Here is a 126,775-nt window from a genome sequence, read left to right on the forward strand (position 1 = left end):
CGACCGTGTGTCCTGACCACGCGACCGTGTCAGTTCTGCAGAGTCCCAAAACCTTGTTTTTTCTTATTTTTGTGTACTTTTAAGCATACTAATGGATTCCAAACACCTAACCTTATTCAATCAATTTATAAGTAAGCTTCTAAGAGTATCATAGCTTGGGTCTAACTTGGTTTTGTTTTGGAAATGAATTGGTTTTGCAAAATGATGCCAAGAGACGAACTTCGTGATTTTTGGGAATTCTTCATGTGTGGCCGATGAAATGCTTTTGTAACCTCTACTGCACACATATGTGACTTGTGAGAATACATTGCATAGGCAATTGAACTTGTTAAATTGGTTTAGGTTCATGACTTCTTATATTTTCAAAGTTGTCAAATGTGAGATGAACTTGATGGACAATGATTTTTGGGAGCCAATTGCTTATGAATCCTTTATGAATAGATTAAAATGACTATGAAATGGTGTATGAATGGTTATTGAGTGATGAATATGATGTTTGTGATCATATGTTGTATTTGTTCCTTTATTTGGATTGTAAAGAATTATATGGAAATGTGGCACTATATGTCGATTTATGTGGAGATGATTGGTGATGTATATGTGTGTGACAACTATATGTTGCTTGTATTGTGAATGTTGTCGGTGATTGTATATATGTTATGTGGAGGTGAATTGTTGATGATTGCATATATACAAATATTGGTGATGTTGAGGTGATTATTGTTTGTGTGAACATATGCATTTGTAGTTGAGTCATATGTTCATGCATTCATGACTGATGGTGGTGGATTTTATATCCAAGACTGATGGTGGCGGATTCTATATCCAATTGAGGTGAGTATGATGTTTTTGTTGCATCGAAGGTGACGACCTTGAGGTGTTTTGGTACCACATGCATCTAGAGAAGAGTCTAGAACATTGCATGCATTTGAATAATTGATGAGTTGTGTCATAATTGAATATATGACTTGGTGAATTTGTGTATTGGTGAAATTGGTGAATGTTGTGATGATGTGGATTGGTGTATATGTACATTGGTGAATTTGTGTATTGGTGAAATTTGGTGAATGTTGTGATGATGTGGATTGGTGTATATGTACATTGGTGAATTTTGTAGATGGTTGTGAATAATTGTATTATGCTCTAATTGCATGCCTTAATTGTTTGTGCTTATACACTTGGTGAATCAATTGATGATGGTTATTTTAATAATAATGATGAGGTGAGATTTGTATATGTTTATATACATATATGATGTGGTGAGGTTCTTTGATAATGATGGTGTCTTGCTTATAACTTCGATATGATGAATTGTACTTGTTAAGATAAGCATGCTAGATGAGTAATGAAGTGAGTAATGTTTTCATTGATTGATGTTGATAAATGATGAGCTTTTGTTGATGACTTGATTAGAGGTTGAATATGCATGCTATGCTAGGATATTAATGTGATAGCTTGAAATGTAAGTGATGGGGGATAATAATGATCATGTGTGTTTTATCTTGGTTTTCGGGTGTCAAACATTGATTACGTTTGAACCTTTTTAACCGGTGATATCTTATTTTTTCTTGGGAAGGGAAAAAGTAAGCAAAACCCTTGAGAATCGAGGTCCGGGAGTTGTTTTCGCTACGGGAAGGTGTTAGGCACCCATAACGACTATAGTAACCTATAGGAACCGTCTTTAATTTCTACGCGCGCGCTTTATTTTTAAATTCTATTTTGGAAAATGATATTAAGTCTAAGAGTTTTCTAAGTGAAGAATTGGAGGGAGAAGAATGTGTTTGAATTTTTGTTTTATTTGAATTGAAGGAATTTTGTTCCTTGTCTACGTACCAGTTTAAGGGATCAAATCCACTGTAGTTCTCTTCCAAAAATGTTTTTGTTTTTGTTGGTTGATTTTAAGTTTGAAAATGGGATTTTGAAGAATAGGAAGAGGCCTCAAGGGCATGAGATTTAGAAAAGGTGAGGTGTAATTAGTTATTTGCAAAATATGGTCTAAGTATGATTAAAGTTCATTGGAATTTGATCAAGAAAACAAAAGGGAAAATTACAATGGGATTTTGATCCCAGGGTTTATTATGAAAAAGGATTTGAGTGAAGTTGGTTCATATTTTTTAGAAAATTGATTTTTCTAAGTATGGATCTTAGGCATTCATCTAAACATACAATCCTAAACATACATCTAAACATGCATATTCTAGCTATATATCTAAAGTGGTGTGTGTGCATGTGTCGGTGCTTGTGTCGGTGTACATCATTAGAGTCCATTGTCCTTTACATATGCCCTAGTTTACATGCTATGGTCTTGCAAGAATTTAAAATGGCATAAAAGTAAAGTACAAAAAATTCCTAGGTTTTACATACTATGTAGTGGCATGAATTTAAATGGCACGAAATTAAAGTGCAAGAAATGAAACTAAAATTGAGGGATGAAATATGCTCATGAAACATGAAAGGAAAAGGGTTATTAGCACAAAAATATAGAAAAGAAATAGAAACAAGTAAAGAGAATTAAAGTAACTAGAAATTAACAAAGAGATAACCAAGAACTTAATCAAAAAACATGATGAAATAGTACTTGAAAGATTACTAAAATTCTAAGGCAAAACTAAGGCCTAGAATCCTCTCATCAATGGTAACATTTCAAAAGTTTTAATTCAATCATGATGTGAGAAATCAAGGGAAATTAGTATGCAATATGATCATAGTATTTTCAAGCCTATTTGCACTTTGTTTAACACAAGAAAACCCACATTATCCACAAGATGAAGGATCCATAACAAGAACAGCAAGCACATACTAAAAAAGGAAGTAAAATCACTCCAAGTATGACACACTCAAAGCCACGTTTATATACCAAAATTCAAGAACAAAATCGCATCACAACTTTCACAAAATCATACCAAAAAGGCGCACAAACTAACGAAGCTCGAACACATATATTTTTGAGGCAATTTTCCACATGTAAAGATAAGTATCCAATACCAATAATTGATCACGGCAACTTCACAAGAAAGTTTTTAGAAATTTTCCCAAGATTTGAACAAAAATTGACACAAAGCATTAATCAAGAATCAAAATATTTTTCACATGTTGTGATCTAGATTTGGCATGTAAGATACATCAAAAATTATCAAAAAATGCGTCAAGAAACTAGTAGAATTTTTGTGGAATTTTTCGAGAGTTTTTTGAATGAACAGGGGTGTAAAAAGCATTAGGCAGCGTTTCAGGGGTGTAAACAGCAAGCAGTTAACAAACAAACACAGTTGGGCTTATGGCAAAAACGAAAATGGGTTAGGATGATGGGTCAATGGATCATGGGCATGGATAATGGTGTAACTTGATTAAAAAGAACTCATGGAAATTCTTGTTGCAAAATGCAACGTACAGCTCTCTCTCTCTATGAAATTGCTTTTTTTTTCCACCAAAAACATGTTCATGCTCAAAGTTCACACAACACATAGATCCAAACATTCAAATTCAGCACTTTTGAAAACAAATTCTTGAACGAAAATCACAACAAGGAAAGGATTAACATGGTTACCTCTTACACAAATTGGAGAATACTTCTTGCTTGCTTTGCCGGTTCTTCCTTCTTCTTCGTATGGTCCGATTCGTTCTCCTTCCCCTTTCACGTACAAGAAGCCACGCGAATTCTTTCTTCTCTTTCCGGTTCGCTTCTCTTCAAATCTGTTCGGACTTGTTGTAGTTGGTACTATTTGAATCCGACGAGTTTGAATGAACGTGGTGTGGTGTTTGTGAGAGGAAAACGAAATTGAATTTGTTGTGATTTGAGGTGTTGGAGTGTAAATCTGAGTGTTATTAATCGTTTTTGGATTAATTTGTGAATTGGTGATGAATTTGTGGAGGTTTGAGGTTGTAGAGGATGAAGGTTGTGGTGGTTTATGGTTGTTGGAGAGAGGTTGAAGATGAAGTTGAGGTGGTTATGGATGATGAGAAAGTTTGTTATGGTGGAGGAAGTGGTGGTTATTGGTGGTTATGGATGATGAGAAAGTTTGTTATGGCGGAGGAAGAAGAAGGTTGGTACGGTTAGGGAGAAGAGGGAAAAGGAAGAAATTGATTTTTTTTATGATTTTTGTGTAAATGATTGAATGTGGACTTTGACCTTGACTTGGACCCATTTATAGATGACATGGTAAGCTTTGGGCCAATTGGAGTGGGACACGTGGCACTGAACTCTAACAAACTTTTGTGGACTAATAGCATTTGGACACGTGGCACTTGGACTTAACACACCTAAAAGGGATTAAAATGCAAATAGCAAAAATGCAAGGACGAATATGAAAATTAAAACTAAAATTGAATTGAAAAAGTAAATTGAAAATTAACGTAAAGCGAGACGATTAAAAACAACAAAGCAGATTAAAATGAATCAGAAATATTATGTGAAATGACCAAAACGCCCCTAGGGACTAAAATGACTTGAAACAACTCAAATGCAATTTTAAAATGATTTTTAACAAGGGATTAAAGCAAGAGTTCATACAAGCGAATTAAAAGACTCAGAGACAATTTTTAGAATTTAAACAGGGTTTTAACACATGAAAAGACTAAAATGCCCCTAGGGGCAAAACTGACTCAAAATGACTTCAAATGTAATTTTTGAAATGGATTTTGACATAAAATTGAAATGAGGACTTATTCAAACTACTTGAAAGGACTCATACAAATTTTTAAAAGATTGAAAGAAATTTTATCATAGGAAATGACTAAAATGCCCTTTCACATGAATTTTGCAAATAATATTGAAATAAAATGCAGAGAAAGATGTAATTGATCAGAGACATATCAAATGACTTGAAAAGTAAGAAAAGAATGTAGTTAGTATTTTTAGGTCCAAAATTAGGGTATAACAATGTGATGCTAGTGTTCTAGGAGGGAGGGTTATGTATATGTGATACGTGTATGATACACTTGTTGATATGAACTTGGAATGATTGTACGGAATGGTTTGAATGGTATGAGAATCATGAATACTTGTGAATACATGTATGATTTGTTATTCTGTATTCTTGAATATATATTCTTTCATTTCCAATGTTCATGATAAATGTTTTTCGTGGATTATGATGATGTAATGCTAACCCTCAGTGGTCTGTGGTGGACCGCCTACCTTTCTGTATGGACGAGTAGACGGCGTGCAGGATGCTTAGTTGTGCTTGTTGATGCCGAGGAGTGGAGTTTCTCTTTTTCATGCAAGTGTCTAGATTAGGGCTCTGATCTAGGATAGTCTTTGCATGTTGTTTATTTGACTTTGTATTTTGGAGTTGTTGAGATATTCTGTTATTTGAGATTTGAAGGATACAGTTGTATTTAGTTTGAAGATCCAGATATGTTTATGAATTATATGTTGTTCCGCTGCTATGTTGTGTAACATGATCTTTATGCATGTATGATTTGTGGTTTATTCGAAGACGTAGCATCTATTTCTAGAATATGTTAGTATATTCGCGCGTTTTACCGCTTATTAGAAATAGGGTGTTACACATCCTCCATCCTAATTTAAGTGTTTACCCATCTACCAATATTCCTCGTAGCGTCATCCATATTATCTTTCACTTCCTATTTCCAAGTCATCTTGACATTCTTAATTTCTCATAGACTATTATCTTCGGTTCATAAGTAGGCTTGTTATTATCTTGAGGTAATCACTTTTACTTATGATCGAACTCACTCCCTCACCTATATATGTAATTTAGGGGTCCTTACATTTACTTTACACCCTAATGGATTTCTTAAAATCACTACTACTTTTATAGATGTTGAAGAGTCCACTAAAAGGATCATACTAAAATTTCATTAACAAGGCATCATGACCTAGGTGCGGTGCTTAAATCATAACCCAAGTTCTAGAGGGACTAATGGATTCCATCCAATGTTAAATGAAATCTAACACCTTTATCTACATCTTTCATGAAGAGATCCAAATCCAACTCGGTACAGAGAATGGTGGAAAGATTTGTTTTCCTGAACCTAGACAGATCGCATGGCCGTGCTGACCCCTATGTAGTATTTTGATCATAACTCAAGTTTTGGATGTCCTCTTGAGGTGAGACTTAAACCATTGGAAAGCTAACATCCATACCTACAACTTTCATGTTTACACCAAGACCCAGTTCGGAACAGAAAATGTTTAAAAAAAATAATTTTTGTTTGTTATGTTGGGTTGACAAAATCGGGGGCCGAATTCCCAAAATCGGGGCCCGGTTTTTGTCAAATCAAAACACTCAGATTTTGATCCAAAATCGGTGGCCGATTTCCCAAATCGGGGCCCAAATTTGGCTGACAGAAAATCGACCAAAATCAGTTCAAAAATGCGTTTACTTCCAATTAATCGCTTTTAACTCACTTAACTCATTCCCAACATGTAACGACCTAATTCTATTAAAGCAATAAAACATGCGAATATAGCAAATATTCAAGAATTAGACGCTACGTCTCACATAATCCAAAAACTCAACATGCATATCCAGATAGAATATCTCAACATTCACAGCGGATAAAATTCATATACAAGATCTCCGACACAAATTTGCCATGGTCAACAATATATCATCATACAAAAATTCTCCAAGTCTGACAATCAGTACATCTCAAATAAATAAAATAAGTCCAACACAACTAAAAGACACTGACTCAACTTAATCAGAGCCCTAAACTATAACTCCAAAATGATAGCGGAGGCTACCTCCAGCTATCCAAGCACTCACCGCAAGCGGACTACTCCTGCATGGCGTCTACCCATCCATACAGACAGGTAGGCGGCAAAAACCACTGGAGGTTAGCATTACATTAATCATAATCAATAATAATCAACTTGACATAAATAATTCAATTCAATTGTTTACTAATCAACATAAGCAATTAACCTCCACAATCACACAATATTACCATTTATCACAAGTATATGTATCCATCGCACATTCATCATTAACATTCTCCATACAACAACAACAATCAAGACACATGCCAAAATGATATGCACCTAGACTTGACGCATACATGCATGTGGTACCAAATCTCCTCAAGGTTGTCACCCATGATGCAACAAAAACATCATTATCAACGGCTATAGTCAACGGCAATATGGATATAACATCCGACACGACATATGATGCATGAACATATGACTCAATCCACAATGCATATGTTCACAACAATTCAACGGCTATAATCAACGGCTATCATCAACATTCAACTTTATCATAAAGTTCAACCAACTCCATTCAATACAACACATGATAACAACATCATATTCATCACCTCACAATCATTCATACACTTTCTTACAATCATATCAAACTATCCTTAGAGGATTTATAAAGCATTCGGCTCATAAAACCATTTTCATCAAAGTTCGTCTCTAACTTCACCATTTTTAAAATAATTGAAGCTTTTGAACCAAAACCAAGTAAACAAGATTCAATGCCTCAACTAAGTATACCTCTAGACCACATATAAGTGCAGTAGAGCATACAATTACGTTTCACCGGCTAAACACGACGAAATCATGAAATTCCCAAAGTTCGTCTCTCTGTCATTTTTACAAAAGAATCTCATTTTCAAAGCAAAACATGTTAAGACTTGATGAAACCAATCACAACCATTTTTAGAAATCATATAAACATTATACAACCTTAATCCTACTTCAATTTCCGAAGAAAATGAGTTTTCAGAAAATCGGCGTTCTTGGACCATTTTTCAAAAGTTTAAGTTCAACTCACAAACAAAGTCCAATTCATTTCAAATGAAGTTCCAGTAGGATTAAATGTATAAACAGAGGTTAAACAAGTCCAAAGAAACATTCTCGGATTGGTCCCCAAGTGCACGAAATGAAAAATCAAAAGTGGTTGAACCTGTGCAGGTTCGCTTAAGCGAAGTCCCTGTTCGCTTAAGCGAACTCAAGTCAGAACCAACATGTTGGTTCGCTTACGCGTTCGCTTAAGCGAACCTTCATGGTTCTGCAGCAAAAATGTTACGGGTTCAACCCCTTTTTACCCCAAAATCCCAATTTTGATCATTCCAAACCCCAAAACTTAATCCCAAAGATGTTTATAGTTCATATATGTTCCAAAACACATAAACATGCATAAGTTTTGAAATTGAAACATCAACACATCAAAAATTCATCAATTCACCAACACTTCTCAACTTTCAACAACAACAACCAATTTCATCATCAATTCACCAAATTCATGATACCCAATGCATCAATTCATCAACAACACATGTTAAAACAATAACAACAACATTTGAACATGAATTCATCATCAATCTAGCAACCACAACATTATTCATCCTCAATTTCATACAAAAACCCATCATGTTCATAACTACCCATTTTAGCATACCAATTCAACAACAACAACACAATTATCATCCAATTCATGTGCATAATCATATCATCACAATTAAGCACGCATTTCTACGACTAAATTCAAATTAACCACTTAATGAAAGAATTAGGGTAGAATCTACAACTATTAATTATGATTAAAGTCTAACCCTCTTACCTCAATTCTTCAAAATCAACACTAGGGCTTCACTTTAACTCCAATCCTTGAAGCTTGACCTCCCTCTAGCTCTCTCTCTAGCTTCCTCCTCAACCCTTCTCTCCTCTTACTCTTTCTCTCTCTACGTCTTCTCTTAATAATGAAAAATGATGGTAAACCCTATTTTCCTCTAACACTAGAGTTTATATAGGTTCTATCTATTTGGGCTCAACTCACAACACTTAATGGGCCTAACCCATTTCTATTATAACCAAAAATGTTACTACTCACTTAACGATAAAATGTAATACTAACGGTCACTTACCAGTAAAAAAAATAAATTACTACAACTCCCTAGCACTTAGTAAAATGACCACCCACACCAAGCACTAAAAATAATCCTCATCAAAATTACTAAATTACCCCTACTCATAAAATGACCAAAATACCCCTGAGTCCAAAATGACTAAAATACCCTTCTAACACCGAATTCCACAATTCCCAACCAAAATACACACAGAGGTAAATAATCAGATACAAGCACATACAAGCACACACAAAAGCAATTAAATAAATAACAAAATAAATCTAGCGGAAAATCGGGTTCTTACACAACACACCCCAGTTGTCCTTAATTATCAATCTAGGTTTACCCTACTGTTTGTGCATTAATTCCCTCTTAATCTATCCAATTTTACACTCGTTCAGAGTCATGTTCTTAACCCTAATCTCTAAACTAAGTTCCCTTAATATTACCCCTTTCAACAACAATTTTTACATTCATTCATCAGAATTTTCGGTGGGACTCTTCTTCATAACAATAATCATAACTCAAGAATTAATTAATCCCAACCATGTCCTCTTCACTCTCATAACAAAACTCATACTCTTTACAACCCCACAACAAAATATTAAACCCTAGAGATGAACAGACTCTCCCCTTACCTCGAATCCGTAGAAACCTTCGGTTTGGCTCGATGTTGTTGCACTAAGGTTCCGCTTCTCTCCCTTTGTTTTTCTTCTCCCGTTTCTCTGATCAGCAAAACTGATTTCTAATCCCTAATATTCCTATTTATATTTGGGCTCACTATTCGCTATAATTGTCTTCCTTTCATACGCACTACTTTTTACTTCTCCCCCCCACTTATTATAATCTTGCTTTCTACACCCACGACTCTTTATTTATTCTGTTAGGACACTCCTCCTCGTTCCTTTTAATTTTCTCATACCACCTCCCACTATTTCTATTTTCTCAACAATAAAATAATACTCAAGCACAAGCAGCATCAACAATAATATTAATCAAAACTCCATCTATTAAACATCATTGAATTAATTAAAATTAGAAAATTGGGTTGTCACAATACCTATGTACATGCTTTGATCAACAACAACACATTTTCGTCTTTTGTCAGCTTCAAATGAGTGGCAGCTGGAGTTCTTTTGTGGCCACCATTATCCATACCAAATTTCTTCACAATATTCTTGGCATATTTACTTTGAGAAATGAAGATTGTGTCCTCCATTTGCTTGACTTGAAGGCCAAGAAAATAAGTCAGCTCACCCACTAGACTCATTTCAAACTCAGACTGCATTTGTTGAATGAAATGTTGAACCATCTTGTTCGACATTCCACCAAAAACAATGTCATCAACATATATTTGTGCAATCATCAGTCTTCCATTATCATCTTTTACAAACAAGGTCTTGTCTGTTCCTCCTTTCCTGTACCCTTGATTTACAAGAAACTGTGTGAGTTTCTCAAACAAAGCTCTAGGTGACTGCTTTAAACCATACAAAGCTTTCTTTAATCTATAAACAAGATTGGGAAAGCTAGGATCAATAAATCCGTTTGGTTGCTCAACATAGACTTATTCATTTAAGTAACCATTTCAAAAGTACTCTTTACATCCATCTGGAATAATTTGAATTTAAGTATACAAGACACTCCTAACTGTAATCTTATAGATTCCAACCTAGAAACAGGAGTAAAAGTTTCATCAAAGTCCAGGCCTTCTACTTGAGTATAGCCTTGAGCAACTAACCTTGCCTTGTTTCTGGTCATAGTTCCATTTAGTACCAATAACATACATACCTTCGGGTCTTGGAACCAGATCCGACACTTCATTTCTCTTGAACTAATTTAATTCTTCTTGCATTGCTTCAATCCAGAATTCATCAGTGAGAGCTTCTTTGACATTTTTTAGTTCAACCTTGGACGCAAAACAATAATTGGAAATAACTCCATTTGATCTTCTCGTTGTGATCCCTTGATCAGGATTCCCAATAATGAGTTCTTGAGGATGATTCTTCTGAACTCTTAAGGAAGGACCTTTACTTGTGGATACATGATCTTGTTCAGCTTCCTCAGTTACTTCTTTCTCAAGTTCAGACTCATTCACTTGGATAGGTACATTTGTTTCCTGAAAAAGATGTTCCAACATCAGATTCAACATAGATTCCATGACAGCCTTGGTTCTGGAATTGAAAACTCTGTAAGCGCGGCTGTATGTAGTGTATATAAGAAAAATCCCTTCATCACTCTTGGGATCCATTTTCCTTCTGTGATCTCTATCTGCCAATATGTAGCCCTTACCTCCAAAAACATGAAAATATTTGACAGTAGGTTTTTTTCCTTTCCATATCTCATATAGGGTTGTTGTGGTGCCAGTCTTTAGGGTAACCCTGTTGTGTATTGTGAAGAAGATTTCCTTCTTAGACTTGGTTGGATTTTGATGATAACAAACACACATCACAAAAGAAGAAAAACCATGGAGGCTCAAGTTGAAGAATGAAGACAATGGGACTTAGGCTTCATAATTATATTTTGGTAAGTATGGTCCTAATCTTTGATTTATCATTCGTAACTTTATGGAATAACTTAGAATGCTCAGAAAATAATTACAAACATTTTTTCTAAGTTCTCATGTGAAGCAATGCCTAAAAATCTTTTGAAAATAAATCACACACTCACAATGATTTTCATATAAATGTGATTTTGCATGAAATCTTTTTTTACATAATTTATTATGAAAATTGCATGATTACTTTTACCATTAAAAATATGGCTTACATGAATCAAGTTAATTGTTTTTCATATAGTTGAAAATATTTAAACATGGATATGCCTTTTCACCTTGTATCAACGGCTATTTGGATAACTTTCTTTATATACTTTTTTCCGTTGATCAAAATTATTTACCTAATTAAATCAACATGGTGGAACGGCTAGTTCTTGGTTTAAATCTTCCAACAGGTTATTCCTCAATTATTTTGCAAAACGACTAGTTTATTTTAAAATGCATTTCATACTTTTTTTATGAATAGGTACAATTTTAAAGATATGTCTATTCATTGGTAACCATTTTTCAACAAATAGTATTGCTTCATAAATATATTTTTAGCCTCTGTAAATTCAATTGAGAATCAAAACAATTTATACACAACAACTTTCATTATCTCAATTGACATTTTCAATATCACTTGCTTTCAAACTTTCATTCAAGTTGTTTGGAAAACTTTGCTTACACTTTAACATTTATTAAAAAGTTTTCTGAGCACTAAGTCCATTTGTTAGAGTGATATTGATAAAGATATACAGCCATACATTTGTTATTCTTCAATTACTTTGTTGTAAAGTTTCTTGCCATTGTTGGTGAGAATTATTGTTTAAGATAGTGGGGTGCTATCTTGTGATTGTTGTAAAAGGTTCTTTGATTCGGAAAGATTCAAAGTCCACCAAAAGTGTTTGGTGTTTGTGTTGTAATCAAGAGAGAGGGTTTCTTTCTTGTGTTTATGTTAGAAAGATTGTTAGGGGGTCTTGGGGTGAGATTGCTTGTAACAAAGATTCTAACATAGTGAATTCCTTCGAGGGGTGTGAAGGGAGTAGACTGACCCTAAGGTTTAGAGGGGAACCACTATAAACTCTCTTGTGTCTTTTCTTCTTCCATTGCTCTTTTATTTTTCCGCATTCATAACTTCATCATTATTTATCGGAAAAATTATCAACAACGCTAATCTCTGAAAAATTAACCAATATTCCTAGAAACGTAATTCACCCCCCCTCTTAGGTTACAATCTGAACTTACATGTATATGACATGATGTGTTCATGGCTTCAGCCCATAAATGACAAGGCAGATGTTTTGCATGAAGCATAACTCTGGCTGACTCTTGTAGGGTTCTGTTCTTCCTTTCCACAACACCATTTTACTGAGGTGTTATAGGAGATGAAAATTCATCTTTAATTCCTTAACAAGAGCAGTATTCATTAAATTTGACATTCTCAAACTCAGTTCCATGATCACTTCTGATCTTCACAATGGCACTATCTTTTTCTCTTTGCAATTGAGTGCACAAATCTTTAAAAACATCAAAGGTGTCTGATTTTTCTCTAATAAAATTTACCCAAGTAAATCTTGAGAAATCATCAACTACTATGAAAGCATACCTTTTACCACCAATGCTTTCAACTTGCATAGGTCCCATCAAATCCATGTGCAGAAGTTCAAGAACTTTAGAGGTTACCTGATGTTTCAACCTTGGATGGGACATTCTAGTCTGTTTACCAATCTGGCATTCACCACATATGCTCTCTTCAACAATTTTGAGATCAGGAAGCCTTCTGATAGCTTCAGAGGAAATAGCTTTCTTCATCCTTTTCAGGTGTAACTGTCTCAGTTTTTGGTTCCGTAGCTTGACCTCTTCTTCTTTACTCATATGACAAGTGGTAAGGTGTGCTTCTTCTTGAGATACCCACAAGTAACAATTGTCTTTAGACCTGGTTCCTCTCATATGGACTTCACCTTTCTTATCAATAGTCTGACATTCAGGCTGGCTGAAATTCATTTCCAATCCTTGCTCACATAGTTGATTTATGCTAATCAAGTTGGCAGTTAATCCTTTCACTAGTAGCACATTATCAATTCTTGGCATACCATGCTACTAATACCTAGAATTTTTCCTTTAGCTCCATGACTAAAAGTAACATAGCTGCTAGCATAAGGCCTCACATATTCAAGGTATTTATCTACCTCAGTCATGTGTCTGGAACAACCACTATCAAAGTATCAGTCTTCCTTAGATGATTCTCTTAGAGAGGTGGGAGCAATTAAGCCAGTATTAACATATCTATGAATCCACTTCTTCTTGGATGGTTTCTATTGAGATTGCTTAGATTGCTCATGCAACTTGAAACAATATGGTCTAATATGACCCCTCCCCTCACAGTGATGACAAATCCAATAACTAGGTTTCTTCCTGGTCCTTGAACTCAGATGTTATTAGAATGTTCCAACATCGGCTTACTCCTTGTTAAGTCATCAATTTCTGCAGCAGCTACAGATTTATGATCATAATGTTGCTTCCTCACCATTCCACAATCTTCTAGACCATAGCCAGAGTTTATGTTTCGTTGTTTCTTGTTTAGAGCTTTATAGTCAAAACCAGCAGCTTCAGACTTCTCTTTGTTCTTGACTTCAAGAATTTCTTCTAGCACATTTGTTTATGTAGTCATCGTTCTGACTTGCTTCTTTATATGCTCCAGTTGAGAATTAAGTTGTGTAACCTCATCATTAAGTTCGGAAATTTTGGCAAGATTCTCGCTCCTTTCATCCTGCAGCTTGCTGATGATATCTTCTTGTTTCTCAAGCATCTGGCTCATATCAATATTTTTGGCAATCAGTTCATTGTAAGAGACATTTAACTCATCTTAACTCAACTATTCATGATATGACTCTGTATCTGACATAACTTTACTAGTCAATGTAGTGACATGTTTGGCAGATTCATTTTCCACTTGAACTTCTAAGTCATCTCCATCTGACCATGAAACAACCAAGCTTTTCTTTTGTCTTTTAAGAAAAGTAGCACATTTTGTTCTGATGTAGCCATACCCTTCACATTTATGACATTGAACACCTATGTATTGAGTATTCTTCTCATCAGTTCTAGCCATCTTCTCTTTATTTGGTTGATTATCAATGTTGTACCTGATGTTCTGACCATTAAATCTAGATCTTCTGTCAACTTGTTCAAAAATCTTTTTGAACTGTCTCCCAAGTAGCACTAGAGACTCTGACACATTTTCATCATCTTCATGATTTCATTGTGTCTCATCACTTTCAACATTGGACACAAAAGCAAAGCCCTTGCCTTTCTTATCAGTCTTGCTATTGATGGTTATTTCAAAGTTTTGCAGAGACCCTATCAATTCATTAACCTTCACACTTGAGATATCCTGGGCTTCCTCAATGGCAGTTACCTTCATGTCAAACCTCATAGGTAGAGATATGAGAATTTTTCTAACAAGCTTTTCATCAGAAATTTTCTCTCCAACAGATTCAAAAGCTTTGGCAATATCAAGAATATTCAAGTGATAATCCTGTATGCTCTCATACTCCATCATTCTCAGATTCTTAAATTTTGTAGTAAGAATCGATTCAAATGAGTTTGATTGAATCGATTCAAATGTTAGTGAATCGTATCATAAAACTCTTTGACTTTGATTGAATCGATTCATAAGAGTTTGAATCGTATCAATCTTCATCTAGGGATATTTGAATCGATTCAAATAGTGTCTGATGCGTATCAATCTTCATTGTTCATCTGGCTTGTCATTTAGTTGTCTGAATCGATTCACACATTATATGAATCGATTCACTCTGTTGTTTTTGGCCGAAATTTTGTACTTGCCACCCTTTTCTTTATCTACACACTTCCTCATAACACCCAAATCATTGAATCATTTGCAACTATTCTCTCTAGATCTCAAAAACTCATTGTTCATACATTCTTCAAGATTAAACACCTTTTCTTATCATCACTTTGTTCTTTGAGTCACAATGATTTGCTAGGGTGCTAGTAGGGATTGTAAGTTCTTTCTCTCAAGAAGATTGATTGGGCTTAATCAAGGCTTCAAAGTGATTTGAATAATCTCATTCCACCTCCAAAGGACTTGGGGGGTCTTTCTAACCGTTCTTGAAGTCGAAGGGGATTCGTTTGCCGGACGTAGCATCGTAGACTTGTGTGAAGAGTTCAAAGGGGTGCACGGGTATTCAAGGATTTGAAGATTCAAGGAGCACCAAATTCAAAGGTTATTTGAAGTTTGGGGGAGTGTTTTACATAAGGGTTGAAGAATTAGGTTTTAATTTCAAAGAACTCTTGTAAACACATTATATTCAACATTTGTTACTTAGTGGATGACCTTGGTGAAGGTGTACTTCATCAAAAAGAGTAGAGGTAGCTCTAGCAAGGACGAGAAAGAGCAAACTACTATAAAAATATCGGTGTTATCTCTCTTTCCCTATCCTCTTTACTTTTTACTATTGCATGTGATTAATTGAATAATTGGTAGGTTAATTGCTAGTGATGATCTAAGTTGTTATTCATCAAAATTATCTAATTCGTTGAATTAGGTTTAAATTACTTTGCTTAGATCAATTGAATCCAATATCTAATCAATTTCTCAATTTCATATACATTGTGTTTTCAATTGATAGCATAGTATTTTGTTCATATAAGTTTTGTATTTTGTTCAAGGTTGATTAAAGTTTGATTGTATATAAGATTTGTATCGTGAATCTCTCAATTCTAAGATAAAATCTTAATTCAAATAGAGTTATCTTTTTGTGTATTGTTGTGATTGTTCGCGCACGAATCAAATAGTTGATTTTGTAAAACTTGATTTTCAATAAACTTCGAAAAACTTTTCAAAAAGCTATTCACCCCCTATCTAGCTTATTAACTAATTAGCTATATAGACCAACAAGTTGCGCTCCGACTTTTTGCATGCACGGGGTGCATAACAGATGCACGGGGCGCATAGTTAGCAACCCAATGCATGACCTAAGCGCATGGGAAATGCCCTATGCGCATTTGGTTTTTCTTCTGGGCCCAATCTCTGATTTTCTGTCGTTTTTAGGTCTTCATCTTCAAATAAATTGCCTCGGTACTTTGGGAACAAAATTCCTCCCATTTGTAAGTCTTTTGAGGCCTCTTGGATCTTCATTCTTGTTTCTTGAATCTTCACAATTCTTCGGATGTTCTTGATTTGCCGATTTGCATGATTTCTTCGTGAATTACTTCAAAACCACCCTAAAATTTCTATGTTTCAGGAAAACTATAATTATAGACTCAAATATAGAAAACATTACGAAAGTCCCAAAATCATAGGCAATCGTTCTAATACTCCTCCTTTTTACTCTATTTCCTACTAAAATAAACTGAAAAACATGCTAAAAATAATGTAAGATGACTTGTCATCACAACCCCAAACTTAGATTGTTGCTTTTCCTCAAGTAACGAAAGAAAAACATAATTTATTGTTTGCATTTTTTGAGAAAAAACATACCTTTCCAGGGGTTGTGCTTGAGAATCATTCATTGCATTTATAGCAGAGCAGCAACTAACTTTCCACTATACATTCAAGCGGGTCTGGCATGGTGAAAGTAACCTATATTATCAACCATACTCTTTTCTATGATACACGTGTGTATCTCCTAAACCCAGTAAGGATGGTCACGACATTTTGCCCACTCCAGTCGTCACATGAATGTAACTTGCTATAAATTTGAAACAATTGTAAACAGAGAGTCAAGTTAAAGTTATTCACACACTAGGAGGACTTTGAGGGTTATAACTTGGCTTAGGTTAAGGGTGGGTATAATTTGGGAAAGTAGGCTAACAAAAGAACTTGAAGTTAGTTCACTAACTTAAGGTTTCCTAATAAAACATTAATGTACTGCCATCCTTCCCTCCTTGGTTCAAATAAGATGGGTAAAACAGTAGAACATTTTGTCGTTTTATTTTTATAGAAATATACTTTATTTTTTTTAAGAGATCATTTTTAGCTCTTGATGTTTTTTTTTTTTGTGTAGATCCATGGTCATCTACATTTTTTCATTTTTTTCTTTTTCTGACAAATGTGTTCTACTCTTACCCCACCCCAAACATAAGTTGTTTCTAATTCCAAAGAGCAACCCCAAACTTAGTTTTAAGGCATTTGTCTCTAATCTTCAATACGCCGATGATACTCATTGCATTGGTGAGGCGACGGTGGATAATTTATGGACTATAAAGGAGATGCTAAGGGGGATTGAAATGGTTTCCAGGTTAAATGTGAATTTCCATAAGAGTCGTCTTTTAGGAGTAAATGTTTCTCCAGAATATTTGGAGATGGCTACTAACTTCCTTTATTGTAAATTGGGTTCTTTCCATTTACATATTTAGGATTTCCCGTGGGTGCTAATGCGCAAAGGATGTCTACTTGGGAGCCTTTGTTAGATCAAATTAGGTGTAAATTGAATTCTTGGGGGAATAAGTATATTAGTTTAGGAGGTCGAATTATCCTTCTAAACTCGATATTTAATACGGTTCCAATCTTTTATTTATCTTTTTGAAGATGCCGGTGAAGGTGGTTAAGAATCTAGTAAGTATGCAAAGACTTGTTGGGTTGAGCTGAGTATGATTTGTCAACCAAAAAGTAGGGGGTTCGGGTGTGAAGGATATTAAGAATATGAATATTAGTCTTCTAGCAAAGTGGAAATGGCGTCTTTTTTATGAAGATGATTTATTTTGGAGGGTGGTCTTAGTTGGTAAATATGGTACGAGGGTGGGGCGGAGAGTGGAGTTGGAAGGGGGGGGGGGTGGCCGACATATTCTTCTCATTGGTGGAGAGAATTGATGTCATTGGAAGTGGACGGGGTGTGAGGTGGTTTGATAGGGAGTTAGCTCGAAAGGTGGAGAATGGTATGAGAACTGTTTTTTGGAAAGAAGGTTGGTTATCAAATGCGCCTCTATGTGTGACTTTTCCAAGGTTATTTTCCCTTGCGAATAACCAAGAGTGGACGGTGGGAGATATCTGAGGAGGGAGTGAAAATGAGTTTAGGTGGGGGTTTGATTGGCGTAGATAGTTGTTTGTGTGGGAAAGAGATTTGGTGCGTAATCTTAAGGGGAGGTTGGCGGGGGTGGTTGTTGGAGTTGGGCGGGATCGGTCGATGTGGAAGCCAGGGGTGGGGGGTGTAACTCCCTACTTCTATTAAAGCGATAAGACACACGAATATTACTCATATTCAAGAAATAGACGTCGCATCTTCAATAGTCCTCAAAACATGCATACTAAAATTTCTCAAAAACGTCGCAGCGGATAAATAACATACATCTCCAAATAGTCATGTCATAAGCATCATAAATACATTGTCATATAAATCTCAACCACAGAGTCAACATCAAAATAAAAGAAGACCGACATCCTAAATCAGAGCCCTAAATTAAGACTCCAAAGCAGATAAACCAGGTAGCTCCAAAGCTAGCCTCCAGCAACTCATCAAGAAAAGATAAGCTAATCTTGCACGCCGTCTACACCATATTTAAATATAGTGAGACGGTCAACCAAACAACCACTGGGGGTTAGTTCACATTTCATAAATAAACATAATCAATTGAAAAGGTTTTCATCAATTTAAACTTCCAAATGATTAAGAAAAATAATAGTTCATCTTCCATATCATTCGTCAACACATACAAACACATCATAGTCAACGGCTATAATCAACGGCTATATGGATACAAGTATCTGGTCAACGGCAATATGAATGTAATCATCCGACATGACATATGATGAATGAACATATGAGTCAATCAACCATGCATATATTCACAACAAATCAACGACTATAATCAACGGCTATATACATATATACATGCATTCATCACTAATCACATCCCATTAGCATGTATAAATTCACCACCAACAATCAACATTTAGCATGTTCTTTAATCAACATCAACAACATCAACAACAACACCTCGATTAAGTCATCATATGAAAATCATCACTACATACAACAACTTGGTCTATTTTCCCATAGTTCAAGTAAAAGAATTAAACATCATACTATGATAAACATAATGTTCAACACCTATCAATAATCAATTCGTACTCATTAAATCATGTTATCTTATTCCCAAAGAGATTTGCAAGTTATCCGATCTAAAAGTCATTTTCGACAAAGTTCGTCTATTTCTGTAAAAAATCCACATTTTTCGGTTAACTCTAAAGAAACAAGGAAACCAACTCATTTGCCTCAACTATGCATATACAGTAATCACATTTTTGTGCAGTTGCATATACATGATTGTCTCATTGGCCAATTGCGATTTAAAACGTCAATTCGACAATTTTCGGCTCAAAAGCAAAGTTAATTCAACATAAATGAAAACCAAAAGTAAACCAAGGTAGAACCAAGCTATAACACTCTTAGAGGTTTAATTATACATTGATTGAATACGGTTAGGTGTTATGAACTCATAGGCATGCTTTAAAAGTCGCAAAAACGCGAAAAATCGCATTTTCAAAAGTCAGTACAGGACGCACGGTCATGCATGTTGGCGCACGGTCGTGCTGACCAAGTGTAAACCAACCGCACGGTCCGTGCCTGTCCACGCACGGTCGTGTGCGACTGATAAGTCCATAAACTCAGTTTTTCGTCGTTTAACCATTTCGCGCGTAAAATCCAAATCGTTAATCCGTTTTCGATGTCGTTTTCTCCTACACGCTCCTGACACTTAGCTCTATCATAATCCACAGAGAAATTCAAGTTTCATCTATCCCATAATAGTTTTCCAGAACCTCACATAATCACTTATTTTCAAAAACGCTTAAACATCGACTTTTCACACAAGAACCCTGTTTTCTCCCAAACGACTCGACTAACACAACCATAACATAAAAATAGAAATCCTACCAGGTCTAACTCATCCAACAACATCAAAATCTCGGTCAACAACTTCGGATATCAAAAGTTCATTTTGGTCCTTCACATGAACAACTTAACACAACTTCACAAATTCAAACCACAACTTTACAAAATGGAATGCCCATTGTATAATTCAGCAACAACAACAACATTACAATTCATTAACAACTTCATTTAAACATGAATTCATTAACAATCAACAACATCACCACTATTTTACACCAATTTGAGCAAAAATCAACAAAGGTTCATATAACCACAATTCAAGCATGTAAATTCAACAACAACAACATGTTTAGCATCATTTTCACATACTCATGGAATAAGAACACGAAATTCACAAAATTAACCATCATGTTTAGCATCATTTTCACATACTCATGGAATAAGAACAAGAAATTCACAAAATTCACAACAACAACATGTTTAGCATCATTTTCACAAAATTCATAAGAACACGAAATTCACCATTTAAATCCACAAAAAGCACAATTCATGGAATAAACACTTATGAAATTAAGTAGAAAAAAAGTTTTTTAGCTTAAGTTATGAATGTCCACTATCCCCCTTACCTCAATTGAGCAAAATCCTTGCTTGGGCTTCACTTTTTCTCCAACCTCTTGAATCTCTACCCTTTTCTTCCTCTCCAAAGCTTTCTTATCTCTAACCCTTGTTCTTGCTCTTTTTCTCTCTAACTCCCAAAAGTTTTGTGAAATGTGTAAATGAGTGTAAGACCTAATTTCTCTTAAGTCTAGAGTTTATATAGGCTCTGCATAATTGGGCTCAACCCTCAATTGTCTTAATGGGCTTAACATTCACACTAACTTATTCACAAAGTTTCTACTCACTTAACGGATAAAAATAACGAATAGTTACTGACTAGTAACTCGGTAAAAATATTTATTCTCACCCAAAACACTAAAAAATAACTCTCGTAACTAAAAGACTACTTTACCCCTGCTCACCAAATGACCAAATTACCCTCGAGTCCGAAATGACTAAAATACCCTTCTTAAGCCAAACTCTACCAATCCCGAACAAAATACACACAAAGACAATTAATCACATATAAACATACATGATAAATAAATAAAATAAATCTAGTGAAAATCACGCTGTTACAGGGGGTGTTTTTTCCGTCAAATCATGTTACACTAGTTTACAAAATTTGGAGTTGGTGGAGGGAGTTTTTGTCTAGGGTGGAAGAGGAGATTTTTCAAGACATGTGGAAGAGTAGGGCACCGTTAAAGGCTTTGGCTTTCTCTTTGAAGTTGATTCTTGATCGTATACATAATCTTGAAAAGAGGAGGCTTTTGGCAATTGATGACTCTAAGACGTGTGTTTTTTGTTATATGTTTGATGAAACTAGTGTTCATTTTGAAGGTGAGAAAAACACAAGAAGGAGGGTTGAATTGTGTTTGTTTTTCCTTCATTTTCTCCTACTGAAATAACTGGTCAGAAGCAGATAGAGTTCAGCTTCTGAAGTGATGTTCAAATTCTAAATGTAGCGGATAAAAACAAAGAGAGAAAGTGAGAGAGAGAGGGAAGAAAGACACAAAGCAATTATACAGGTTCCTTCCACAAACCGGAAGTAGTCCTGTCCCCCTTGCACTTCCAAGGAGAGTTCACTAGAAATGTAATATCTGATTACAAATGCTCACTGCTGAAACTAGCAAGAGACTTCAAACTACTCAAGCACAACTACAAGAGATTTCCTATGCTTCTGAACACAATCAAGAGACTTCCTATGCTCAAGAACAACTGCAAGAGAGTTCTATTTAAACAGATTTACAAAGAAAATTGTTTGAGGTTGAACACTTGATATACATTCAGTGGTGTTCACAATACAAATCAGATACAAACTCTTAAGACTCTAGAATTTCTAAGATATGAACTTTGATAAGAAATTCTAAGTGAACTTTTGATGCAGCACAAATTTGGCAGAGTTTTGGCGCTTGTAAATTGTTGTATGAATCTTGACATTCTCCAAGTCTTCACTCCTTTATATAGAGGTGTGAAAGAAACGTTGTGAATTGTCAGCACATCAAAAAAAGTCGTTTGAAGCTTTGATCAATCACCAATAATTTTTTGCCTGATATGGTTATTGTCCTATGTAGGATCAATTTCAAATTCATTCCAGGTATGAAGGAACATCGTCGCAGGCAAAGCTGTTATTCTTGTCCTGTAGCAGAGACAAAAACAGAGTAGTGGAGGTAGTGGTTGTACAATTTGTACAATTGTCCTTTTTCAAAGCTCTTCAAAGAACAAGCATCCAATGCCTTTAAATCCTTTCAAAATAGTAGTTGCTTCACTCTCCTGGTCTTCTGCAATGCTAGGCGTGATTATATCCTTTGAACAACCTTTGAAGCTTTAAGTCTCTCATCTTCTGATGAACTTCAGCTTCTGGTGATATTGCTTTTGATGAGGTTGCTTCTGATGACATCATCACTTCAGGAGCATTTTGACTTCAGGAGCACTTTTCTTCAGATGCTTCAAGCTTCATTATTTTTGATTCCATTGCTCTCTTTTGTTCTTCCAGAACCTAATAACGATACCAGATTTTTGTCTATGATCATGTACACTTGAACAAATATTAGCATATCCAATTGACAATTTTTAACACCTTGTTATCATCAAAACTCTAAAGGGTAATGTTAAACACATTTTGTTCCAACAATCTCCCCCTTTTTGATGATGACAAACATTAGTATTTAAAAAAATGTTCAATTGTTGTTAATCTGATTAACAAGTTGACTTAAAGGGTATGAGGTTTGTAAGCTCCCCCTGAGTCCAATAGTACTTTAAGGTGAGGTTTATAAGCTCCCTGAGGTTTATAAGCTCCCCCTGAGTTCTATTCATGTTAAATAAATTCATCATTAAAAACGTAATAACACTCAGAATAATCTCACATTAAAAGACTAAGAGATAAGAAGAAGGTCCATTTAATTTAACTTGATTAAAATTAAATTAATGGGGCTCAGAGCCTATAAATACTATACTTCTACTCCCCCTTTTTCCATCAACAAAAAGTATATAAAGAAAAGACAAAAAGAAAGAGATGAGAAAAACAGTGAGAAGCAGAAAATTAGTTCAGAAGCCGAAAAATAGTTCAGAAGCCGAAAAGCAGTTCAGAAGCCGAAAATTAGTTCAGAAGCCGAAAAATAGTTCAAAAGCAGAAAGAGTTCAGAAGCACAAAAGTAGTTCAGAAGCAAAAAATTAGTTCAGAAGCCGAAAAATATGTAGAAGTACAAACAAAGAAAGTAAACAAGATAAATGTGTGCAACTAAGGCTTGGCTTGTTTTTGGAACATCTCCATTGTTTGTATTCTCTGCTTGCTGCTTCATCTCCTCTTTGAAAGCTTCATTGCTTCTGATCAAGTTTACTTCTCTAATCCTGGCTTCTTCTATTTTAGCTTCCGTAGTAGACTTATACTCAAGTAGTAACAATTTCTGATCTAGAAGCTCTTTCCTTTACTGCTTATTTTCTCTTTCCAATAAAGAGTTCCTTTGCACCAATTCTAACTCTATAGAGGCTGTCTTGAAATTTATCTTGTTCAACCAAGTTAGATCCAGCTCCTTAGGATGAACACAAGAAGGAATGACATCAGAAGCATCTCTGCCTGATATACACATTTGAGTCTTCACTTCTGTTCTGCTGATGCTTACTTCTTGCAAGTTGTTGACAACCCCTTTCAACCAATCCTGGAGGTTGTTCTGAGCAATGTCTTGAGCATCATCTTTGAAGTTCAGACATGACAAAATCAACTCTTTCTCTCAACCTCCTCCACTGCTTCTCATAGCTTTCTTCATGAACCAAGTTGTTTCTAGCTTGAACTAACTTGTTCAGCTCCTGAAAGATATTTTCACACACATCTGCTAATATAGTAGAATCTAGAACAAGGTGGGTGGAGAAGGGACATTTGTAAATCTAGCAGAAGTACAAGTTTGAATGGCTTGGTTTGAAGATGAAGGTAGGTCAGTGGTACTTGGTTCAGGTTCAGGAATTTGAGTGATGGTCTCAGAAGGTGAATCAGGAACAAAGTTTAAGACCATAGTAGAAGATGAGCTTGTTGATTTATTGATAAATCCAGGTTTGAACCAGGAATTAGTTTGCTCATCATTCCCATCATAATGATATGATGTGGTCATAAAGTCAGGTTCAGAGATTTGTTTAGTAAGAGTTTGAGACACATATAGTTCAGGGACAGATAGTTCAGGTAGATGAGACTCTTCTAGAGTTTGTTTAGGAGATTCTAGCCTTTGTTTAGGTTGTTGTTGTTGGGGTTCTTCTAAAACAACTTCCTCAGAAGCTATTTCAGAGTCTTTTTGTAAGTTGGGCTCAAAATCTGGTAATTCACCTGAACAGTGATTTGCCAGTTCATCTAAAACAGATGGTTCAAAAGTTTTTGTAGTTGTTTTGGGATCTGATGATGATGAATCATTGAGGTTAGCAGACTCAGGACCTACAGGTTCACTGCATCAGCAGGAACAAATTAAAGAGGTTCAATCATAGGTGGTTGGAAAGGATGATTAGCAGGAAGTCTTGCACTAACATTAACTCTAATCTGAGACATCTCACCTATGCTTTGTAGAATTTGCAGATACACAGGTACATATTCCTCACGAGCAGGATTTTTATGGAGTTTGGAAGATTGTGAGGCGGATAAAGATTTGTGTATGTTTGCATAGACTTTATTCTATGGAATATCATCTATGTCTGAAGAAGTTGAGACAGATGTTGATGGGGAGGATGAGGTTGAATTAGATTCTACTTCTATTACATTAGCAGTGTTAAGAGAATCAGTATTACCTTTTGCAGCTTCTGAAGCATCAGCTTCTGAACAAGCAGCTTTCTCCTGAACTCCTTCAGTAGACTTCACTAGCTCACCAACACTTGAAGTTTCTTCTCCTTGAATACCAGCTAACAAACTCCCAGATTTAGTTTTCACCAATTCTTGTACCTCTTCAGCAGCTTTAATCACATTCTGTGCACTTGCACCAACATCTTTCTTTACAAAGCTTGAGGCAGGAACCTCAATCTCCTTTCCTAGTTCCAAAGCCTTCGAAAGTGTAGCAGCATCTGCAGCCTTCTTCCTTTTAACCTCTTTGGTTACTAGATCAGTAGAAGCTTCTATCTGATATTCTTCTATGACACAAGGTGATTCCTTCAATTTCCTGACATGGTGTTTCCTTTTCTTCTTAGGAATTGATTGAGCAGGTTGAGGTTGTGAAGTTTCAGCTGATTTTCCACTTCTTGTTCTCTTATCCAAAACTTCAGCAAGATTAAGTCCTAAACTTCTTCTTGGACAGATGGCTCAATAGAGCCAGTTGCTTTTACTTTGGGAGCAACTTTGGCTTTCTTGGCTTTCCTCTTCTTTGGTTCCGAAGCTTCTTCATCATCATCAGCTTCTGAAAGGTATTCTTCTTTGGTTAACTTCCTTTTCTACTTAGAAGCAACATGAAGAGCACCACCATACATTGTTTCAGGAACATCTTCCATTCTGATGGTTTCTCCAGTTGTTTCATAGTGCTTAAGGATGAAGTTAACTCTTACATCCAGAGGATCTTCCATGTACATGGGAGGAAAACCTTTCAAAAGGTTGGATACAACATCTGATTCCTTCAAATCTGTGTCCAGTTTCTTGTAAGCCTCTTTATTGATCAGCTTTATCATCCTCAAGGTGCTACCATTGATGATTTTGCCAGTCACTGTGCCAAGTTGTTTATCAGTGAAGATTTTTGTCTCCCTTAGTGCCTTTAAAATCCCTCCTTGATGAAAGATTTCAAACAAGAGTCTTCCTTAGGGAATCCAGCATCTCTTGCTGACTTGACTCTCCTTCAGTGTCTTCAACATATGTTTGAAGATATACTTAGGCACATTTGCCTTCTTTTTGGTCATGAAGAAGTGCAAAAAGACCCTGTGATCCAATGAGGGTTGATCTCCACCACCTCCTTTTGATAGAAGATTCTCATTCTGGATCTTCAGAAGCAACTTATTTTCCATACTCAAGTCATAGTACTGTCCCTTCTTAGTACTGTTGAACATTGTCTCGTTCACCACATCATTCCATGGACTTGTTTTGTTGTTGTCCAAGCCACTTATAAACCTTCCTTTAGTTGCTCTCCTAATCACCCAAGCAATCACTTCTTATGAGATAAAAACAGGAATACCCATGATGCTTGATCTTATTTCTGTACAAGTGAAGGGTTCCAAACCCATTTCCTCTCTTGTTTTACCCTCTAGACTGGGGTCTATCAGAACTTTCTCTTGTTCTTCCACCTTTGCAGCCTGGCGATCGTAGATTTCAGCTCTTACCCAGAAATGTCTGACCAGATTCAAGTAGGATGGACCATTTGTAACACCCCGTTTTCCCAACATAAAAATTTCACATATAAATCAGAGTCATAACCAGGCTCTGATACCAATTGTAACACCCCGTTTTCCCAACATAAAAATTTCTTAATAAAATCAGAGTAATTCATCGTAAACAGAATGTCACATTTCATAAAAATCATAAATGAATAAATAATAATTTATCCTTTAAAAATTCAATCAACAAAGTACTTAATATCTTGCAACGGAATTATTCAACATCCAAAAATAGCCTTTAGCACATAAGGCCTCATCATAAAAGTCTCATAAATAGTCTAAAACATCGTAATCAGTTCAATCCAACAACTTCATTAAAAATCTCATAAAACAATACGTAAGGAATAGAAAACAATGTCAAAACTCCCATCCTGTTACGTATCAGAGCACCTAAAGACACACTTGTGAGGAGTCCACTCACGACCACGCCTAATCTTGATTACCTGTAAGTTACCCGTACGAAGAGCAACATTTTCAAGCAGAAAGGTTGAGATTCACAAAACAATAATATTAAGCATATAATTCAACAATTATATCTAACATCTTAAACTTCATTAACTAGTATCATTACTCTCCCTACATTAGTCATAAACATCATCACATGTCATCAATAATATCACAAACATCGTCACATATCATCGACATAATAATCATGAACATCTCCATATATCATCAAACATTAGTCATAAGCATCATCATATATCATCATCATCATCATCATAATCATAAACATCACATATCATCTTAATCATAAACATAAACATCATATATCATCGTATATCATAACCTCATATATCATCGTATATCATAACATCATATATCATCTTAATCATAACATCATATATCATCATAATCATAACATCAACAATTCATCATATAACATCGTATTTAAACATCAACAATTCATCATGCATCTTTGTAAAAACATAATAAATTATCCACAACATATTTTCATGTCAAACCAAAGCTAATGGAAAGATATCACAATTATCAAAAAATTTCATGTTTATACCGAAGACTAATTCAGAACAGAAACATGTGAAACAGACGCAAAAACATGAAACAGAGAATGTTGTCACTGTACAATTTCGCTAAGACCTCCTTGGAGTATTTTCATCATAACTCAGAAACTAAAAAGTCATTTTCACGTCAATCCAAAGCCACTGGAAAGCTAAAAAAATTATCTAAAACTTTTATGTTTACACCAAAGGCCAATTATGTACCGATCAATACCAGTTTTCGTTTTAAATTAGGAACAGTTGTGCAGAAAGTCCATAAAAATTCACTGTGACCTACATGCAGTAATTTGACCATAACTAAAGTTCTATAAATAATTTTGACACCATACCAACAGAATTAGAAAACTAACATCCATACCTACAACTTTTGTGTTTACACCTAAACCCAGTTCGGAACTTAAACTTGTCAAACTGAGACAATAAAAACGCATTTTGCACACTGACAGCAAAATCGCAGTTCAACTGCGATTTCGCCTTGGTGAAATCTTTTCGACTCCGTTTTCGATCCAATACTCTCCAAACTTGACACTAATCATTACCCTATGATTACCCTATCATTAGAACACTAATTATTCATCAACCTACTGTATGCAAATTCAAAGGGTTCTCAAATCTATTAACAACCTATTACAATTCTTAAACCCTATTTCTTAAACTCACCGACATCTCATCCAATTCCATGGTTCTAACCTCAAAACTACATCCAATAATCATCCTATGGATTATCTAAGGTCTGTACACAGTTTCTACATCAATCTAATAACTTTTCATCGGTTAATCCTCAATTCTTCACTTAAAACCCTAATTCCTAAATCCTCACAAACTCTTCCTACAACTCGTTAAATCTAATCATTATAATCATACACATAATAGTATTGAATGCCATTCTCACCCTCACCTTAACAATCGATGCAACCTCTTCTCTCTTCTCTTTGTCTTCTCTTCTCTCCTTGTTCTCCTCTTTTCCAAAAAGCGGTTTAACGTAAAAACTCCTTCTAACCTAAGCTTCCTTGTTTATAATACTAAATACTCTTCCTAAATCTGTTTAGGCCCAATAACTCTTTCTTCTTTCTATTCTAACCCCCAAATCTACTTACTCTAATAATTCTCATATTCTAATAAATAATAGAATAAAGCCACTTAATAAAATACCAACACCTCACATATTTAAAATAAATCACATAAATAGACTCTAACTTAATAAGAATAATTAAATATCAAAGTGGGCATTACAACTCTCCCCAACTTAAAAGAATTTCGTACTCGAAATTCAGAGCATAAGAGAAAATGAATTTAATTTGGCTTCAGCATCTTAAACCATATATGTCAAAATAGAACTTCAAACAATACACAAAAATCACAACAAAGTTAGTCAGTTAGACATGATCACATAATAAAACATAACTACTAACTAGAAAACATGACGACGCGACACAACGACTCATCTACTCGGCCGGACGGACCGACCTGCTCTGATACCAATTGTAACACCTTTCACATGTTTCTGTTCTGAATTAGTCTTTGGTATAAACATGAAAGGTGTTACATCATTCAGCATGGTGAAGTAGTCATCAAGATTCTGAGCGTGATAGTATCCTCTGAGCTCGCAACCATGATGAGCAAAAGAGATGAAATCAACAGGATTTTCAACTTGAACATTCAGTTCCCATTCTTCTAAGGACTTAGTTCTCCCTTTGATTTGATACGCAGGTGTTTCTTGCATGGAGGTTTCTGGAACTGAACTTGAGGATGCCATTGATTGAAATGAAGATTTTAGGGTTCTAAGTGTAACACCCCGTTTTCCCAACATAAAAATTTCATTTAAAATCAGAGTATTTAATTCATAACGGAATGCTACACACTACTTTAACATCTCAAAACAGATAATAATAATTATCCTTCAAATTCAACATCATGAAAAATCTTAAACTGTTGCAGCGGAAAATAGTTCAACATTTTAAAGTCTTGGCACGCAGGCCTTATTGGAAAATCTCATAAATTAGTTCATAAAAGAGACACGTAAGGAATAGCAGTAAAAGCAAGCCCCCATCCCGTTACGTATCAGAGCACCTAGACACCAAGTGAGGAGTCCACTCACGAACGCCTCTAATCTTTATTACCTGCACATTGCCCACGGTCGAGGCAACATATACGCAGAAGGGGTGAGATTTCGTAATCAATACATTAAGCATATAATCTAATAAAATGCATTTAACAACTTAAACATTAATAACATATCAACAATTAGCATATTTTTCATTTCATAACAAATACAATCATCAAATACCATTACTAATTTTCATCACAAATCATAATCAACTTAACACTTAACTTGACGACACAACTCATCTTTGACCATGCAACTCTATCAACTCAACAACAACTTAACAACACAACTCCTCTTTGACCATGCAACTCTATCAACTCAACAACAACTTGACAACTTAAACATCATGAACTTCTTGATATTCAAATGCATGTGGTACCAATCAACAACAAAATGAGCATAATGGCTCTTCAACGTGTGAGCACAAAGGCTGCCGGGCCTAAAGCCCCCAACTTTAATGAGCACAAAGGTTGCCGGGCCTAAAGCCCCCAACTTTAATGAGCACAAAGGCTGCCGGGCCTAAAGCCCCCAACTTTAATGAGTATGCAATGAACTCAACTTCCAACAACTTAGACAACAACATAAACAACTCATACGACTCATAATCATCGACCACTCCTTGGATTCTACAACATAGACCGACTCATGCAACTTCAAGACACTAACAGTCAAAAGTAGGGAACAGCAGCAAGATACAACATTTAATAACATTTGAATGCGTTAACATCATCTAAGGTATGAATTACATCAACATAAATACCATAAAGCATCATTATAACATTCATGCAACCACACTTCTAATCTCAGTCACCTGAACAGACTGCAGGGTCTATAAAAACATCCTAAACCGCTCTCTTACTTAATTCTAAGGTCAACTCAAGACTACACGTGCGAAGGGATCGCATCGGGACAATTTTGGGCAACTAACAGCCTAACTCGCACTGGCGAGTAACTCTGCTCGCAATGGCGAGCAAAGCGTGCATTCTGGGTTCCTAAGTCCTTACTTGCAGTGGCGAGTTATTCTGCTCGCAGTTGCGAGCTTACAGGTCACTCGCAGTTGCGAGTTGCATTGCTCGCAGATGCGAGCTCTGGGTTCTAGCTCGCCGTTGCGAGTGTTCTTGCTCGCAGATGCGAGCGATGAATGTCAGTACGGCCAGAAACCTAAAAATCACAACTTTTCACCTATATTCATGATTCCTTCATCCAAATAGCATCTAATTATCATCTTAAGTCATATCTAAGGTCTGTACACTAATTTTGCATCAATCTAACATCTGTTCTTGATTCATTCATCAAAATTGATCCTAAACCTAATTCTCAATTCTCACCAAAACTTAACCTAATCATGCTAAATTCATCCTATAGAATTATACCCTTAATAATATTGAAAATTAGTCTCACCCTTACCTGATAATAGCAGAATCGCAGCCCTCCTTTGGTTCTTCTCTCTTTCTGACTTTTCTCCCTTTTTCTCCAAAAACGTACGTACTACTTTTCCTAACTTATGTCTGCCCTATTTATCTTTTCATATTACTCTTCTCACTACTAAATTGCTCATCTCACAACACAACCCACTTTTATTATTTTTATTTTATTTCTCATAACTTATTTTATTTAATAATAAAATAAGTCACACCAATCATAACAACTTCACAACATCAATATACTTCACATCAATCTATAAAATCACATAATTTATCTATAAATCATGCAAACTATTTAAATTCTTAAATCATATAAATATATATATATATATATATAAATATATAAATCCTCATTAAATTAAGTAAATAATTAAGACGGGCGTTACAACTCTCACCAACTTATAGAATTTTCGTCCTCGAAAATTTACCTCAAGCAAACAATTCTGGGTAAGACTCCATCATCTTACTCTCCAGCTCCCACGTCAAGCTTTCGCCAGTAGTGCCGCTCCAAACAACTCTCACTAGAGGTATTTCTTTGCCTCTCAACGTCTTCATTTTGCGATCATCAATCCTCAAGGGTAAGGTCTCCACCGTAAGGTTGTCTCTAACTTGCACATCATCACTCTGAATCACATGGGACGGGTCTGGGACATACTTCCTCAACTGCGACACATGAAATACATCATGCAAATTTGATAAATGCGGTGGTAAGCCAACTCTATAAGCCACCGTGCCAATTCTCTCAGATATCTGATAAGGACCAATAAACTTCGGAGTCAACTTCTTAGACTTCAATGCACGACCAACACCGGTCATCGGAGTAACTCTCAAGAACACGTGGTCCCCTTCTTGAAACTCAAGGTCTTTCTTACGCTTATCATGGTAACTCTTTTGTCGACTCTGCGACGCTTTCATATTTTCTTGAATCATTTTCACTTTCTCAGTAGTCTGCTGAACAATTTCTGGTCCTAAAACTACACTTTCACCTGTTTCAAACCAACACAACGGAGTCCTACACCTCCGACCATACAAAGCCTCGAAAGGTGCCATCCCAATACTTGAATGATAGCTGTTATTATAAGTGAACTCTATCAACGGAAGATGACTATCCCAAGTTCCACCTTGCTCAAGTACACAAACTCTCAACAAGTCTTCGAGTGACTGAATTGTTCTTTCCGACTGACCATCTGTCTGAGGATGATAAGCCGAACTCAATCTCAACTTAGAGCCTAAAGCCTCTTGCAAACTCTTCCAAAATCTAGAAGTAAATCGTGGATCTCTATCTGACACGATGCTTGAAGGAACACCATGCAGCTTCACAATGTCTCGAATATAAATATCTGCCAACTGAGCCACAGGAAAACTAATATTAATTGGAAGGAAGTGTGCCGACTTCGTCAATCTGTCAACAATCACCCAGATTGCGTCATTCCCTTTAGGAGTATTTGGCAAACTCGTCACAAAATCCATGGATATACTATCCCATTTCCATTCTGGTACATCTAACGGTGTCATTAACCCCGCAGGTTTCTGATGTTCTACTTTCGACTTCTGACAAATCAAACAAGAATACACAAATTGTGCAACATCACGTTTCAATCCTGACCACCAAAACAACTTCTTCAAGTCATGATACATCTTTGTAGCTCCCGGATGAATACTTAAGCTACTCCTATGACTCTCTTCAAGAATCATCTTCTTTATCTCATCATTGTCTGGAATACAAATCCTACCTCGAAACCTCAACACACCCTGATCATCGACCTTAAAGTCACTATCTTCAGTTTGATTACTAGCGACCAACAAGTCCACGAACTTAACATCAGCTTTCTGCGCATCCTTGATATCTTTTAAGAAATCATTATCAATTTTCAGCATTCCTAACTTAACTCTCCGAGACGACATTTCACAAACTAAGCTCATATCTCTAAATTGTTCAAGCAATTCAAATTCCTTCACCATCATAGCAGACATATGTAAACTCTTCCTACTTAAGGCATCCGCAACAACATTAGCTTTACCCGGATGGTAATTCAAACTAAAGTCATAATCCTTCAACAATTCGAGCCACCGCCGCTGTCGCATATTCAATTCTTTCTGATCAAACAAGTACTTCAAGCTCTTGTGATCACTAAACACCTCAAATCTCGAACCATACAAGTAATGTCTCCAGATCTTAAGGACAAATACGACTGCAGCTAATTCAAGGTCATGAGTAGGATAATTTCGTTCATGAGTTCTCAACTGTCTTGATGCATAAGCAACAACTTTACCATCTTGCATCAGCACACCGCCTAAGCCCAATTTGGACGCATCACAATACACCGCAAAAGGTTCATCAGGTTTTGGCAAAATCAAAACTGGAGCCGTCGTCAAACGCTTCTTCAATTCATTAAAACTGTTCTCACAATGAACATCCCACACAAAGGTTTTACCTTTACACGTCAACTGTGTTAACAGAAGTGCTAACTTAGAAAATCCTTCTATAAATCTTCGGTAGTATCTTGCCAAACCCAAAAAGCTTCTAATCTCTGTAACTGACTTAGGAGTCTCCCATTGTGATACTGCTTCAACTTTAGATGGATCGACTGCAATACCATTACCAGAAATAACATGGCCAAGAAAACTTACCTCATTCAACCAGAATTCACACTTAGACAATTTAGCGTACAACTTCTTCTCTTTCAGCACTTGCAAGACAATCTTCAAATGTTCCGCATGTTCTTCTTCTGTCTTAGAGTAAATCAAAATATCATCGATGAACACAACCACAAAGCGATCCAAAAATGCATGAAAAATGCGATTCATATACTCCATAAACACGCCAGGCGCATTACTCACACCAAAAGGCATCACCTTATATTCATAATGTCCATATCGCGTCCTAAAGGCCGTCTTCTGCATATCTTCATCTCTTACTTTAATCTGGTGATAACCCGACCTCAAGTCAATCTTGCTGAACACACGTGCACCCACTAACTGATCCATCAAGTCATCAATTCTAGGAAGTGGATATCTATTCTTTATAGTTACTTTGTTCAGTTGTCGATAATCAATGCACAACCTCATACTTCCATCTTTCTTCTTAACCAACAATACCGGCGCTCCCCAAGGTGAAACACTCGGTCTTATGAACTTCTTATCTAGCAAATCTTCCAACTGTTTCTTCAACTCAGCCAACTCAGAAGCTGACATACGGTAAGGTGTCATAGACACAGGCTTCGTTCCCGGAACAAGATCAATAGAAAATTCAACCTCTCTCTCCGGTGGTACATCAGGAATTTCATCAGGGAAAATTTCAGGAAAATCACACACCACTTGCAACCTATCAATCACTGCTTGGTTCTCCAAAGATAAGGATGCCATCAAGGAAAACATCAAGATCCCATCACGTTCTAATTGCTTCAGCTGCTTAGTAGACAAAAATTCTGCTCCACTTTCCTCTTCAGCAGAAGAGAAACGCACCGACTTACTAAAACAATTAATGAGAACATGGTTGTACTCTAACCAGTTCATACCAAGAATTACATCCATTCCACTCAGAGGCAGACAAACTAAATCAATCTCAAAATCACGATCAAACATAGACAAAGGACATCGTAAACAAACAAGAGAAGTAGTCACCGAACCCTTAGCTGGAGTTTCGACGACCATTTCTCCACTCATATCAGACACAGCAAGACCCAACTTAGAAGCACAATCAAAAGCAACAAAATAATGTGTAGCACCAGTATCAATAATAGCAACTAAAGGAGTATTGTTAATATAACAAGTACCTCTGATCAAACGATCCTCATTTTCAGTCTGAGTACCAGTCAAAGCAAACACTTTCCCTCTAGTCTGAGTCTTCTTCGGATTCGTACACTGAGACCCAATATGACCCTCTTCTTTGCAGTTAAAACACACAATGTCCGCATGCTTACACTCTGCAAGTGTATGTCCTTTACTGCCACAACGAAAGCACCGTTTAATATCCTTAGTGCAAGCATTACTCTTATGGCCTTTCTCGCCACAAGTGTAACAAGCAACCTCAGCACCAGCATCCTTCTTATTTGACCTCCTCTCATCATTAGCTCTTCCTTTTCCTTTGTCAGCAGGAGCACTGTAAGGCTTTGGGCGACTTTGTTGGCCCTTACCCCTCTTCTCACTCATAATCTTATAATGAGCTTTGCTGTCATCTTCATAGATTCTGCATCTGCTCACCAAAGCAGAAAAGTCACGGATCTGTTGGTAACCAATGGCTCGCTTAATATCAGCACGCAAACCATTCTCGAACTTGATACACTTAGAGAACTCAGCATTGTCCCCAGTGTAGTGTGGATAGAACTGAGCCAGCTCCACAAACTTTGCTGCATACTCTGTCACCGACATGTTTCCTTGCTTCAGCTCAAGGAACTCGATCTCTTTTCTTCCGCGAACATCCTCAGGAAAATATCTGTTGAGGAACTCTCTCTTAAACACAGCCCAAGTAATAACTGCATCATCCTGCTCTAGGGTAGGTTGGAGGCTCACCCACCAGTCATCAGCTTCCTCAGCCAGCATATGCGTTCCAAAACGCACCTTCTGATCATCAGTACATTGCATAACTCTGAAAATTCTCTCAACCTCCTTGAGCCACGTCTGTGCTCCATCAGGGTCGTACCTTCCTTTGAAGGTAGGAGGATGATTTCTCAGAAAGGTCTCCAACATTCTCACATCAGCATTCGCACCAGCACCAGCATTTGGATGTTGTCCCACAGCTTGGGCTACAGCTTCCAAAGCAGCAGCAATCGCGGCATCATTTCTTCCAGCCATTCTAGTCCTCTTATAGCAAATAAGATTCGCAGCCTCCAGGTCTCTTCTCTGCACAACACACAACATTTAGAATATCATAATAGTGGTATTCCAACTCCTAAAGACACAACTCGACTCACTACTTGGCCGGACGGACCGACCTGCTCTGATACCAATTGTAACACCCCGTTTTCCCAACATAAAAATTTCATTTAAAATCAGAGTATTTAATTCATAACGGAATGCTACACACTACTTTAACATCTCAAAACAGATAATAATAATTATCCTTCAAATTCAACATCATGAAAAATCTTAAACTGTTGCAGCGGAAAATAGTTCAACATTTTAAAGTCTTGGCACGCAGGCCTTATTGGAAAATCTCATAAATTAGTTCATAAAAGAGACACGTAAGGAATAACAGTAAAAGCAAGCCCCCATCCCGTTACGTATCAGAGCACCTAGACACCAAGTGAGGAGTCCACTCACGAACGCCTCTAATCTTTATTACCTGCACATTACCCACGGTCGAGGCAACATATACGCAGAAGGGGTGAGATTTCATAATCAATACATTAAGCATATAATCTAATAAAATGCATTTAACAACTTAAACATTAATAACATATCAACAATTAGCATATTTTTCATTTCATAACAAATACAATCATCAAATACCATTACTAATTTTCATCACAAATCATAATCAACTTAACACTTAACTTGACGACACAACTCATCTTTGACCATGCAACTCTATCAACTCAACAACAACTTAACAACACAACTCTTCTTTGACCATGCAACTCTATCAACTCAACAACAACTTGACAACTTAAACATCATGAACTTCTTGATATGCAAATGCATGTGGTACCAATCAACAACAAAATGAGCATAATGGCTCTTCAACGTGTGAGCACAAAGGCTGCCGGGCCTAAAGCCCCCAACTTTAATGAGCACAAAGGCTGCCGGGCCTAAAGCCCCCAACTTTAATGAGCACAAAGGCTGTCGGGCCTAAAGCCCCCAACTTTAATGAGTATGCAATGAACTCGACTTCCAACAACTTAGACAACAACATAAACAACTCATACGACTCATAATCATGGACCACTCCTTGGATTCTACAACATAGACCGACTCATGCAACTTCAAGACACTAACAGTCAAAAGTAGGGAACAGCAGCAAGATACAACATTTAATAACATTTGAATGCGTTAACATCATCTAAGGTATGAATTACATCAACATAAATACCATAAAGCATCATTATAACATTCATGCAACCACACTTCTAATCTCAGTCACCTGAACAGACTGCAGGGTCTATAAAAACATCCTAAACCGCTCTCTTACTTAATTCTAAGGTCAACTCAAGACTACACGTGCGAAGGGATCGCATCGGGACAATTTTGGGCAACTAACAGCCTAACTCGCAGTGGCGAGTAACTCTGCTCGCAATGGCGAGCAAAGCGTGCATTCTGGGTTCCTAAGTCCTTACCCGCAGTGGCGAGTTATTCTGCTCGCAGTTGCGAGCTTACAGGTCACTTGCAGTTGCGAGTTGCATTGCTCGCAGATGTGAGCTCTGGGTTCTAGCTCGCCGTTGCGAGTGTTCTTGCTCGCAGATGCGAGCGATGAATGTCAGTACGGCCAGAAACCTAAAAATCACAACTTTTCACCTATATTCATGATTCCTTCATCCAAATAGCATCTAATTATCATCTTAAGTCATATCTAAGGTCTGTACACTAATTTTGCATCAATCTAACATCTGTTCTTGATTCATTCATCAAAATTGATCCTAAACCTAATTCTCAATTCTCACCAAAACTTAACCTAATCATGCTAAATTCATCCTATAAAATCACATAATTTATCTATAAATCATGCAAACTATTTAAATTCTTAAATCATATAAATATATATATATAAATATATAAATCCTCATTAAATTAAGTAAATAATTAAGACGGGCGTTACACTAAGCTTTTGATTGAAGAAGATGAATTTTTCGCAGAGAAACAATGAAAAATAGCAAGTGTAGGTTGTGAAGTGAGTAGTGTGTGATTTTGTCTAAGTGTTTTTAGTTAAACGTTTGCAATTTAGAAGGGGACAAACAAACACATCATTAATGACATAGGGGGCGCGAGATAGTACATTCAAAGCTTAAAATCATCATTGCCCTCTTACGTTATACACCAATACAGTTAAGCCATGTTGGACTACTTCAGATGAACTGCCAAGTTAGTGGGACAGGTGTTACCAAAAGGTAACTTTCAACGTTTCCACTAACTCTGCTATTCAGGAGCAAAGAGTCCAGCTTCTGAAGTTAAGGTGCTGACGTCATCTTCAGAAGCACATTTTCCTCAGAATCTCAGTTAAGAGCTTCTGATGGACTATAGCTTCTGAACAACTTCAGAACCTAACTTCTTATTCAAAATCAAGCAAATTTAATCAGACACAAAGTGCATGTTCAAATTTTTCTTTATAAAATCAAATATTTCCACAGTTAAAGGCTTAGTAAATATATCAGCCCATTGATGTTCAGTATCAATGAATTGTAGATCTAAAATTCCTTTTTGAACATAGTCTCTAATAAAGTGGTGTTTGATTTCAATATGCTTTGCTCTTGAATATAGAATAGGTTTCTTTGGCAAACAAATAACAGCAATATTATCACAATAAATGGGAATACTGTTAGCATTAATCTGATAGTCTTCCAACTGATGTTTCATCCAGAGCAATTGTGTACAACAACTTGCAGCTGAGATGTATTCTGCTTCTGCTGTAGACATAGCAATAGTTGCTTGTCTTTTACTAGCCCAAGATATCAGATTCTCTCCTAGGAACTGACAGTTTCCGCTGGTTGATTTTCTTTCAATCCTATCACCAGCATAATCAGCATCACAAAAACCAACCAACTGATAATCTAAGGATTTCCTATAGAGGAGTCTAAGATTAGTTGTTCCTTTCAAATACCCGAAGATTCTCTTAACAACAGTTAAATGAGATTCTCTAGGATCTGACAGAAATCTTGCACACAAGCATACACTGAATAAAATATCTGGCCTAGATGCAGTAAGGTATAACAAAGAGCCAATCATACCTCTATACATCTTCTGGTCAACTTTTGTTCCAGTATCTTCTTTGCTTAAGGTGCAGGTTGGATGCATTGAAGTGTTCATCACTTTACAATCTTCCAGCTTGAACTTCTTCAGAAGCTCCTTTGTATACTTTGTTTGATGAACATATACTCCATCTTTGCATTGATTGATTTGAATTCCAAGGAAGAACTTTAACTCTCCCATCATACTCATTTCAAATTCATCCTGCATTAACTTAGAAAATTCCTTTAAAAGAGATGCATTAGTAGAACCAAATATTATATTATCAACATATATCTGCACAACAAGAATTTCTTTCTTAGGGATCCCCCTGAAGAGTGTTGTGTCAACCTGACCTCTTTTAAAATCATTTTTAATCAATAAATTACTTAGTCTATCACACCAAGCTCTGGGAGCTTGTTTAAGACCATATAGTGATTTCTTAAGTTTGTAAACATGGTCAGGATGCTTAAGATCCTCAAAACCAGGAGGTTGTTTGACAAACACTTCTTCTGATATCACATCATTGAGAAATGCACTTTTTACATCCATTTGATATAATATAATTCCATGATTTACTGCATAGGATAGAAGTAACCTGATTGCTTCCAATCTTGCAACTGGAGCAAATATTTCAGTATAGTCAATGCCTTCTTGTTAACAGTAACCTTGAGCAACAAGTCTTGCTTTGTTTCTGACTACTTCACCTTGTTCATTCAACTTGTTTCTGAATACCCATTTTGTTCCAATAATGTTCTCCTGAGGTTTGGGTACCAGATCCCACACATCATTTCTTTGAAACTGATTGAGCTCTGCTTGCATAGCTAGTATCCATCCATCATCTGAGAGTGCTTCATTAACTGTAGCAGGTACAATCACTGATAACAGTCCTATCATAGATTCTTCTTGTCTGAAGTATGATCTTGTTCTTCAAGGACATTCTTTGTTCCCAATGATTTGATCCTCAGGATGTGAAGACTTATACTTGAATGTATTCTTGGATTGATTATCTTGCTGAGAGCCATCTTGACCTTCATCAGAAGCTACTTCATCTTGAGCTTTTGGAGTGGGTTCAGCTTCTGGACTATCTTCAGATTTAGGAGTCTGATCAGGTTCTGAAGAGTCTTCAGGCACCCGTATATCTACAAAACTTTCACCTTGCTATGGGGTTTCACTTACAGGCTCTTTGTCATCAAATTTAACGTGCATTGATTCTTCAACACAGAGTGTCTCTGAATTACACAATATGTATGCCTTTGACCTTTCAGAGTAACCTAAAAAGATTCCTCTTTGGGCCTTGGCATCAAATTTCTTTAGGTAGAGTTTGTTATTTAGAATGTAACCGGTACATCCAAACTAATGAAATTAAGAGATATTGTGTCTTCTTCCCTTAAAGAGTTCATATGTTGTTTTCTCCAAGATAGGTCTGATATAGATTCTATTTTGGACATAACATGTTGTATTCACTGCTTCTGCCCAGAAATGTTTAGCCAAATTGTTTTCATAAATCATGGTTCTAGCCATTTCTTGTAAAGTTCTATTCTTTCTCTCTACAACCCCATTTTGCTGTGGAGTTCTAGGAGAAGAGAATTCATGGATAATTCCATGTTTTTCACAAAAATTTTCAAATGGCTCATTTTAAAATTCTCCACCATGATCACTTCTGACCTTTAAAATTTTCATTTCTTTTTCAGACTGTATTTGAGTGCAGAAGCTATTGAATACATCATATGCATTATCCTTACTTTGAGGAATATAACCCAAGTCCATCTGCTGTAATCATCAACAATAACTAATCCATATTTACTTCCATATAAGGATGCAGTGCTAACTGGTCCAAATAAATCAATATGAAGTAATTCTAAGGGTTTGGAGGTTGAGACAATGTCTTTCGTTTTAAAAGATGATTTAACAATTTTCCCTTTCTGGCATGCACCACAAAGTGCATCTGAATGATAGTCAATGTCTGGTAGGCCTTTGACAAGTTGTAACTTACTAAGCTTAGAGATTAATCTCCAATGAAGTAATTCTAAGGGTTTGGAGGTTGAGACAATGTCTTTTGTTTTAAAAGATGATTTAACAATCTTCCCTTTCTGGCATGCACCACAAAGTGCATCTGAATGATAGTCAATGTCTGGTAGGCCTTTGACAAGTTGTAACTTACTAAGCTTAGAGATTAATCTCCAGTTAGCATGTCCCAACCTTCTGTGCCACATCCATTTCTTATCATTCACTGATAGAAGACAGATTACCTTCTGATCAACCAGTTCAGAGAAGTTGATTTTATACACATTTTCAATCCTCTTTCCTTTGAATTCTATGGACTTGTTATCTTTGTTGATCACTGTGCAGTTGGTCTTTTCAAAAATCACATCATAACCATTATCACAAAACTGACTGATACTCAAAAGGATATGTTCAAGACCATCTACCAACCACGCATTATTAATAGAAATGGAGGAGTTGCCAATAGTTCCTGTACCAATGATCTTGCGAGATTGATTGGTTGCCTCCAAACTTCACATTTCCTCCTTCTTTCATTGTAAGGGTGAGGAACATAGACTTCTCTCCTGTCATATGTCTTGAGCAACCTCTGTCTAGGTACCATGATTTTTGCTTTTCCTTTGTTCTTAGGCATATCTGCAGCATTGACAATTTCAGATTTACGTACCCATTGTTTTATGGGTCCTTTGAGGTTAGTACTGGAATTTTTACTCTTTACTTCTTGTACCTTGTGCTGTAAGTTTGATAGCTTCTGTTTAATCAGTACCTTGGGTTTACCAACTTTTGGTTTTGATTCACCAGAAGCAATAGCTGTCTTGTTCTCCTGAAACTTAGACTCTAAGATACCAGAATCTGATTTCAACAGACACTTAGGAACAGGTTCTGATCTCTTCAGAATCTTGATCTTTTGAAGTCTTAGAATCAGAGTTTGTCATTGCCTTAGGCTTAGTGTTCTTTGACTTTGAAATATTCTTAGTCTTAGAGCAAGAAATTTTAGGTTCTAACTGAACTCCAGTTTCACACTTAGCACCTTCAGGTACAAAGAAGGTTTTCAATCCTTCCTTGATGCATTCACAACATGCTTTAAGACTGATTTCATTAGGTTTCCCTTCTGAAAATCCAATCCCTTCACCATTGTTTCTGTAAATGCTATAAATCATTGAAGAAACTTTGCTTCTGTCAATACCAGATATAATAAAATCGTCAAGAGCAATTTCATGTTTACTTAAAGATTTTTCATTACACTTTTCTTGTAGCTTCGGACAAAGAAACTTGCGCTTCTCTTCATGAGTTTTGCAGATGAAGTCAAAGCCTCTCAGTCCTTCTTCAGAAGCTTTCAGATCCAGTAGAGTTAATTCTTGTTGTTTCATTAAATCAACATATCTTTCTTTTAAAATGTATAAGGAGTTCTTTAAGAGACTCAATAAGTTCTTCTCTGGGAATTTTAGAGTATACCTCATTTTCATCTTCAAATTCTGAGTAAGGTTCAGCTTCTGATGCCACTGTAGCCACTAACCCTCTTGCTACATTTGCTTCATCTTCTGATTCTTCCTTTTCAGACCCAAATTCACTGTCTAAATCTTCCCATGTTGCCATTAAACTCTTCTTAATCCGCTTCCTGAATTTTCTTGAGTTGAAGCTTGATTTCTTTGACTTGTCCTTTGATTTTTCCTTCTGAAGATTAGGGCAATCAGCAATGAAATGTCCAGGCTTCTTATAGTTTAAGCATCCCTTCTGATCTTCTTTCTTGGAGCTCTTGTAACCACCTTTCTTACACAGAAACTTCTTATTCTTCGTTGCCAGATACTCAAGCTTGTTGGAGAGCATAGCCATCTTCTCAGTAGGATTTTCATCAGAATCTCCATCAGGTGATTCTTCTTCAGATTCAACAACTTTGAGAGCTTTTGATGACTTTCCTGTAGATGGAAGAGCAATAGATTTACTCTTCTTAGCAGGCTCATGTTCATTTAGACTTATCTCATGAACCTTGAGAGAGCTGACAAGATCTTCAACGCTTAAAGTGTTTAAATTTTTAGATTCCTAAATAGTAGTAACCTTATGTCTCCATCTAGTAGGCAAGCTTCTTAGTATCTTGCTCACATGATCAGAAGCAACATAGCTTTTCTTCAATATTTGTAGTCCAGAGACTAAAGTTTGAAATCTTGAGTACAATTCCTTAATACTTTCATCATCCTTCATCTTGAACAACTCATACTGATGAACAAGCATAAGAGCCTTTGCTTCTCTGACTTTCTTGCTACCTTCATAGTTTGCACAAAAAGAAGCAAACATTGCCTTTGCAGTAGATTTATCACTCATTTTCATGTACTCTGCTTTAGGTATAGCAGTAACAGGTGATCCTCTGATCGTGTGATGCTTCTTGTAGAGTTTCTTCTGAGCACGAGCATGTTTCCTTCTATCAATAGCAGCTCCTTCTTCATCAAGGACTAAGTCACCAACACCATCTTCTAGAATGTCCCATAGTTCTTCATCTAAGCCCATGACATAGCTGTAGAAGTTGGTTTTCCACCAAGAAAATTCTTCAGGATCTCCATTAAACTTCGGAACCTTACCAAAGTCAGATTTCTTGTTGTTACCACAATCATATGGAACAACATTGTTGTTGTTCTGACTGGAACCAGGTTCATCACTGTCATACCCCAATTTTTGACCTAACATCCTACATTCATATAGTCTCTGACCCGGAATATTTTTTGACTTTTCAGAGAAAAAATCGGCAGAGACGTATTTTAAAATACCTCATTTTTTGTACTAATTTCGGGTCATCTTCTCACTTTTTTATTTTATTATCGATTTGTTTTTTTAGTTTTATCTTACCTTTTATTTTCCATCTTTTAATTTTATTTTACTTTACTTTATTTTATTTTAATTTATTTTATCTCGTATTAGGTTTAATTTATTGTTCATTTCCTTTTAATTAATTAGTGCCAAAAAAAAAACAAAGTGTCAATGAGTCCAAAAATTCAACGTGTCCGGGGTCCAATTTTTTCTTTCTTTTCTTTCCCATGCCACAATCATAGGCAATCACCAAAGTCATCCTCTTTTCTTTCCATTTCAAGCCAAAACGCATTTCATTCCATAAATCACAATCAATAAGCATTAAACCACTTTTCCATTCTCATCAACCTCCTCACCTATAAATAGAGCCCTCATTCCACACTTCAAAACACACAAAAAGTTCTCTTGAGTTGTCAAAGAACTTTTCTCTCTTCTCCCTCATTTAGCTTGTGTTGACGAGCTATTCTTTTCTTCTCCCTCTTTTTTCTGTCCCTTCGGAAAAAGTCCCTTCGAAAAAGTCCCTTCGGAATTTTGTCCCTTCGGTAATTTTGTCCCTTTGGAATATTGTACCTTCGGTAATTTTGTCCCTTCGGTTGTCCCTTTCTTTTATTTCTTCATTTTCTTGCATTTTATTTCTTTCTAGCATTTTTTTGCATTTCATTTTATTTCTATTTATTATTATCATTTAGCATTTTAATTATCGTCATTTATTTTCCAGCAATTAGAATGTATCTAGGTTCAATGTAAATAATATAAATGAGAAAAGTGTGCATGTGTGTGTCCTTTTATTTTCTTTACCGCTTTATATATGTCCAAAAATGCAAAAAAATTAGATTAGGGATTTTGTGGTGATCCAACGTCACTACAAAAATCCACGCGCTTTTATTTTTACTGCTCCGTTAATTTAATTTTCATTTATTATTCCAAAACAACAAAAACATTCAAATAACAAAAATCACAAAAATATTTTCATAATAAACCTTGATTTTCAATCAAGTGATCGTTCTTTTTATTTTCTTTCTTAATCAAATATCAAATCAATTTTGATTATACTTTGAGACATTTTTCTTTCAATATAAAAAAACACAAAAAAATTCTTTTTGCCACTTGGCTTTTCTCTTTAAAATTTTACAAAACTAATAAAAATCACAAAACCAATCAAACGTCAATTTCTACCCTGAACTACGAGGTTTTGATCCCTCACAATTACGTAGGCAAAGAACCATGTCCTTCCAAATCAATAAAAAATGTAAATAAAAATGTTCCTTTTCTTTTTATCACTTTAATTCCTTCTTTTAAAAAGCAAGCAAGTTTAAGCACAAAAAGTTAAATAAAATCAAGAGGTTCTCGTAGAGTACTACGAACATAAAGGGTGTTAATACCTTCACTTTATGTAACTAACCCCCGAACCTAAAATCTCTTCAAATATGGGTAATTTGAACTTTTTTCCCCTTTTCTTAAAAAATTTAAAAGTTCAGTCGTGAATAAAATAGTGAGTCAAACGCTAATCAAATAACCTTGACATCAAAAAAATGACGCGACAGAAATGCCGACTTCACTGGGGATATCCTAAGAGGGTTAAGCCTAACTTGGCTTTGTTTAAAATTTTGTGCTTTAAACTTGCTTAAAAATAAAAAAAAAAAATAAAAGATGGAAATTACGTGTATATATGTTCTTCCTTCTTTCTTTCTCCTTTCTTAAACGTGAGTGGTGAGATATGTCCTAACCCGGACTTGAGTAAAATATAAGATAGGACGGGGTACAATCATAGTGACATACCAAGAGCATTCTTGAGTGGTGTTTACATGTGATATTACCCTAACTCGGTGGAGGCCTCACGGAAGGTAGTACTCTTGTTGTCATGAGCATTCATGTCGACGTTATTACTTTCAATGTGAGTGTCTCGTGAAGCCGAAGACCTTAGTTACCCTTAACCCATCTTGGCCTTTTTTAGGACGTAGTGCAGTGGCTAAACCAAGAGCATTCTTGTCTTTAGTTGATACGCGATACTACACTCAAACGAGACTACCTTATGAATGTTATTGGACTAGGAGCATTCCTATACACCAATATATTCACAAGGGGGTTGCAATTTGGGAACTTGGTAGAACCCTTGTTACAAGTGCAAATGAAACCATAGTCCTTACCCAAATGGCGTTGTTTACCCTTGACTCCAACATTATGGACTTAACCTCACACCATGTTTTCTATGTTCTTTAGCATAAATCATGCATACATGCATTCATTCATAAAAAATAAAAAATAAAACTTTTTTTTCCTCATTAATATCGAAGGACTTAGATAAGTTTTTGTAAACATCAGAGACATGGACCTTGTAAAAAGGAACACCAAGGAATATAATTTCAAAAGTCTTAAATGGACCTTAGCCTTTGTTGAGGTCTTTTTTTCCTTGACTTTGCTTTTGCCCTTAAGGGGACTGTTTGTAATATTTCAAATTATCAAATGAAACAATGTTTCTTATAATGTTTACAATTAATTTAACAAGTCCTTCGATAAAATAAAGATTTTCCATTTTTTGCATAAGCATCATGCATCATTTTGCATTCATGGTTTCAAATCCGAGTCTCATAAATCGTTGTTTCTTTCCAAAAGGTTGATCCATCAGTAAAGTGGTCTGATGTCTTCACTCAAATTCATCCCGCACATGCGAACACTCATGCAACGAGCATTCGTGAAGAGGTAACAACACTCCAGGCCGAGTTAGAGAGACTGAGTACCCTGGTGGTTTCACTGGTGGCTTCACAGGATCAGCCGTAGTTCTAGCAAGGGCCCGAAAGCCAACATCAACAGTAGTCTCGACAACAGGCTCTAAGGATGCAGTTTGACCCAATCCCAATGACATATGCGGAGCTGCTTCCCATCTTGCTCATGAAGAACCTTGTCCAAACTAGGGTGCCTCCTCAAGTGCCTAACGAGTTGCCGGTTTGGTATCAACCTGACCTCTCCTGTGCCTTCCATCAAGGAGCACCCGACCATGACATCGAGCATTGTTTCTCTTTGAAGATTGAAGTCCAGAAGCTGATTGAAGCCAATGTCTTGCTTTTCAAAGATTGAATTTGGACGTGCAAGTTAATCCACTGCCGGACTATATTGTGACACATGGAGTGGATAGCCGCAATTGGCTCGCTTTTGATGTTCCTTCTAATACTTATCTCTTCAAATAATGCGTTAGTTTGTTGTTTGCTGCTTTTCAAAAAAAAATCCTTTCGTCCCACCCGAGACGAAAGTGAACTTGTGTAGGGCTTTTTGCTTCATGTATTTTCCATCATTGATAAAAAGTCATTTTGATCCCGACTTTGCTTTTATTTTGTGCTTTTTCTGGAAAAATGGTAATACAAAGAACCTCAAAGATTAATCATTTCCAAATATTTGCATATAATCATTCACTTTTCTAAATTCAAACATGAATACAGATTAAACATTGATAAGCCTGTTGAACACATTAACCCTGTACTCTCTTCCGACTTTGAGTTCCCTTTGTCCGAAGATGAAGAAGAGGAAGATGAAGAGTTTTCTCGACAAGATCCCTCGCCTACTGGGGCATCTTAGCCGTCAGGGCTGCAAACAAATATCAAAGAACATTGTCCAGAAGATGGCAGTCATTTACAAAGACTGGCATGAGATGTTACTGTTGATTCATATGGATATCATACTTTAGTACACATTTCAACAGGGGCAAACCCCCTCTTTCTCCAATATACAACATGGAGGTCGTGCTTCCCGTGGAGGTTGAAGTCCCGTCAATATGAGTTATGCTAAAGTCTAAGCTTGATTGAACTTAAAATGCATGACGACCTTGTACAACTATATCAAAAGAGGTTGAAACAAACTTCCAACAAGAAGGTTCGTCCCCGTGAAATTCAAGAAGGAGACTTTGTGCCCAAAAAGGTACTACCTTTTCCACCAGACTCCAGGGGCAAATGAACGCCTAACTATGAAGACCCATATGCAATGATTCTTACGACTATGGATGGTGACAAACCCGCACATCCTATGAATACCGGTGCAGTCAAGCAATACTTTGTCAAAAATAAAAGCTCGATAAGTCGCAAACCTAAAAAGGCGGCTTAGGCAAAAATGAGCGTCTCGGTGGACTGAAAACCTGAAAGGGCGGTCCAGGCAAAATTTAGAGACATGAACAAAAATGATTATCCTGATAGATTGAAAACCCAAAAGGGCGATCTATGCAAAAGTTAAGGATCAAGACAAAGTAACTGCATCAGGCAAGCACAGTCCACTTGGGGCATTCAGTTATCAAAAGACCTCCGATTCGAAGCATCTACAGATCGAAGACTCAGAACTGGGGCATTCAAAGTTGTTAGGGAGAATAGCGGTTATTGTGTTCAATGTACCTTTCCCTATATTTACCATTTTCCAAATTTTTCAAAAATCCCTCGAGCCATGCCATTGGCGGGCTACCACTCCATTAACAAAATTTGAGCCCGTGCCCATTTACTTGGAATTCGCATTTGTTCTATTCATAAAATTTCTTCTATTTTTGATGGCAATAGTTGAAGCAAAAATTTTCAAAATACAAAACTTTTTTTTACATCTTTTGAAAAGTGTGAACAACAAACACACTCTCTTTGAACTCGTGAGTATTTAAAGCGTACACCAACATCTGCCTCGAGAACGGTTACACTCCGGAAGAGAAACACGGCTAAGCACTATGGAGAAGACCTCTGCTTCGAACAAGATGTTGTCACAGTCCATGAAATATAAAAAAAATATATACAAAAAGAGCTCGCTAAGCTGAAAACCTGAAAAGGTGGCTTAAGCAATAGAGAGCGTCCCGGTGGACTGAAAACCATAAGGGGCGGTCCAGGCAAAAATTAGGGGCACAAAAAAAGGAATATACTCCCGGTGGACTGAAAACCCAAAAAGGCGGTCCAGGCAAAAGTTAGGGATTTTCAAAAGAAAAAAAAACAAAAAAATATGACTGCTAAGGCATACCAGTGGAAGGCCACTCTGCGCTGGTTTACAAATGGCGACTTCTTCCAGACTTTTGGTCAACAATGGGCTTTATCCCCAGGAGGCACCAATTGCTACCTTGTGTCGGGCTTTACCCTGTCTGTGCTTCAATTTGTTCACAATAATTTCATCCCCAAGGAGGTTTGCCGAGTGTTTGTACTGCGATGTCAGTCCGCCTCTCATCTTACCTGTCTTGTATCGTTTCATCGAGTCACCTGTCCTATACAGTTTTATACGGTCACACAAGTTACGTCCATACATGCATACATTCATATGTTCATACATTCATACATCAATACTTTCACATATTCATTCACAACATATACACCACATCATTCATACATGGTTGCATCAGTCACTCAAAGTCTTATTTGGTTGTATCCTTTCAGGTCGGTCTTCACTCAACCTTTATCTTATCAAGTGTATCATTCCCCGCTTTGTCGGATTACAGAATTTCAAGTGTTTCAATTCCCCGCTTTGTCGGATTACGGAATTTCAAGTGTTTCAATTCCCCGCTTTGTCGGATTATGGAATGTCAAGTGTTTCAATTCCCCGCTTTGTCGGATTACGGAATTTCAAATGTTTCAATTCTCCGCTTTGTCGGATTACGGAATGTCAAGTGTTTCAATTACCCGCTTTGACGGATGACAAAATTTCAAGTGTTTCAATTCCCCGTTTTGTCGGATTACGGAATTTCAAGTGTTTCAATTCCTCACTTTGTCGGATTACGGAATGTCAAGTGTTTCAATTCCCCGCTTTGTCGGATTACGGAATTTCAAGTGTTTCAATTCCCCGCTTTGTCGGATTACGGAATATCAAGAATTTCATTCCCCGGTCTATCAGATTACGGAATGTCAAGTGTGTCATTCCCCGGTTTATTGGATTACGGAATATCAAACGTGTCTGTCCCCGGTTTATCGGATTACGGAATCTCGAATGCGTCATTCCCTAGTTTATCGGATTGCGGAATATCAAACGTATCTTTCCTCGATTTATCGGATTATGGAATCTCAAATGCTCCATTCCCCGCGTTGTTGGATTACAGAATATCAAGCGTGTCATTCCCTGGACTGTCAGATTACGGAATATCAAGTGTTTCATTCCCCGTTTTGTCGCATGACGGAATGTCAACAGTTTCATCTCCCGGTATGACGGATGACGAGACGTCACTCAATTTCTATTCTCTCAAGTGTCATTCCCCGTTTTGTCGGACGACGGAGTGTCAACAGTGTCATCTCCCGGTATGTCGGATGACGAGACGTCACTCAATTTCTATTCTTAAGTGTCTTGCCCCGTTTTGTCGGATGACGGAATGTCAACAGTGTCATCCCCAGTGTGTCTAGTCAAGAGATGTCACACCAAGGTTTTGTCTTCATACAACAATCAATACGATAGTAGACAATAATTTTCCCCAGTGAAACTACATTCCCCCTAGCGGAGTCGGATCCCTTTTTCTCCAACAAACTTGGGTATCCCGTTGTTGTTTTTCATCCCAGTCAAATCATCTTTGCTTCCTGCATTCATACTTGCATCATGAGCATTTCATAGCATCTTAGGTCAAAAATGGTGTACTTTGCATTTAAGTCTCTTCGACCCGTCAAATAAAAGATTCCATCTTCAAATCTCCGGACGAAGAAACTTAAATAGGGGCATCTGTCATACCCCAATTTTTAACCTAACATCCAACATTCATACAGTCTCTGGCCCGGAATATTCTTTGACTTTTCAGAGAAAAAATCGGCAGAGACGTATTTTAAAATACCTCATTTTTTGTACCAATTCCGGGCCATCTTCTCACTTTTTTATTTTATTATCTATTAGTTTTTTAGTTTTATCTTACCTTTTATTTTCCATCGTTTAATTTTATTTTACTTTACTTTACTTTATTTTATTTTAATTTGTTTTTATCTCGTATTAGGTTTATTTTATTTTTCATTTCTTTTTAATTAATTAGTGCCAAAAAAAAAGTGTCAATGAGTCCAAAAATTCAACGTGTCAGGGGTTCAATTTTTTCTTTCTTTTCTTTCCCATACCACAATCATAGGCAATCACCAAAGTCATCCTCTTTTCTTTCCATTTCAAGCCAAATCGCGTTCCATTCCATAAATCACCATCAAAAACCATTAAACCACTTTTCCATTCTCATCAACCTCCTCACCTATAAATAGAGCCCTCATTCCACACTTTAAAACAAACAAAAAGTTCTCTTGAGTTGTCAAAGAACTTTTCTCTCTTCTCCCTCATTTAGCTTGTGTTGACGAGCTATTCTTTTCTTCTCCCTCTTTTTTCTGTCCCTTCAGAAAAAGTCCCTTCGGAAAAGTCCCTTCGGAATTTTGTCCCTTCGGTAATTTTGTCCCTTTTGAATTTTGTCCTTTCGGTAATTTTGTCCCTTCGGTTGTCCCTTTCTTTTATTTCTTCATTTTCTTGCATTTTATTTCTTTCTAGCATATTTTTGCGTTTCATTTTATTGCTATTTATTATTATCATTTAGCATTTTAATTAGCGTCATTCATTTTCCAGCAATTAGAATGTATCTAGGTTCAATGTAAACAATATAAATGAGAAAAGTGTGTGTGTGTCCTTTTATTTTTGTACCGCTTTATATATGTCCAAAAATGCAAAAAAAATTAGATTAGGGATTTTGTGGTGATCCAACATCACGACAAAAATCCACGCGCTTTTATTTTTATTGCTCCATTAATTTAATTTTCATTTATTATTCCAAAACAACAAAAACATTCAAATAACAAAAATAACAAAAATATTTTCATAATAAACCTTGATTTTCAATCAAGTGATCGTTCTTTTTATTTTCTTTCTTAATCAAATTTCAAATCAATTTTAATTCTACTTTGAGTCATTTTTCTTTCAATATAAAAAACAAAAAAAAAAATCTTTTTGCCACTTGGCTTTTCTCTTTAAAACTTTTTCAAAACTAATAAAAAACACAAAACCAATCAAACGTCAATTTCTACCCCGAACTACGAGGTTTTGATCCCTCACGGGTACGTAGGCAATGGACCATGTCCTTCCAAATCAATAAAAAATGTAAATAAAAATGTTCTTTTTCTTTTTATCACTTTAACTCCTTCTTTTAAAAAGCAAGCAAGTTTAAGCACAAAAAGTTAAATAAAATCAAGAGGTTCTCATAGAGTACTACGAACATAAAGGGTGCTAATACCTTCCCTTTATGTAACTAACCCCAAACCTAAAATCTTTTCAAATATGGGTAATTTGAACTTTTTTTCCCTTTTTCTTAAAAAATTTAAAAGTTCAGTCGTGAATAAAATAGTGAGTCAAACGCTAATCAAATAGTCTTGACCTCCAAAAAAATGACGCGACAATCACCAGACATATTTTTCTCAGATCTTTTTCTGTTACACTGTTAAGTGTTTGATAACAGACCAAGGCTCTACATATCAATTGAAGGTGAGAAAAACACAAGAAGGGGGATTGAATTGTGTTTGCTTTTTCTTCGTTTTCTCCTACTGAAATCACTGGTCAGAAGTAGATAGAATTCAGCTTCTGAAGTGATGTTCAGATTCTAAATGAAGCGGATAAAAATAGAGAGAGTGAGAGAGAGAGAGAGAGAGAGAGAGGGAGAGAAGAAAGACACAAAGCAATTATACAGGTTCCTTCCACAAACCAGAAGTAGTCCTGTCTCCCTTGTACTTTCAAGGAGAGTTCACTAGAAATGTAATATCTGATTACAAATGTTCACTGCTAAAACTAGCAAGAGACTTCAAACTACTCAAGCACAATTGTAAGAGATTTCCTATGCTCCTAAACACAATCAAGAGACTTCCTATGCTCAAGCACAACTGCAAGAGACTTCTATTCAAACAGAATTACAAAGAAAATTGTTTGAGTTTGAACACTTGATATACAATCAGTGGTGTTCACAATACAAATCAAATAAAAACTCTTAAGACTCTAGAATTTCTAAGAGATGAAGTTTGATAAGAAATTTTAAGTGAACTTTTGATGCATAACAAATTTGGCAGAGTTTTGGCGCTTGTAAATTGTTGTATGAGTCTTGCCATTCTCTAAGTCTTCACTCCTTTATATAGGGGTGTGAAAGAGACGTTGTGAATTGCTAGCACATCAAAAAAGTCGTTTAAAGCTTTGATCAATCACCAATGATCTTTTGCCTGATATGGTTATTGTCCTATGAAGGATCAATTTCAAATTCATTCCAAGTATGAAGGAACATCGTTGCAGGCATAGCTGTTATTCTTGTCCTGTAGAAGAGACAAAAACAGAGTAGTGGAGGTAGTGGTTGTACACTTCGTACAATTGTCCTTTTTCAACGCTCTTCAAAGAACAAGCATCCAATGCCTTTAAATCCTTTCAAAATAGACATTGCTTCACTCTCCTAGTCTTCTGCAATGCTAGGCGTGATTAAATCCTTTGAACAGCCTTTAAAGCTTTCATCTTCTGATGAACATTTGCTTCTGGTGATATTGCTTCTGATGAGGTGCTTCTGATGAGGTTGTTTCTGATGACGTCATCACTTCAGGAGCATTTTGACTTCAGGAGCACTTTTCTTCAGATGCTTCAAGCTTCATTATTTTTGATTCCATTGCTCTCTTTTGTTCTTCCAAAACCTAATAACAATACTAGATTTTTGTCTATGATCATGTACACTTGAACAAATATTAGCATATCCAATGGACAATTTTTAATATCTTGTTATCATCAAAACTCTAAAGGGTAATGTTAAACACATTTTGTTCCAACACATTTGTTTCTTCATTTTCATGTGATTTCCCAAGTTTGGATGGAGGTTATGAATTGGATGCAATTCAATTTTATAAGTCCCCCAAATTTTGGGATACATTTCAATTGTTGGTCAAGTGTTATGCGACTGAAGAAATTGAGGAAAGGGGCGTGGGTTATTTGGCACGCGGTGATTTGGATCGTTTGGAAGGTGAGAAATGATATGATTTTTAATAATAAAGTTAGTGGTGTCGATGAAATGGTAGAACAAGTCAAGGTGATAGCTTGGCATTGATGTATGAATAGGTTGAAAATTGCAACTTGTTTATTTTACGAATGGTGTTGGAACCCAATAGAGTGTTTGTCTCGATAGGTAGGTGGTGTGGGGAGGGTTGGGGTCTCTCTGTTTAAGGTTTTTACCTTGGTTAATTTTAACAGTGGGGGACAGTTTGTTGTTGTTATGTTGTGTTTGGCATGCGGGAGCTATTTGGGGTTTTGTTGGGGTAGCAGTGGCGCTCCCTGTTTTAACTCTAGTGTTTGTTGAACCTAGTTTCCCAAAAATTATCCACCCTTCACCGAAGCCCCGTTATACCCATAAAGACCTTAAAGTATGTTGAATTTGATTGACATTTAAAAAAATTTCAAGTCTATGGTAAAATATAGACCTGCATGTCGACTGTGGGAAACCCTTATAAAAAATATTGCGAGAAGATGTGGATGTTGAATGTTTTTCAAGCAAGTTGGCTCATCAATTGCTAGCAAGGAGAAGAAATTTTGATACTACCACTTAGTGAGGTAATTGTTATTTTACTGTGTTTGTCAAGTTACAAGTGAATTCCTTGATGAAAAGGAATGGTTCAAGTTTTACGGTTGTGATGGCTTGTTGTCATTACATTTTTTTTGCACTTATTTTTTTTTCTTGTTGAGTCCAGAGTGTTTTTAGACAGTCTGAAAGTGAAGAAATCCAGAAAATCAATGCTTATGTCCTGAAAAAATCATGGCACAATTTATCATAATCATAGTGTGATTTCATAATTGTGTGTGACACAATTATTGTTCATGGGTTGAAGGATTTGCTACTGTCTAAAAATCACTACACAATTTTGGGAGCGCCATAATTGAAAATTGAGTTTAATGAAGGCATCATGACACGATTTTTAGCATCGCAACACAATTTTTGGCGTTACAGAACTCTGTCTATAAAAGCCAAACTCGTTTATCAAGCGGGGGTTCTTATTCTTTGAGAGAAAAATAGGATTTTGAGGCTGAAGGTTGAAGATTCAAGAGGTGGCCTACCATCAAACTAATAGCTTTTCTTCATGTTTGTAATGTTTACGTTGATTTTGGTTATTTTAATCTCAATTATGTGTAGCTAAGTTCATAGTGATTAGGTCAATAGATGAATCTTGTTTGATCTGTTATCTGTGATAATGTAAAATTAGTTTTATTCTCCTTAATTTATGCTTAATGCTTTTTATGTTATGATCAAACATAAAATGATTTCATAGATTGAATGAGTATTAACCATAGCTTTCAATTTAGATCTAATTTAACAGTTCAGTTAAACGAGTTAGTTTAGGAATAGATGATGGTTTAATTGTGATCATAGTTTAACGTTCGAAAAAACCTTCAAAGAATACTAGTTCACCTAAGCGATTAGGGAACTGTAATCTCTTAAGAGAGCTCTGGGTCGAGGGATTGATAGCTCTGAGTCAAGGGATTCATCAGAGGTAATTTTGTTAATCATCGTAAAACTAATGGAACATTACAGGGACAAGTGTAGTCACCAAACGGGGCTAAACGAGGATTCGAAAGATCTGACATATTTATTCAATTATCTTGACCAATTGCTTTACAAACTTTTATTTAATTTATACAATTTAAACCAAATCAATTTCGGAGTGCAACCCTCATTTAAACACACCCTGAATATTAGCGACATTGCTGAGTAGAAATTGAAACAGTTCCTATGAATACAAATCTTATAAAGTTTATTACTTCGATGCATTTTTAGTACACTTTCTAAAAGTTTGACAGTAAACATCCCACAATGAGCATAAATTGAGCAATCTGAATAAGTAATAACCCTACGCCTGAACAAATTTGTTGTGGTTGATATCCTTTCTAGAAGAAGTTGTCAAGATAACACGTGCACTTTGGAAAGGCCCAATGAAAAAAGTGTGAAGACAGGCACGAAGTGATGATATCTCTTATAAATTAAGAAGAGAATACTTGCTTCCCCCAAGTGTGACATCTGGCTGCTTATATATATGCCATTTGGCTGCGTCTTTGCTTGACAATTGGACAGCTCCATTAAGTGACACGTGTTCAGTTGTGTTTTGACAATTTAAATCAAAAGAAGAAAGGGTGTTTGTGTCGTGAAGAGGGAAAGGAGAGAAATCTTCAAAAATATTTGCCAAAAGGCTTTGGAAAAAGGATATGTCACTTCATTGGGGAAGTGGGTTGTACTTCTGCAGATAAAGTCTATTTTCAACTTCTTTGCCTTGCAAACTCAAATCAATACATTTCAGCCACTCTCTCTCTTCACAATTCAAAATCTGGTAGCTCTCTATCTCTCTCTTTTTCGTCTACCTTTTTCCATTTCATTTTCCATTTCAAAGCTCAAGCCTTTATTAAATTCATCTAATTTAATTCCGATTTTCTTTTTATTTTGCAGGTTTATTCAACCATTCTTCATCCTGGTAAAGATTCTATACCTTTTTCCAGTAACAACTTTTAGATCATTTCTTGCAATGTTTCTGCATTAAATTTGTATAGAATGATGTTCTGCTTGCATGAAGAGGGTTTGTCAAAGTAGTCTTTTGGGAAAAGTTATTACAAGGAAAGATTCTATTGAAGTGCATTTTTCATTTATGTTTGAGGAGATTGTGTTGCTGGCATGTTTATATTACAAAAGGAATTGATGTTGTGTCTTATTTTTTCTTAATGTCTGCTTCTTTTTGTAGGTAGAAAAGGTTATATATTTTAAACATTATGTTATCGTAAACATTATGTTTTTTCAGCAAAGGGTTATATTGTAAAAAAGATGTGGTTTTGTATTTAAGATTATGTTATTGTAAACTGAAAAAAAAATTGTATTGTATCATGTTTATGTTTTCAACTATGTTCAACATGTAAACCCAAAAAAACTATGTTCAACATGTTATTGCTGCTATATCATTATCAGAGATGTAGTCAGGATCACGTTTATCAAAGGCCTCTCTTGCTGCTACATCTTATCTATTCAAATCAGATTTACTTTTATGCCTAAGATAATTTACATGTCAGCTCAAATCATTGTTTGTTGATGGTATTCATTTTTTATAGGCTTTTTATCCCAAAAATTCTGTTTGTGTCGGCTGAAATCGTTGTTAAATTATTGGTAATATGTATATTTACAGCAACAATGGCTAGGCCTTTCCAAAAAATTAAGAACCTCAATGATTCAAAATCTTTGTGGAAAATTGCTGTTCGAGTTGTTGATATGTGGACTGTTGCAAATTCAAAGAACAAACAACATATTGAGATGGTGGTGTGTGACAAAGAGGTGGTTTTTACATGACCAAACTATATTGTTGGTTTATAACATACTATTGTAATAACAAGTCTTTTGCGATTACTTCTAATTTGCTTCAGAATAATATGTTGTGATGTTTTTCAGGGTGATCGTATTCAAGTCATTTTGCCAAATGAGTTCTAAGATCAGTTTAAGAGTAGACTTGCTGAGAACACTACTTTCACTCTGCAAAACTTTGATGTTGAGAAAAATGAGATGACCATCAAAGCAACTGATCATCCATTTAGGCTGGTGTTTAATGGTGGAACAAGTCTTGACAGCATTGACAAACATGACATACCCAAACCATCGTTCTGCTTCAAGGAATTTGATGAGATCAAGAAGGGCGTACTAAGGCCCGATGTCCTTATAGGTCAATCATCATTCCTTTAATTAAGCTTTTGTTTAATGCATTTTCGACAAATGTTGGTATTTATATTTAACACAAATTCCTTATTGTCTTGATAGATGTCATTGGAGCCTTTCATGAATTAGGATACACTCAAACTGTACCTGGATCTAGGAAAATTCAAATCAACTTCTGGATGAAAGACTTACAGTACGATATTATTCTTATATTATTTATAGCAGTGAAGCTGAGTTTAATAACAAAGGGATAATAGATCTTTTATCTATGTACAGGGGAACGTTATTAAGTTGTACATTATGGGAAGACTTTGGGCTTCAATTCCTAAATTATACGAAGTCCAATGTCGAGGTTGGACCAACTATCATTCTTATTCACAATGCAAAAATTAAGGAAGCCACAGGTTATTCACTATTATTTACTCTATTCTTAAACCAATGATAATTCACTACATAATGGATGATTCCAATTAAACTTGGCATTGTATAGATAAGTATGAACTCGGGGTCTCTAATGCATGGAATGCTACAAAGTTATTTTTCAATCCTGAAATACCGGAGGTCCTTCAATTCAAACAAGGGTAATTACTCATTAACATAGTCACAATCATGTATATTACGCAAACTCTTTATTCTTCCGTTATTATTTACATTCACTTTGCTGATTTGGTTGTAGGTTGCCTCTTGATGACGCAGGATCGTCACAAAGTCAGCAACTAAGTGTGCAATCTCAGCTGTTTAGCCCATCTTCATCATCTCTAACACAGTACTCATCTATTGAGAGGTTTATTGGTAGTGCTGTTGTTCTACCACTCTATGACATCCTGCAACTCACGGAGGTGGTCTATCTTCTTACTTAATACAAACTCCCACTTTTAATATATATATATATATATATATATATATATATATATATAAATTAACTATTACATACTTAGATTGGACGTCTATGTACAAGTATAATAAACATATTGGCTAAGAACTACATATGACTTGGTGTGTTTTTTTTCTCTCCCACAGACCACTGTGTGTGTGACCGTTGTCAAGATTAATCAAGTCAAACCATCCAAGAATGGGTGGTACTACAAAGCATGCACCAAGTGCAACAGGGCTGCAAAGGGCGATACCTTCCCACTATTGTGTTCTGAAAAGCATGAGACCAATGCTATTAATCTCCGGTACATATATGAAAACTATACGTTCAAATTATCCAATCTGCACACTTTTATAGTGGTTTCTGTTTATTAATATATTGGTTTTGCTCATGTAGTTTTAAGTTAGAGATGGAAGTGGAATATAATGGAACTGCAACTAAGTTTTTCTTCTGGGATCGTGAGTGCAATGAATTACTTGGAACTACAGCTGCTGATCTGCAAAGGGTCATGATTGAGGTTTCTATTTAATCCGTTTTGTATTATAGTTTGAATTTATGTTCCAAAACTTTTGCCTAACACTTGCAATTAGGCTGGTGTCACAAATCCTTTGGAATATCCAATGCATCTGGACCAATTGGAAAATAGAAAGGTGGTTTGTAAAGTTAAGTGGCAGCCATCTTGGGACAGCTGTTCAATTCAAGCAGTCAAGGAGGATGAAGGTTTGATAGAAAAGATCCAAGAATTGTTCCCAAAAATTGAGGTTACAAGCTATTCTCAATCTTACATGTGCGAAAACATTTCTCAATATTAGAATTCTAATTTTAATATTAACACGATTTCATACTTAATGGTTAGACCGATCATGATCAACCTATTGAGAATGTTGAAAGAGCAGAGGTACTGGGAAATCTTCGTTTTACAATGCCTGATACATCTCTGTTTTTGCACAAACATTTATCAACAAACGAATTTGAAATGTTATAATAAGAAAATCTTTTTATTTTTCTTTAGGAAGATCAAGCTCTCCCTATTCAAAATATTGGCACAGCCGAGGTACTGATTATATTTTGCTTTCACATCATATAAATTTCCTTCCAAGATATTCAATATTTGTTAATACAACATTTTCATTTTCTGGGTTGTCAGGTAGCTTCATCACAAATGGCAGACTCTACCACTCTTTCTTAGTTTGACATCTTATCAGCCATCCCAACTGTAAGTTTATATAATGAATATGTTGTACCAAGTTAGTGATTTCTAACAACATCCTATTTTGTCAGCATATTGTTAATTTTACATTCCCTTTGTCGTTGCAGCCACCACTATCTACTTTGTGTGAGAACGAACCTAATAATCAACTCGAAAGAACACCAGCCAAAAGAATTGCAGACTCCCTTCCTACCAATGATTTCGAAAGCCCAGATACGTGCTCAACCAAACACTCTTCAACTAAGCTCAGGAGAAATATAAAGAGAGAAAAGAAAGATTGATTTCTACTAATATCAATGTTTTTCTAAGAATGCAATATCACTACTTTTTATATTATTATGTGCCGTATGTGGCTCCTACTGATCTATTATTTTGCTTGAATATCAGTTCATTCTGATATTATGCAACCATCAAACATTGTTGCTTTTGGTTTCATCTTCACTCAAAACAATCTCTCTATAACATCTATTATTATATATTCAACTCTCAACTTATTTATTATTCAACCTTCTTTATAATCAATTCTACATTTTATTCCTATGTTGTAAATGCAAGTTTTAAATTCTACACTAAAACTTGGATTATGTGTTAAACCAGATTTATGTATCAGAGGTTATATACCAAATTATTATATATAAACATAACGCACCTATTATTAATCCCATAAACTCTAAAATGATATACAGTCACATTTATTGGATATCATTGGCTAATTTTACATAATAACAGGTATATTATGTTTTTCATGATTTCAGTCTTATCCGATTATGATAAACACGATTGCAATTAATTTCTATTCATACATTTTAAAACTACATCTCCATGTTGTTATTGCCACAGGCATTATTGTAAAAAAAAATTCCTGCATCTTTCTTCATGTTTGCTATCAACCTCAAATCTGTCTATTAGTTTCTAACTATGTCTAAAAAACGATAACCAAACATCTTTTATTGAAATGATCACATTTTCTAGAAAGCAGCACATAGTACATTATTGTATCAACTAGCTTTTAACATATCAAATCAATAATATATGTACCTATTTAAATAATCTAATTAGTCATGATCAATTGACCTACTTGAACAGTAGTGTCTAATCCTACTTTCTCCAATAATAGCTGCTCTATCAAAAGTAATCACTACTTCCCTTATAGTACTATATTAAAAAATCATTTATAGTACTATTGTAAGATTTCATGGGGAAATGTCAACTTCCCTTTATTTTTTTATCGATAATCATGCATGCTATGTATTGGTCCAACATGAATATACAAGTGGTCACTTGAACTATACACAATATCTGTTTCATTGAGATCTCATGGATTCTCTTCAACTTACTGAAGAACAAAAATGCCACAATTCAAGAGAGAGGAGAAAAAAACACTTACAAAGAAACAAAATAGGTTCAACATCTAACATTACGTCAAATACTTCAACTTGCAAACCAATAGAAAAACAAAACAAACCTCTTAACCATTATGAAACAGTGCTCCAACAATCAAATGCAACACTTAAAAGAGAAAACAGGAAAAGGTATCTTAACAAAAATAAGGACCTTGCTACATCCAAAAAAAAAGGGTACTTCTTCTTCTCAAGAGAATGATCCATTACCATTCAATGTGTTCATAAATCAACCTGAGGTTGCAGCTGTATCCAGAGAAAAAAGAAAAAGGATTATTCAACATAATAAAGTAGATCCACCATCGACAAATATTGCTTATTCCTCATCTCTGTCCACCACACCATTACAATCCAATGAATCACTTCAGGAAAAAGAGAACTCAATTACTTCAAGGCAGAATAGAAGAAGGGTTCTTATTGAAAAGAGAGTATCTCCTTCTTTTGCACTCACTCATAATGCCACTAAATCCATCAATACATTTAAGTACACTACACCTTTGACAGATATTACAAATGCCAAACAAATCTTCTTTACTAATCAGAGTAATGTTACAAATCCTGCTGATTCCTCCTCTATCACCACAACACCATTGCAATCCAAAGTTCCACATTACAATAAACATAACTCAACTGCTTCAAGAGTGAATAGAGCAGCAGGTTGTTTTCATAAAACAATTTCACCATCTTTGACAATCCATAATACTCCCTCTACATCCAAAAAAACTCATCAACATACTACACCTTTAGGATATGTAACACCTGGTCAACAATCAATTCTTCCTAACCAGAGACATGTTGCCGATACACTGCAGGGAAAAACATTTACTCAACCCAATGATCAAATTCATTTTAGAGTGCCTCGACAACCTAAGAGTGGCATCAACCTTCTCAACAAATTTGCAGCCACAGACCATCCTATTCCAACTGCAAATGTCGAGCCAAATCTTGAAAATGCCCATGCAACATATACGGAACATACCATTCCATCAAACACACCAGATATCAATTCAACACATGAGTCATGTGAGGTTAATATTTCCTCTGAATCAGACACTGATGAGGACCATGATTCAGATTTACATACGTCATCTGAATCAGATTCTGAAGATGATATCTTGCAACAAAATGCAAATGTCGCAAACATACCAATGGGAGAACCTCTGTTACAAGGTAGTACACTACTTTTTAATTTAAATACATTCATTGTTCAAGTTAATATATGACATATATATTTATGTATAGTGTATAAATATTATTGCAGATTATTTTGATATCGGGGATCCTGATTGCATTTGTCGACAATGTGGAGCACAGATGTGGTATCTAGAAAGGAAACATAAATCTAAGGCTACATCAACACCCTTATTTCAACTGTGTTGCGGGAATGGGAAGGTCCAACTACCTCTGTTGAGACAACCTCCTCCTCTGCTTAAACATCTACTCTTTGATCAACAATCCGATGATAGCAAAAATTTCCAGGAACACACAAGAATGTATAATTCAATGTTTGCGTTCAGTTCTCCAGGAATGAAATTTGATGATAAAGTTGCGAAAGGTAGAGGTCCACCAACTATGAGGATACAAGGACAGACATGTCATAGGATTGGTAGCATGCTACCAATTGAAGGAGAACAACCAAAGTATGCCCAACTTTACATCTATGACACTGAGAATGAGATACAAAACAGAATTAAAGGATTCGGGTACATATGGTTCAACCCTTACGCCAAAGTTATAATAACATGAAGCAAAAATAAAATTGGGTATTTACTTATTCATTTCATATATAATCATATTAATTATAATTTATACTCTTGGACAGGAACACCAAAAATATTTCCGAAGACATTGTTGTACGATTATCCAAAATGTTGGATGAATCAAATGTTCATGCAAAGTCTTTCAGGATGGCACGTGATATTTTAAAAGGAGGACACATTCATGATTTAAAAATCAAACTTATATCAGAAAGGAAATCTGATGGTAGGATTTACAATGAACCGACAGTATTAGAAGTTGCTGCTTTCATAGTAGGTGACGTTGATGCGGCCGATAAAAGAGATATCATTCTACACCAAACTAATGGTGGACTCCAAAGAATTGATGAGTTTCATGCAGCTTATTTGAGTTACCAATATCCGCTAATATTCCCTTATGGTGAAGATGGTTACAGAGATGGTATATTGCATAAATACAGAGCTGAGGTTAAAGTCACAAGTAAGAACCGTCTCACTATAAAAGAATGGTTCTCATTCAGGATTCAAAGCAGGGAAGGAGAGTCTAGAACTCTGCTGTGTTGTAGGAGATTACTACAACAATTTTTAGTTGATGGTTTTACAATGATGGAGGCAGAAAGACTTAATTGGTTGAGAAGAAACCAATCAAAACTAAGAGTTTCCAAATATCATCGGTTGAACAACAAAACAGTTAATAATGGGCAAACATCTCAACAAAAAAGTGGTAAACGGATTGTTCTTCCATCTACCTTTGTTGGAAGTCGAAGATATTTGGATCAGTTGTATTTTGATGGTATGGCTATATCTAGCAATGTTGGTTTTCCTGACATATTTATAACGTTCACTTGCAATCCAAACTGGCCAGAAATTCAAAGGTGCGTACTCAAGGATAATTTGAAGCCTCATGATCGTCCTGATATTATAACACGTATTTTCAAAATGAAATTCGATGCACTAATGAAGGACCTGAAAAAGAATCATATTCTTGGCAAAGTGTTGGCATGTAAGTGATTTATTTGAAAAATACTTTTTTATTTATATTTCAATATTTGTTTCATTATTTCACTTTCCTGACAACCTGTTATTTTTATTGCCAGTTTTGTATACTATTGAATTTCAGAAGAGAGGGTTGCCACATGCGCATATTTTGCTTTTCCTACATCCATCTACCAAATATCCAACCCCTTCAGATATAAACCGCAACATTTCAGCCGAAATTCCCAATCCAGATACTCATAAAGAGTTGTATCATTTGGTCAAAACACATATGATGCATGGTCCATGTGGATTAGCAAAGTCCTCATCACCATGTATGAAGGATAACAAATGCTCTAAATTTTATCCTAAACAATGGCATGAAGAGACAATTGTTGACCATGAAGGGTTTCCAGTTTATAGGCGAAGAAGTACAACTGGTCACACTGTAACAAAATGTGGAATAACCCTCGACAACAGACATGTTGTACCTTACAATCCCATGTTGTTGCTCAAGTACCAAGCTCATATTAATATGGAGTGGTGTAACCAACGTACCTCAATAAAATACTTATTCAAGTATATCCATAAAGGTTATGATCGTATTACCGCCAAGGTTGTTCCATGCAATGATAACCAAGACATTTTAATCGATGAGATCAAGCAATATTTAGATTGTAGGTATATTTCTCCAAGTGAAGCAAGTTGGAGAATGTTCTCTTTTCCAATTCATGGTAGAAGGCCAGCGGTCGAACGCATGTTCTTTCATCTCATTGGAGAAAATTCAGTGGTCTTCACAGATAATCAGAGAATGGAGCATGTTCTTGAAAAACCAAGTGTCACTGAATCTATGTTCACTTCATGGTTTAAGGCAAATGGTAACTATTCAGAAGCAAGAAAACTAACATACGGTCAATTTGTTTCTAAATTTGTGTATAACAAGAAAGAAAGACGTTGGACTCCAAGGAAAAAAGGCTTCACGATTGGTAGATTGATTTGGGTTCCACCATGTACAGGAGAGTTATTCTACTTAAGAATGATTCTCACATTTGTCAAAGGTCCTCTCAGCTACGAACAACTAAAATATGTTGCTGGGGTACAGTTATCCACTTTTAGAGAAGCTTGCTTCGCACTTGGTTTTTTAGGAGATGATAAAGAGTTCATTTCAGCGATTAGAGAGGCAAAAGACTGGGGATCAGGTCATGCATTACGAATGCTATTTGTAGTGTTGTTATTGTGTGATATCATGGATAGACCTGCATACGTGTGGGAAAACACCAGGAAATGGTTAGCAGATGGGATACTATATGTTCAGAGAAGGATAGCAAATAATCCAAGTAAGCTTTTACTACCCTATAGTTTAGTAATTTAGTTTAATTCCCTGTAATATACTATTATTATGTAGTTTTAAATTTATATCATATTCCACAATAGTACAATTCAATTACTTCCATATGCAATTCAACTACAATATCAGTCTTCGTAGTAACGATGTTTTATTCAAACAGATTTACAGTTAACAGAAGAAGAATTGATGAACTTAACTCTTCTTGAAATTGAAAAGATTTTGGAACAAAACAGAAGGAGTTTGGCAGATTTCAAACCCATGCCTTATCCAAAGGATTATATCACAGCTCAATTAGGAAACAGACTTATCTATGATGAGAGAAACTACAATGCTCAACTATTGAAACAAGAATTCGAAAAATTGTACCAATCATTGACAGGTTTTCTTCTACAATTATTTCACACAATTTTCCATACAACCTTTTATTAATTGATGTGTTAACTCTTTAATGTAACTAATGGTTATTGTTGTTCTCAATAGATGAACAAAAGATTATATTCGATAAGATCATGAAAGCTGTCAATGACCAGAAAGGTGGAGTCTTTTTCCTTCATGGCTATGGTGGAACAGGAAAGACTTTCATGTGGCAAACACTAGCCAGTGCATTAAGATGTAAATTGAAAATTGTCTTGACAGTTGCATCAAGTGGTATAGCATCGCTTTTACTCCCAGGAGGTAGAACTGCCCATTCAAAGTTTAAAATACCTGTTCCAACTGAAGAAAATTCAACCTGCAATATTGAATATGATAGTGATCATGCTGAGTTACTGCAGCAAACTAAATTGATTATATGGGACGAAGCCCCAATGACTCACAAATATTTCTTTCAGGCTTTAGACAGAACATTGAAGGATGTCATGAGCGAATACAGGGACTCGGATAAAATATTTGGTGGCAAAGTTGTAGTTTTTGGTGGTGATTTCCGACAAATACTACCTGTGGTTCCAAGAGCTAATAGATCTGAAATTGTCAATTCTTCCATAAATGCTTCAAACATATGGGATCATTGTCAGGTGCTCACGTTAACAAAAAACATGCGTTTACAGTGTGGATCAAGTGAGTCAGAGAAACTTGAAATGGCAGAATTCTCAAAATGGATTTTAGATGTGAGTGAAGGAAAGATAAATGAACCAAATGATGGTGTTGCTGATATTCAAATTCCAGATGAATTGTTAATCAAGGATTTTGAGGATCCAATTCCTGCTATTATTAATAGCACATACCCTAATTTATTGCTGAATTATCAAGATTACGACTTCTTGAGTAGTCGAGCTATTTTAGCATCAACTATTGAAGTTGTGGAAGAGATCAATCAATATGTCCTTGGATTAATACCAGGTGCTCTATTTCACTTTTTCTTTAAATCCTACTTTATTAACTATATTATCATAATCATGATATTAATATTTCAACAATTGTTATAGGGGAGGAAACTGAATACTTAAGTGCAGATTCGGTAGATAGGTCAGATGCTAATGATAGTAACTTCTGTGAAGTACTTACACCTGAGTTCCTAAATTCACTTCGTACTTCAGGTTTACCAAATCACACAATTAAACTTAAAGTAGGAACTCCAATTATGCTTATGAGGAATATAGACCAAGCACAAGGGTTATGCAATGGCACCAGACTAATAATTGCTAAGCTCGGAAAATGTGTTTTAGCTGCAAGAGTTATGTCAGGTAAACAAAAGGGGAATTTGGTCTATATTCCACGTATGGAATTGTCACCATCACAGTCTCCATGGCCTTTTAAATTGATTAGGAGACAATTTCCTATTATTGTTTCCTATGCAATGACCATTAACAAGTCACAACGTCAGTCTTTAGACTGTGTTGGTCTATATTTGCCGAAGCCAGTCTTCAGTCACGGACAGTTGTATGTCGCTATTTCAAGAGTTAAGACAAAGAAAGGTTTGAAGATGTTAATTCTTGATGAAGAAAAGAAAGCTACGAATATTACAACTAATGTAGTTTTCAAAGAAGTCTTCCAAAATGTTATGTAAGTTTTTTTTTTACAATAGCAATTATCTCAGTTTCATAATCTCTATTCATTGCATGTGGTAATTAAATTTGCCTAATATGTGCAGCACCTAAAATACTCAGACATCAAGCTTGCATTTCAAGATTATGAGGCATATCCATTTCTGAGGTAGTTCACCAATGTTACGCATCTGTAACATCTTATTATCTTTTATTGTAATATATATTACAATTTAGTGATGTTATTACATAACCATGTGTTATGTATTATCATAGGATTTCATATGTTATGTATTATGTAATTAGAGACCACTACTACAAGCTCATGCTTCCTCTTATATAATCAGATCATGACTCATCGCCAATATTCAAAGAGTGCAAATATATTGTATTATCTAATTAGCTACCTATATATTTCAAATATTTCAATTCTTATTCAAATTATATAACCTTTTCCTTCTAATTTCAGTATAATGTAAACAAATATAAGCACAATACCATTGATTAGTGCTGTCAATATAACTAACAGTTGGCATTTGGATATTGTTCATAAACTATTGCCTTACATATGTTTATCAAATAGCCATCCACCTCACCTACACATTAATCAAATGTATGCAACACCATCATTGGTTTTATGGTATATATTCACCTTATTTTCCATATACTTCCACAACTTTACATTTCTACAAACCAAAACTTTTCTTCAACACAACAACATGTCTTCAAGAACTCAACAAAGGAAAAATATTAGCTTCTTCACTGCTCATATCTCTGATGAGGTAACACCATTACCAAATCTTCCTCCCAATCTTCAATCTTCAATATTCATTTATCTTCTTTATCAATACTTATGTATTATGTCTCATATCATGTTAAACAACTCTAACAAATGTAATTGCAGCCATATGGTGAACTCGACCAAAAATTTGTGCAACAACATTATCATGAACTCGGAGTTAACTTTATTGTTATGAATAGAAGACGCCGTATTATGACTGTCAAGTTCAACCTGAGCTACTATCATCCACTTATCACTGAAGGATGGGCTGAACTAAGATCTTTTTTGGGATTTGATGGCAACAAAATACTTTTAATCACATATCATGGAAACAATCGTTTTCTTATAGATGTAGCTCAGCCAACGGAACTCAATCCCTTATTTTACCACCTTATCACACCTATCGGAATGTTGCACTCGAGCCTGACCCATTTCAAGTTACACTCACATCCTTTTCTGCCAAGAAATATAAATTAGTAAGTTTGTATTTATATATCATTTCAATTTCAAATTCGTTATTTGTAAATTACATACTATAAGTACTGATTTGTTGCATTGTTAATACTTTTTAAGACATTGAAGACAGATTTCGCAAACTATGTCAGAGACACAGGATGTGGCTCTGTGCGAATATATGGACCATCAGGAATTGCAATAAGGTGCACTGTTCTGAAGAGGACCAAAGGCAAAAGATCATGGACTGAGTTTGGGAGTGATTGGAATTTGGTTGCTGCAGTAAATGACTTTGCGGAAGGTGATGTTTTGAAGTTCCGATTTATCGATCATAATCGTTCAAATCTGATCAAAGTTACCAAGATGTAATTTCGTCGTCGATTTTCGTCAAGTTATGTAGTTTGTGTATGGTATATAAGTAATGTTGTTATATTTCCCATTAGTGTTATATCTCTCAATTTAGCAAGGTAGTTAAGTTGTTGATCTTTTTTTATGTTATATGCATGTCTTTTTATTTACCTATGCAAGTTCAAGTTTTGTATCAAATGTAGTAGTCAAAATATATGTATTAAGGAATGCTATATGATGTCTATGTCATTAACAAGTTTATGAATTGTACTTGGTATTGTGATTATAATTTACATTAGTTATATATAATGTTCACTAATTTATAATAGCTCCAATTCATAAACCATAAGATGAAGAAATGCTAATTTGTTTACATTATATTTTAATCATGTTATACATGCACAATTATTAAATTCAATAGTCCATTTGCAACTTCATTGAATTAACCACATACCACAACCTGTCTTTCCTTCTTATTTCTTACATGAAGGAATATATTCCAATTGTTAAAGTTCCAATCTAACATATGAATAGACATGATATAGGTAGGATCAATTGGACTAAGCAATATGCATGCAACAAAAGTTTGTACTCATCTTAAACCATTGCTTTTCATGAGATGTGATCTAATCTAATCTTTGGTATGGTCATGTCCAAATAATGATGGTAGCCTTATGTCTATTTACTTTTGTATAATTCATCTTTTTATAATTAACAGTTGATTTTGCAAGTGAAAAGGAATCAAAATATAAATGTAACATTTGAGAGAATGCATTAAGATGTCTATCACTTCTATTGTATAATCTTTTTGTAAAATAGTCAATGTCCTTTTTTTCCACCAAAATAACATCGTAATCATATTTAACATTATATAATTTTTTTTAGATTAAAATTAAATATTTTTATTTTCCTTATTTTCTTTTCCGAAAATTACAAATATCCCATAAATACTAATCAAAAATGCTAAAATAATTTGCAATTTCGTCTTTTTTATAAATCCATCATTTTTTACGTAACATTTAGTCTTCATTAATAAAAGAAATCAAAGTATCAATATAACGCCAAAAATAATCCATTCACATGTCTATCACTTCTATGGGTGGCACTTTGGTAACATAATGTCACCGTGACATTATGTCACTGAAGTATTATCCCACTTCTATTGTATATTCTTTCTGTAAAATATGATTAACCTAACCTGTATCAAAAACAAAATTACAATTTGCAATTAATGATGTTTAGCACAACTCTATGTATTAATGAATTATTCATAATGCTTTTGTCATTAACAAGTTTGTGAACTTTAATTTTTATTCTTATTATAATTTATATTTGTTATAACTAAGCTTAACATATTTATGTATTTGTGTATTTATTAGTACAACAAATATTATGGTACTTTGCGATTGAAATTTGTCAGTATGATTACATATATGTCGAGAGCTTTATTAATTGAACAACCCAATTGATTTTACACTGGAAAATTGATGACTTATCAGTATATTATCTAAGGCTCATATAATGAACAAGAGTTTCTGAATTTATCATTGTCTTTTATGGTAGAAGTCTTAAGAAATTAAATCTGGAAGTAACAGCTTCATTATATGGGTTGTTCAATTTGTTTTAAATATATTATATTTGTCTCATACTATAGAGTTTTTTCCTTCTTATTTCAAGAAGAGTTAAGGTATAGCAGATTGTTTAGTTCCAATGTAACTAATGAAGAGACATGCTAGAGGGAATATCAATTAGAATAGGCATTGCCCATATACTTTAACCATATATTTTTATGAGACATCATCTGATACAAGATTTGACATAGTGACATAGTCATGTCAAATTTGCTTATAAGTTTTATGCCTACTTTACTTTTGTCCAATCCATCATTCAATATTTCACATGGTCTTAATTTTGCATGTAGTTTTGATTAAGTAGACAATAAAATCATAAATGTAACGATTCAGATAATGCATTGATATGTTTATCACTTCTATTCTATCATTTTGGTTTAAAATGATTAACTCCCATTTTTACAACCGACATATATTATATATTGTAATAAACATTAACCCATTTTTTTTATATCTTTTTTCAATTTAAATGTCATTTATTTCCAATTTAATACTTATTAAACAAATTAGTCAAATATAACACTATTAAAACACAATGATAAGGTTATATTAATATATTCTCTGATAATGGTTATCTTTACAAGTTATTGTACAAAATTTCAATATTTAGTATAAATAAGAAAGAATATTTATTTCCTAAAAAAATATATAATGAATATTGATATAAAATATCCATGTAAAATAATTATTCGTTTATGCTTTCAAAATTCGCATATAAATTACATTTCACAACTTCAGTCACAAGATAAATCATCATCAATCATTAGTAGATTATTTACTATTAATAAAAAATTTATTATTAATATGATTTTTTTTTGTTGGTTTCAAGTATTAATATGATTAACAACACGTTTTTCTACCACAATATCCAAATCGTTGAAGTTAAATTTTACATTTTTATTTCTTTATTTTATACTTCTTTCAGAGAATATTGTATCCAATACATATACAATATAACTTTAATATATTGTTCTCAAATTTAACCATCTACAATATAACCTTAATTTAGTATCAATATATTTATGTCAACTAAACAGTGGCTTGGTTATAAAAAGCTGCTTATTCTCCATCTACTTCTCAAACTTTCGATTTTCTCAATTTAACCTTCTCCCTTCAATATTGCAATATGTATTCAACAAGGCAACCAATCAACTTTGGATGTTTTTTAACTGCTCATATCATTGATGAGGTAAATGAATTATTTTTTCTCAAATACTTTTTATATATTCATCTTTTAGACCATGTATCCTATATTTTGATTATTCAATAAACTAACATCTAAATTGATTTTGTTCATTTCTAATACACAAATCAATGGCAGCCTTATGGTGAGATCGATCCAACTGTTGTTCAAGAACATTTTGCACAACTTGGTGCCACCTTAACTATTATGGATACCAGAGGCCGCTGCATGAATGTAGAGTTCAATCAAAACTACAATCATCCATTAATCACAAAAGGATGGAACGAGTTGAGACCTTTTTTTGGTATCAATGGCAACAAGTTTCTTTTGTTGACATATCATGGAGACAATCTATTTGGTATTAATATAGGGGAACGTCAATTCAATCCTTTGGAATTACCAACTTATCATAGCTATCGATACAGTGGGCTTGAGGCGGGAGAATTTCAAGTTACACTCACCAAGTTTTCTGCAGAAAAATTTAAATTAGTAAGTTTCTTTATATTTTACTTAAGCACAAATTCCAATTAATTATAGAAGATTTAAAATAAAACAGGACTAATCTAACATATTTTTACAACTTTATTTAGTCACTGAAGACTGATTTTGCAAACTATGTGAGAAGGACTGGATATGACTATGTGCGAATTGTTGGACCTGACGGATTTGAATTCAGTTGCAAAGTTCTGAAGAGAGACAAAGGCAACAAATCATGGACTGAATTAGGGAAGGACTGGAATTTGTTTACACTATTGAACAAATTTAAGGAATGAGATGTTTTGAAGTTTCGATTTGTCCATCATATTATCTCAAATCTTATAATGGTTGCAAAAATGTGATTTGCTTATGAATCTCTGCCAATTAGTATCTTTGTGTTGAAGTTATCATCTTTTCTTTATTTCCATTTTATCAGATTGTGTTAGTTTATGTCTCATATATATGTTATGTTAACTCCTTTTTGTGTTTAAGTTCAATAGTATGTATCTGACATATATGTTTAGATCTATCTACCATTATGTCTATATCAAATTTAATGTTGAACAATTATATGTAATTTGTTATGTATTATAATGCCATTTTCATTATGCCTCAAGGTGATAAGTCATCCGTACCAATGAAATTGTTTACTATTGTATACCTTATAGTAAGTATTATTTGTTTCATTAATTCATATAATTAACTATAGATTTATAGTCATTATGTAGCAAACAAATATAAGAAAACTAGATATACCATAGTCAATTGAAATAATATTATGGATTCAATTTCCATCCTTTGCTATAGTGTAATCCTACTTCTCATCGTACATTAAAAAGGACGTATAGTTAACAAAGGAATAACTCATATTTTAAAATAATATACTCACTAGATCTATTCAAACTAATTTAAATATAGTAGTTTATAATATTCAATACTATGTTTGTACTCCACTTAATGATAGTCAATTAAATACTATTGACTAATGATACAATTTTTATGTCAATATCAAATTTAAACAATAGTATATATTAGAAATAATTATATACAAAATTAAAATAATATTATTATTGCAGATTGTTAATCTATAAACAAATAACAATGTTTTATGGTTATATACTCACCTTATTCCTCTAACTAATAGTATAACCAATATGTTATAATATTATTATCTACAACTTAAAACAATCGTTATACTTTTAAATTCTCAACAACTTGCTTAAATTGTTTTTTTTAAGCAAGTCCATCAATTAAAGACATTTCATTAATACTATGTATTCATTATAATAATCCACAACTTACTCAATATAGCTTATCACCTAACTTCCTCTACACTTTGCAAACCAACTATATAAACCTACAATTCGTCTTTTTATATATTCAATGAAGTGGTTATCATTATAATGACATCTCATTTTATATAATTTGTAGTTTTTCTCATTTTTTTTTTACAATTTCACATTCTACTTCCATTTTTAGATTATAAATTAATTACATACTCCCTCCGTCGCAAATTTATAAGAAAAAAAATAAAAAAAGCACACTTATTATTTGTACTTAATTTGAGAATATTCATGATGCTATACTTTGTTGCATGTTTTGAATATATTGTTGGACAAAGAAAGTGCGTTTTATTTGCTTATATTGACAAATGAATGAAATATATACCAATAAACTTCCATTTGTTTATTCAACATATCATATAAATCACATTTAATATTATTATATACAACTTAAAACAATCGTTATACTTTTAAATTCTCAACAACTTGCTTAAATTGTTTTTTTTTTTAACTTAGTCCATCAATTAAAGACATTTCATTAATACTATGTATTCATTATAATAATCCACAGCTTATTCAATATAGCTTATCACCTAACTTCCTCTACACTTTGCAAACCAACTATATAAACCTACAATTCGTCTTTTTATATATTCAATGAAGTGGTTATCATTATAATGACATCTCATTTTATATAATTTGTAGTTTTTCTCATTTTTGGTTACAATTTCACTTTCTACTTTCATTTTTAGATTATAAATTAATTACATACTCCCTCCGTCGCAAATTTATAAGAAAAAAAATAAAAAAAAAGCACACTTATTATTTGTACTTAATTTGAGAATATTCATGATGCTATACTTTGTTGCATGTTTTGAATATATTGTTGGACAAAGAAAGGGCGTTTTATTTGCTTATATTGACAAATGAATTAAATATATACCAATAAACTTCCATTTGTTTATTCAACATATCATATAAATCACATTTAACATTACAACAATTTATACTTTTAACAAATTAAATTAATTCTATTGATATTCCTCCAATTATGTTACGAAATAAAAATGTCTCCCACATATTTTAACCATATATTCCTCCAATTATAGTGATCATGCTGAGTTACTGCAACAAACAAAGTTGCTAATATTCCTTCAATAAAAATATAATTATGTATCCAACAATTGCTAATATTTTATCCAGAGACCATTAAATCAATTAAATTCTATTAAAAACTAATAACTTATACGGATATAACATAATGTACAATACTTCCTCATTATTTTTTTGGGTATTTCCTCCAATATATGATCCTAATCTTTCCTGTTTTAAACCGTACAGATTTTTTCATATCTTCGATACTCTTTTATGCCAAATCAAACACAAAGCTATTGACATGTCAACTACATTAAGCAATTGATTTGTACTTATTTTGAGAATATTCATGATGCTATACTTTGTTGCATGTTTTGTTTCCCAACAAGAGATAAGACCAACACAAATCCATATAACAGGCACATTTTTTTTCTCAAGTACACAAGTTTCCCTTATCATTGCATTCTTTGATTTCCCTTACATACTCATGGGAATCTTTTGATATTTTATTTGTCCGTATCTTGCCATAAGTCATGTGAAGATATATAGCCCATATCTACTTTTGTCTAATCTATACATAAATTCTACATAGATAATAACACCTATTACATGTCTATTGCTGTCTACAACCTTCTTATTTATTTTATTTACTATTATTGAAATTAGATAATATAGTCATCCTGTCCTGTTTAGATTAGATTATTCAGTAACCAAATATTCATGTATTTAAAATAAATTTTTTGCTATATACCTTCACTTTTGTTAATCCAAGTTTCTCCTCTAAGTATGACCGTTTGGTGACTGAAATGAATTATCTGAAACAAATGTGAAACTTAAAGGATCCGGGGAAGTATTTGACATAAAATATGTAAACAAACTTTTCAAAGCACCACTATTGATTGATTAAACAAGTCAAAAACACTTACTTGATTCCAATATCACTATCAATCACTCAAAGCACCACTATTTCTTTTTACATATTAATTTTTTCTTTCTTCACTTTTGTTCGGTTTATACTTTTCAAGGACTTATAATATAAGTTTAAATGTGTAATTGGTCCCTGCACTTTTAACAGATTTTGGCATTGGTCCCTGCACTTTTTTTTGTTTGGCATTGGTCCATGCACTTTGTAAAAATATTGGCATTGGTCCCTGCACTTTTTTTTGTTTGGCATTGGTCCCTGCACTTTGTAAAAATATTGGTATTGGTCCCTGCACTTTGAAAAAATATTGGTATTGGTGCCACGTGGCATGAAATGATTGGGACCAATACCAATATTTTTCCAAAGTGCATGGACCAATACCAATATTTTTACAAAGTGCAGGGACCAATGCCAAACAAAAAAAATTGCAGGGACCAATGCCAAACAAAAAAAAGTGCAGGGACCAATACCAAAATCTGTTAAAAGTGCAGGGACCAATTACACATTTAAACCTATAATATATGGACATTGTTTAGTTTAATATTCAAATACAATATTTTGTTTCAACTAGGCATACACTCTAACAACTTCATGATAAAATCTATGACCATTTAAAGCATGTTACAGGAATCCTATGCTTGCATAATACTTTTTGGTTTTTTTCGTTGATCCGGTTTATATTTATATTTATCAACGAAATTTAATATACAAATAATCTTTAATCTATGTAGAGCACCAATTGAATACAACCATTGCTTACTCTCAATTTTTGTTATATGTACTTTTGAAGTGTGTGAACAATAACATGTTTTTATTACTGCCTTTTTTAATTAGTTAAAAGAAATTACTCTACTTTTTTAAATTGCTAAACTTTATCTGCTTAGCTATATATATACAACTATGCAACAAATTGTTATTTTATTCACTGCAACAACTGTTCTGAATGAAATATTTATATCTATGTATATATATGACATTATGTTATAACAGCAGTAAGGCCATAATTTTTACAATATACTTCATCTTTCAAATGGAACCTATAACAAAATTACTTCTATCAAAGCCTATTTATTACGTTCATATTGCACAAATTGAATCACAGGTTTAACATCTTAATTATTCGTTCCTTCTTTGATGCCAAGCATGGATATTTTTTGTCTATAAAACTAACTCTGCTTTGTTTTTTTCATTATAATAGACACATGCTGAGATTGATCCAGATTTTATACAAAATTATTTTCCTCGGTTAGGAAACAAGTGGTGTGTATGGAATGATGAAGGATTCCATACTGTGAGGTTCAACCAAGACTTCCATTATCCTCTGTTAACAAAAGGATGGAACAAATTAAAATTGCATTATCAATTCCCTGATAATGTTAATGTTGTCTTATCTTACTATGGAAGTAATTTTTTTGCATTCAAATCTTTCGAAACACTAAACTCCTCATCATCAATACCAGATTTCCATAGTCGAAATGTTGATCCTGCTATAGCAATTTACTTTGATGTCACTCTATCTCAAACTATAATGGATGAAATGTCTTTAGTTACGTCCTTCGTTTTATCTTTTATATTTTTCTTTGATCTTTTTCTTACACATACTAAATTTAACTAACATATTATTTTTCAACAGACTATACCAGAAGATTTTTCCAACTATATCAATCAAGGATTTCCTCATCAACTAATTACATTGTGCAGTGATAATGATTGTGTAACCCTGTTCGATGTTGTCAACCATAACATGGATGATGGAATGAAAACTCAACTAAACTCTCCATTAGGCTGGAAATCTTTTTCAATCTCTAATAATTTCAAGGCAAATGATATTATTCGGTTCAGATTCCCCATTGAAAATCCTTTAAACAAATGTCATGTTTTTAAAGTATATTCAAGCTAATAGTATTGTACTATAATGGCGGAACATTTTTATTTCATAAACAATGTCTTTAATGTAACTTGCCTCTGTTGTCTTTGACATCTTATAAATAAAATTCATTTATATCATTAGTAGGCTTCTTGAAAATTTAATGAAATAGTTGGAGTTGCCTCCCCATTGATAATCTATTAGTTAGAACGCATTCTTGAAAAAATTCTGAAATTATCAATATATTTCAGATTGAATACAAATCTTACTAGAATGCTATACATTATCTACTTTATATTAATCAAAACATTTATTTAAAACCAACTCACACTTTTTAAATTTTTATGCCTTCTTATGCATTCATAATAACATTATAAAGGATATCCCAACATGAAGTCTATAGTAAATTAACGAAACATGCATATACATTCTCATCCCTATTACATGGTATATGCAAAGTCCACATTTTTATTATTTTCTTATTTAATTCATAACTCATATAATTCATTGCTTACTGAGTATACCCTACCAATTTCATGTAACGTATGATACATTGCATACAGCCTAAAGCGGTTGGTACATCTCAAAGCAAATGGAACAATATATTAAATTCATTAATTGATCGACCCTTTGATTCTATTTCCTCTGCGAATTCTGGTCCAAGTTTGATTCCAGCTCACACGTGCAGATTGGGTTTACTCTTCATATATATCATTCTATATAAATCATCTCTTTGCATTATTCCATCTTCACATCCAAACAATTTTCTAATTCCCTCATTAACATACTACCAAATCATCTTTCACAACTCTCTCCGCTTCAAATGGCTGGATATCGTGTTGTACTCAAACGACAAGTTTTGGGAGGTTTTGAAACTGTGCATCTTCCAGATCAGGTTTTGTATATATTCATCTTTACTAACTGCTGTTTTTTATCTGATACAATACTATACCCTGTTTGTAAACTTATAATATTATCGATTGCATTCATCTTCGTTTATAAATGTTGATTATGTGTACAGGAATTCGCCGAAGTGAACCCAAAATTTCTTGAAGAATTCGATGATTTGAAACCAGTTTGGAATCTGATAGATGTTAATGGAAACTATCATAATGTAACTTTCAACAATTCAGGAATCCTCCCTTTACTCACTACAGGATGGACTGACATCAGAGATTTTTACCATTTCGAAGGCATCAGACAAATCTTGCTAAACTATGTTGGGCAAAGCCGATTCATACTAACCCTTGGAAGGACGCTTCATACCACTGATGAATTCCCTCCCTTCCACAGCAGAAGCACAAAACTACCGAACCGCAAATCATTTTATTTTGACATCACTTTGACTAATTTGCAGATGGCAGAGAGATCTGAATTGGTATAATTTTATTCTAATCACATATATTTGATCCTGTTTTCTAACCAAATTATGTGCTTTTTCGCCAATTTAACAAAAACCAATTTTACAAATTACAGGTTCTGCCACCAGACTTCAATGATTTCTTATGGGATAGTGATTTCGATTACCTTTTTCTGTGCAATGCAAATCCGAATGAAGAGTTTGTTACAGCTGAAATTGAATACCAAAGCAATGAATCACTGAATACTAAGTTAAAAAATGGTTGGGAGACATTCTGTAACAACAATGCATTCCAGATTGGAGACACTATTCGTTTCAAGTTCTTCGATGGGAAAAACAGTCCTTTTGTTCATGTCTATAGGAACAATCCTTAATTGCCTACCATATCAATCTTTAATTATGATATTTGTTGTATGTGTCTTTTGTGTTGATGGACTTTAGGCTAATGTTATCTCTGTTATATTTTTAGTTTTTGTGCTTTCTTTCGAATAAAGTTGTGTCAGACACATTTTCGTATGTCCATTAATGAAGTAGCATTTTACATTGTCTTGCCATATATCGGATATAACATACCATATAAATACTAATGCTCTTGCTTAATGTTAAATACAATGTTAAGTATTAACAGTTTTATAATTACATTCAATTTATTAAAAACAGAACTTTAACATGGTAAAATTGCCTCCTATTACTTGCTCAACAACTTGATGTAATATCAATTCCTCATAATTATAAGTTTTATTTATTTAAAGACAAAATACAATGACTGCATAATCATTTTATATAATTATTATATAATTTTATTATTGTCACAACTCAACTATATATAGCTAATGCTGAAAACCATGGTTTATCTGAAATTTTTATTTTATTTTTATATTTTTCATTTAATAGGAATTCCACTTTAAAATTTGTTTTACTAAGTCTATTTACTCAATCGAAAATTAACAAACGCCAAAGATATTACATATATACAACAAATAAATTGTATAATTAATTTCCTGAATTAAATGATAAACACTGGAAAAAAATTGATAGGCATTCCATACTGTCAGGTGGCATTAATCAAGAGCAAATTAATCTGAGGATGATTCATTAATAACCTCGACCTTATTATCTGAGGAATCATTATTACTATCATGTTCACTATCAAAATTAATAAGAAGAACCTTCTCTAATTAAAGGCGAAGATTATTATCTTCCATTTATTTAGAGCCTTTTTTGTCCAACATTGGTTGGCATAATGACCCACTTTGCCACATTTATGACAAGTTACATCCAAATTTTTGGCTTTTCTTTTTCTATTATCCTTATTATGATTTTTATCTTTAAATTTATTTTTAGAAAAATTCTTTCTATGTTTATGTCTCTTCTTATTAGAAGATTTATAAACTTCTCAATTATGTCTATGACATTTCTTACTGGAAATTTTCTCTCTTTCCTCACCTTTATTAGTACGAGGTTTTCCTAAATCAAAAAGCAAACTGTTCACAAAATTCACCTAATTAATAAAATTGAGAAACTTATAATTACATTCAATTTATTAAAAACAGAACTTTAACATGGTAAAATTGCCTCCTATTACTTGCTCAACAACTTCATATAAGTTCAATTACTCATATAATCGTAGAAAACCATGGTAAAACTACTTTTTTGTGAGATATAATCGTAGAAAACCATGGTAAAACTACTTTTTTGTATCATTGTCACAGCTCCACTTTCAACATGTATGATAATTAATTTTTTATTGATATGGTATTTGTGGGATTCTAGCAATGGAACTTTACAATTAATTGTTCCCCATGCAACCTCTAATATTTATAACAAAATCGTTATGCTTTATGTTTTATAAAATTACTAAATGTTTTCAACATGTATATTGTTTAAATTTTTTATCATATATAGTTATCTTCAATAACGATATATGATAATGACTTTTAAATTCATATGGTATGTAATCCAACTTCTTACATTATATGTATTATAATGTAAGAAGAAATATAAGTGTGTAAATAATAATTTAACAAACCAAACTTGTGCAATGTTGCTCCATTAAAGAAATACAATCCAGCCCAAAAACACACCCATATGGATTTAACCGCTCCAAGCCCATACCCAGTTCCCATGTTTATGTGCCCAGTTTTGATGAAGATAGGATTCCACTTTCCCTTTTCGACATTAACATCCGATAACAACTTCTAATTAAGGTAGGATTCCAGTTTCAATTCGTCATTCTCATCCGATAACATAGTCAATCAATTCAACAATGTTACCTACAGGAAGCAGGTTTGTCTTTCTTACAAAACACCATTTCATACCATCTTATTTCAGGGAATAAGATTTCATTTCGAATAGTATTATACATATGTTCTTATGCCATATTTTAAGGTTTACATGGTCTTATCTTTTATCTTTTTACAGTAATGTTACGAAACTTTCCAGAAACGACTTTGCTCTGTAAGTTTATTGTTAACTTCATGTTATTTAATCATTGAACTTTACTTAAACTCATTCACTCTTACATGGGTTTTTAATTCTTTCAACTCAGATACCCAATTTGGGACAAATCAACCACGGTCCCTGCTATAAACAGGTTTGTTTGAGTTCAGTTTTTTAATAAATCACTCTTCTATAGCTCGATTCTTATTGGTTGACTTACTCAATATCAATTATTAATACTAATCATCAAACCTGTATCCTGATACGATAACATACATTTACTGAATTTGTCTTTAGGTTAGTTATAATTTATTGCTTATTTAATGTATTCTGATTGTCGAATAATACACTAACAACCTTTTGTAAATCTATAAATGTTATATTTAGAAATTTTGATCATGGTGAAGGAAGTTCTTCGATACCTCCAACATCCTTTGAAACAATAATAACACCAGACCAGGTATTTTATTTCAAGATATTTATCCAAGCTTTAATTAATTTTTCCCAATAAACTACTATTGTACTTTACTGAATCCTTTACATTCCAGGCTGAGATATCAATACCATCTATGTTCATTGCCAATTGGAAATATCAGCTGGGGATGGATATTTTTGGGTCAATCAAGGATCCCTGTGATAATTTCTTTGAAATTGATACTTCAAATATATTGTCTGAAGGTGTTATTCGAGCTGGAGACATTATTGCAACATATTGTGGTTTTCATCAACCACAAAGAGTCATTCTTGATTATCAACCAGATGGTAATGTTTATAACATGAGGATAATTGACAATGAAGGAAAGGATATACCTTATTTTGGAATTCACAATCCTATTAACTATCATGCAATTAAACTGGCTGATCCTACTAAACATGTCAATCCGATCTATGTTGGTTTGGTCAGAAAGAATGGAAAACGATTCATATCAAAAGGTTTTGCCATGAAGCATATGAATTTGCAACCTATTCTCAATGAACAACCAGCAAATCAACAAGATGAAAATTTAGATCATCAAGATCATGTTGAATATCCTTTCGAATGGTTTCAAAATGTGTCCAAGGCTACATCCGAAGGCAATTCTGTTCTGGTAAAATGATTGATTTTAACCTTGATAACCTTGGCGTTTATTCCACCATGTTCATATGTTTATAACATGTTATAACAATTTTGATATATATTTTATTGCAGCACTTCCCAGCATGGGTTGGAAAACATGCTAGGTTATCAGATGTGAATAATATGATTCTAATCAATGAGGAAACTAATTGTAGAATGCAATGCAATGTCAAAAGGTCCACAAGGCAACCTGTTGAGTACTCCATAGGATTAGGCTGGTATCAACTTGCTAAAAATCTAAACCTCAATCTTAAAGATCAGCTCTTCTTTGGTCTGGATAACCCACCATTTAATCTTCATGTTCGAGTCATCAGGAATGCTCATCATGATGTCGAAGATTAACTTCTTAACTATGATGTATTATATTATATCATGCTTTTGACATTCCTAATTAGCTACCTTGACGATCCAACTATGTACTTTGTATTCCACAGTTGTACCTGATAAACATTAACTATGTGTGCCAATATACAAGTTTTGGTGTTATGACTTTGGTCCTTAACTACTTTGTCTATCAAGTGCCTATCCTTCAATCCTTTTATCTACTATATGTAATAGTAAACTACATCACATGTTATAACATAGTTATCATATACTGTACTATTTTAACCCTGACTTTATATTACATGACATTTATATAACTTGACATTATAAATGGTATATATATTGTAGTTTATCTATACAATGAAGCCCATAAAATGGCATTTACTGCTTATATCAAATATTTTAATATTTACACGCTACAACTACTTCAATCTTAGGTTTATATTATTCAATATTAGGTAGTCGTTCAAGTACAATTTTACCTGCATCATAATATAAGTGCATTCAATTGTTACCAACATATCACACTTCAATCTTTTCCATTTATTTTTATTAGCAATCCAACCATACCATTTACTTTGTCTTTACTTCTACAACCAACCCTTACTGCATTCATTGTTGTTGAATCCACATTTAACTGCCAGTTGCTTTACCTATTTAATATTACATAGCATTAGCATTATATACATCTAACCTAAATCTTTCAAACAAAGTTTTCCTTATGTCTTCATTTCTAAAGCTACTGGAAACAGTACCTATTCATCAATTTTCAGCTGTCAATTTTTGTTCTCAGGTAAGATTCCTATCCAATATTTTCCAATCATAGCTATGACCTATATGATTACAAATAATTTTGTCTATTTTCCAATTCGTCCTTAACTATTATTTTTTCCTATTTCAACTTATCCAGGAAATCGCAGAAATAGATCCTGATTTTATTGAAAAATACTATGACCAATTAACAACAACATGGTATGTTATCAATAAGGGAGCTGAAGTGAATGAACTCAAGTTCAACAATTCTATAATTTTTCCAACAATCACAAAAGGTTGGAAAGAATTAATTCAAAGAAACCATTTACCTGCAAATGCTCTGATTATTTTTTCCTATTATGGGAAAAATATATTTGCAGTATCAACCTACAAATTACTTCAAGATCCTACAACATATCCAAAATGTCATAGTCGAAGTCTGGATCCAGTTGAAACATTCTTTTTTGATACTGATATCCTTCATTCCAACTTAAACCAACCTACAATGGTTATTATAACATCTCCTATTTACTATAATAATAGTTTTCTTCAATATTAATATATCTACCTTCTATTTAAGTCTATCGACTAATAATGAATCATTGTATTTTTTATAGGTTCTCCCTACAAAGTTTGGATGCTTCCTCGAACAATTTTCATATGATGAACTAAAATGCTGCACTGATAATGGACATTGCTATATTATTAATGTCCTCCTTCATAAAGATGAACATCCCACAGTGAAATTAGGACAGGATTGGAACAGCTTATGCAAAGCAAATAATTTTATTCCAGGAATAATTAGATTCAAATTCACAAAGGACTGCAGTCTCACTTCATGCCATGTTTAGCAAATATCAACATCAGCTTCAAACAATTAACACTATATAGTGGTATCGTTGTCACAACTCGAATAATTCTATGTCATGATGAAAACATTGTTTTATTTGAGTTCTCTTTTGTTTGTTACGTTAATGATTTAATGCAATTTCCACCTTAATTTGAGATTCTACTGAATTCAAATTTTTTTTCCTTAGTCTATTATGTCTTAGAAGAGCAAGTTGGACTTTTTCATTCCCGCAACACAGTTGAATTAAGGGTGTTGATGTAGCCGTAGATTTTTGTTTCCTTTCTAAATACCACTTTTCAGCTCCACATTATTGTTGACAAATACAATAAGGATCTCCAACATCAAAATATTCTACAAATAGAATTCAACATAAGTGGATATGGAATATAAATCAATTACATATATCATAGACGGACTTTATATCCAATCATGATATTTAGAATATATCATTGTTTAGATATTAATTGGTATCTCATTGAAGTATGTGAATTACTTTATGTATAAATTTATGTTGGAACTTTGTAGGAAATGCGTTAACTTCTTATATAAAAAAATATTGATTATCAACGACAGTAATCATTAATATGTTGATTAAGTCACTGTAAAAATATTTAATATACATTCAGTGAGATATGATATAAATTTTATAAACGCATAACCGTGAAAAAATTTATACACATTTTCTTTTGAAATTTTTTTAAAATAATTGATGCAGCTACTGATGATTATCCTTACGATCGCAGTTGAGAAGCAAGAAGAACCAAGTACAACAATAACTTCTCACTTTCAATGTTGTACTTTATAATCTATTTTTAAAAATACTTCTATTTTTTTTACATATTTCACTATCACATAACCATAAGGGACATAATCACATAACCATAAGGGACATAATAATCTAATAACACAACACCAATGTAATTTTATATAATCAAAATATTACACAAACAATGCATCAATTTCAGTTTATAATTATTTACAATAAATAGTAAAAGCATGATACAAATAGCAAAAAGATAATTGATACCACAATCAATTGAAGCCCATTACAAAAGCCCATATAATTCGGTGTCTATCCATTTTTTCCAACCCGATCCATATCTTCAAAACTGCATATACTTCTTTTAGGGTTTACATTTGCGCCGTCGAGTCTTTTTCACCAGAAGGCATACCAGATTTGCATCTTTGGCCCTACCAATTCTTCATTCAGGTACAAATTTCTTTTTTTATCCCAAACATCTTTTATCACAAATCTGTCAGCTTTACATTAAAATATATTCTTTGTCCATTTTTACATTAAAATATGTCAGCTTATTCAACAACAAAACACCACAATCTTTAATTTGTATGCATTTCTTATAGAAACCTGTTGGATAATTACATCTGGATATATGCATATATTAATGCTAAGCTCATACTAACATGTTTAGTATAATATAATTTGATTAATTAGTAATAGTATAACTAAGATAATATCATTATTTAAATTATTCATCCGATATAAGAATAATTCCATAATATTTCGTACAGAAGCTGTTAGTATTTTCTAAAAATTATTTTCAGATCCATGTTCGTAATGATCTTTTTAGATACTACAGTTTTTTACTTCTTTTTTTTTATATAATCTCCATGATTAACATATTTTCCTTCAATTTATTAACCTTTTGTCTGCAATTATTTTTTTAATATATTATAGTTAGTGTCATTTTATTCATCTTACATTTTCAGTAATGTATCATACTTATAACAATTCAATTATATTACATATTTCAGTCATATACCATAAATCAAACTTAGTATATTTTCACTCATATGCAGTACAATTAATATATTTTCATATAACAATATCACCATTTTTTATAACAGAATGGAAGGAGCAGGAAATTCATCTAGGGGTCCAACAGCGTTTGAAACAATCGTCCATCCAAATCAGGTTATTATTCTACTAACAGTTTTATTTATTTATACATACCCATACAATTCTATATTTTTTGACCCTGTCTTTTATCATTAAATTCTTTACAGGACACAATTGAAATTTTGCAACCATTTGTAACGAATTGGAAAGATGTCATTGCTTTGAACAAAATTGGATCCATCAAAGACCCGGCTGATAACTTCTTTGAAATCGATACAACGACCATCCTAACTGAATTCACTATTCATGCTGGTAATGTGATTTCCTACCATTGTGGTTTTGATCAACCACAAAAAGTTATACTAGATTACCAGCCTGCATTTAATCAGTTTAACATGAGGATTATCGATGATGAAGGGAGAGATATCCCTTACTATGGATTTCACAATCCACAAAATGATCATGCTATGAAATTGGCCAATCCAAATTATGAAGTTCAGCCTCAATTTATTTCTAAAATACAAAAGGGTGGAAGGTGCTTCATTCCAATTGGTTTTGCAATGAGGTGGATGGGATTAGCGGAAGCTATAAATAAAGCACGTCATGCAGATAATGAAGAAGCTGTCGAAGAAGGCGAGGAAACTGAGGAAGAAGAGGAAACTGATGGAGAGGAAGAAGAGGATGATGATGAAGACGAAGGTCATCCATTCGAGTGGTATATCGATGTTTCAGATGCTGTGGCCCATGGTCGAAGTGTTTTGGTAAGTCAATGTGCTCAAAATTATGATGTGATAATATTTATAATATATGACATTATAAACTTGCATTTGTTTAATTGTAGCACTTTCCCAAATGGGTGGCAAGCTCTGCAAATTTGGTTGCTAATATGGATATTGCACTGATAAACGATCAAACTAATGAAACTGCTGTTTGCAAAATTAAGGCATCCACTAGGTCTCCTCCTGAATACTTCATAGGTAGAGGTTGGTATTCGTTTGTGAACAACATGAACTTGAACATTGGAGACCAGCTGCTGTTTGGATTGGAGGATCCTCCTACACGGCTTCATGTTGGAGTTTTAAGAGATGTTCACCCACCAAGATCTGATTGAGCTGGACTGTCAGGATAGACTCATCTGTGATGGGCCCTTCTTATGTTTGTTTTGCTAAGTATGTTGTAAATGTAGGTAAACCATCTTTAAGTTTAGCACAATTTTCTTAATGTTTTTTATTTCTCTTCCTACTTTATGCAAACAATATGGCATGTAATGACTTTATTTTACTATAATCCACTGTGTCTTTAATTAAATTGCTTTATCTCTTAATATGAATACATATTCATCTTTGACAAATCAAACATGCAGTCATAAATTTATTTCATTATCGATAAAGTTAGTAATTCACCCACTTTCACAACTTTATATGCAAAAGTTTGAAATTTTTTTTCGTTGAAAGATTGGAATGGACAAGATTCGTACTTGTGTCATTCCTTTCAGTATTCTTTTGCCTAAAACTACAAAATATAAAAACATGTACTTGTCCCTTGCAATTGTCATTTCAAGTTATAACTCATTTACACTACACTACAAAGATGAATATTCACATCAACTATTGCATGATTCATTTACAAAGTTTGCAGTACATGTAATTACTGCACCAAATATTCACATGCATTTTTCATACTGAATTGTCATTTCATTCAATACATCATTTGTACTATATATACTTTTATATATTATTTATTCAATTTAGTTGTTTGCTTATAATTTAATCACTTTCCCTAAAATATATAATGTAATCAATTTAGCTACTTTGTGTAAAAAAACAAAATTCAATTTAGCTATCACCAACTTCAAGTTGACTTGCCTTGACAAATGCATGCCACCCACTAGAGATGTATCTCTTATGAGGATTTTCTTCTTCAGCAACAACCACACAACCAAATGAATCAACTGCATCTTGATCTCGATCAAGTTGAGTCAGCATAATATTCTTATCAGAACTCAACACACCTTCATATGTAAGATGCTGAGGAAGACGCTGCATTTCAACAACAGAATGCTATTTAATTCATTCAATAAAAGATAGAGAATAAACTACCTAATAATAAAACTTACAAGTTTGTGATTTGGTTGCATATGAGATTCATTGATAATGATCTCCCATGAGTTTTTCTTAACATTCAAGAATGGAGGCACTTCAACTGGCTCACGATAATTGTCAACAATTTCAACTGTCGGTTTGTCAGCTAGCACATCTTCAACTGCAGCTTTGTCTGTGCTATCAGCACTGCTGGTAGATGGATTGAAGTTTAACTTCCTAGAAGAAGACATTTTTAACCACACAAACCAAAATAAATATGTTGGGAACACAATATAGCATATAATTATATTTGCAGGTTGCTATTTATACCAAATAAACCGGGTCAAATATTATTCTCTATTGACCCACTACTACAAGGCCCAATCAATAATTGTACAATAGCCACATTAGTTTTTTTTTATTCTCACCCCTATTACTTAAACAATTTAGCTATTATATAGCACTATTAAATAAACATGTCTAGACCGAACACTATTCAACTGCATGCTCATAAATTTGAATGAAAGATAGACATATGATGTAGACACTTTGCCACATTCACTCATGCAAAACGTACGGAAAGTAAACAATATGGTCTGACTTTTCAATCAAACAAGAATGACAAAATGCATAAAACAAAACTAACATCCATTTTTTTATAAAATTTAATAAATAATATACTATAAATACATGATATGTATGTAATGTTTCCATACATCTCAAAAAACATAACATATTTATCATAAACTATGGAATCCAGTTCTTCATCAATAAGTGAACTACCACCAAATCAAAGATCGGTAAATTGCAGCATAGCTCCATTGATGACATCCGAGTCTAACCGACCATTTTTCATAGCAGTCTGCACAGAGGTATTATTACATTTACTACTATATTTTTTTGACCATTATTATATTTAATTTTGCTAATAATTTGCAATTATATCACAGATAATTTGTGAATTAGATCCCATAACTATTTCTGAAATTTATGATGAGCTTCAAGATTATTGGACCTTGATAGATGGTTATGGAAATAGTCATGAAGTTGAATTCAACAAATGTATGCTAATGCCAATACTTACACAAGGTTGGCACCAATTCAGAGATTTTTATCAAATCACAACAAATCCACTAATGTCTTACACATATTTAGGAAATAGTGTACTCCAAATCCAGTTTTTCAATGGGTCTACGCCAACAAATGAATATCCACGCTACCATAGATTGACTACTTCCTGTCTCAAAGATGTTACATTTGCAGTCGACATGCCAAACAAAGATCCAATTAGTTCAAAATTGGTATATTTCTATCTTTCCATATAATTTTAATAAAATTTTTCATATTCCTTATTAAATTATTTGCATTTTAGATCTTACCTGCTGACCTTGGTAATTTTCTACAAGTCAAAAACCATCAGTATCTAAGATTATGTGGAGGTTCAAACACTATCACTGTTTGCAAATTGATATTCAAAAACGATCCTACAAGTAATTCAACAACTGTGACCATTGGCCGTGGATGGAAATCATTTTGCTTGACAAATCGCATTTATCCAGAAAGCATACTAGAGTTTAAGTGTGACTCTATTATGGCAAAAAACATTGTTTCTGTTTGCAAATTTAGTAGACGTTATTAAATTTGTCTAATATCATTATTTGTATTAATATTTATGTTGCAATTTTAATTTTATTATAACTTCTTCGGCGTACTTAATTGTAACTATGTCCTCTTGATTTAATTACATATTTAAACACTGTTTTAATAATAATATCCTCTCAATATTTATTTGTATTACGTCAAATTTCATTTTATTCAACTTCTTACTGTATCTAAATAAAATTATTTATAACAAATACTATATATTATTTATAACTATATGTCCTATTAACAAGTAAGTGTGATTCTTCCAGCTTTATGTTTGCACTATATGTTAAAAATGCTAAGTACTATACATACTCCATATCACTGTTTTTTAGAGAAATTTATATAAAGAACCTATACTTTATATGCATGTCGGACATATTCCTGGTAACTCTATTACATACAGTCACAACTGCTACATCCATGCTAAGTACCCTAACCAGTTCTATTTTTAAAATATTTTTAAAAATTTATACAAGTTATATCATAAAAAATTATACTACCTCCGTCCCAATTTAATTGACAAAATTTTGTTTTTCACACATATTAACAAAAAAAGTATAAATAAAGGGGAAAGTGAAATATATTGTATTGGGAATGATAAAAGTAGTATTATTTAGTGTTATATTGTATTCGGAATGATGAAAGTTGTATTGAAAATTGAAATGGGTCAGTTATTTTGGGACACTTTTTTTTAGAAAATGAGTCAGTTATTCCAAAACGGAGGGAGTATAAAACTTTATAAACACATAACCGTGAAAAAATTTATACAAGTTCTATTTTTAATTGCCTGAAATAATGGTTTTTTTAAAAATATTTGTCCATATACAAAACAAATTTACTTTTATTAGTAGTCTCCCCAATAAAAATATAAACATTGGCAAAAAAATATGCGCCAACGGCGCAACCCGTGCGTATGCACGGGTACAGCACTAGTATAAATGGATACGAGTATAAAAAGGAGTGATGATATATCAAAAATACACATTGTGATAGCTTTTGACTTAACTAAAATTTGTAAAGGTATCCATTTTCCAGGTATAAATATTGAATAACTAGCACCAAAGAAAAGAAAGTAATATCTCAAAACAATCCCAGTCATTATTTATTTATTATAAGTACTTAGTTTTATTTGATGGCGGGGTGACATCAAATTACATCACATTGTGAATATTATATTTTTCTTTGTTGGTTGGTTGCCACAACTATTTGAAGAACCAGTACAATTTTTATAAGAAGCTCCAGTTCCGTCTAGACAAACTCGTATTTCTAAAAGATGTATTATACCTCGTTTACGTTTCTCACACATAAGTTCTGGATATGCTTGGAGACTAGCAAATATTGTACTGTTAAAGTCGGCCATTGCATAAGCATGTTTATTATCTGGGACAATTTTGGCTGCTTTTAGAGTAGCATCTAGATTTATCCTCTTTCGAATCTGCAAAGCTAGGTCAAAATAAGCCCATGGGTCCGTTTCAAATGAACAGGTACCATGTTTTGTCCATTCATGTTGCCAAAATTTAACGTTTGGGGGCGTTAATAGATTTGGCCATGCAGAGTCCAGATCAGTATTCAATTGAGCAGGAATCTGATGTTACAAAATAAGATAAAAAAGATCATTTTAATTATATTTGAGTGAAATAGTAACAATAATTAATATAATGAGAATTTAGAATTTAAAGACACTCACGGTTGCAGGTAGCGTTTGAATAATTTTGGGGCCTTTGCAATTTTCTGGTTGTGGCCCAGTGTGATTCTGGGGCCACAAACCATGGATTAGAAAGTCTGTTACTCCATGCTGATAAGACGATTTGCATGGATTTTTTTTTGTACTTGGTGAAGTACAAAGAGTATTTGGCCATTGTTGTGATAACATTAAGTAATCATATGCACAAAAGGTTGTTGAGTGAAACAATAAGAAAACCACCAAGAAAAGTTGAAAATGAAATTCCATTACTCAAGTTTTAGATTAAAATGATAAGAAGTGCAATGGTTTTTAAGGTTTAAATAAAGTGCAAAGATTTTAAAGATGGGGTAGTTGCAATGGGAACATGTAAAACATAATTTAAAATTAAATGGAAAGAAAATTAAAATAGTTGACTAAAAGTGTAAATTGGTAAAACAATACTATTCTTTTGAGAAAAAAATGAAAGATAAAAAAAAAAATCATTCCCTATTGTGGTGATTTATTAAATAATAAAAAAAAATATTGAATATTTGTTCTAAACAAAACATGGCTTTGAATCTAGATTGAAACTTTTTCTATGCTTTATTTATCTCATAATCAAACTTTGAATTATTAAAACCACTTCTTGTGAAGATAAGATTCAAATTAAATTTTTCATTCTTCTTCTTCTTTTTTTTTTTGGTGGTGGCTGGGGTTTAAACCTCAGACCTTGCATATTTTATGCATCGTCCCTACCAACTGAGCTAAGCTCACGAGGACTTCTTCTTGATGTAAAGACAAAATGACGATAGTCATTAGATAACACATATGAAGAGAGAAGTCAGCATTAAAATTCTCATCTAAACGACCAATTTAACAATTTTGACGTTTTCTCCGGATGAACTAGAACTTGTATATAAATAAATATTTTTTTACAAAAATACTTATTCTATTATTGAGTGTGAAATCATTTATTTATTTTTTTTGTTCATGAGAGCTGTCAAAATTGGTTAGCCCGTATGGGCCGGCTCACCAACACGAATACCATGTAGGGCTTGGAACTGAAAATTTCAAGCCGAATTTTCAGGGCTTTTTAGCCCGACCCACAAAAGCTTGTAACCCGTCCTGTAACACCCTGATTTCCAACGTTGATTTAATAAATAATGCGAATATATTTAAACAAAAAGGATGTTACACATACTCATCAATCATTCATTCGAATAATAAATAATACGTCATATTTCAGAATGCGGAAAATACTTCAAAAATATTTCATAAAATAAACATGTCCGATCCTCAATCGTCATTGTGAAAAATATCGTAATGATTTCAAATACTTAAGATTCCTAAAATTAAACATTCAACGTTTGACCCCATCCCTAGTGTTACAGATCAGAGCACATGATTATTCTATTAGATAAATAATTAAATAATAACTACGGAAGTATATTTCTGTCGCCACCTTCTAAATGAACCGCACACTAGAGCTCCTCGTCCTGAGTGTCAGTACCCCAAGAGTACAGACACCATAATACACAACAACAACAACAACAACAACAACAACAACAACAACAACAACAACAACAACAAAGGGGGTGAGAATATTCATCATAACATATATTGGGGGACCATGAATAATATATAAATAGGCATAACATCATTTGATCATCATTTACAAATATTCACAATTCTTCATCAGGTTATACGACATCATTCACACATCATCATCATCATGATAACTCAACAATTTCAAAACATTAAGGAATCCACTTAAGACTCACAATACATCAACATTAACATAAACCACATATATCACATACACATCATATACACCTAACATGAGCCATATGCAAATACACTTCGTTCTTAGACCTATATGCATCCCGGTACCGGTTTCTAATCAACATTTGTATGTCAGGGTTATGATACTGAACATACATACAACATTTGTCCTTCGTCATTTTTATGCAATATGATATGATGCATGAAGACTCACTAACAACATACAGAAAATACATCAACAACAACAAATCATCTTCACAACATAGTTCTTTTCATTTCGTCATTATTCAACATTATACAACATGGTTATTACTTCATCATTCAACCTTTTACAACAAAGTCATTACATCATTACTCGACATCATAATTACTCAATATTGTCATTAAAACCTAGACTCAACATTAACTTTCTCTGTGCATTAAGCGCTTCATCCTGACGACAACTCTCCATTATTGTTCTCAGTTAAGTTTTTACCTCACCGTTATCGTTACAGCTTCCACTTTCATTCTCCCTATATAAAACAACATTGCACCATATAACCTCATTCACACTTATCATCCTTCATTCATTCTAACTTAGGTCATTATCACTCTAGTGGTTCGTTATCTTGTCTCATCGCTAACATTACCCCTACATTAATAAATTAACCCACAACTTTCTATTCCCATTCTATTTTGTCCTATCAATTCTCTCAACATCATATACCCTCTTAAATCGACCACACTCATTTCATTTTAACCTAAGGTCGTTACTTCATACTTAACTTCCTATCCTCGTTTATATTTCATCCTAACAATCTCCTTGTCATCATCAATTCTCTAATTCGACATCACTATTTACCTTGACTGTTCTTCTCTTCAACCTAAAAACTTTCCTACATACTCTCTATTCTTAAATACATGTCTCTACAATTACCCTTTACTCTGATTTACTATTATTTTCTCCTTTATTAGTTCATGAATTACCCTCTTACAACTCTCTCTACTTTACCTTCAATTCTTCCACAACATCATTTATTACGTAGTGCATCTCGTACCTGGTCAAAAGGTGAATGCTGGTGCTTTGAATGTGGTGGTTTGAGTGGTGGTAGAATGCATCCAGAGTGCTTATTGGAATGGAGGGGGTGTGTACCTGCAGGCGCTCCGACGCTCAAGTCAGTAGAGATCAGAGAGTGGGGGTTAAGAGGAAGAGATAGATTCTACCTTGGGGACTGATCCGACACTCTGTGCACCCCCTCGCGGGGAAGGGGTGTGTCGCAAGTAATATTGTCAAACGTGGTATTTGGGCTTTGGATTGTATTGGGCCTAAGTAAAAGGGCCAAAGATCCTTTTGGCTGGTCCAGTGCAGTAGCCCCCAAGTCGTTGCTCTTGATGAAGATTGATGACTTAAAGGCGGGCAGGTTTTACTGCTCATGAACGGTTAAGAAAAGGGGATTGCTCTCGTATTCGTCAGATGAATAAAGAGAAGGTTTGAGCTCGCCTGCATGTTTTAAAGCTTCCTCGGCATTCCGTGATAGAGACTGTTGACTTTTCCTAACTCCGTTTTCGACCCTAAAATCGTCAAACCCGACCTTATCATTTAAACACTTATTCTTCATTAACCTACCAGATTATCCACTCTTTTTAAGACTAAAACTCAATTCAAAAACCTAAACTAGTTTTCCTCAATTCTCATCTTTCAATTCGTTCATCGTTATTCTCTCATCAAAATTCACATCATAATATCAACAACGTATTAAAATTTAAGACAACCCTCTCATAGATTAAGATACCTAAAGTGCAAAGATTCTCCCCCTTACCTCGATGTTTTACAAATTGATGAATTCCTACGATTGAAACTCAACTCTCCTTGGCCGTTTCTTTATGTCTTCGTTCCTCTTAACCCTAGTTTTCTTCTTTTGCCTCTCGTATCTTTTTCTCTTTTTTGTTGTAACCCAATTCTCTAATCTCCTCCTCTATTTATAGCCACCATGAGTTTGTTTCTCACTTAATCTTTTAAATAGGCTTACTATCTGCACTCCCTTAGATTGGTTACTAATTCTATTATAACTATTCGGCTCCACTATTTACACCTCATTCTATTTATTTAATTAAAACACTACTCGACTTACTTACTTAAACCTCCGTTTTATTAATACGCCTCTATTCTCTCATTTTTGCTAAAAATATCCATTTTCCCTTAATCTCTAATAATCTCCTATTTTTCAACAATTAACTGAATCATCTATTCGCTCAATCGAAAACATCAACAGACAATTACCTAATAATACTAATATTACTAATATTAAATAACAATAATACTAATAAATTAATATTAAAAATTGGGGTGTTACACGTTCGGTCTAAAACATACGGGCTATGGGTAGCCCGCTTAGAAAAAAATTACGACTATCACTTTTCCACCCATATGGCTATTCTCGCTCGCCCTGTTTTTTTCTTTCCAAAATACCCTTTGTTCGAATTATATAATCTGAGCAACATTTCATATTGTATAATCTGAACAATATAAAAATTGTTGGAAGACAAAGTCACCTAAAGATGTTTGTGTAGGTCTCAGTATGTTTTAGATTATATAATCTAAAACCCATTAAAATAATTCGGCTTATATAATCAAAGAAGTTTCAAACACCCCAGAAGAATCAAATTGTGGTTTAAAAAAACATATAATTCATATTATATAATCTAAAACGTTATAAAAATAGGTTGGAATACATAATCTGAGTGATATCATAAAAGAAACATAGTCTGTTTTTCTCTGATACATATAGATGGTAAGTCCTTTGATATAAACATGCATTCGTGAAATTATTAAAAAAATAAGGCTTAAATATGAAAATAGTCCCTGCAAATATCTGACATTTTGGTTTTAGTCCCTGTAAAAATATTTTTTTGGTTTTAGTCCCTGCAAATATAAAAAATTTGGTTTTGGTCCTTGGTATTTTGTTTTAGTCCTTGTAAAATTGATTCATATTGGATTTGGTCCTTATAATATGTAGAATATTTGATTTTAGTCCCTCAAAACAAGGACTAAAATGAATATTATAGGGACCAATTTCAATATGAAATGATTTTACAAGGATTAAAACAAAATACGAAGGACCAAAACCAATTATTCTATATTTGCAGGGACTAAAACCAAAAAAATATTTTTACAGGGACTAAAACCAAAACACCAGATATTTGCAGGGACCATTTCCATATTTAAGCCAAAAAATAATAATAATTCTTAAATGGAAACGATAAGAAACAACACAATTTTCAAACATAAAAGTAAAAACAAATTGTTCGTAGGTTACAAACCAAATATTCAAGCATAAAATTAAATACGTCAAATTTGTTCAAAATACTACAAAATCACCACAAAACTACTGGATAGTCCTAGGACCCCTGTCACCCCTACGACATAAAACCACCCTCCATGAACCTCTTGCATAATTGCTTCTAAACTCTCCCTTTCAAAATTCCATCTCTCAACCACACCACTGTCCACGGCGGATAAGACATGGTCTTTGATATGACCCAACCTTCCAGCCAGTTCTAGCTACTCGTGCTCTCCCGCCTTCTCAGCAACAATCTCATCAAGGGCCTCCTGCTCGACTGGCCTCGGGATATGAACATCCTCGTCATGAGCTATGAGGTGTGGATGTGAAATGGTATAAAATCATCTTATGTAACCATGTTCCGTCTCAACACCAGTAATAGCATGATACCCTAAGTCCCAATCTTTTGGTATATAATCAAGACAGTTCAAATTGTGACGATTGATCTCCCCTAAGGTCGTCGTTTTGGGACTTGCTCTCTCATCTGGATGTTTGAGAACGGTTTGGACAAAACCAAACTGGCAAAGCACCCACTCCGACGGATATCACACCCTACGAGTTCCATATTAGAGCCATCTAAATTAAAGACTTATCGTCTCGAACGGACATATCTGACAGTGTCCAACGTATGTGCACATGTAAACACCCCCTAGATCCAGTGCATCCAGATGCTCTATGTAAGGATCTGGTGTAGCCTAACCCTTAAACAATATAAAATTCAAGGCATGTGGATTTTTATTGTTGTCATTGATGTACGATTTAGCGTAATTGCAAATGGCAAGTGTACCAGTCGTTTTCATCAAGTAATAAAGTAGTAGGTAGAGTATCGTATCCACAGAGATTGTCCTTTCGTCCAAATAATTTTAGTTACTTATTTTTATTTAAGTTGACGGTATAAAAGTAAGTTGCAATTTTCATCTGTTTGCAACAGAGAATTTACATGTTTTAGTTACAAAAAAGTAAGCAGCGGTTAGGATTCTTCGAATCCCCTCTGTATATTCGTTGTTGGATAATAAGTAATACAAATGTCGCGTTTATTTATCTTCAGTAGACTATAGAAGTGATGAGGTCTTTGAGAGTTTCCTAAATAGGTAGGGCACCACATGACCTAATTGGTTTTAACCACTGGGTACCTAATTAGGCCTTTCCCTCCGATGGAAAACTGCACTTGCTGATCGCACTGTGATCCTTACGTTAGGGGTCTTTCTAATTCAATGGTAATTGAAACATAAACTTTAATTGGCTTTCCAGTGTTTCCCAAGGCAATGAAGGCCAAGGTTCCTTTAGGTCTGTCCATTTATGAATCTTAGGACACTCATAGCATACTCTCTCTACGCTTACTTAGTAGTTCTACAAACGGGAAGCCCTAATCTACGTATACCTTACTAAGGGTTTCAAGAGAATGGTCTTACTAGGATATAGCTTTAAGTCGGACAGCTAGGTGCTTGTTTCCCTAATTACTAACCAGTTAATTCCTAGCTTCGGTAATGCACCACACGACCCAATGGGTTCTTGCCACTGGGTACCTACATCTAGGGTCAACAATTCCTATGGTATCTTTGGCTAATTAATAATCACTTACTTCCTAGACAGATAGTTATCAGTAAAGGGATATAAATATCAAGATATAAGCATCCGGTTAGTGATAGCAATATTACGCCATGTCACACAGTAGGATCTTCATCAGAATCTCCATCAGGTGATTCTTCTTCAGATTCAATAACTTTAAGAGCTTTTGATGACTTCCCTTTAGATGGCAGAGCAATAAATTTATTCTTCTTAGCAGGCTCATGTTCATTTAGACTTATCTCATGAACCTTGAGAGAGCTAACAAGATCTTCAACACTTAAAGTGTGTAAATCTTTAGCTTCCTCAATAGTAGTAACTTTAGGTCTCCATCTAGCAGGTAAGCTTCTCAGTATCTTGCTCACATGATCAGAAGCTACATAGCTTTTATTCAGTATTTGAAGTCCAGAAACTAGAGTCTGAAATCTTGAGTACATTTGCTCAATACTTTCATCATCTTTCATTTTGAACAATTCATACTGATGAACAAGCGTAAGAGTCTTTGCTTCTCTAACTTTCTTACTACCTTCATAGTTTGCACAGAAAGAAGGAAACATTGCATTTGCAGTAGATTTGTCACTCATTTTCATATACTTTGCACAAGGTATAGCAAAAACAAGTGATCATCTGATCATGTGATATTTCTTGTAGAGTTTCTTCTGAGTATGAGTATGTTTCTTTCTATCAACAGCAGATCCTTCTTCATCAAGGACCAAATCTCCAACACCTTCTTCAAGAATATCCCACAGTTCTTCATCTAAACCCATGACATAACTGTCGAAGTTGGTTTTCCACCAAGAGAATTCTTCAGGATCTCCATTAAACTTTGAAACTTTACCAGAGTCAGCTTTCTTATCAACATAATCATATGCAACAGCATTGTTGTTCTGACCATAAGTGTTTCCAGCATTATCACCTAACATATTTTTCTCAGATCTTTTCATGTTACACTGTTAAGTGTTAAGACAACAGACCAAGGCTCTAGATACCAATTGAAGGTGATAAAAATAAAAGAAGGGGGGTTGAATTGTGTTTTCTTTTTCTTCGTTTTCTCCTACTGAAGTCACTGTTCAGAAGCAGATAGAGTTCAACTTTTGAAGTGATGTTCAGAATCTAAATGCAGCAGATAAAAACAAAGAGAGATAGAGAGAGAAAAAAGACACAAAACAATTATACAAGTTCCTTCCACAAACCGGAAGTAGTCATGTCCCCCTTGCACTTCCAATGAGAGTTCACTAAAATTAAATATCTGATTACAACTGCTCACTTCTAAAACTAGCAAGAGACTTCAAACTACTCAAGCACAACTGCAAAAGATTTCCTGTACTCAAGAACAAAATCAAGAGACTTCTTATGCTCAAGTACAACTGCAAGAGACTTCAATTCAAACAGAATTACAAAGAAATTTGTTTGAGGTTGAACACTTGATATACAATCAGTGGTGTTCACAATACAAATCAGATACAGACTCTAGAATTTCTAAGATATGAAAGTTGTTAAGAAATTCTAAGTGAACTTTGATGTGAAACAATTTCAGCAGAGTTTTGGCACTCATAAAATTGTTGTGAGTCTCTTGGAAATCTTCAAGTCTTCACTCCTTTATATAGAGGTGTGAAAGAGACGTTGTAGATTGCCAGCACATTAAAAAGAGTCGTTTGAAGCTTGATAAAATCACCAATGATCTGTTGCCTGATTTGGTTATTGTCCTATGAAGGAACAATTTCAAATCCATTCCTTGTATAGAGAATAACCAGCATAGTCACATATGTTGTTCTTGTGCTATTGCAGACACAAAACAGAGTAGTGGAGGTAGTGGTTGTACACTTGTACTATTGTCCTTATCCAACACTCTCCAAAGAATAAGCATCCAATGCTTTTCCAAATTCTTCTTAATTAGCCGTTGCATCAGGCTTCTATACTTCTGCAATGATAGGCGTGATTAAAACATTTGAACAACATTTAAAGCTTCCATTTTTCTAGCTTCTGATGACGTCAGCTTCTGGTGACCAGCTTCTGAGGAGAGTGCTTCTGATGACGTCAGCTTCTTCAGAACATCTTGTCTTCAGAACCTCTTTCTTGCAACACATGCTTCCCTTTTGTAGTTTCCATTGCTCTCATTTGTTCTTCCAGAACCTATGTATTTAAAGACACTAAATTTTTGTCTATGGTCCTGCACACTTGAACAAATATTAGCGTATCCAATTGAAAAATTTTAATACCTTGTTATCATCAAAACTCAAAGGGTAATGTTAAAAACATTTTGTTCCAACAAATTGTAGGTTTTGGTAAAAACTCAAAGGCTTGAAGAACTTGTTATTAAGCAGTCAAGACAGTTGATTTCAGTGACACCGTCAATACCTAAGGCTTTGGTGAGTAAACTGCCTTTTGAAATAAATGTTTATGAGTTTGAATTGCAAAAATTAGCCGACTCCACTTAGTGGGATAAGGCTTGGTTGTTGTTGTTGTTTGAATTGCGAAAATTGGTCTGTTTTAGCTTTTACCAGGGCATAGGATTTCCCGAAGTGGTTTTGCACTTGGGTTCAATCCATTTCTTTTTCTCGCTATGTGGCGTTATTCAATGGTAAACATCTTAGTCGAAGTAGAAAATTTGAAAAATATCAGAAGTTTTAAAATCGATGCGTTACTGAGGTTGGGTTACTAGGGAGGACACTAGACTTAGAATGAGCACAATGTAAGAAATTTACGACATGAAGTTTGTTAGTGTTTATTTCTTACTGCGTTTATAATGCATGTGGAAAATGCAAATAACTTATCGACATGATGATTGCAATGTTTGTCTCTTTTATTTGATTGCTTCTTGCTTATGGTTAGAGTGGTATTTAGGGCTGACAATGAACTGAACCAACTCGAAAATAGTTCGAGATTCAATTTGATTATTGATTCGTTGAACTTGGTTCATGAACCTAATGAGTCGAACTTGAGTTTTAAATGAGTTGAACCTGAGCTAAGTATGGTTCGACTCGTTTGGTTCATGAACCAGCTCGATATATATGTGTGTGTGTGTGTGTGTGTGTGTGTGTGTGTTCGATATATGTATATGCATGTGTTTATATAATATGTAATTTATTACAAGCTTCTTCTAATAATTATTTACTTTTTCATAAGAATTATTACAAATTTGATTAAAAATTAAGGAACATTATAATAACAGAGAGAGGAAAAAATGAAGCTAATACTTTATGCAGGCTTTTAAATAAACATATGCTCTAAAATAGTCCCACATCGGGGAGTTTACAAAATATTAGAGAGAGCAGTGTATTTTAAATAAATATATGCTCTAAAATAGTCCCACATCAGGGAGTTTACAAAATATTAGAGAGAGCAGTGTATAATATACACACACGAGAAGTGCATCACAATTACAATGTAAAAGCTATACATGTAGTATATGGATTGTGCTACACTAGCAAATGCTATGTACGCTTCATAGTTTTATTAGTTATAATTTATTATTATTTTTTAAAATATGTCAAAGCATTTATTTTTGACAAAAAAAAGCTTTTAAGATATGCAATTCGAGCAAACGAGTTGAACCTAACGAGCTAAACCGAACTGTTCATGAACTTTAAACGAGCCGAACTCAAGCTAAAAAAAGGTTCGTTTCGAACTCGGGTTGAGTTTCAAGGTGAACCAATTCTTATCGAGTCGAGTCGAGCTCAGACAAGTTCGACTCGACTCGGCTCATTTCCAGCCCTAGTGGTATTATAGAAGTCATAAGTTGTTTACTATTTATTACTCTCTTAGCTGCCCTCTATCGGTGGCACATATTTGGCATTTTCCCATCCCTCTTTTTTTATTGTTTCATTAAACTGTTATATTTCTCATAATCAAACCTGAAATCTAGGCGTTGCTTTCTTAGTAGTGTTATCAAATAGGAAAATGTTAGATATCAAGAATGGATTTTCTTGATGAATTCAAGAATGACATGGCAGAATAATCACTCTTAGATTTTAATCTTATTTATTAAAGTTTCATAAAAAAAATATATATAACACCCACCACCCCATGATTTCCGGTCAGGCTGAGATTTTATTAGCTAACATTAATTTCGGGACAATTTCTTGATAAAATCTTTCTTGATAAATAGCATTGCTCTATCAAATATCAGCTGCAACGATTCTCTGTTATGGTAAATGGCGGCCGATATCCTGCCATTTCCGCTATAATTATGTCATACAGAACTGTAACTGCGCCATATAATGAGGTATGAATTAAAGTCTTTATGCTTGAAAAATATTGGTTATTGCATATTTGACATGACTGCTATTTGGAAATAACTTTCCAACAAACTTAAAAAAAAAAAAAATGAAAACTTAAGCAACTTGGTTTTATGTTTCTCTTGAAACTGATTTGTGATTTGTGATATTTCAACACTAAAAACCCTTTCTCATTAGTAGCAATGTTGGCCATATTGAGTTCTTGATCTTGGATAAATATGTAATTACTCAAACCTTGAATGATTCTAATTAGTCGATGTTCAATTTTAGTCTTCATACTTAATCTAATATGCGTTGTGTCTGCTATTCTTACATCAAATGATGCCACTGAGATTAAGGTAAGCTTAATCATGTTTAGGGATCCGTCATGGTTTTGGATTATGATCGCAGCCGCAACTGCTGTTCCACGTTGCGAAAGAGTTAAATAATGGAACTGAGAAAATATTAATGACGAAACTTGTGAAAACCGTGATTGAACTATTTTCTGTTTTTTTACACACTTACATTTCTCTTCCATATGATTTATTCTTTGCATGAAATAAAACCACAAATTTAGAATAAAAAAAAATTGTTGAAAGCTTGGCAAGTTTGCATTACTAAGAATAAGTGAATAACTTTTTTACACTAAAACCTACAAGATTAATTTTCTTTTAAGCTTTGATTATGTCTCTTGGACTGTCCTGTTTTGTTTAAATTTTGTATTTGTTTTTCCTTGTGCAGGAACCGGGACCATACATTTGAAAGAAGACTACGTCTTGGCGGTCCATTGGTGAAGGAAAACATCACAACCATGGTTCTTGAGAGGTTAGAGTCACTTTTTAACGATCTTTACTTTGAAACTAAATGAACCAACCTTTTTATTTAAACAAGGTCATTTAATATAGGTTATGTATTACTGAAATATGCAATTGCATTCGATTCTAAGGACAAAGACGTCATGTGCTGTAGCGTGGTGCAAAACTTTTGTGTGTCAGTGACTTGCTTCTATTAGGAAGAGCAACCATTGAAGAGGCACGCAGTCTGTTACACTAGTTGGACTTTGAGGCAGGTTTCGGCAAGATGGGTGTTTGTGGTAGCTTGAAATAACACAATAGTATATGGTGTGCTTTTATAATTTTGGTTAATATGTAATCGTAATTTGTACATTATTGTTTCTTTCATTGGTTCCAATTAGTTTCATCTTAATTATTATATTGTTTTTCTGGTCTCATGAACAATATATATGCTCCTTTGATGCTTTAATAAATATTTTAGAAAGGTTTTTTTTTTTATAAGACAAGAGCAAATGGCATAATCTTTTGCCAAATATCATATATATATTATTAAAAAAAGGGAAAAAAAATACGTACAAAACTGGGGGACATAAACCTAACCAGTTTATCCACAATATGGAGGTCTACCCAAATGGGTAATATGAAAATTAAAAACAACATAAATGGATCATAACAGACTCTTTCGAGCCTCAAAGTAAAGACCAAATAAAACCCTCCTTCCGGCGTGGCGAACCACCATCCAGAAATTTATTGCATATGTAAAAATAGTGACTATGAGTCATGGACACTTTGCTTAAATGATCTAAATCTCCTTTCACTTAAACCAATTTTTTTGTTTTTACAATAATCAATTCATTGCTTGTCACTATCTCATATGCATCGACAATGTGAAGTAAGAAAGAATGAATATAGTCTTAATACTTAAATAAATGAGGGATTAAAATAGATGAAAATTAGAGGAACTAAAATTACACCTAGATACAAAATAATGACTTTTTTGCAAGAGACAAAATTATTGAATTACCTATTTAAAATAAATATATCATACCAATATGATTATGAGAGTAAATTCATAAAACCCAAACCCACCTTATTTGGAAGGTGAGCCTAGAGAGGGATGGAATTATGCAATCACATACACATAGTATAAAGAAACTGCAAGTATTGGCAATGTAAGAGAAGCATGCAGTGGCAGTAAGGTGAAAGTTGAGTGGATCCCATAAGTTAAGGGGAAGGACCACTTCCATCATTCTGACCCAACACCTCAATCCCAATCCAATCCCTTGTTCCCCTTTTTTCAAGTTTCTTTATTAAACTAGAAAAGAAAAGGACCACATAACAGTTCCGCGTGACCCATGCTATTCACTCTCAGTCTGTGCTAGTACTTAAATGCCATAATAACTTGTTTTTACTTTACACTTTTTATTTTTTCATTATGTTAAGGACCAATCCATTGGCAAAACGGGTCACCTAAATCAGTAATTCGAACCAACATATGAAGGCGTCTTAGAGACATTCTAGATGACTGGATCATGGTCATTCAATCAAGTTATAACAATTTGATAAAGTGCAAATCATAATTTGTCTACGATGATCGACAAAGATAAATGTCTTTAATACAATATTGGATCCTAACACTCGAAATCATGACACTATGAAGTCCAACTTACGGTTGATGTTCAAGTTCAATCACACATCTTAAGGCTATATAAGCCTCACATCATCACCTCCTAAAGTATGTTTTATTCTAACCCTAGCCACCTACCAAGATTATATACTAATTTAAGTCTTGAGGCGTCTTTTGCATATATACATTCATTTTCCTAAGGTCGAAGACGGAGATTCAGGTCAAACACACCATCTAAGTAGTATTCTTAGAACAGTTCATTGTTTGTTTGAACCAAATCAACGATCTGTGTTGTCTGAACCAAGTCAAAACCCTAAACTATATATATCGCTTTGTAAAAAAAATTCAAATCTTTATAATTAAACAAATAAACAGAAAAATATATTTAAAAACGATGAACAGGAAAAGTAGTAAAACAAAGTAGATTAAAGGCTATAAATGTTTGTTTGTCTAGCGAAGCCAAACAGTGCCACTGCCGGCGGCAACTCTTACCCTAATAATCTAGAACGTTAGATCAGCAGCTAGATAGATTGATTATAGCAGCACAGTCCAGTTGACAGTGTTGTTTCAAGCAGGGACAACTTTCTCAGCTTTTTACAAATGTACGAACATGATTCAATTATCTTTGGCCCACACTAGTAAATTATGTTATGTGCAGTACTATGTTGTGGTCCATGAAACCTCGTTAAGACACGTGTCAGACTTGGGTGCTCTAGTCGCTTTCCGGTTGGGTAGTTGCCAGCCCAGACCACTGCCACTCTCCCCTCTTACGTCGTTTTGAGTTTATTGGCCCACACAGAGAATATGTATTGTATGTGAGAGCCAGTTACTACTGTGTGCTATTAACACTTTTCAACCATAATACCATACTGATTAAAGAGAATGAATATTAATATTAAATTTATTAAAAATGGTTAAGTTTTACATATTTTCTTTTAAAAAATATAATTAAAGATGATAAAAATCATATAAAAAAACTCGGAAAATGCTTTATGGAACAACATAATACATGCACGAAAAGAAACAAATTCATTACCACCCTTCAATATTTATTTTTTTCTAACTAATTGAATTCTCTCTCCCGATTTCCGCTATTTTCTCGCGCTATATAGCACTTCTGAAAAAACTCTTTAGCTTTCGATTTGATATATGACTATGTCCAAAGTTAAATAATGTTTAAAAATGTATGAGTTAAGCAATTATGTATACGAAATACAAGTCAATCAAATTATATGTAGTGACGGATATTCCTTGAGATATATAGGAGCCATCACACCCTACAAATTTTCTATATATATATATTTTATTAAGCTTAATAAATACAATAGTTTTTTTTTTTTACGGATGCCGGGTGTTCAACTCTTCAATAATCTCCTTTTTATATTTATGTTATATTTTTTAATATTTTGTTAAAAAAAATGTTTTTGAGGGGATTCAAACCATGCTGAATTCAAGCATAATGAACCACCGGACAAGTTAACAATTTTAACAATTTCTTGAAACAATTTAATATTTACTTTATAAAATTTTGGCACTCCTAATAAAATAACTCAAGATTCATTTTACACCTAACAATACACAAAATAAAATCTTAGTCCTATAAAAAAAAAAAAGATAAATTAAGTCCTACAATAAAAAGAGGAAATAGTATAATTACTAATCAACAAGTGGCAATCCCTTCCCTCAAAAAAAAAACAAGTGGCAATCCCTACCATCTACTACCTAAAAATTACAATCACCTATATAATGCCACCCTATTTTAAACCCTTAGAGTCTGTTTGGATGATCAAAGAAAGAAAGTGAAAGGAAAGAAAGAGTGAGGAAAGATTATATGAGGAAAGAAAAAGAATAGAAAGTGAGAGGATTGTTTTGGTTGTTTGGTATAAAAGAAAGTGGAATAGAAAGTGAAAGGAAAGAGTGATGTGTATATTTGTAAAAAGACAATTACATCCTTGAAAAGTTTTGGTGTTTAGAAAAATGGCACAATGCAAATAATATATTACATAAAGGCTATTTTGGACATTTTCCCATAATGATGGTGCATTTCTCTTGTTTCCTCAACCTTTCCGTTCCCATGTGGGGAAAGTTTTCCAACGTGGGTCCCACCTATATTCTTTCTTTCCTTCATCTTTCTGTAGTGTTCCAAACAGCTGAAAGTCTTTCTTTCCATCCTCTTTCTTTCCTTATCACAATCTTTCCTTTGAAACAAACAAGGCCTTAAAGATGACCTACTCCTATTACTACCTTTTTATTTTATTAATTAAAAACTTAGCAGCGTGAAAACATGGGTAGTAGTCAGATTAGGACTGATTCATGCTGAATCAAAAAGTCCTCCTCACCTTTCCCGTCAAAAGCAAAACATGATTTCTTTATGCAAATTTAAAATAATACACCCTCCAGTTACTAATATAAGCAAAAATTTGATTTTTTGATTCATTCATTAAATGACGTATGTAGTTTTTATTATAAGCTACATATGTCATTGAATGAATGAATCTAAAAATCACATTTTTTCTTATATTAGTGACCGGAGGATGTATATCTCAATAAAAACAAAAACAACACGTCGGCAGACTGTGTCCGCTTTCGGAACCGTATCTTAATAATTAAACTAAAATTCTATTACTCGTACATCTTTACATTACAAATGGACACAAAACAAAACATTTTTTCCATATGCACATAGCAATGTTTGATTGGCGTAATTAAATATTCCATTTCGGTCACTATTATAAGCAAAATTTAACTTTTTAGATACATTGAATAATTAATGTATCTAGACTTTATTATAGACTAGATACATTAATTATTCAATGTATCTAAAAAGTCATATTTTGCTTAGGAGTAGTCAATTAACAATTCATTAGTTGCTTCCTACCACATCATTGATCAATCTTTGTCTTATTATTATGACATGAAAAAATCTCAAATAAAGGAATACCACAAACCCTTGCACGTATTATCACCAATCCCAACCCTTGGATCCGTTCTCAATCTAATATCCCTCTATTTTCGTGTCATCATTCTTCAAAAAGTCTTCTCCCATAAAAGAAAGTGCTTTTCCAAACCTCTTCTCTCTTCCACCACTTCTCCTACCTAGTTCTAACTCCTCTCCCACACCTACAATTTTCCCACCAAAATTCTCAACCCTCAATGTAGCAGATGTGAAACACACAAGAAAAAAACCCTAAACATAAAAAAAAAAGTGAATAATTAAGCAAATGGCTTTTCATCATGACCATCTCTCTCATGAAATCAATTTTCAACCTTTCAATGAAGAGCAACAGTTAAATCAAAGCAGAGATATGCAAAGACTACTACCATTCACCGGAGCCGGTGCCGGATCAGCGCCGAATTGGCTCAACAACGCCGTAAACCTACGGCAGCAGAATTTCCTCCACTTACAACCAGATACATCACAAAACGAGGACGTAAGAGGTATGAACATGATGGAGAAAACCCGGGATCGGAACCGGGCCGAAAGCAACCCAGAATCATCAGAGGAGTTATCACAATACAAAGCAGACATACTTGGACACCCTCTTTACGATCAGCTTCTATCTGCTCATGTTTCTTGTCTGCGAATTGCTACGCCCGTCGATCAGCTTCCGCGGATCGACGCACAGCTTCAGCAGTCGCAGCGCGTGGTGGACAAGTACTCTTCACTTGCTAATGGTGTTGTGGATGAAAAGGAGCTTGATCAATTCATGGTTAGTTACAACAACCCAAACCTAATTTTATTATTTAACATCAATTATATATCTTCTTATCCATGCAAATTTATTCTATTCTTCTCTATTACCCCACTACAACTACTTTAATCAACTTTTCAATGATAGATTTGTATAATTTTATTATGTCTCTCTTTATTTCTTTGTTGTTGTTGTCGCTTTTAACCTAATTAACTAACTATGTGCAATAACAATACTGCAATAGTATTAAGCTTCTTTACTATCCTAATAATTAAGCTTCTTTGTGATTTTAATATTTTTAATCAAAATTTTGTCTAGATTTGGGTGCTTTTGTTTCCTTATTTTTTATTTTTATTTTACTCTTATTTTGTGAAACTTTGATCTTTCCTAAATTTCCGGAGTTTGTTGATTAGACTTTAAAAAACAGTAAACGAGGAGAGGATAATGGAAAAAGTAACATTCTTTTTATTTTATTTTTAAAAAATGTTGGACTGTAGTAGTACGAATTGTGAGTAAATGAATCTGATTTTTTTTCCTCTAATAAGGAAAAGAGAGTCATTAATAGAGTAAATGAGTGTAATTAGTTTGTCCTGACTTAGGATGCTGCAGTTGTGAGGTTTTCCCTTTACTTTTTCTTCGAACATTTTGATTAAAGTTGTGAAAAATATTTATTCCCCATTTGTTGCAAGGATCAATTGTTTACTCTTTTTGCCGACCTGAATCTTAATTTGATGGTTTATAAGTTCTTTAATTTTATCAACCTTTCCCCTTCGTATACGTTACTGGTTTGATTAATATACCCGCAAATTATTGATGGTAGTTGGTAAATTTAATTGTTTATACATTAATTGATTCATTTTCAACGTTGATTGAGGACTTTATTAAATAAGAAACAAAAAATAATCTAGTCACTAAAAATATAAAAATAAAATAAAAAATATTTGGTGTTCGGTAACCCATATATTGTGACATTAACTAATTTTTGGTTCAACCTTTAGATCTTCATCTTAGATGAATAAAACTGTGTCTGTGACGAGAAACATTTGTGTGGACCAGGACCAAGAATTTTGGTTTGATCACACACAAAGAGAGAAGAGAGAGAAGAGAGAGAAAATGGAGAAGAGAGAAGAGAGAAGAGAAGAGAGAGAAGACAAATTCTTGTGTGTGTGACTGTGTCTGTGACTGTGACTTGCTTGCGAGTAAATTGTTTTCATTTTGATTTCTTAATGATATTTTGCATTAATGGACACGTCATCATCTGGCTTATTATTGATTCTGTTAATTTTTTTTACAAACAAACAAAAATTTATGACATAGGACTGTGGGGTAATACTTCAAGGGTTGCACCTCGTGATACTGAATTTTAGTGATATTGATGATATTGTGTTTATCTCTCTCAGTTATAATCATTCTCTTTCATCAAAATATATACATCATCCGGTCACTATTATAAGCAAAACTTTACATTTTAGGTTTATTCATTAAATGATGTATATGGTCTATAATAAAGACCATATACAACATTAATTGAATGAATTTAAAATGCAAAATTTTGCTTATAATAATGACCGGAAGGTGTAATAACGTTATCAATGTCATAAAAACTCAATGTCATCCATATATTTTCCATCCGTCAATCTATTACGTATCTACTCCTATGATTCTTTCATGTTGTTGCTGTAAGTGGGTAATTTCGTCCTTCTGATTCACACTATCAAAATCTAATCATATATTTTTATTCATTGAATCGTTATATGATAATAATTTGATCAATTATTTTACAAGTGTAGAGAGTCTCACGTATTAAGTGAGTTTATAATTGGGATATCATCTCATCTTACAAATTAGTTTTGTATGGGTTGACTCAAAATCAATCCAAATTTTAAGATTAAGCTTTTACATAACTAAAGAAAATCAACAATTTTTCAACTTGTCAAAATTATTAGATTTTTTTTAACACAAAATTTTTAAACCTCTAATGTTTAATTTTTTTCTTGCACCAATTTATATTTCAACAATAAATTGTTAATGGAAAATAAAACATCTCTAATATGGAATAGACCCTACATTCAAGTTTCCTGCATTTCCTTATATTTGTATTACAATCGTTGTGATTTTAGTATTTTCATTTTCTACATCATATTTATCACTCCTCTCTTTTATTTACATTTGAACTGAATGTAGAACCTACGGTTGAAATCAAGGGTAGGGAATCGCAATCCCTCCAATATAACATATGAATGTTAACAAAGTTCTACTAAAAAGTAGACAATTAAAAATAAATAGAAAAGTTGATTTAACTTTTAGTGTTAGATGACTAGTAAAATAAGAGCTAGAAATGTTGATTTGTATTTTGTTCTGATACATATTTTTGTTGTAGACGCATTATGTTCTCCTGCTCTGTGCTTTTAAAGAACAATTACAACAACATGTCCGTGTTCATGCCATGGAAGCTGTTATGGCTTGTTGGGAGCTGGAGCAGTCTCTACAAAGCTTGACCGGTAATTAAGTTTCAACTATCAGTAATGATATCTCTGTTTCAAATTTCCAATCATCCACGTACCATTTGCAAAGATAAAAAGCCGTACATGATGCATGCATGAACAGGTGTATCTCCTGGTGAAGGGAGTGGTGCAACAATGTCGGACGATGAAGACGACCAAGCAGAGAGCAATGCAAACTTATATGAAGGAAGCCTTGATGGTGGTGATAGTCTCAGCTTTGGTCCTCTTGTTCCTACTGAAAGTGAAAGATCTTTAATGGAACGTGTGAGGCAGGAGTTGAAGCACGAGCTAAAACAGGTAGCTCATTATAACTTTCTCATTCTCATATATATGCAATGCAATGCAACCATGGTGTATATATATTTTATACTATATATACGTGCATGCATGTGTCTTTGCAAAGATGAAAGAATCAATCACATAATTATTTAAATTGAATTGATTTGCATAGTTAATTAATTTAATGTTTTTTCAATATGCAGGGTTACAAGAGTAAGATTGTGGACATAAGAGAAGAAATTCTACGGAAGAGAAGAGCGGGAAAGCTCCCAGGTGACACAACCTCCCTTTTGAAAGCTTGGTGGCAATCACACTCTAAATGGCCTTATCCTACTGTAAGTTTTAAGATCAATGTCCGTCACAATTGTCATTTCGTATATCTATAAAAAAATTAATAAAAACTGGTTTTTCTCCTATGCCAACTATGGAGTAAATTGAAATTAAATTAGAATTATATGATATCTTTTACTATTAAGAATAAACATATACCTTAAAATTAGTATATTTTGAAACTAATCTAATATTAATTATTTTATTTATGGATTGCATTTAAAAAGAACGAAGTAGTAATATCTTTTCCCCCAATACCCTTATCCATTATTGATCTATTTAGATTAACCTGTTTTTTAATCTTAATAAGTAGTATATCAAAAATAGAAAGAAATATAGGAGTATTAATAAACTAGTACAAGATAGATAATATATGTATAGAATCTTCAATAATAATAACAATTTCCCAAAGTTTTAATTTTGTGATCTCAAATATAAAGAAAAAAATCAACTAACCCTATCAAACTTAGTGTGATCATTCTTAAATTTAAATTTGTTTTTCAATAATACTTTTAATATTAATGGAACAAGTTCCCATGAGGGTATTTTAAAGAAAATTAAATGAAGTGAAGTATTTTTCTCAAAGGGTGCGAGGTAGTTTGCTTTTGTTGAATGAGATCCGAGGAAGTATATATTGAGTTTATGAGAATTTAGAGAATTGGAATGAAAAAGAGCCATAAGGCTTTGATTGAGAAAAGATTATCAGAGAAACATTTTTGATCAAAAAGATAATAAGAGTACAATAGTTGAGACTTATTTATAGGAGTAACTCCTAACTAACTTGCTTGCTCTCCAAGCTATCTAGATAACTTGCTCTCCAAGTTATCTTCTCACTTGTAACTAACTATTAACTAATCCTAATTAACATTCTAAATTCTATGAATCTTAACAGCCTCCCTCAAACTCAAAATGGGGAAATTCACCAATTTGAGTTTGGAATACAAGGGAATTACAATGATTATTCAAACTGAAGTAACTAGGTAAAATGGGGGGTAAACTAGCAAATGGAAAAGAAACAGCAAAACTAATGAAGTCCAGTAATGGCCCAGTTGAGAGCATTGAAAATCTGGAGAGTCTGAGTACGCAGCTTCTGATGTACGCATCTTCTGAACAAAAACGCTTCTGATGTACGCAACTTCTGAACAATACAGCTTCTGATGTAACCAGCTTTCTAGAACCAGCTTTCAATAACACGCTTTTGATGTAACCAGCTTCTGAATCAAAGAAAACAACTTCTGAATCAAAACACAACTGAATGATGCCCAGCTTCTGAACCAACAAAACAGCTTCTGAACCAACAAAACAACTTCTGATAAACGCTTCTGATGAGTGATTCCAATAGCTTCTGACAAACGCTTCTGATAAGTGATACACTTCTGATGAGTGCTTCTGAACCGAACAGAGAAGAACACAATTGAAAAAAAGAAACAGAATTGCAATGAAGCTTGAGAGGAAAGAAGGCAACAAACCACACAGATTTCCACCAGTAGCAAAAAATGAATTGACCAGTATCGATAACAGATACAATGAATTGACTACGATTAAAAACGGTTAAGGTACGAATCAGATTTATCGAACCATGAACTACGGTTACACCGCCGGGATCGAAAATCAATGGAGAGTAACCATCACCTCCGGCGATCCAAGGCGGTGCAGAAATTGCAATTCTGAAGAAGTTGTAGAAATTGACAGAAAGGATGATGAAAACCTTGGAGAAATTATCACTGAGAAATTGATTTGCGATGATGAAACTGAAAACAGCGGAAGGATCTCAAAAACTCTGTGGTTCTTGATCTTCCGTAACAATCTTTGTTGAATTCGCTACAGATTGAAATACGAAATCGAAAGAATCAGAAGAATCACTCATATACAATACTGAAGATGCAGAAACAGGATCGTTCGCATACAATACGGATGATGCAGAAACAGGATCGTTCGCATACAATACCGATGATGCCGAAAGAAGATCGTTCAAAACACAAGAGATTTCACCAATCTTTATGCTGCAACCTTCAATTGTTGGTATAACAGATTTGATCGGCTCGATCGGAACAATTTCTGAGTTAAAACTTCCAAAATTGAAAGAAACCGCTTCAGTTGAAAGAACTGTAGAATCTTGCGGTGGTTTTCGAAGTGGCGGTAATGGTGAAAACTTCTTTTCAACCTTTGATTTCTTCCATAGATGACAAACAATAGAGTATGTCATTAGAAACGACGGAGGATCGAAAAGGACAGTAAAGATTTCTTTGTGCTGAAAAGGAGGAGATTTCTTCGATACGGCGGCAGAAGGTTTCTCCGACGCGGCAGCGGAAGAAGGAGAAGAATATCCCTGAGATCGTAACCGAGGCGATGATACCATATTGAGTTTATGAGAATTTAGAGAATTGGAATGAAAAAGAGCCATAAGGCTTTGATTGAGAAAAGATTATCAGAGAAACATTTTTGATCAAAAAGATAATAAGAGTACAATAGTTGAGACTTATTTATAGGAGTAACTCCTAACTAACTTGCTTGCTCTCCAAGCTATCTAGATAACTTGCTCTCCAAGTTATCTTCTCACTTGTAACTAACTATTAACTAATCCTAATTAACATTCTAAATTCTATGAATCTTAACAGTATATGTTGAAACTCATTTGAACAATTACTCATTTGTTTTTAATTATACATCATTTTGCCACTTTCATGCGTATCAAGAAATGTAATTGATTTTATATAAAAAAATTAGAGTAAATTACACTTACCTTCCTTAAAGTTTGTTAAAATGTCACTCACACCCTATTTTCTAATGGGCCACAAACCTTCACTACTTAATTTTCAATGTCAAGAAAATAACTTAATCAAGAAAGTGACCTAGAAAAGTCAAATAAAGGTAAATTAAATAATCTCATTCAAGGAGTTTTTGGAAAAAATGCAAAAACCTAGGGCACAACCATCAGAACTTAAGAGGCAAAGTGTCCTTTATTAACATTTTTTTTTTGAAGAAGCTAAATTAGCCCTATCCTTTATTAACATTAATAACATGTGAAAAAAAACATTAATATTTATTTATACGCAAAAATTATTAATATTTAATTGATATCGTAAAGTGATTTGTAAATTGGTAAAAACAAAATTTGTTTTCAAAATACTCCCTCCGTCCCTATATGTAACCACCTATTTGATTTTATATTTGTCCTTAAATGTAAACTCCTTTTCAAATTACTAGATGCATTTATTATTTTTTCCTAAACATGCCCTAATTAATACTACTAACTTGTCTTGAAATATGTAAAGTCAAATTTAATACACATACAAACAAAGGACAATTTGGTAATATTAACACACAAAATAGATACATTAATTACACTAACAATTTTTTTTAAGAAATATGAAAAAGGCAAAGTGGATTTACATACAGGGACGGAGGGAGTATAACTTATGTGATTTGAAAAGGATGTACTAGTGATGAGTAATTAGAAAAGTCTTGCACCCTCGTAATTTTCTCTCGAATAATATGTGTCCCCCAATGTGTCAAGTCATAAGCATATACAGTAGAACTTCCCTTAAAAAAAAAGTGATGTTAACTTGTGCCCTAAGGACACAAGTTAAGGAGCTTAAAATAGAAAGTCAAAGCAACTTTTATATTATAAATACAACTTTTGAAACTTTTAATGTATTGAATGTACAATTTCTAAGATTTTTTTTTCTACATTTAGCCTTTTTAACTTATGTCCTAAAGGCACAAGTTAACATTTCCAAAAAAAAAAAAGCATATAGTAGAACTTGATCATTTATCCGTTCTAGTAATGATCAAGGAGACAGCCATGACTGGGGAATTAATAATGTATTAATGTTATGTTCCAATTAATATGCTTAGCTAACTAAGAATTCATCTACGCAACCTTGAATTATTAGACTCTTCCATGATTGCTGATCATATTAGACTCGTGAATGTACTTCTAGGAAGAAGACAAGGCTAGGTTGGTCCAGGAAACAGGACTTCAATTAAAGCAAATAAATAACTGGTTCATTAATCAAAGAAAAAGGAATTGGCATACTAATCCTTCGTCTTCCACTGGCTCCAAAACCAAACGCAAGAGGTGAGTTTTATTTCCCTAATGACTCTTTTTTCTTGTTTCACAGCGTGTTTATTACTTAAGCATTATGCTGATGCTAAATCTGATTCTTGTTTTTTGTTTTTTTCTTTTCAATAGTAGTGGTGCAGGTGAAACAAGTAACCAGAGTTTCATGTGATTCGGCACCCTGTTTCGAACAAGGAAACAAAGATGGAAAAGAAAAAATCTATCGAAAATTTTCATTCTATGCAACAGTATATGGTGGGACATTTGATAGGGCAAGAGCATAATTACCGTGAAAAACATGAAACTCGTGTGGTGGAATATGAATGTTAAATCGAAATTTATGTTTATACCAACCATTGCTAAGAAATGGTATTTACTTGGTTATATTACAGAGGAAGTTAGTTTTGTTTTGTTGTATATGAGGCTAACGGTATAATAAGATCGTAAAAGACAAATATTGCAAGTTCTTACTTAATACACAATTTTATGAACAAACCCCACATCCTTTAATAGTATAAACATATAGGAACACTATTTTATGAACAAACCCCACATCCTTTAATAGTATAAACATATAGGAGGATGTTTCGTTTCCTTTTAAAATATGATGTTTTATATTTAAGTTATAGGATAATTTTAAAGGGTCACAATTCAAATCCCTCATTCCTTCTGATTATTTTATCTTCTTCAGAAGAGTGTCAGCGCATCAAAAAAGTCATTTGGGCATCTTGATCATTTAACATTGATTTATTGCTTGATTTGGTTAATGTCCTATGAAGGAATGAATTTGACTCCTTTCCTTGATAAGGAATTAATCGTTCTTTTCCTATGGAGACACAATTGTAGCTTCGTACAATGCACATGGGAATGTTGGAGGTAGTTGAGTAGTGGTCGTACAAGATTGTCCTTCTTTGTACCTTCACTGAAAGTGACATCCATTGACCTTCTGATATCATCAGAAACATTATGCATGATCTTCAGAGTAATTCAGACTTGATCTTCAAGGCTTCATCTCCTTTATCTTTTAGGTTGTCCAGATTCTGACCTTTAGGGCCTGTTTGTTTCCAGGGAAAGGGGGTGGATAGATAGTAGAGAGAATGGAAAGTTTATGGAAATGTGATCTTTCCATGGTTTGGTTGCTATGTCAGTGAGAAAAGAAACCTTGCTTTTGGTGGACCCCACATGCAGAAAGTTTTCCGCCCAAAACAGCAAGGAAACATGGAATATACATCAAAATTAATAAAATGACAAATAAATCCTTGGTTGGAGCATTTTTTTAATACTTTTTTTTAATGATTACGTATTTTTTTTTATCAAATTAGTTTTGCTTCTCTCATATAGTAAATCATGGTTTCAGACATTAATAATTTATATTGATTCTCATATATATATTAACATATTGATTTTTATTTGTTAATATGTAAATATGAACATATTATATTAAATAAATAACAAATACATAACTCATTTTATCATAAGGATATTTATGTCATTTACTAAATATTCATCTTTCTTTCCTCTCATTTTCTTTTCACTTTCACTAATACCAAACAACTAAAAAATCATCACACTTTCCACTCACTTTCTACTCACTTTCATTCTTTCATCAATCTTTCCTCATACAATCTATCATTCCACTTTCTTCTCTCATCCAAACAAAGCCTTAGAGTTTGAACCATCTTCAGAGTTTGAACGGCCTCCAGAGTCTGACTCCTTTAGATTCTTACTTGCAACATAGCTTTTCATGAAAATCATTGTTTTTAAATTTGTTCTTTTAGAACCAATACTTGATTAAGACATAATAAATTTTAGTCTATGGCCCTGCTGTTAGCCTATATTTTCGACAGGCTATATTAAATGCAGTAAATGGAGTTTGACATTAGACTTTGAAGAAAAGTTAATATGTTTGACTCACTTATCTAGTCGAAAATATGGACTTAGTGTGCTTTGGTTGTTTCGAAGTTTATAGTTCGACAGACAAGAAGGCGTCGAAAAGAAGATTGGTTCCAGATAAAACCAAACAACGGTTGCTTTCAAATGATGCTATTTGAATTTCAAATCGAAGAGGTGTATGTAGTCGTTAGTAGCAATTAGTTTTAATGTCTATGTGTAGTTAGTTTTCTAATACAAATATGGGTTAATTATGTTTCTAGTCCCTATAAAATAGCGACCTTGTAAGTTTAGTCCCTACTTAATTTTAATAGCATTTTTAGTCCCTATAAAAAAAAATTTACTTATAATTTTAGTCCCTGCTAAAACAAAGTTTGATTAATTATCCTTAAACTCTTAAATTTTTGAACGATTTTTTTGAGACAAGATTAGAACACTATGAAAGGTTCGTTTGCTAAAACTTAGAATTTTCTGACATGAAATGAATTAAATATGAATTTTTTAAAACGACAAAAGTTAAAGATAAAAAGTAATAAAATCTGGATGTAGAAATCAAATTTTGCAATAATTTTTTGCGGACGAACTTTTAGTAATGTTCTAAACATGTCTGCAAAAAATTGTTCAAAAATTTAAGAGTTTAAGCACAAATTAAACAAATTTGAATTGAGTAGGGACTAATACTCAGTGCAGAAAAACAAAATTAGGGACTAAAAATGCTATTAAAATTAAGTAGGGACTAAACTTACAAGGTCGCTATTTTATAAGGACTAGAAACATAATTAACAAATACAGTTAAAACTCTATAAATTAATAATGTCAGGACCGGAGAAATTTATTAATTTAGAGAGTTATTAATTTATCGATAAATTAATAATTATTAATTTAAAGAGTTTTTAAGTAATTATACTATACATACCAAACAAAAAGGCAAATTAGTCTATGCCTCTTGGAATTACGTTGCCGCGAACCTTGAGACTCAACGTAAATTAGTAACTATTGTGTTCATATGCATTGGAAATCAATAATGACTTTTGAAGTACAGTAAATGTAAACAAGAGGAACAAACGTGTTCAATGTATTCTTAATATATTTTTTTTCAGTTTTTATGAATTATTAATTTATAATTTTCTTGGGACCGAAAATTATAAAGGGATCTCCCGAAAAATTATTATCTTATTATTTTATCGAGTTTTTCAATTTTTTACATTGGCCCAAGTCGGGACCGGACAAATTTATTATTTTAGAGAGTTTATTAATTTACCGAGTATTAATTCAAAGAGTTTCTACTGTATTAGTTTTTCATAGGAAACACGGGTCACAATTCAACCATACAAAAAACTTACATTCAAACTATCCGCATCTTGAGAGAAACGAGTTACAAGTCAAAATAAATTAATATGTGTACCAATTTACATTCAATCGATGCAATTTAAGTTTATTTCTTTAAATTCCTTTGCAATTTACTTGTTCTTTAAGAGTATTTTTACATTCCTTCATCTGGAATAGCTTCGACGAATTTGATTTCATCAAATTCGACAGTTATCTTCATCATTTTCATAATAATATTAAAAACATTCATCATTTTCTGGAAAATAACAAACACAATATGTCCCAAAGATTTACTGGTTGATCTTGTAAGCAATTAATTTTAAACCAGCGGTTGTTTACCAAAAACCAAGGTAAACAAATTAGCACGCCCAGTGGGACAGTTTGTGCTTTTGTTTAAATCATTCTTGAAAATTTGTTCTTTCAAACTTGTGATCTTTGTTTTGTATGCGCTTAAGAAGTAAGAGGCTACTTCCAAAAATGGCGCATCCTCCTTGCAATACTTCTCAACCATCACGTCCTGCGACCACATCATGTAAGTTATTTCATAAAGAACAAAAGAAATAACTACTTAAAACAACGGAAACTTAAATTAAAGGATCAAGGCATACCTCCAGCCATTGCTCTTGTTTGAAGAAGTTGAGGCTCTTCTAAACCTTCCACAATCTCACTTTGATGGTGCAAGTCTTCTGAATAGAGATGTTAGGCTTAGGGAACCAAAACAAATGAAGTGCACTCCTTTATATAACTTCTGCCATCATGAAGTTATTGAACGTGCAAAATAAAACTGCTCCCCACTCACTCATAATGGGCAGTTACTGAATTTAAGGGAAAGAATAAAGACCATTTTCTGATTAATGGATAATTACCACTGTGTGCACTTAGTGGGTAATTACCACTTATTTATTTAAATAAATAAATAACTTAATTAGGGAAAAATCCAACATTCTCCCACTTGGTCGACATATTCTTTCACTTACAATAATAAGAAACAAAAACACATGGATCATAGCGACAGGTCCTCTTTAATTGAGTATTATCTTCTATGTATCACAATGTATTATGTCTCTAACCAAATCATATAACTTAATGAATAAACTCATATCATTTATGTTTATTCTGGTTCCAAACTTAATTGATATTTCTCAAAATCAAATGTATACACTTTAGAGATCAAATATGAGAAAATATCATACATAGAGTTTCATAAAACTAAAATCGTTCTTACAACGAAAATCAGATATTGGAACCAAGTCCCATACTTTCTACATGATCCTTAAATTTTGACGGTGGCATGCCTTTAGTCAACGGATCGGCAATCATCAATTCAGTGCTAATATGCTCAATAACAATTGTTTGATCTTTAACGCGTTCTCTTATGGCTAAGTACTTAATGTCGATATGCTTACTTCGACTTCCACTTTTATTATTCTTAGCCATAAAAACAGCAGCTGAATTGTCACAATACATCTTTAGTGGTCTAGAAATTGAATCCACAATTTTCAACCCAGAAATGAAACTCTTCATCCATACACCATGTGATGTAGCCTCAAAACAAGATACGAACTCAGCTTCCATTGTGGAAGTGGCGATCAAGGTTTGCTTTGCGCTTTTCCAAGAAACAGCCCCGCCGGCTAACATAAAAATGTAACCGGATGTTGATTTTCTTGAATCAACGCAACCAGCAAAGTCTGAATCAGAGTAACCTTTGACCTCTAAATCTTCAGTTCTCCTATACATAAGCATGTAGTCTTTGGTTCCTTTAAGGTACCTCATCACTTTCTTTGCAGCTTTCCAGTGTTCCATACCTGGATTACTCTGATATCTTCCTAACATTCCAATAGCAAATGCAATGTCAGGCCGTGTGCAAACCTGAGCATACATTAGGCTTCCAACAGCGAAAGCATATGGAATATTAAGCGTTTGTTCCCTTTCAAAGTCGTTCTTCGGGTATTGTTCCAAATGGAACCTATCACCCTTCACAATAGGTGCTACACTTGGTGAACAATCTTTCATCCGAAACCTCTCTAAGACCTTATTGATATAAGCCTCTTGTGACAAGCCCAAAATTCTACGAACTTTGTCTCTTTGAATCTTAATGACAATGACATAAGAAGCGTCACCCATATCCTTCATATCAAAACTCTTAGAGAGAAATTGTTTCACCTCATAAAGCAAACCTTTATCATTGGTAGCAAGTAAAATATCATCCACATACAAAATAAGGAAACAAATTTTACTCCCACTGACCTTCTGGTATATACATTGATCCATAATGTTCTCTACAAATCCAAAAGAAGAGATGACATCATGAAATTTTAAATACCATTGACGGGAAGCTTGTTTGAGTCCATAAATGGATTTCTTAAGCTTGCATACCAAATGCTCATCACCACTAGAAGAAAATCCTTCTGGTTGTTTCATGTAAACCTCTTCTTCTAGATCTCCATTCAAAAATGCAGTTTTCACATCCATTTGATGTAGTTCTAAGTCAAAATAAGCAACTAATGCTAAGATGATGCGAAGAGAATCCTTCTTAGATACAGGGGAAAAAGTCTCCTTGTAATCTATTCCTTCCTTTTGAGTAAATCCTTTGGCAACGAGTCTAGCTTTATATCTCTCAATGTTGCCTAGTGAGTCTTTCTTTGTCTTAAAGACCCATTTACAGCCAATGGCTTTTAAACCATTAGGCAACTCGACAAGATCCCAGACTCCATTAGATGCCATTGAATTCATCTCTTCTATCATAGCATCATACCACAAATTCGACTCTCTAGAACTCATGGCTTGTGAAAACGTTTCAGGATCATTTTCAGCACCAATATTAGAGTCTGATTCTTGTAAATATACAACATAGTTACTAGGTATAGCTTACCTTCTCTCTCTAGTAGATTTCCTTAATGTTGGTTCAACATTTTCCGGAGGATCATGTCGCTCAACCATTTGTTCAACAATTTCTGGAAATTCTTGAACATCTTTATTTACTAGATTGTTATCGGCCGCTTGTGGAACTTCAACAACTGATTGTCTAATACCCATTTGATCTTGAGGGGCACTCTGAATGACAATCAATCTGTCACTTGAAGTGGACGGTTCAGCATCAATTTGACTTTTATCAGAACCAGTGTCCTGAAATTGATTGCTCCCACTAATCAAGTCATTTTCAAGAAACTTTGCATTTCTTGATTCCACAATCCTAGTGCTATGAGATGGATAATAGAACCTATACCCTTTAGAATTTTCGGCATATCCAATGAAATACCCACTTATAGTTCTAGGGTCTAGTTTCTTTTCTTGTGGATTGTAAACTCTTACTTCAGACGGGCATCCCCAAACGCGTATATGACGCAAACTTGGTTTCCAACCTTTAAATAACTCAAACGGTGTCTTTGGGACAGCCTTGGTTGGAACACGGTTCAATATATACACTGTCGTTTTAAGAGCTTCAGTCCACAAGGACTTTGGAAGTCTGGAGTTACTACGCATACTCCTAACCATGTCCATTAAAGTTCGGTTTCTTCTTTCTGACACCCCATTCTGGTCTGGAGAACCAGACATGGTATATTGGGCAACTATCCCATTTTCTTGAAGAAACTTCACAAATGGACCCATGGCTTGTCCATCCTCAGTATATCTACCATAATATTCTCCACCTCTATCAGTTCTCACGATCTTAATTTGCTTTTCGCATTGTTTTTCTACTTCAGCCTTAAAAACTTTAAAGGCATCCAATGCTTCATACTTATTATGAAGCAAGTAGACATGCATATATCGTGAGTAATCATCAATGAAAGAGATGAAGTATTTCGGACCTGGTATGTCCATATCTGGACAACATATATCTGAATGTATGATTTCTAATATTTCAGAACTCCTCTTTGCACCTTTCTTATACTTGTTAGTCTGCTTTCCCTTAATGCAGTTTACACAAGTTTCAAAATCAGTGAAATCTAAAGTACCAAGTACTCCATCATTCACTAGTCTTTTGATTCTCTGAATGGAGATATGTCCTAATCTCCGGTGCCACAAAATAGAGGATTCCTCATTTATAACACAACGTTTAGTTCCAGCGTGAACATGCATAACATTATTAGTGGCATTATTTTGCAAATTAATTGAGAAAACACCATCGGATAATACACCATTTCCAACAAAATTAGATTTATAAAACAAATTGAAAGATGTTTCATAAAAATTGAGAGAGTATCCCAAAGGTACAAGTCTTGAAATGGAAATTAAATTTCTAGAAAAACTAGGAACATAGAAAGTTTTTTCCAAATTTAAAACAAAGCCACTACTTAAAACTAAATTGCATGTTCCAACAGCCTCCACATGAGAACGCATCTTGCTTCCTGAATAGATGCCTTGCTCACTTGGAAGTGGTTTCCTTAGGCTTGTCATACCCTGCAAGGTATTCGAAACATGGATTGTAGAACCAGAATCAATCCACCATGTGTTATAAATAACATTAACCATATTAGACTCATAACAGACAAGTGAGATTGATTTACCTTTGTTTTCAAGCCATTTCTGAAACTTAGGGCAATCCTTCTTCATGTGTCCCTTCTTTTTACAAAAGAAACACTTGGATTCTTTCTTAATTCCACCTTGAGGTGGTATTTTGCCTTTCCCCTTATGTTTCGCTTGATTCATGTTCTTTCTTTCAGTTGCAACAAAAACACTCTCGCTTTTTTCCATAGTCAACCTTCCTTCTTCTTGAACACACATGGTCAGGAGTTCATTAATTGACCATTTGTCCTTATGTGTGTTATAAGAAATCTTGAAAGGTCCATATTCGGGTGGAAGAGTGTTCAGAATGTAGTGCACAAGAAAAGAATCAGACATATCAACCTCAAGAGTCTTTAGCTGTGCTGCTAAGTCCCTCATTTGCATGATGTGCTCACGCACACCTTTCACAGTGATAAGCTTCATGGATGAAAACTTCATTATAAGGGTGCTAGCAAGTGCCTTATCTGATGTTTTAAATTGTTCATCAATAGCCTTAAGCAATGCTTGGACATTATCATGCTGATCGACACAACCACGGATACTAGCAGAGATGTTGGTCTTTATGAACATCACACTGAGACGGTTAGACCGCTCCCACATTTCATAAAGATCAACGTCTTCCTGAAGGCTAGTTTCAGTAACTGCAGGTGGTTCGTCTTTCCGAATAGCATAATCGATATCCATCCACCCTAAGTGAAGAAGAATTCTCTCCTTCCACACCTTATAGTTTTCACCCCTTAGTTCGGGAATTTCACACTTAAAATCAGAAAAATTCATAGGCTGCATAGCTGCAAAAAATTGAACATACATGCTTATAATTAAAATTGAGACTACTAAATAAATATCATGTTTTACCAACGTAAATCATGTTTCAAACTATGAACCTAGTGACATAAAATTTACCTGTGGGCTAAAATTTTATTCAATTAGATTCATATAACCGAATGACAAAACTATCAATTTATGTTCCTTTTTCTAATTCCTGAGGGTAAGTTAGAAAATATAAATTGATATTTCATCCTAATTAATTATACAAAACATAACAAAAATTCCTGTGGGATAAGATTTACTATGTTCAATATAATTAATTACCATCAATGTCACAACCATGATCTTAAAACTTAATATACAATTTTGCATAATTAAAGATGTTGTGGCTAATCCCTAATTAATTAAAATCATATAGATCAACATGACATTTAATTTCAACAAAAATTGCACGAACAGTAGGCAATTAATCTTAATACACAATTGCATAAAACTATAGGCAATTAGCTTATACATTAATTAACCCGAACATGAAACAGGATTTAAATCAACTATATAAGTTTAACAATTGAATGGTTAATCTAGTAACATCGTACAAACTCCAGTACCCAGAATGCAATACAAATAAATGTCAATTGTAATGCTTAGTTGTACTATGGAGAACCATGTATGAAATGCCTATATAATCACCATACAGTAATGCTATATTGCCATATGCAAACAGATTAACCCACAAACACAGTAGCATAGTAATTTATAGTAAAATAATACAATGCAAATTGAATTGGTCTAAGCAGTTTCAAATTGACAGGAATAAATCAACAAAAGTGGTCTGTGTGCACAGTGTTGTGTCGGTTCAAAACAAATGAGACACGCTACATATTGAGCAAGTAATAATTATGCTTCTTCAACCTCTAGATGGGTTTAATGACCCGGTTGAAATTACTCACAGACTCGTTATTTTAAAACTGCGATTTCAGACCAATTTAACACCAAAATCAAGAATCAAATACAGAAAACAAAAAGCAAGACAGAGGTATAGAGAAAGCTCTGATACCACATGTAAGTTATTTCATAAAAACAAAAGAAATAACTACTTAAAACAACGGAAACTTAAATTAAAGGATCAAGGCATACCTCCAGCCATTGCTCTTGTTTGAAGAAGTTGAGGCTCTTCTAAACCTTCCACAATCTCACTTTGATGGTGCAAGTCTTCTGAATAGAGATGTTAGGCTTAGGGAACCAAAACAAATGAAGTGCACTCCTTTATATAACTTCTGCCATCAAGAAGTTACTGAACGTGCAAAATAAAACTGCTCCCCACTCACTCATAATGGGCAGTTACTGAATTTAAGGGAAAGAATAAAGACCATTTTCTGATTAATGGATAATTACCACTGTGTGCACTTAGTGGGTAATTACCACTTATTTATTTAAATAAATAAATAACTTAATTAGGGAAAAATCCAACACATCAAGCCCAACATCTGCGTCGAAAACGTCAGATACAACGCTTGATGCATAGAATGCGCAATAAATCCCACAAGGAACGCCAACGATTGGCGCAAGTTTTATGGAAACATTAGGGACAACAAACGCACCCTATATGACATCGGCATAAGTAGCTACCTTGAATCACTTCTATTTTCCTACACTATTATTGGTGTTTATGTGTTAGCATCAATGTCCTGTTTAGTGTCCGTGCTTGTGTCATTGCTTCATATATATTAATCAGGACTAGGAAATTCTATTTGGTTGTTAATAATTGAAATGTACCTCTATCCAAGAACTGAAGACAATAGTTTTATCAACTCTTTTTTTTTTTTTGAAGAAACTAAATTAGCCCAACTAAATTGGCATTGGGGAGTTGAAATGTTAGATCTCGAGTAATGCAAGTAGTCAATCTATGGTAACCTGGATATTCATTTTTTGGTGTAGAACCATCAAATATTTTGATTTGGAATACACTATCACCAAAATATGTGAAAGACATAAGTGGATTCATTGTGATAGATAAAAATCTCTAAATTGATGCCAACCGGTAGTAAGTATTGGTGTAGTGAGGATTTTGTTAAATTCAACTTGATGACAATTGCCAATACCATCTTGTAGCATTCCATTGTTCTTCTAGTTCATCGAAATATTCTGCAACAAAAAGTGGATCTAATTCAACTTTTCAATGATGGATTTGTATGATTTGATTTATGTCTCTCTTTATTTCTTTATTGTTGTCGCGTTTTAACCTAATTAACTAACTATGTGCAATAACAATACTGCAATAGTATTAAACTTCTTTACTATTCTAATAATTAAGCTTCTTTGTGATTTTAATATTTTTATTTAAAATTTTGTCTAGATTTGGGTGCTTTTGTTTCCTTATTTTTTATTTTTATTTCACTCTTATTTTGTGAAACTTTGATCTTTCCTGAATTTCCGGAGTTTGTTGATTAGACTTTAAAAAACAGTAAACGAGGAGAGGATAATGGAAAAAGTAACATTCTTTTTATTTTATTTTTAAAAAAATGTTGGACTGTAGTAGTACGAATTTTTAGTAAATGAATCTGATTTTTTTTTACTCTGATAAGGAAAAGAGAGTTATTAATAGAGTAAATGAGTGTAATTAGTTTGTCCTGACTTAGGATGCTGCAGCTGTGAGGTTTTCTCTTTACTTTTTCTTAGAACATTTTGATTAAAGTTGTGATAAATATTTATTCCCCAATTGTTCCAAGGATCAATTTTTTTACTCTTTTTGCCGACCTGAATCTTAATTTAATGGTTTATAAGTTCTTTAATTTTATCAACCTTTCCCCTTCGTATACGATTAATATACCCGCAAATTATTGATGGTAGTTGGTAAATTTAATTGTTTATACATTAATTGATTCATTTTCAACGTTGATTGATGACTTTATTAAATAAGAAACAGAAAATAATCTAGTCACTACAAATA

At 33.9% G+C, this 126,775-nt stretch overlaps 8 protein-coding genes across 8 annotated transcripts; 6 read left to right on the plus strand and 2 right to left on the minus strand.

Annotated features, from left to right (window-relative positions):
- Window positions 1-38,411: 38,411 nt before the first annotated feature.
- On the minus strand, window positions 38,412-39,158 carry LOC146946738 (secreted RxLR effector protein 161-like). Its single transcript, XM_085748294.1, has one exon. The coding sequence runs from the start codon at window positions 39,144-39,146 to the stop codon at window positions 38,412-38,414; it is 735 nt and encodes a 244-aa protein (XP_085604420.1). The 5' UTR covers window positions 39,147-39,158.
- Window positions 39,159-57,351: 18,193 nt separating this feature from the next.
- On the plus strand, window positions 57,352-59,564 carry LOC146946739 (uncharacterized). Its single transcript, XM_085748295.1, has 11 exons — window positions 57,352-57,508; window positions 57,604-57,694; window positions 57,778-57,905; window positions 57,992-58,082; window positions 58,178-58,340; window positions 58,522-58,679; window positions 58,772-58,892; window positions 58,966-59,136; window positions 59,232-59,273; window positions 59,388-59,429; window positions 59,523-59,564. The coding sequence occupies exons 1-11, from the start codon at window positions 57,352-57,354 to the stop codon at window positions 59,562-59,564; spliced, it is 1,206 nt and encodes a 401-aa protein (XP_085604421.1).
- Window positions 59,565-61,062: 1,498 nt separating this feature from the next.
- On the plus strand, window positions 61,063-67,049 carry LOC146946740 (uncharacterized). Its single transcript, XM_085748296.1, has 10 exons — window positions 61,063-61,617; window positions 61,774-62,155; window positions 62,247-62,688; window positions 62,892-63,456; window positions 63,502-63,724; window positions 63,819-64,706; window positions 64,755-65,033; window positions 65,205-65,423; window positions 65,525-66,382; window positions 66,469-67,049. Exons 1-10 carry the CDS (start codon window positions 61,063-61,065, stop codon window positions 67,047-67,049), a joined length of 4,992 nt encoding a protein of 1,663 aa, XP_085604422.1.
- Window positions 67,050-81,273: 14,224 nt separating this feature from the next.
- LOC146946741 (uncharacterized) lies at window positions 81,274-82,468 on the plus strand. Its single transcript, XM_085744655.1, has 2 exons — window positions 81,274-81,953; window positions 82,055-82,468. Exons 1-2 carry the CDS (start codon window positions 81,435-81,437, stop codon window positions 82,322-82,324), a joined length of 789 nt encoding a protein of 262 aa, XP_085600781.1. The 5' UTR covers window positions 81,274-81,434; the 3' UTR covers window positions 82,325-82,468.
- A 3,308-nt stretch (window positions 82,469-85,776) lies between these two features.
- On the plus strand, window positions 85,777-87,075 carry LOC146946742 (uncharacterized). Its single transcript, XM_085748297.1, has 3 exons — window positions 85,777-85,842; window positions 85,935-86,528; window positions 86,609-87,075. Exons 1-3 carry the CDS (start codon window positions 85,777-85,779, stop codon window positions 86,876-86,878), a joined length of 930 nt encoding a protein of 309 aa, XP_085604423.1. The 3' UTR covers window positions 86,879-87,075.
- Window positions 87,076-87,602: 527 nt separating this feature from the next.
- LOC146946743 (uncharacterized) lies at window positions 87,603-88,190 on the minus strand. The gene is made up of 2 exons (XM_085748298.1): window positions 87,884-88,190; window positions 87,603-87,806 (listed from the first exon to the last, which is right to left on the minus strand). Exons 1-2 carry the CDS (start codon window positions 88,097-88,099, stop codon window positions 87,603-87,605), a joined length of 420 nt encoding a protein of 139 aa, XP_085604424.1. The 5' UTR covers window positions 88,100-88,190.
- An 11,622-nt stretch (window positions 88,191-99,812) lies between these two features.
- On the plus strand, window positions 99,813-102,580 carry LOC146946744 (uncharacterized). Its single transcript, XM_085748299.1, has 4 exons — window positions 99,813-99,848; window positions 100,106-100,195; window positions 100,321-100,407; window positions 101,956-102,580. Exons 1-4 carry the CDS (start codon window positions 99,813-99,815, stop codon window positions 102,055-102,057), a joined length of 315 nt encoding a protein of 104 aa, XP_085604425.1. The 3' UTR covers window positions 102,058-102,580.
- Window positions 102,581-107,508: 4,928 nt separating this feature from the next.
- Window positions 107,509-115,747, plus strand: LOC146946745 (homeobox protein knotted-1-like 2). Its single transcript, XM_085744662.1, has 6 exons — window positions 107,509-108,174; window positions 110,537-110,657; window positions 110,764-110,957; window positions 111,143-111,274; window positions 115,214-115,350; window positions 115,465-115,747. Exons 1-6 carry the CDS (start codon window positions 107,686-107,688, stop codon window positions 115,502-115,504), a joined length of 1,113 nt encoding a protein of 370 aa, XP_085600788.1. The 5' UTR covers window positions 107,509-107,685; the 3' UTR covers window positions 115,505-115,747.
- The last annotated feature ends 11,028 nt before the right edge of the window (window positions 115,748-126,775 follow it).

Source organism: Medicago sativa, chromosome 2 (assembly GCF_051527215.1).
Source record: "Medicago sativa cultivar Bolivia chromosome 2, Bolivia_mono, whole genome shotgun sequence".
NCBI lineage: Eukaryota > Viridiplantae > Streptophyta > Magnoliopsida > Fabales > Fabaceae > Medicago > Medicago sativa.

Coding starts and splice junctions, on each gene's coding strand:
- LOC146946741 (XM_085744655.1), top strand. CDS start 81,435: ATGTTCATTGCCAATTGGAAATATCAGCTGGGGATGGATATTTTTGGG. Junction 81,954..82,054: donor CCGAAGGCAATTCTGTTCTG/GTAAAATGATTG, acceptor ATTTTATTGCAG/CACTTCCCAGCATGGGTTGG.
- LOC146946740 (XM_085748296.1), top strand. CDS start 61,063: ATGAAACAGTGCTCCAACAATCAAATGCAACACTTAAAAGAGAAAACA. Junction 61,618..61,773: donor ACAATAAACATAACTCAACT/GCTTCAAGAGTG, acceptor CTTCCTAACCAG/AGACATGTTGCCGATACACT. Junction 63,725..63,818: donor TCTTGGCAAAGTGTTGGCAT/GTAAGTGATTTA, acceptor TTTTATTGCCAG/TTTTGTATACTATTGAATTT.
- LOC146946743 (XM_085748298.1), bottom strand. CDS start 88,099: ATGTCTTCTTCTAGGAAGTTAAACTTCAATCCATCTACCAGCAGTGCT. Junction 87,807..87,883: donor TGCAACCAAATCACAAACTT/GTAAGTTTTATT, acceptor GTTGAAATGCAG/CGTCTTCCTCAGCATCTTAC.
- LOC146946744 (XM_085748299.1), top strand. CDS start 99,813: ATGACGTCAGCTTCTGGTGACCAGCTTCTGAGGAGA. Junction 99,849..100,105: donor GTGACCAGCTTCTGAGGAGA/GTGCTTCTGATG, acceptor AACAAATTGTAG/GTTTTGGTAAAAACTCAAAG. Junction 100,408..101,955: donor CTATGTGGCGTTATTCAATG/GTAAACATCTTA, acceptor ATCAAATATCAG/CTGCAACGATTCTCTGTTAT.
- LOC146946745 (XM_085744662.1), top strand. CDS start 107,686: ATGGCTTTTCATCATGACCATCTCTCTCATGAAATCAATTTTCAACCT. Junction 110,958..111,142: donor TGAAGCACGAGCTAAAACAG/GTAGCTCATTAT, acceptor TTCAATATGCAG/GGTTACAAGAGTAAGATTGT. Junction 111,275..115,213: donor CTAAATGGCCTTATCCTACT/GTAAGTTTTAAG, acceptor ATGTACTTCTAG/GAAGAAGACAAGGCTAGGTT.
- LOC146946738 (XM_085748294.1), bottom strand. CDS start 39,146: ATGAACACTTCAATGCATCCAACCTGCACCTTAAGCAAAGAAGATACT.
- LOC146946739 (XM_085748295.1), top strand. CDS start 57,352: ATGACCATCAAAGCAACTGATCATCCATTTAGGCTGGTGTTTAATGGT. Junction 58,893..58,965: donor TGCAAAGGGTCATGATTGAG/GTTTCTATTTAA, acceptor ACTTGCAATTAG/GCTGGTGTCACAAATCCTTT. Junction 59,137..59,231: donor AATTGTTCCCAAAAATTGAG/GTTACAAGCTAT, acceptor CTTAATGGTTAG/ACCGATCATGATCAACCTAT.
- LOC146946742 (XM_085748297.1), top strand. CDS start 85,777: ATGGAAGGAGCAGGAAATTCATCTAGGGGTCCAACAGCGTTTGAAACA. Junction 85,843..85,934: donor CAATCGTCCATCCAAATCAG/GTTATTATTCTA, acceptor AATTCTTTACAG/GACACAATTGAAATTTTGCA. Junction 86,529..86,608: donor CCCATGGTCGAAGTGTTTTG/GTAAGTCAATGT, acceptor GTTTAATTGTAG/CACTTTCCCAAATGGGTGGC.